The sequence below is a fragment of the Martes martes genome (assembly GCF_963455335.1).
Source record: "Martes martes genome assembly, chromosome: 4".
NCBI lineage: Eukaryota > Metazoa > Chordata > Mammalia > Carnivora > Mustelidae > Martes > Martes martes.
This window is the reverse complement of record NC_137891.1, coordinates 2,449,795-2,587,247: the sequence shown is the minus strand read 5'-3', so window position 1 is coordinate 2,587,247 and position 137,453 is coordinate 2,449,795. Positions and strand designations below refer to the sequence as shown.

Below are 137,453 nucleotides of genomic sequence, written 5' to 3'. Positions count from 1 at the left end.
GTAGGAGAGGGGAGATGGGGCCCAGTACGTACACAGGTGAGGGCTAGGGAAAGGGGGCCCCTTGGGAGAAGGGTTGTGGGAGGCGGCAGAGGCGCTCTGCGCAGCCCTCAGCCCCCAGGAGTGAGTCCAGGTCCTGGGTGGGAGTGGGCCACTAGTGTGCCGCCGTCCTGGGTGGGAGTGAGCCACTAGTGTGCCGCTGTCCTGGGTGGGAGTGAGCCACTAGTGTGCTGAGGGGCAGCTGGACGGCCGGGACACTTATCCCCAGCCCCTGCAGGGCCTGCCTGCCTCTTGACTTCCTTCCCTCTTCCTGTTCCTGCCCGTCTAGAGACAGTGAGGGGTCTCAGAAGGAGGGGCAGGGGTCCGTCCATCCTGCTCAGGCCCTCCCAGGCCCCTTGAGGGACTCAGTCTTGCTGTCTATCTGTGGGCACGTCCAGCTCTGAAATGCTGCAAAGCTTGGACATGTCTGCACCTTCTGGAACGTCTTTACCACCTGGCAGCACCGCCGGACCGGGTGGAGGAGTGATGGTGGTATCCCGGGGGTGGGCGTGGGGCTTGGGCTGAGACCCAGGCCCAGGGTTTCCTGGGGTCAGAGGCAGCCACTGCACACCCTGGACAGGCTGGCTCAGTCTCTCTTGACCGTTTGCGGGAAAAAAATCCTTCAGCGGCTCGGTCCTGCTCCATTCCCTGGCCTTGTTCTTGGGCTCCGGCGGCCCTGAGCCCCAGGCTACCCCCGGTGATGAGCGAGCTGCCCTGGGCTATAGCGATTGGTCAGCCACGGCCAGCCCTGGGGACTTCAAAGGACAGCTGTCTCCTCCCCGGGGCTGTGAGGTCAAGCTGCTGCTGGCTGCCGGGGGAAGCAGGACCACGTACAGAGACCAAGTCCTGAGGACGAGGCTCAAGCGCCTGGATCCCCCCTGCCTGAAGCCGGTATCCTGGGACTTGTCAGTTAAATGAAGCGATTACCTCCCTCTCTGGCTTACGTTAATTTGAGCTGAGTTTCCGTCCCGTGTGACTAAAATAACCCTACCTACACACTCTTAGTCACATGCTGTCTCCCTTCAGTTTGGATGCCTCCTCCTTCAGAGAGCCCTCCCCGGTTGTGTCAAGTAGATTTGTGGCCTCTTTTGGGTTCTCATAGCACCGTGGCTCTGTCATTGCCTGGCCACTTGTCTGGTGTCCCCACTAGTCTGTGAATGTCAACGGAAGAGAGGATCGTGGATCACATTCAGTGCGTGTCGAGTGAATGAGCGAGGGAATTCATGACAGCTTAGCCTGCTCTCCTCCGAGGATGGGGAGACCACCCCAGGTTAGGCTGCTGCATCGTGAAGCCGCTCTGAAAATAAAGGACGTCTCTCTATTTTGCAGCCCAAATTGGCTCCCCTGAGCCCAGCCCACGGCCCCCAGAGTCTCCGTTTGGCATGTCTTTGGCATGGCCTGCTCTCTCTTGCCCCCTGCCCTTGGGGGGGCCTTGTGGTGGGGAGCAGGTGGAAAGGGACATCTGGATTCCTCCTGTTATTGGGAGGGGGTCTGATCCATATTTTAAAATGAGGGCACAGGACACAGAGACAGGGAGCTTCAGCAACTAAACTGGGGTCACCCCGCTGGGCCTTGGGGCTTGTCCTTGGCTGGGCTGACCCTGACTTGCTTTCCCATACAGAGAGCACTTGCTGGGCCTTTCCATGGGGCCTTGGGCCCCTGTGCTTGGGTTTCGCTCACCTCCACCCAGCAGACTGGGAAGCCAGGCGTCCACCTGCCAGGTGAGAACCTGAGGTCTTGGGTGAGGGGGCGAGCCCCATACTTAGCAGGGACAGAGTCCAATTTAGACCCAGGCCTGACGCCCCCACCCAGCAGCCCCCCCATTCACCCATGGTTCTCCTATAGATCGGAGACCTGTGGGGTGTCTCGGGTGGAGAAGATAGATCCCCAGCTGGATGCTGGCAGGGTCATTGGGAGGCAAAGGAAGGTGGGATCAGGGAAGGCTTCCTGGAAGAGGCAGTGGACTCCGCAGGTGTGGAAGCCTGCTTGAACCGCCTAGGAGGCTGAGGCCAGGAGCCACCCTCACAGGGCCTTGAACACGGTGCAAAGTGCCTGGCCCTGATCCAACCTGCTGGGAGGCAGGCTTCTGGCCAGAGGTGACCTCCCAGGCTCTTCCCTCCCAGGCTCTCCCCAGCCGGCCTTGGAGGAGGGCTTGGACCCAGAGTGCCTGGTGCAGGTGTGGCCAGGGGGGTGAGATGGGGGGCAGGTAGGGGTGCATGGTGAGGGCGGTGTTTCCTCCCGGCCCCTCCAGGTGGGGAGACCCAGAGCCCTGCACATCACAGGCCTTCCAGAACTTTGCGGAGACTTCCCGGGAGGCATGTGGGTAAAGGGTGATGCCCGTGGGAGGGGCCGTCCCTGTGAGGGACCCGAGGCCCTGCCTAGGCTGGGGGGGACCTCTCTCCAGTCTCACTGCACCTCAACTCTCTGGTGACACTCCACGCACCCTCCCGCCCCGAGCTTTGGCCCAAGCTCTTCCTCCACTGGACTCTTCCTTGTTCCCTCCCTCCCCAACATTTTGCTCACCCATCTTTAGGACTTTCTGGCCTCCCTTCCCCAGGAAACACTCCCAGCGGGAGCCTCAGAGGGTGGGGCTGGGGGGGGAGGAGCTGGGGGCAGGACTCCAGTCTGTGCCTCCGCTGCCACAGGGGACCCGCAGCCCAGGGAGGGTTGACAGCTCCTCTAGGAAGCCTACCCTGTTACTCTGTGGGGTCCAGCTGGTCCCTTGTCATCCTCACCCCGCCCCTGGTCCCAGAGCAGGGAATAGGCATCTTCGCACAGGTCATTCGACTCTGTCCTCTCCCACAAGGGATGGGAGGCTGCTGCTGCCAGCTTGCTGGGTCCCTGCTGTGTTCCCAACACCAGGAGCTGGTACCTGCCCACGGGCCCTGAGAGGGGTCCCCTCTTTGGCAGGGGTGGGCACGTCCTAACATCGTGGCTTTTCTCAAAACCGCACCCCCTCTCTGCGCGTGCCCTCGCAGCTGTCCAGCTGCCCGGTGGACGCCAGTCCTGCAGCCTGTCTGCCTTTGTCCTGCTACGTAGGGTCCCCAGTGGATGGGGAGCCTGGCCTCAGCCCTGGGCCAACAGGCAGCAGCCTGGAGTTTGGTCTGTGCCAGAGGCCAAGAGGGGCAGGTCCGGTCTGTCCCTGACAAGGTGCTCAGAGCATCTGCTGTGGGCCGGGCACCTGTAGGACACTTGAAATCCACAGGGCGCTTTGCAGATGAGGAAGCAGGAGCCCAGAGAGGTGAGCCACATGGCTGGGCCACACAGCATAAAGTTGGTGGAACTGGGAGTCAAACCCGGGTCTAGTGCACTTGGCCTGGGCTGGGGTGGGACAAGGGGGGGCGGGCTGGCATCTTGGGACCTGGGGTTCATGCACAAGGGCATGGCCAGGGAGGAGAGTACCTGTGCGTGTCCCCAGGCTGTTGGTGGGTGACCCCCCCGCCGCCTTCCACGGCCCAGATAGCCATTATTGGGGATCCATCTTCCTGTTTATTTTCACGATTATTCTTGGTTTCATGGCATCCGCTTTAGAACGTCGCCTGCTGTTTTTGGCTGGTCTGAGCCTCTCTGCTCATTCCATCCAGGGACTGCTGGGTCCCTACCGAGGTCCCCAAGAGGGGCCAGACTGGCCCTGGGTCACCTAGCAGGTCCTAGGTGGTGCCAGCCAGAATCTGGGTTCCTATGCCTGCCCGGCTCTCTCCCCCCAGCTCAGGGACAGGGGGCGCGGGAGGGTGTGGGTTGAGTGCGGTGCAGAGGGGCCCCTGGGCTGCATGGGGCCTGACCCTGTCCACAGTCCTCCCTCCGTACCCTCAGCCCCGGAGGACGGGCAGGTTTCTCTGGGAGGGGTGGTTGCGGGCATGGCTGGCCCCGGGCGGGTGTGCAGGGGCTCCCAGCAGTGCACCCCGCCCCCCCAGCTTCTCTCGGGGCAATCCGTCTGCAGATCCATCCCCGCCCCTGTCACCTGCTGAAGGCTCCGTGCACCCTAGTCCCCGGCCCACACAGTCCTCCCTCAGCCCCGGGCACCCGTCCACGAGGGAGAGCTGCGATCCCACAATCCACGTGTTGTCTTCGAGACGACCCCTCCCTGGTTCCCGCTGATTCCTCCCAAGATGTCCCTGTTCTGTGCGTCTGGCCCGATTTTGCCCGTGAGGACACTGAGGTACAGGGCAGTCAAGTGGTGTGTCCGGGTCACTCAGCGGGGGCTGGAGGACCCGAGACCTGAGCTCTGCCCCATGGCGCCCCCTGCCAACCCCGTGCCCCGGAGAGCTGACTGCACCCGTGGTGCAGACCCGGAACTGGAGGCCAGCAGCTTGGCCCGGGACGCATAGCCCGGGGTCGGGGTCAGAGGCGTGGTTAGGACCCCGTGCTTGGGAGGCATCAGACCTGACCTTGAACCCCCAGTGGTGCAGGTACAGGGGGCACGAGGGTTCCGGGCAGGTCTGGCCCCGCCCCCTCCCCCCAGCTCACAGCTCCGGCAAGGCTGGGGGAGTCACCAGAGCAGGAGGGGCCTCAGGGGGCTCTGGAGGAGCAGGTGTTCGAGACGGGAGGAGGGTGGTGAAGGCCCCGAGGTGGCGGCTTCTGTGCTCAGGACCCTTGAGAAGCCTGCGGGCAGGCCTGGCTGAGGGACGGCTGTGGCTTCGCTTGCTGTGGGGGCCGCTCCCCTGGGCGGGGCAGGGTCTGCTGAGGGAGTTCTTCAGACTCCAGTGCACCTCCCCAGGGAAGCCCTCCCAGATTGCCCAGCTCTCTGCGCTACCTTCTCTTCACTGGCTTTGTTTTCTGCAGCTCGCCCACCCCCCCGGCAGCTGGGTGGTTATTTGTTTCCCTACTGGACTGGCAGTCCGTGAGCACCGCAGCTGAACGACCAGATGAATGATTTTTAGAGTCCACTCTGGTCCCTCTGGGCCTTAGTTTCGTCATCTGTGAAGTGGGCGCGTGGAGACCCACGGCCTGGCCATCGGGTCCCCCGGGAAAAAATGAGACCAGAGTGCAGGTGCTCGGAGAACTCCAGTCCCCCTCCCCACAGAGACCAGGGCTCTAGAAGTAGTAGCAGCCCCCCCCCCGGCCCCTACTTTTGCCAAGGCTCAGAGAGGGGCAGTGACTTGCCCATGGCCACACCGTGGGGAAGCTACCTGAGGGGAAGAGGTGGCACCTGGGGCGGCCCTCTGTCTGGGAGTGACCAATTGTGGCAGGAGAGTATGGGGGCCCGCAGGCAGGTCCGGCCCCTGGCCGGAGGGCTGTGAGCTGCCACCACCACCCTACCGTCCCTCCATCCCCAGTCTAGCCTGAGGTTGCACAGCTGCTCCTTGTCTGTCCCGCCAGGCACCCTGGCCACCGGCCAGTTCCCAACCCGCCCGCCCCCCTCGGGACCCTGTTCCTGCTGCCCTTCTCCCAGGGCGCTCACCGCCAGCCGGAGCCAGGCGGGGGGAGTGCCAGCTCCGAGGTTCCTGCTGGGGCCTGGGAGGGCCAGTTGCCCTGGCCTCAGTTTCCCTATGGCCGAAAGAGTGGGCAAAGCGCCAGGGCTGGGGCATAGAGCCTGAGCTGTAGAGTGGCGCGGCTGGGAGGCTGTCCACACGAGTCCCTCAACCCCTGGCCCTGCCCCGGCCTGGGGGACAGTGATGGCCAAGGTCCCACAGGCGGTCAAGGTGGTCAAGCACCCAATCCCTTCCTTATCCTGGCCTCTGGGGCCACCCTAGTGCCTCGGTGGGTGGGAAAACAGAGACAGAGCTTTGGGCACCCCGCAGATGATCAGTGAGAGTGCTGGATGAATGAATGAAAACGTGAATGAAAGCCAGGGAAGGGGGGGTGGGAGCAGCACAGGTGGGGCTCTGGGGTCAGGAAGGATGCTCCCACAAGCCCTTGCGAGCCCTCCCTTCCCCTCTCTTGACCTAGCCCGGCCAGCTGGGACCACCCACCCCCTTGCCCTCGGAGTCTCAGTTTTCCCATCTGTACAATGGCTCCCTGCAGGGTGGGACCTCAAAGCCCTTTCAGGCTCTGATCTCTCCCCTCCCTGGGTCTGGGAGCGCTTTCTTGGTCCCTCAGCCCCTGTGCTGCGTGCCTGGCTGGGGAGTGAGGACACTCCAGGCACTGTCCAGCTCCGGGAGGCGGGGGACAGCCCTTGGGGGACTCACCGTACCTTCGCCTGGTCCGGTGGCTTGAGACAGAGACGGCACAGCCTAAGCCTGGAAGACCTCCCAGGGCAGCTCTGTGGGCCACTCAGTCCGGCAGCCCGACCCGCCTTCCTGGGGCCTGACGTCAGGCCCGCGCTGGGGCTCCTTTTGGGCAAAGGCGGAGGGGTGGGGGCGGGGTGGGGGCGGGCTCCTTCCTGGGCTGGCCGGCCCCCTGGAGGAGCCTGATTCCTGGGCCCTGGGGGAGGGAGCCTAGAGGCAGCTGAGTTTGCGGCTCATTCCCGGCCAGAGGAGGAAACTGAGGCACAGAGGGGCGGGGCCAAAGCCGCACCATCTAGGTCTGGGGGGGCGCTGGGAGGGGGTGAAGAGAGGGGAGGGAGGGTGGCCCCGGCCCTGGCTCTCTATTCCCCTGGCGCCTTGTCTGGGGGAGGCTGCAGGGCCCCTGAGAGTGCGGCTGTGGGAGGCAGGAACAACACACGGCACCCAGTCTCCTGTCAGAGGGACCAATGCACACTGGCTACGTCTGTCTGCCCACCGTGGCTCTTTGGGTCCCCAGCTGCGACTGGGTTTTCTGTATTTCGCCTGTCCTGAGCCTGGGTGTGTCTGTGTGTGCCCGTGACCTAGGGCCTGCGTACTTGGTATCTGGGCCTCCGTTGGTGCCCCCTCATGTGTGTCCCTGGGGCACACGCACGCCTGAGTGTGTCTGCGGGCTCAGTACCAGCCCAGGGCCCATCCGGGACCTGGTGTGACCCCTGTGAGTGCTGGCCACTCTGTGGGGACGCATGGGCTTGGTTGCGTGGGAGAGACCTGGATGTGCCCGGGGCTGGGGGATGGGGCGGTGGGTCGTAAATCTTAATAACCCGGCCTGATCTGGGGGTGGTGGCTGGGAGGGACGCCCCTCCCCAGACAGACAGCCTGCCCTGGTGATGGCTCGTGGGCAGCCTGGGCTGGGCAGCCTGGGCCGGATGGGTTTCTGCCAGGATGAGAGTTGGCTGAGGGTGGCTGCCGTGGGGGCGGGGCAGGGAGGGCTCAGGGTCAGGTCTTCGCGGTCTCCTCTGTCTTCTCTGGGCTCCTGTCCCTGCTCCTCACTCCCTCGACGGAATCACCGGGCACCCTCCGCCCAGCACTACTGAGCTGGCCCGTGCTGGGCACTGGGAACAGGGATACTGCCCGAGACGAGGCCCCTGGCCCCCAAGAGCTCAGTCTGGTGAGGGACGACGTTACAACCAACAGCCGGCTGGGGAGGGCAACATGGGAGGTGGGCATAGGCAGCCTGGCTGGGGGAGGGAGGGCAGAGGAGGGAGCCCATCGGGTCTGTGGGCACTGCACATCGGCTCCCGGGAGTGGAGGGCAGGGATGAGTGGTGAAGTGGGAGTGAACCGAGCCCTTCCTTCCGCAGTGGGTTTTAGCTGCCCTGTGGGAATGTGCTTGACCCTGAGGGCAGTGGGGAGCCATGGAAGATTCTGGGGGAGGGTGGTCCCCGGGGCAGCTTCCTGGCTAATACAGGTCCGAGCCCACAGGTTACCATTGATTGTCTCCTCCGAATACTGTGCTGTCTGTCTCAGAAGGGGAAACCGACACCCAGGAATGGGAAGGTGTCTCTGGCCCACGGCGGCCCCTGCCCCAGGCCGGCGCTGGCTCCCGGCCGGCAAGGCAGGGCACCCAGGATCTGGCCGAAGGGGTGACGACTCAGTGTTGTTTCCCTGCGGGGCAGCCTGGAGGCGGCCAGGATGTGGGCGTGGGCCCAAGGGCTGAGCCGGGGAGGCTCAGAGTTTATGAGCTGGAGACGGCCGCTGAGTCACGGGCCGCCCGGCACACACAGGCTGGTTCCCAAAGAAATCTTGGGGAGACCCTCTAGGACAAAACAAAGGCTGGCTGACTGCCTGGGGAGCTGGGCGACGGCACGGGGCCGCTTCCAGAGCCCCTCACCCTAGGGAGGCTGCTCTCCGGAGGACCCAGGGGTGTTGGGGTGGTGGGGGAAGGCGCTGGAGCCCACGAGGCTCAGGGTGACCCTCCCCTAGCCCACAGCACTGATAATTTCACCCTGTCACCTCCACAGGCTGGGTCAGGCCTGGCTGTCCCTCCTGGTGGGGAACCCTCACTCTTGCAGTGGGAACCCCAGAATTCTGGAGCTCCGTCCCCAGTCCCCGGGACTCACAGTGACACTCGTGATGCACAGCATGTCCTGTCACTGCTGGAGTCTGCCCTTCTGAGGGATTCAGCCACAAAGAGCCACCAAGCCGCTGAGTGGACAGGGGACACTTGGTGACAGCCAGGCAGGGCCTGTCACTTGCCTGGTGCCTGCGGCTCCGGACCTCATTCATCCTTCCGAGCGGTCCTTGTCTCGGTGCCACTCGACGATGTAAACAGAGCTGGGGCTCTGGCCACGTGGCCTGCAGCCTGCCAGGGTCGGGGACGCAGGTCGGCCCCCGGGAGGACTCTAACTGCTAGAAGTCGTATGGGGTGATCCCCGGGGATCATCTGGAGAAGACGGGGGATGGCAGGAGCTGGGTGAGAGGCCCCTCAGGGCCCTCCTAAGGGGCCCATGGCCACATGTCCCTTCCGTGCTCTGGAGCCCCGGGCAGGTGCCAGTCCTCCATGGCGAGGGCAGGGTGGCTGGGGTCTTTCTCTTTCTTGGGGAAAGGTGGCCCCGAGTGTCCGAGGTGGGTGTGTTGGGAGATTAAGAATGGGGGGCCCTTGGGCAGCCCTGGGTTCAAGCCTGGCTGGACGGTTCTCTTACGCTCTCTGGCCCTAGGTGTCTCCCCAGAAAGTGGGGACAATGTGGCCCGTGAAAGGCCTGCAGGCCAGGTCCCCTTTGTTTCAGAAGGGCCTCGCCCTGCTGTGCCCCAGGGAGGCTCATCCCCAGCAGGTGCGGGGAAACAGGCCGGGGATGGGGACTCACCGAAAGCCCACAGAGTGGGAGAGCCAGAGACACAAGGCCCTCTGGAGGGGAGGGAGGCTCAGGTGGGGCAGAGTTCTCCAAGAGAGTGAGGACGAGGTGGGCTGGGAGACACCCCAGAAAGGAGGGACCTAGTTCAGGCCGCACAGCTAGAACTCGGCCACAACCCGCCTCTTGGAGAGGCGTCTGGGCACTTAACAAGGGCCGGCGCGTAGTTATCATGGGACCGCACCCCGAAGCCTAGAACTGTCCCGGGGTGACTACTGGGACCACCACCTCTGGGTCCCCTCCCATTCCTTGGACCCCTCTCCATGCCCCATCATCATCCACAAGGCCCTCGGACCTCATCTTGTCCCACCTCTCCTTTTTACAGGTAGAACTTGAAGTCTAGAGAGGGATAGAGACCCGCGCAAAGCCGCACAGCGAATGGGTCACTGCTGAGGTGGAGCCCCGGGTCTCAGAGGGGTGGGTCCGGTCCAAGAGGACTTGCTGGGGGAGTCTCACCCAGCCCCCACTGGGCACGTACACGGCAGCCGGCCCTGCTCCAGCCCCCGCATGCACGCACACGCATGCGTGACACACAGACATGCACGCACGCCCTGTCTAGCCTTTTGGTTAACGACCAGTCCCCTTGGGAGCACGTGCCGGCCCGCCCATACGCCCAGCCCGACCCTGGTCTTGGGTGGAGAAGAATAAGAAGAGACGTCTCGGGCGGCATCGAGTCTTTCCTGGGCCCGACCTCCCAACCCGGCCTGCCCGAGGGGCAGGAGCTCCTCCCTGGCCCCGCAGGCCCACCCAGGATTCACCCCTGGCTCTGCTGGGCTTGACGATGGAGCCCACCGAGTTGGCCTTACCTTATAGGTGAGTGAACCAAGGGCAGGGCTGGGGCTCTGCTTCCCAAGCTCAGATGCTGCTTCAGCCCCCTCTGAGCCTCCCCGTAGTCTGGACAGGTGCTCCTCCTCCCCCCCGCCGAGGACCTACCCCCTCACCTGTTGCTAGCCCTGGGCCACAGAGCCCATCCAGGACCAGCTCCGGAGATGCTGGGAGAATGGCCGGTTTCCCCTGGGGCAGGGAGGACAATGGAGCTAGGTTGCCGGTTTGGGGGTGTCCCACTCCAGGCCTGTGGCTGGTCCAGCTCATTTCATCTGGCCCATCCCTGCAGGCAGAAGAGGCTGAGTCCCCCAGTCCCTCTCTACCGCCTCCCCTGGGCTCTCCCAGTGCTCCCGAGGCCTCGGGATGGGGACTGGGAGATCTGGTGCTGGTTGCGGGTGCTCCCACCACCTTAGGACCTTCTATACCCCGGGGTCGAGGAGGAGGCAGAACTTTTCAGTCCGTCCGGGGCAGGGGCTGTTGGGATGATGTGGGCTCCAGGGGGAGGTGAAAGGCGGCCTGAGCCCCCGGGCCTTCCCTACAGCCTCCTGAGGTCTGGGGACATGGTGGGACGTTCTGGAAGCCTGTGTGGCACAGGGCAGTCGTGAATCTGCTCTGCGGACCCCCCGCTGGGCATGACCTGCAGTCTGGAAACAGTGGTCCAGGGGTCGGTCGCTCAGCAGTGGACCCGTTTATGGAGCGGTCGCCCTGTGCCGGGCACATGCTGTCCCAAAGCATTTCCGGTGTCCACCAAACAGCCCTTGGTGGGGAGCACCCTTGTCCCATCCTGGTCTGCCAGAAAGGACCTGTGAAGTCCCCTGCCCAAGGTCACAAGCTAGGAGGGGATGGGACTGGGCAGGGCCAGCAGAGCCTTCGCTCAGAAGCTTCGGGAACCCACCCCAGGCCCGGGGAAGAAGGCGCTGCCCCAGCACAGACAGAGCTGGGTCTGAGGCGGCTTGCAGGTCCCCGCCCCTTTCCTCGGGCAGCTGGTCCCCCAGGTTCTGGAGGCCCCGGGCCAGGATTCCCCCCCACCCGGGGCCGGGCAGGGCTGCGGCTCCCTCGGCAGAGCCGGACTGGCCACCCCAGGCCAGGAGCCGGCCGTGGCCCCCGCAGGGCCTCAGGACCCGCTTTCTATTACAGCTCTTCCTGGCCTCCGGACGGCCCTGTGGGACCGGAACTGCCGCGTCTGTGTGTGTCTGCGTGTTCAGTCGGCCTCTGTGGGGCGGCCCCGGGTGTGCAGGCTCTACTGACCTGAGCTGCCTCGCTGGCCCAGCTGTGGGAGCAGGGACCGCGAGGGGGTGGTGTCCGTGCAGGGGCGCTGCAGCTGCCGTGGTTCTCAGACGGCCCTGTCCACCTTCCCTCGCGGGAGGTAGTGAGCTCCCCGTCACTGTAAGTGGCCAGAACAGAGCCCGGATGGGCACAGCCCAGAGCTGCTGTGTGGGCATCGGCCCTTGGGGGGCAGGAAGACTCATGAATTCTGAGGTGTGGGACACAGAGTCCCCAGGCTCTCAATATCACTGTTTCTAAGATTCTGTGACTCCAAACTTCTAAGTTGTCATCACTTCTAAGAGCCTGGGGCTACCGGCTCCACTCCCATCTGCAGACAGAAAGTCAGACCCTGGAGCATTTCCTCACTCCCTGGGGAGGCCAAGTCCCTTCTGACCTCCACACTTTGACCCCAACTCTTCTCCTCCTTGAATGCTTTCCCACTTCTTTCTAGATCCAAGTCTACCCACGAGCCCGCGTCTTCCCTGAGCCCCGCCTACTACCTTCTCTTGGCCAGTGTCCCGAGGGCACTACGGGTCTGCCTCACGTGCCTAGTTGGATTCTAACTGAGTGTCCAACTCCTCCCAGGCAGGGCCCGGATTTTTACTTGTTTCTCCCTCCCTGACGCTCAGCACTTGTGTGGGGCTACAGTAGGAGCTCAATAAATCCAGCTGGTCACGCATTTAAAAGATGTAGCAAGGAGGGCAGGGCTTCAGGCTACCGCGGCCCCATCGCAGGCACTGGGCCCCTCTTGCTTTTACAGAATTCCCCACAAAGCTCCCTGGGGGGTATATACCTCACTTATGAGCGGGAAGTTCTTCCTAGTGTCTAACCACATTCTCTCCTGCTGCAGCCTTGTCTTATCTCGCTGGGTTTTAGGGTTGCTCCTCCTGTCCTCTCTTCTGAAGGGCCAGGCAGCCCCCTCTTGGTGGGTGAAGGGCGCAGGCCGGGGTGGGATGTCCAGTCAGTATCGCCCTTCTTGTTGCCGGTGGAACAAAGGCTCAGAGAGGGCAGGGACCTGAGGCCACCCAGCTCACGGGAGGCGGAGCCAGGATCTGAACCAGGCACTGGGGACACGTGAGTCCCCATGTCTCTGCATAAAGCCCCTCCTGCAGCTGATGAGGCACGGGGGGTGACAGGAGCCTGGGCGGACCCCTGTCCAGTCCACACTGCCCACTGCCCTGAGGGGCGGGCAGCTGGTGGGAATGGGCAGTGATGCTATTTCTGTTGGCCGGGATGGTGGCTTTCCAGAAAGCTGGTGCCAATTCTCTGGGTTGGCGGGCATGGAGTGTCAGGGAGCGGGCGGGCACCGCCCAGTGGGCAGCCTGGGCCGAGGTGCAGGCCGGATCCCATCACGCCTTCACCCCCCCTGCCCCCCGCCCTGGGATTCTGAAATCCATGCTCCTCTGAGATGGGAGAGCGAGTCGGGCGGTCTGACAGGAAGCCCTCCATCACATTCGCGGACTGGATGCTATTTGGAATCTCCAGGATTACTTCTCGCAGTGGGATGGTCAATGTGTTTGACGGGGGGTGGGGGGGCGCCCAGCCCCGTGGGGATGTTTGACAGTATTTATTGTCTTTGAAAAATCAACCAGAAATGCACGAGCCCCGAGAGGTTCACAGAAGCACCTGTGGGTCTGGCTGTGTCCTGCATTTTATAGAGAAGTGACCTGCGGTGGGGGGGGGTCGGGTCTGTCCTGGGGGTTGGGATGCCTGCTCCCCACTAGAACAGGATCCGCAGCCTTGCTGATGGGGTGCAGGGTGGGGTGATTCACCACTAAGGAAGTACCAGGGTCAGAGCTTGTGTGACCAGGATAGGACTCAGTGTGTGGTCAGGGCTCAGCATGTAGCCAGGATCAAGACTCAGTGCGTGACTAGGGCTCATTCTCTGGTGGGAGTCAGCAGTCAGGGCACCCAGTCTGGGCACGTGCCACCCTCGCATCTGACCCCGGCGCCTCTTTAGAAAGGATCTCACACATCACAACAGGCCCCGTGACCTCCGTGCCTTGCCCTGCCTCTGCCCCAGGAGGCTTCTCTTTCTGTGGGGGACAGGGAGGTGCCAGAGGTCCTACCTGGGCCCTTCCCAAGCTGTCCTCTTTCTTCCCATGATGCTGCTGGCGCCTGGGATCGGCCTGTGGAGGGCCTGCTGGAGGCCGGAGGCTAGGCCCGGAAGGTGTTCAGGTGGGCGGGAGGGCTGGAGAGGGTTGAAGCCTGAGGCAGAGTGAGAGACAGGGTGGGGCCAAGTCCTGTTTGCAGGCTGTCGGGAGGACTGTCCATGGTCAAGGTGCCTTTTCAGGGCCAGCAACCTGGTTCCCCTCCTCACCTGAGTGACTGGGGCCAGTCAGTGGGGCAACGAGGGTCAGGCTGCTGGTGAGGACTGGGGCTCTGGCCCTCCCCTGTCCGCTCTCTGGACATGAGCCTCGCATCCTGTCCCTGCCCTCCATCCCCTTCTCTGGGGGAGGGCGGTGGGCCCAGGAGCCTTGGATCTGGCTGGGAGATCGGTCAGCGGACGTGTGGACACCGGTGGGCGTGGTGGTGATGGTGACAGCGGGCACGGCGATCGGGAGGGCGGATCCGGTACAGCCCCCTTGGCTGGCCCCCATGAGCTCCCCACTGCCGGGACTGCTAACAAGGTGGAAGCCGTGTGCTGCCGATGGGGGTGGGGTGGGGTGGGGGGAGTCCCGCAGGGTGGCTGGAAGGAGCGTGGGGGAGTGACGGTCACCCCCGGCAGGGCTGGGCCCTGACCTGATTCAGGAATAGCTCTTCTCTGCTGACGTAGGATAGGAGGCCCCGGAAGACAGGCCCTTGGAGACCCCGCACCAGGACTAGGGGCCCGGAACTGACCCCCACCCCGCCCCCCGGGGGCAGCGGCCCCACAGCCCCAAAGCTCAGACATCAGAGTGTTTTGTCCGAAGGGACTGCCATGCTGTCACACAGAGTTGGGGCGTCAGAGCCCAGACGGGCTGACCGCTGCTCCAGGGTGCCTCTCTGTCCTCATGCCCTGGGCCCTCCTCCTTCTGGGGACAATTTCTGTTTCTAGCCTGGTGCCCGGGGGGCCGGAGAGACTGGGGTGGGGCCTCAGACGAGGCGAGGGGGACATTTCAGGAAGACAAATTCTGATCTAAATCCTGGCCCTGCTTGGTCCTTTCCACGGTGAGTCATTTAGCCTCTCCGTGCCTCAGTTTCCCCTCAACTGTATGATGGGGACGGTAATACTTGGTGCTGCCGTGAGGAGTGAGTGAGAAAACAGACATGTTTTGGGGTCTACCTCACAGCCGTGCGGGGCTGAACGCATGGGTGGGTATCAGAATGCCCTGGATGCTTCCGTCAGATGCCCGGATCCTGGAGAGGCAGATTCGAGTGGTCTGGGCAAAAGCCGGGAACCAGCATTTAACCAAAACCTCCCCGGTGGTTCTGTAGCCAAGGAGCGACTGTACTGGGCCGACCTTGGTTCCTGTCAGTGCTGGTCAGAGTGGACACTGGGGTCTCAGCCCGCTTAGATCCCCGCTTGCAACCTAGAACCTGGCTAACACTTAGTCACTGCCGGACATTCGTCCTAGGTGGGCACCATCTCTTTGCCTCCTCCCTCCATCCCTCCAACTCTCCATCCCCGTCCTCTGTCCCCCCATTCCTCCGTCCCTCTGTCCTTCCAGACTCCCATCCTCCCATCCCTCCAATCCCTTCAAAACAAATGGACTTTACTGTGTCCCGGGCCCTGTAGATCATTATTCTTCCCCTCTGTAAATCAAATCCTGTTTAAATCCTGCTTCGGTCCTTCCAGCCAGAGCCCCCGCCATGGTCTGCACCTCATCTCCGGCAAGCGGCTCTGTTTAGGGCGGCTGACACTTCTGCTCACTCCGTGTGTTTACAGTGTCAGCGGAAACTCCAGGTGTGGGAGGAAGGCCTCAGAGTTTATTCTGACCAGAGAGAGGGTGGGGACTGTGGGGGGATTTCAGGGCACCCTCCCGCGCAGGGGTCTCAGGCCACACTGTCCCCAGCCCTGTCACTGTCCGCTTTTCACAGGTGAGTCCCCAGATTATTTCCCCGGAGGCTCAGAGGGGACCCTGCGGGCCAGAGACAGACCTGAAACGTGGCCCCAGGCTTCCAAGTTCCTGCCCCCGACCCCCAGAGGAGGAACCCAGGAAGGCTTCTCGGAGGAGGTGACATCTGAATTGGTTGTTGTGAAGACTGAGGAGGAGGAAACGGGTAGGTGGTGGAGGGAAAGGTATCACCGGCAGGGGGAAGCCTGGGCAGTGCTGTCCAAGGAGGGGTGTGGCCAGAGGGCAGGCAGCATTGGGGAAGCCGGAGGTCCTGGCTGAGAGTTCTGGCTCTGCCTCTTCTCTGCTGTGTGGCCTTGGGCACGTCACCTGACTTCTCTGGGTGTCAGTCTCCTCACCTGCAGAGTGAGGGCTTCTCGGGGTCATTGTGAAGAGGGACTCACCAGGAGCACAGGTGGGAGTTGTGCTCTGGAGTTCGGACCCCCCGCAGGCATAGGGAGCCATGGCGGGTGACCCAACAGGGCTATAGGCAGACACTGAGGCTCTTGCCCCTTTTCCAGAGAGCACTGGGTTCTGAGCTCCTAAGGCCTTTTCTGCATGGCTGGGCTGGGGGTCTCCATCGCCACTCTCTGACCAGTCAGAGGCCCCTCCCCACCCCCGGCCAATTTGGGTTCCGGGTGGGCAAGTCTAGCCTGATTTAGGCCAGGGAGATGCTGCCAGAGGCAGCCTTGTGGGTTCTGTGCGCTCTCCTGTCCCTGTGTAACCAGGTAGCCTTTTTGTGACCACGAGGGAAACCACGGAGGAGGAGGAGGAGAAAGAATGTCCGAGAAGCACAGTCAGAGCCCGGGGGGTCCTGTGCCTGGAGCTCACCCTGCTCTTGTGCCTCTCGACACCTGAGATCATAACGTCCCCCCCGGGAAGCCAGCCTGGTTTCTTTTCCTTGTTCCTGGAAGTGCCCCTTCCCCCCTCCCCGGGTGGCCTAGAGCGTCTCCCTGGAGCCGTGCTGGTCCCTGCTTGAGGCCCCTAGGGGCTGCCAGCCCTCCACAAGGAAAGCCTGCCCTTCTGGCGGTCTGCCGGCCCCACGGGTGGGCGTCTCCCCCTGCAGCCTCGGTCCAGCCACGCTGGCTCCTTGACGGTCCCTGAACACACGGGGACCCGTCTGCGTGGGGGGCCTCGCTGCGCTGTCTTGCCTGTGGCCTCTCTGAGGGCTCTGCTCACGTGTCCTGTGTGCGGGGCGGGCTGCGTGCACTTGGTCCCGACTCTCAGCGGCCTGACCGGTGAAGAAGACCTGTTTCCCGCTCATACCACGTGTCCGTGCAGGTCAGGGTGCGGGTGGGAGCGGGTGCTTGCCCCTGGTTGTCCTGGGCACCCAGGTGACAAAGGCGCCACCACCACACAAACTGCTAGCGCTTTGTCACGAGGCGTCAGGGTCACGGCTGCGGGGAGAGGGCCTGGAGGTGGTCTGGGCCTTCCGCTTCGTCCCAAGGGCTGATGTCTGGGGCACGGCCACGCTGAGTGTCGGGGTGCGGGATGGTGACCCTGAGCCTGGGCGGGAGGAGCCACACAGAGTGGCACCTGCCAGGGGCTCCCAGGCCCTCCGCCTCCCTACCCATACCCTTGCCCTGTTTTTGTTCAGGAGAAACTGAGGGGCATGAAATGACCCATTATACAGGGCACGGCCCAGGGTTCGGTGCTGTGGAGCCACCAGCTTACGGAATCCGAGAGCATGTCCATCACCCCAGAACGACCCCTGGGGCCGGGCCAGCGTTCATCCGCTCTCTGGGTCCGTGAGGTCGCCTGTTGCGCACGTTGCATGGGACTCTGTCCTGCGAGCACGGTCCTTCATGTCTGACCTCTCACGCTCAGCACCCTGCTTCCAGGCTGGTCCCTGCCCGCTGCGTCCAAGCCAAGGGGCTTCCGCTCCGGAGGGACACGTGGCCTTCGTGGCTCCTTCCCTCAGGGACCCACCCCGGGGGGCTTCCGCACCACCGCCCCCGGTGCACGCGTGGGCACGTTTGGTTGGCGTCCCGCTTCCAGGTTTGGGGACACGGCTACACATGGGCGCCTCCCCACCTGGCTCTGTCACCCGCGGTCCCCGTCATCTGTGGTGGGGGGTGGCCTCGCCTCACGTCCTCTGGCTCCCCAGGCAGGTCATCCACTCACACCCTCACCAGTATGGAGGGCAGGCCCAGAGAGAGAGAGAGAGTGAGAGAGCGAGCTAGTTACCTAGTTCCCGCCCCGTCCTTCCCTTTGGTATTAGGGATCGGGCTTGTCTCTTCCCGGGCCTGCTGGGAAGGACCCCCCACCCCCCTCCATGCACGCCTGAGGCCCTGCAGAGCTCTGACCCCATACCTGCTGGGTTTCTTCCTGAATGCTGGTACCTAGGAGAAAGTTTAATTGAAGGGGATTCTGTAGGCTGATCGGGGATTCTGTACTCTGATGGGGGTTCTGTACACGGGTTGGGGATTCTGTACACTGATCGGGGGGCTCTTGCACACAGCTGTTTCTGCCTATTTCCCCCACAGAACTGGGGTGTACGCAATGAAGCCCTCAGAGGCTGAGCTGTGTCTTGCCATGGAGGGACCAGACACCCTTGCCCTCAGTTGCGCCCGCCGACTTCCCTGGCATCCTCCTGTCATGGTCTCCTTCCTGACCCTACGAGGGGGACTGGCACAGACCTGGACTTAGCAGGTGCTCAGCTGTACAATGCTGTGTTTGGGCAGAGGCGGGGTGGGGCTCGGCATGGCCGGGTCCCTCTTCCCTCTAAACCAATTCTGAAGAAAATCCCCAAGAGCAGTTTCAATGCTTCAGTGCCCGGGACAGTAGGCTGGTCTCCTCTCCAGCGGGGGCATCTCTCCACTGTTGAAGCTGGAGGAGGCCCCAGCAGGAGTTGCTTACCTCCAAGAGCAAGGTGCTCACCACCTTGCCAAGAGTAGGGTCCACTCTTGACAGTTCTTCTCTAAGTCCTACGCAACTGTGGGAGTCCCCCAGCCCCACCTCCCATCCTGAACTCACCTGGTTCTTCACAACCTTGAGCCGTTGCCCTAGCTTTGTTCCCCCTCTCTCATGGGGTGCCCCCTGAATGTGTCTTCAACATCCCGGCACTGGGTACTCAGTAACTACCAGCCGCAACCCCAGAGCCCCAGCTAATAAGCCATGGCCTGAGCCCTTGAAGGACACCCTGCGCACACGCAGAGTGAAGCCCGTGCATGTCTGCATGGCATCCGAGGCCCTCTGCCGCCTGGACGCAATGACTCACCGCATGCCCCGATCCTGGCGGTGCCAGGCTGCCTACGTGGTCCCAATGTGCTGTGTATTTCTGCCTTTCTACCTTCCTTTGTAGACAGCATTCCCTTGTCTGGGCTGCCCTGCCCTCCTTGGGGGCCTGCAGCATCCCGCAAGCCCCCAGGCTAATGTCACCTGGACCCCGAGTGTCCGTCTGCCCTGGAGGGTGGGGCCCGTGGCTTATCTGCAGAGCCTGCAGACAGTGATGGGGGACACTAGGGCCACTTGGGTGTGTGCCCTGGGAATAGTGGGCACTCTTCCAGGCCAGGGAACCATAACCGAAGTCCATGTGGGCTCTCCTGGTAAGTGGTGGGGCAGGGTGCAAACTCATGAGCTCGGGTTTGCTGTTGAACATTGGGTCTCTCCTGTGACGGGGAACTCCCGACTTCATTAGGCCACATCTGCAGCCGTGGCAGCTTCCTGGGAATGAGGGCTCGGGGGACTACTGCGGGGGGTAGAGGGTCAGCAACCCAAGGCGGTGTGAGGTGGTGGGTGTGACGCGTCGTGGGGTTCCCCTCTGCCGTGGGGCCTCCAAGAGCTGGTGCTCTGGCAAACCATGCTGCCCTCTGGTGGCCGCCACCTGCCGCAGCTCCCGGGGTCTCTGCATCCCCGTGGGGGTGGGGCGGCCCTCTCCTCCGGTCCCTGAGTGCCTGCCGCTGGGGATGCGGGCGACCTGGACGGTGAGTGGACCACAGGCCCCGTGGAGAAGACAGACACACACACACACAGATGGGGAGGATGGTGTCTTCTAGCTTGGGCAGGCCTGGCGGTGGCCTCCACAGTCCCTGGGCTCGTGCGGGCCCTGTCCCATGGATGGGGGTGGTTAGGGACCCCCAGTCCCATCCGAGTTCCCTGGCCTGGACCCACTGTTGCCAGGAAGTGTTAACGACCCTCCAGGTCTCCCACCCGCGCTGCTCGCTCTTCCCACAGACACCACCAGAGGGCGTCCGCGAGGCGTGCTGGATGGCAGAGATGCCACCATCCGCCTTACAGTCCTGCTGCCCCGGGGCGGCGGGGGGCATCGGGATCGTGGGCATTGTGGGTGTCTGGGCCCGCTCACTGGTGGGAGCCCTCGCCGGGGGGGTCCTCCAGCCTCTGACGGTCTCTGCTGCACCATCCTGGGTGGAGGACGTGCGTGTGCAGTCTGGGATATGGGCGTGGCCTGGAGTTCCAGGGGCTCTAGGTAGGGAACTGGAAGTCACCAGGAGCAGGCTCAGAGGGGCCCAGGCCCGCAGGGCTGGGTGGGGGACACACCTGGTTGTGGCTGTCGTCGGGGAGGCCTTTGCACACACTGGAGCCCTCCTCTGGACTCAATGGGCTGACGTCTGCTTGGTGTGCAGAACCTCCTTGAAATTCGGATGCCCAGGACACACCCTTCCTGATTCCCAGACCTGGTGGGTGCTCCCGGGTGCTCCCGGCTGCTGTCTCAGGGCCTGAGCTCCCCCTGCCCTTCCTGCCTGCTCAGCGGCTGTGCCCTTCCCGCACTGACTCGGGGCCGGCCTGTGCGACCGACGGGAGATGGGCACGTGTGACTCCAGAGGCTCGATGATAAACGCACAGCAACCTTGCTCCCTGGGATCGCTCAACCTGGAGGGGAGGGGCCGGGGCCACCTGAGCCCCCAAGGATGCCCAGCCGCTAGGAGCTCCTGACGCCCCCCGCCTGCCCCCGAGAAAGGCCAGGTGGTGACTGGTGGGTCGGACTGCCGGTCCGAGCTGACTTGCCTCGCAGCCTAGTTAACCAACGCCCAGCTAATACCCAAAGAAAATCTGTCATCACGTGAGTAACATGATTGTGTTACCGGAAATCGGGAACGAGAGAAACAAGCACAGCTCTCACTGCTCCCACAAGCCTGTGCTCCCAAGTCTGGCTTCCTCTTCCTGTTTGGATCGTGGTGGCTCCCTCGCATGCCCTCACGGCAGTCTGCAGCGGGGCCTTGGGGTGCAGGACGTGTATTTGGGGTGATGCCCAGGGCCTTCTGAGAAGTGTTCAGATGCCGCTGCGAAGACTTGTCACAGACCGGAGTGTGCCCACTGGCGAGGCCTGTCCCGGGGTGCTAACGTCTTCAAGGCTCGGTGCCCGCGGAGGGTCAGGCGCTGTCGGGGTGCGCTCAGAATGGGCTCCTGGGGCTGAAACGGCAGGGGCAGAGCGGGGTGACACGGCCACCGGGCGTTGTTCCCGAGGCCCTTCTCTTGTTCCACGCCTATACCTCGTACCTGCATAGAACTTCCGCTTTTCCCTGCCACGACTTTGAACCACGCGCTCTTTGAGAATGGCCCTCAAAGGACAGTCCTAAGAACGTTTACTGAGCACCTGCTCAGGACCAGACAGAGCTAACCTGGTACTAACCAGGCCGCTCGTCTCCTCTGAGGTGGGAGAGATCGCTGTGGCCCCACTCTCTGGATAAGGAAACCGAGGCTAGGAGAGGTTAAGCAACATAGCCCGCCGGTGGAGGCTCACAGGCGGAGGCCAGTGTCCGCGGCGCACCTGCGGTCCACATGGCTGGCTCTCGTCCCCTCCTTGTGGCCCTGCTGCTTCTGGGGCCAAGCCTGCTGGGCTGGAGGCTGCTTTCTGGAAATCCACTTAGCACTGACCTCATCTTTGTCCTCCTCCGAGCTAATCTGCTAATCCTGCCCACCCCAAGGGTCCCTGAACAGTCTGTCTCCCCCTAATCCATCTCCTCTGAGGGGGGCCCCCTCTCCATGGGGCTTGGGGTGGGGAGAGTTGGTGGGGATGGGATCTTCTCCATTCAGCACTTCCCGATTCCAGGGAGGATTCTGGAGCCTGGAATTCAGGCCTGGAGTGTGAATCTGGCTGTCCCTTGCTCAGCCATCACCTGCCTTCCCGGGGTCCCTGTGGCTGCTGAGGCTGGGTGGCTGGAGGGGGGGCAGCCTCCCCGAGAGGTGGTACCAGAGCAAGCTTCCAACCTGGGAGGAGAGGCTGGGCATTTGGCTGGGCCCGGGGCAGGGGGCACCCATGGACTGGTGTGGGGGGAGACTTGAGACTTCCTTCTGTGCCTACCTCTCTGGCCTCGTGCCTAGCCACCAGCTCCCTAGGAAATGCTGATCCAGAAGGGGACCCCCTCACCAGTCCCCAAGGGGCATCTCAAAAGTCTCCCCAGGGGCTGGCTGGTGGCTGAAATGGCCCGGCCCACGTGGCACAGGGAGACAGGGGAGTGCTGGGCCTCACTTCTCTCAGGCACCTCTGCGTGGGGGCCCGCCCTGGAGTGCGTGAGGTCCCCGTGGCCCTGACGACCCCTTCTAGGAGCTCACTTCCAGGGCCCCCAGTACAGGAGACCCCAATGCGGCTGCTGGGTGACTGCTGCGCAGGCCCCATCCTTCCGGAAACCCCTCCCGCGGATCTGGGGCTCAGCCCCGTGGACAAGTGGGTAAGTTGAGGCACCTGTAAGTTTCGTAAAACTGTTGGCCTCCGGACCTCTCCCGAGCTCGGGGCCCCTCCCCCTCCGTCCTCACTGCCCCCTCCATCCTCCCCCCGGGGCTCAGGGGCTCAACGGAGCCTTGACTGCAGCAGTCCATCCGCACTCCTGGCCTTTGTTAGCCTGCCCCCGCCGGGGGCCAAGGTCAGACCCCGGACCGCCCCCATGGCCACGCCCCTTTCTGTCTGGGCGGGGCCTCCGGGGCGCGCGCGCGCGCGGCTGCAGCGTGGGGAGCGTTCCCATTGGGCCGCGCCGCCCACGTGACCCGACGGCGCGGCCCGCGCTCCCGGGGCCGGGGCCGCGCCTGCGCGCGCCGGCCCACGTGCACGCGCGCCCCCCTGCCTCCGCCCGTCGAGCTGGCGCCGGGACCGCCAGGTCAGTCTCCTCGGCGCGCGCTCGGCGTGGGCGCGCGGCGCGGGCGCGTGGGGCCGTGGGCGCGCAGGCGGAGCGTGGCCGCCTCTTGCGCTGGGCGCGTCCCGGGACCCCGCGGCCTGGCCTGGTCGCCGCTGCTGCTGCGGGAACGCGGGCCTGGGCGCGGCCACGTGCAGGGCGCTGGGGGCCGGGCTCGGGGGCCCCGCCCGTCGTTCCCCCCTCCCCCGGGGGCGCGCAGCGGGACGACCCCGGCCGGAAGAGCTGAGCCCGCTCCCGTGTCTTGGGGGGCGCGTGACCCCGTCCCCAGGTCATCCTCCCGACGTTGCGGCTCGGGGGTCTGCTGCTGCCCCGGTCCCTACTCCGCTTCTTCATCGGCGTCGTCCGGGGGGACCTGGTCTTATCAGAACCCCAGGGGCTTCCCTGTCCTGCGGTAGGACGGGGAGGGCAGCCGATGTCCCCAGCCGATGTCCCCGGAGGCTGAGCTCTGCGGCCCGGCTCAGACCCTCGTCGGGGCGGGTAGCCTGGCAGTGCCGCCCCGAGCCCTGGCCCCGCTGCGGAGCCGCGTCCGCAGCCTCGCCCCAGCGTCGCAGGGATTTCACGGGTGGCTCCACACACGTGCCCGGGGCTCCGCTGGGCAGCTGCAGGTGGGACGGCTGGTGTGCCCAGCTGCCAGCCGGCAGAGCGCAGCCCCTGTGTCGTGTGGTGACCTCTCAGGCCGGCGCCTGGCCCGTTGGCTCTGGGAGAGCGGGCCTGAGGGTGGCAGGGGGTCCAGGCAAGCAGGTCACAGTGCCCGTGGCCACCCCAGCCTCTTCGCCAGGCGCTGCGCCTCGTCTCCTGGCCTGCGGGCTCAGTGGTCACCTCCGCACCTGATAGTGGGTTCGGGGCGGGAGCAGCCTGGGGGTGGGGACCAGATGGGGTCCGTGGAGGGGACCTGTGCTCTTCTTGCCCCTCGGCCTCTTCAGAGCTCTGTGCAGGTGACCTCATGTCCTCCCATGAGGTTATTAACCCCATTTCTCAGATGAGGAGGCTGAGGCCCAGTGCGGTGGAGTCAGGTCCATTTCTCCTGCAGATCTAACCAGGGCCTTGGTTTGCCCCTCTGTGAAGTGGGTGGTGTTTGGCCCACCCTGCAAGCTGCTGTAAGGAGGCAACGGGAGAGGCTGAGTCTGGGGCCTGAGGCCAGTATGGGCGTGTATGCCCCCCCCTCCCGGCCGCTCTTCAGGGAGAGAGGCTGCCCCTCAAATGTCCCTAGGACGACCACTGCACCCCGTACTTGTTTGCTCAGCACTTACTCTGTGCCAGGCCCCGTGCTGGGATCGTGGATGTCGGGGGTGAGCCTCAGGACCCCACTGGCTGGAGGGGGACAGGGCAGGGCGTGTGCCGCCCACCAAGTGCTCAGGGTGGTGGAAGAAGATGCCAGTAGTGAACAGGTGGGACCTCCAGGCTGTCTCCTTGGCTTGCTGGCTCCTCCTTGACCTTGCTGTCCTCCAGGACACCTTCCCTGACCTCCAGGATGGGGCTGGGGGCCCCAGCGAGTCCCCCCTGTCTCCTCCGTGCCAGCTTGACTTCCTGCCCACGTGGCTGGGAAGAGGTGCGCACCATCGGCCTTGACTAAGCCGGTGTGAGCCCGCCCTGCTCCCCAGTGGGGTGCACTGGCAGCACACAGGTCTGTGCTAGGGGCCTTGGGGGCTCACATCCAGATGGGGACACTGTGCCTCACTGGCTGGTGGACCTGAGCAAGAGGGTGGGTCAAGGAGAAAGGGCACAGGCATGTCCAGGCAGCATTTGGCTGGAGGGGCAGAGCCGGGAGTGGCCTGGCTCACAGTAGGCTCCCCAGTTTGCTGGCCCAGGGAAGGGCCTGACTTCCAGACAGGAAGGCCTGACTGGCTGCTTTGACCCGATCCCAAACCACCTGGGAACCCTAAAGGTGCTGGCCCTGCGGAGGGGCACCCCCAGGTAATGAGATCCCGCTCCACCCACCGTGAGGTGATGAGAACCCGTGAGCAGAACTGCCCAAACTGGCGGTCACACACGCAGGATAACGCTCGCAGATGTGCTGGGAGGACGTTGGATAGGGGTGAGGGCTGGCAGGTGGTAGGGAGGGGGCCGCAGGAAGGGCCGGTGTCAGCCGTCAGACCTGCCCCCGCCAGGCTCATCTCCCGCCGGAGGTCCCCAGGCCTCCAACACCGCCGACCCCTCTCTGTCCCGGGTCTTCTGGCCGCCACCGCTACGGTGCTCCTCCTGGGTGCCCGGCCTGAGCGTGCTGGGGTCTTGCATGGAGGCGGGGCCATGGAACGTCACCACAGGCCAGCAGCGGGGAGGGCCTGTGTCCCATGCTCAGGAGCCGTCTGCTGGGGGAGGGGCTGGGCTGGGAAGTTGGCTTCAGGGCCCCACTCTCCTGCTGGGTGACCCTTGGGGTGGGTGTCAGTGCCTTAGTCTCCTGGCAAATGAGGGCTGGACCCGATCAGGGTCTGTCAGTGGGTCACCACCCTGAGTCACTAGGTGCTCTTTGGGGGGCACACACGTGTCCCTCAGGACGTCTGGTGCCCCGAGCAGGCACTGTTGCTGGTGTGGGCAGATGGAAGGATCTGGGGATCCGGCCTCGCTCAGGTTCGGGGGAGCCGCGGAGTGTTCTAGAGCAGGGGTGGGGGGGTGGAGCGGAGCCTCGAGGGTCCGACTTCCCTGGGATATGGTCCTAGAAGTGGGAGCATCAGGAGGACGGCTCCCACCGTAGGGAGTCTGGGGTCTTGAGTGCTTAGCCGGGGGCTGATGTGCTGGGATGGGGCTCTGAGCCCAGGATGTCAGGCCACGTGCTGCCGTGGGCCTCCGCAGCGTCCAGGCGTGGCTACCAGAGCACACGGAGTCCAGGACAGGTCATGGGCTTCGGGCCAGTTCTGGTTCTCCTTAGGGGTCTCAGTTTCCCCTTCCGCAGACAGGGGGGCTCTGACCTGCCTTCTGCAGCTCCACTGTCCCCACAGCCCTCCCGGAAGCTGCAGGAGCCCGTTCCCACGGCCTCTGTGGCTGCAGAGACCCCAAAGCCGGGGCTGGCCCAGCCGGTGGAGGCGGGCTGACAGGCAGGCGGCCCTGCCCTGTCCCCTTCCCATGGGGACTGGTGCTCCCAGCCGCTCTCCCGGCCCTGCGGCCCCTCTTGTGACTCAGGCTTCCCGGAAGAGGCGCCGAGGATTCCCCTCCCGCCACCGCCCAGGGTTCCCCCGCTGCCTGCCTGTCCCATCCCTGCCCCGCGGCTACACGTGGTGGGCTTGACCTCTTCTGTGTCGCCCCGCCCCCAGAGGGCGCTCCTCTCTGATGGTGCCCCCCATCATCTGCTGGTGAGGGGACGCGGCCCCCTCCTCACGCTCTTGCCCGGACCAGGGCCTGCCAAAGCAAACATTTCCCCGCTTTCATCTCCCGGCCGTGCTCAGCCGCGCCGCTCCTCTCGGGCTGCTCTCTGGCCGGCTGCCCAGCGGCCCGTCTGCTGGGAATGGCCACGCGGAACTCAGGGGCTGTCTGGGGGTGCCCGGGGCGCCCCACGGTAACCTCGCTGTCCTCTCCGCCCCTCCGCATGGTTTGAAGGAGCCCAGAGCCATGGTCCCAGCTCTGCTGGGTCTCTCTGGTGACCCGCCCCTGCCTCTGGGCTTCCTGGGCCTCAGTTTTCTTGTCTGGAGAATGGGGCGCTTGGAGCACACTGTGGACCTCACGGCAGACTGGACGGGAGGTCAGGCCTTGGTGGTGAAGCTCCAGCCACCTGAGCCCCGCGTCTGCTTTGTGTGACTGGGTCAGGCTCTCCGCTCGCCCTCGCCAGAGGCCTGGGACCTGGGGAAGCGCGGCCCTTGGTGTCTTGGCTTCTCCAGCTGGCATGCTGGGCTCTGGGGGCCTGGGCGGGGTGGGCCGAGACAGCACCACCTGCCCTGGGGCTCCCGTCTGGGAAGGGGTGACACTCAAACAGGCCCCTGACTGCATCGTTGTGATTTAATCCGGATGTCGTGATGTTCCTTATAAAAACACACACAGCCCAGGCGATCTCTAATGGCGGTGGGCTCCGAGCTCCTGGGCATCTCAGCTCGACTTCGTGGGAGCCGACCGCTCTGCATCTCACTTGAAACTGGCCGCTTTCCTGATGGCCCCCACGGACCCAGGTCTCCAGGCCTGGATGGACCTGTGCGTGTTCGTTAGCCCACGCCCCTCACCTCCATCTCGGCGGCTGCGATGTCGGCTGGGGGATGCAGGCTACTGGCCTGGCCTCACTTCCGCCTCCCCGTGCCCTGTGAGGGGCTGCCCAGGCCTGCACTGGCCCCTGGTGGGGAATGGGTGACGGCAGACAGAGGTGGCCCTGACCCTGGAAGGGACGCATGGGTGAGCAGGGTAGCAGTCGCTTTCCTAGAGTGTGTGACCCTCTGAGTCTGAGGCTGTGGTAGATAGGAAGTCCAGGTGAACTTCTGGGAGGAGGTGGCATCTGGCCCCGGGCGTGAAGGATGTGGGCATCACAGTAGGAGGGAGGGGCTCCCGGGGCCCGGGGCCGGAGTTAGCCAAGTCGCTGGGGCAGCTGCGTCGTCAGCCACGCTCTGGGGCCTCCTCACAGCCAGTTGCTTCCCCAGGTGGGGGCTGCGTGTTTGGGCCGGAGGACCCTGCTCGGGGCAGCGGTGTGGGAGGTGTGCTGGGAGGGAAGGTGGCCTTGGCGGGACTTGTGTGGTCCTTGCAGAGTGGCATGGAGCCAGGACTGTGTGTCCCTCATTTACAGGCGGGGAGCCTCCCTGTGTTGGGGGGGGCGTGGGGAGCGGGCCCCATCCCGGCACAGCCACCAGCTTGCGTTCCCCTCTCTGGCTTTGGTTTTCCTTAGCTCTGAAGCGGGGCTGGGATGGCCTGTCCCCCCGTGGTGGGGTGAGAGCCTGATGCAGGGGCAGAGAGGAGGTCCTGCCTCAGGCCTTTGGTGTAACTCAGCCGCCCGTGCCTCAGTTTCCCCCTCCGTAAACGGGGGTAGGAACCCCTTTCGTGGGGATGTTGGGAAACGTAAGAGGGGCAGTGTGTCCGGGCAGCCTGAGGCGCACAGTGCGTGCCCTACTGTTGGGTGACACAGCCTCCCCCCGCCCCCCGCACCGCTCTTCCTTGACCTCCACGGCTGGGATGTTCCCACGGCCGGGCAGCCGCAGGAAGCCATCTGGAGGCCTTGTTACCCTCCCCCCAGCCTCCCTGGCAGGAAGTCACCGGAAGGGCCGTCCCGAGGGGCCCCCAGGCCTGTGAGGACAGCCAGTGGCCGGGGGTCCCCGGTGGAGTGTAGGGGGCAGGGAGTGCAGGGATGGACTGGGGCGGAGCTGGGTGCTCCCAGGCCCCCTGCGGCACGTGGGCTGGAGTGTGGGTGGAGCTGTCCATCAAGTGTGTCCGTCTGTCCAGCCTGTTTGCTACCCCTTCCCCCTCCGTGGGCCTCAGATGAGGCCCAGCATGGCCGTGGCCCACGAAGTCCCAGCCTCAGTCCTGGGTGGGCTGTGTCCTGGTTGGGGAGGGGTGGGGTCCAGGGAGCCGCAGGAGGGGCCCCTAACCCAGGAGACAGGGGTGCGGGGTGCAGGTGGGGGCTGTGGTCTCTGGGAGCGTGGCTAAGGGGGGTGGCTGTCGGGAGGGGAAGCGGAAAGGTGGGCAGGGTCTGGGGGCGTGAATGGTGACTGTAGTGGTGGGGTGGCCCCGAGACCCTGCCCTCCCCACCCTCCCCTTCGAGACCCTTGGGTCAGCCGGCAGGTCTGGACATGCCTCCAGCAGGATCAGGGTCTGGGCTTCCGCCCCTTGGGACGTGCCCACTGCCTGGCCTGAGTGTGGCTGGCTGGGCCTGGGGACAGTTCCCACGGCCACTGCCAGCTGGGCCTGCCCAGCCTGAGGAAGGACGCTGACCCCAGCGGGCCCTTGGCCGCCTTGTGCCCGCCCGGCCTCCCGCCTTCAGGAGGAGCCTGGTGGGCTGGGGGTCCGATGGCCCTGCCTGGCCAGCCATGGGGAGCAAGGGGCCCCCCGCCTGGTTTCTTCCTGTCTCCCCTGTGCTCTCACTGCCTCCCCTCCCCTCCCCCCCACCCCGGCAGGCTCTGTCTTGGGGTCTTGCGGGCAGGGTGAGTGTCTCCCCGACCCTTCCCTTCCCGTGAGGAAGCGAGCGTGAGAACCGGGGCTCTGGGCGGGCTCTGGGCTCCAGGAGCACCACTGCCGGGAGGCGCGGCCATCAGCCGGTCCTGGGCGAGGCGGGATGTTCCAGAGGCGCCCGTGGGCTGAGGACAGGCGGTCGTGGGCCTGTCCCAGGAGGGTTACCGGCTGTTCCCGAGCGCCTCCTGCGCGCCAGGCCCACTAGTCTGTGACCCAGCCCCACAGCTGCCCTCTGGGTGTGGGCGGCCGGGGTGCAGAGCCCGGGCTGTCCCCTGGTCTGAGCATTGGGGCCTTGCCCCCTCCCGTGTGCTGAGGTACTAAAAAGTGTATAAAAGATGGTTGGCGGTGTGCGTGCCCAGGCGGGAGGGAGGCTGTGGAGATGGGGGCTGGGGTCCTGGGGCCTGCTGAGAGGCCCTTACCATGGGAGAAGCTTGGACGGCTGTTGGGAGGAGGGGGCGCTGGGCCAGGAGTCCAGAACCTGGGGACGGGGGCTGGCCTCGGCTCGCCACGCCGTTCCTTCCTGGGTACAGCACGCTCTGTTGACGGTGCGGGACAAGGTGGGGCTCTCCACTCACCGCCCCTTCTGCAGGGGCTCCGCGTGGCCACTACATCAAGGGTAGAAGATTCTAGGTGTGTGGGGCGATCTGCTTGGGCAGGGCTCCTTGATGGCTGAGAGCCTCTCGGTTGCTGGCGCTCTGATTTGTGGGCGCCTGGCCCCAGGGTCCCTGCCAGGTTGCTGTGGCCAACTTTGTGGTCATGCCCGCCATGAGCTTTTGTCTCTACGAGCTCCCTTGGCCCCAGAGCACAGCCGTGGATGGCGTCCACCCGGGGCTCAGTGTCTGTGAGCCGGTGACGGGGCCTCCGAGGAGGTGGGGTTGGGACGGGCAGGGGGAGCCAGGAGGGGGTCCCAGAGAGGTAGCAGAGGCCTGGCGACAGGATAGGACGCTGTGGGGACAGAGAGTGCTCCTGGCACAGGGCATGGCAAAGGCAAAGGACCGGAAGCGGGACCGGACGTGGCACGTCGTTGGGACAACAGCAAGGCAGGTGAGGCCAGAGCAGAGTGAGGGGGGAGTGGGGGGACGGCAGCGGGCAGTGGGGCCTTCAGGGACGAGGATGGGAGTGGGGGGACGGCAGCCGGCGGTGGGGCCTTCGGGGACGAGGATGGGAGTGGGGGGACGGCAGCCGGCGGTGGGGCCTTCAGGGGCGAGGGGACTTGGCCTTTCCTTCGAAGTGGCGTGGGTGGCATCTGGGGCTTCAACCCTGAAGGACAGTGTCAGTGTAGGTGACACCAGGTAGGGAGTGCGGGGTAGGGTCGGGGTACCCAGGACGCCAGCGTGGGGGCTGGCTCTGGGCAGATGCTCCCCAAACTCTTGGTGACCTCAGGGGGCCCAGACACTGCTTGTCTCACTTGTCACCGTCCACGTGGACGCTCCTGCCCCTGTTGGGGGTTCTGGGGGGGGGCGGGGCCGCCGGAGCCCGTCTTCCCTGGGGGGCAGTTCCTGCGGGTTCGCCTGCAGCCCGGGTCACCTTCCTGCTCCCCACCCTTCCCTGCCTCCTGGCCTTCACGCGGGCCGTGCCCCCCGCCCGACCCCCAGTCCGTTTGCCCTTCTCAGGGGGAGCTCTCAAGGCTCGAGGGGGCCGGTGTGTCCTTTGCTGTCCTGTGGGGTGTGGTCCAGCTGCTGGTGTGGGCAGGCCCACGCGCACACGCCGTCTGTGGCTGGCCGACATGGGGGCCCTCGCATGGGGCCTGGTGGTGTCGCCCCGTAGAGCGTCGCTCGTCTCTGCTCTCCCGTCCTGTCCTGGTGCTGCTGCTGCGGGCTGGGGTTCGCCTCTGAACCAGCCTTGCCTCGCGAACGAACGAACCTGCTGGCTGTGCTCACGCGACGCGCGGTGGCTGTGTCTGTAGCTTCTGAAGATGCTGTGACGAATCTTCCCCTTCCCTGAAGGCCAGCCCTGCCCAGCCGGCCAGGGACCCCGCAGGGCCCCCCCTTACCTGCCTGGTTGCCGGGCCCTCTGTCCCTCCCCGGCCTGCTCAGCGCCCTCCGCAGCCCGCTGCACCCCTGCTGGACCCAGGAGGGGGCTGCCCAGGTGCTCTCCGCCACCCCTCGCCCCCGTGTTGCCACGCCCACCCTCCTGGCTGGACCCCCAGGCCCTGCCACCACCCCCCCACTGCTGGCATACCCTGTCTGCCCCTCCCTGGGTTTTTTTCTCACACATGGGTGCACGAGGGACCCCACCGGTTCTGATGGGGAGAGTGTAAGCCCCCCGCCTCTGCAGTACCCTTGGGTCCTGGAAGTGGTGCTTGTGGGTGTCCAGCCTTGCTGTCTGGAGCACGTAGTCCCTGTGGGGGCCAGGGGGACAGACCGGCGAGTGACCCAGCTGCCCATGAGCTGAGCATGGTCTCCACGTAGGGGACTGGTTCTCAGCCATGAAAGGGGTGCAGCCCTGACCCCGTGACAACACACTTGACCCTTGGAAGCATGATGTGGAGATCGGGGAGCCACACCCCCAAGGCCACGTGGTACATGACTTCACGGACGTGGCAGGTCCATGGAGATGTGCTCCAAAGTGGACCAGTGGCTGCCAGTGGCTGGGCGGGCGGCGGGGGCGGGGGGGGGGTGTCGGTGGGGGGCGGGGCAGGCCCACAAGAGGTGTGGGGCTGCTTTTTGGGGTGATGGAAATGTTTTGGGCTTAGGTAGTGGTGATGATCACACAACACCACGGAGATGCTAGAAAACGCCCAAGTGTCTGGTTTAAAATAGTTAAAATGGCCAATGTCACGGTCCACCATCGAGCCTGCTCCCCACGCCGCAGAGTCTGGCCTGCGCAGGTTCTCAGTTAAAGTCTGCAAAATAGGATTAGCTCGGCTCTGCCCCGGGGCGGCCGGCAGGGCTTAGAGGAGAGCGGGCAGCGGTGTTCAGACTGGCGGGCACTCAGCGAGCTCGGGAGCACGGCGTGGGGCCGGCCATCCCCCCCGGCACTGCCGGTGTTGGTGAGTCTGGTGGCGCGTGGGGCCAGCTTCAGACAGGTCTCTCTTCTTGTGCAGTCTCCTGCCCTCCCTGCTTTGTGACTCCTCCACTCCCGATCGTCCTGTCTGGGTTGGGGGGCGCTGTTGTGAGGCTCCTACCGCTGGGGGTCTGCAGAGCACAATTGGGTGCGGACTCGGGGCCGTGCAGCCCCACATGGTCTCTGCACCTCCAGTCGTGCCCTGTCTGGGGCTCCCGAGCTGCTGAGGGGCCGGTCGTGTGAAGTGGAGGGTTGCGGACTCGGTCACTTTAAAGCAGGGGATGGCCACAGCCCGGAGCTAATCCGGCCACCCTCACATGACCAACGTGGGGGCCCCCCAGGCAGAGGATCAGGGGTTGGGGGGGTTAGGGTGGCCTGGCCTGGGCTCCGCCTCCGTCTCTGTGTGGTGGTCCCCGCACTGACAACCAGCCGGGCTCAGAGATGGGCCGAGCCGCACAGGAGAGCTGGAGGCAGGGAGGCCTGGCCAGGAGCCTCTCCCACCCTCGCAGCTGGGACCTGGGGCGTGGGGCTGACCCAACCTGGTGTTGCTGAGGTTCTGGGAGGGGCCGTCTTTGCTGGTGCTTGGTGTCCAAAACATTCTGGAAACGTGCTGCTGGCTGCCCTGCCCCCCGTCCCCCCATCCCAGGTCATCGCATCTATTGAGGAATAAAGGCTCTGGGACATTTTGCAGGAAAAAAAGCCCCTTTGGTGTCCCAAGGAAACTCCTGGGGGAATCCCCATTCTGAATGCGGGTCCTCCCGTGGGGCTTAGAGTCCCGTCAGAGTTCCCCTGGGTGTCTGGCACAGAAGCAGCATTCGAGGGGCTCAGGCAAGGCTGCTTGGAAGGGAAGCGTCCTTCCAGATCCCAGGAGAACGGCCATCAGCAGCTCCGTGAATGAACAGGGTCCGGCGAACCCATCTTACAGATGAACAGACTGAGGCACAGAGACCCTCTGGGAGCAGTCACGATCTGAGCGAGGGTGTGGGGCAGAGCCACACCGGGGTCGGGGTGATGGGAGGGAGCCCCTCCTGCTGGGCCCCTGGAGACCCCGCGGGGCCTGGGTTTGGGGGAGGCCCTGCCTCAGAGTCTTCTGCGCCCTTTGGGCCTCAGGCTCCCATGAGTGGGATGGCCACGGGCACCCACGAGGTTGCGACCTTGCAGGGTGGACACAGTGCTGGGACGGAGGCTGAGCATGGTGGGCGTCACGCCGGCCTCCCCGGGGGCCTGGGCCGTCGAGCCGTCCCGGGCTGCGTGTGCTCAGGGTTCGAGCTGCTGAAGGGCGGGAAGCCCCACTGTTGTTTCAGAGACAGGACCCGGTTCTCCGTGTAGCCGGGGTCCAGCCCGGGGCACGGCACCCGGTGACCGCTGGAGGTGCCAGCGGGGCCGACACGGGACTGAGACGGCGGCAGCTCCGGAAAGAGGAAAGGTAGCAGCGCGGGGCTCCCCACTGCCCTGGGGGGCCTGTGGGCCCCTCTAGCATGTGTCCCGGGTGCAGCAGCCTGCCCGTCTTGCCCTGGTTCTCTGGGGGCGCCGGGGGGCTGTGTCTCGCTGCCAGGCTGACCCAGAAATAGCCATGACCTTCCGCACCCAGCTTGGCAGCGCCCAGGGCTGCGAGGCCTACGTGCGCCCGGCGGAGTCCTCCCGGGGCGGTGGGGCCGGTTATTTTGGACGTGACCTCCCGAGGCCGGGTCAGAACTCTTTCCCGTGGCTCCTGAAGGCCCCTCTGACGCGCGTCCACCAGGGTCTTGGCCGGCAGCCCCGGCCACCTCCGTGATCTTGCGACCCCTTCCCGCCCGCCTGACCCCGGCTGCCTGTGCGCTGGGTGGGGCGGGGGCGGGGGCCTTCGCGACTGACGGAGGTGCTGGGTGACGGGGCTTCCTGGAGCCCTGAGATCCGTTGGAGGGCCGGGCCTCGGTTTCCGGATCAGGGGTTGTTTTAAGGAGAAAACACAGAGGCAGTGCCCACCCTGGGCTGGCTCAGCCTCTCACAGTTGTGGCCTCGGGCAAGTCACTGACTGCATGGCCAGAGCCTCAGTTTCCTTATCTGAGAAATGGGCTATTGGCTTCCTTCCGCACTGCGTGGCGTGGTCGTCATGTGCAGGGGTCCTGGAGCCTTCCCCTGTTCTGCACTCCTGGGCACGTCCCTCGGGTGTGTGGGGGTGGTGAGCTGAGCAGCGCCTGAGCGTGGACCCGCGTTCCAGCTGGGCCGCAGTCTCCTTTTCTGGCCCAGCTTCGGGTGCGGTGGTGAGCGGAAGCGGCTACCACACCTTGATGCCCCAGGGTCCAGTCCCCCGGGGGTCACCGGCTTCCGGGGCAGCTGCTGGCCATGTCCTGCCATGGGTCCAGAGTGGCTGCACGGGCACGGGGGACCAGCTGCTCCATCTGTGGGCAGAGCCCCCTCCCTGGAGGGTGCTGGGGAGTCCTGTCCTGCTTCCTGGTTGGGACTGGGGCGCAGCAGGTGCAGCGGGGAGGGGCTGTACTGCCTGCCTGGTGCCAGCTGTCTTCTGACACCCTAGATCTCCCCCAGGACCTCCTTCTCATCCCCCTCGGGGATGCTGACCTTGCACGGTCCAGGGCCAGAGGAAGAGCCAGAGCCGCTCCTCCAGGGGGAGGGGACTCAGGTGGGCACCGCGAATGGCCCCCAGTACTGGGGGTGTTCTTGATGGAGCCTCCCCTCACATGGGTGCCCCTCCGCTGCCCCCCAGGCCACGGGACAATTCCGTGGGCACCAGGAGGCGCGTTGGGGGCGGCTCTTGTTTTCCCTCCTTGAAGGGTCTGTTATGTCCAAGTTGTGCGGCTGTGACAGAAAGGCCCAGGGAGGAGGAAAGGTGGGCGTGGGGGCACAGGCAGCCACGCGGAGGGCTCTCTCAGCTGTCAGGGTATCCCAGTGCGCACCCCGTGGGGCCTCCAGTTGGTTTCGGGGGGCAGAGACTTCCTCCCCTGGGAGGTCCCATGGGCCATCCGGGAGGCCCATGCCACCCCCCGGTTCTGAGGACCCTGGTGCCTTTTGCCTGTTGAGGGTCCTTGTGTGTGTGTGTGTGTGTGTGTGTGTGTGTGTGTGTGTGGCATGGGAGGGGTTGGGCTCCACCTGGTGGACTGGGGAGGCCCGGGGTTCTCAGGACGGCAAGGACCGGGGGCCTCCTCTGGGCCTCCTGGGACCTCTGCCTTCCTGGCAGGGGCTTGAGCCGGGGGCCTGGTGGGTACAAGGGCCTCTCAGGGGCCATTGGCGCCAAGCGAATCCGTGAAGCTCCCGGCTCTGCTGGGATGCCGTGCCCGTTCTGGAGGCTCGGGGGCATGGTGCCAGGAGTTGCCAGCCCAGTGGGGCCCAGGGGGAAAGCACTGGGGACCGTGGGTGCAGGCTAGGGCAGGCTTTCGAAGCTCTTCGTCCTGTTAGAATCGGAGCCTAGGGATTCCCAACCCAACACTGTATACTCCAGAGTGATGGGCCGTAGGCTGGAAACTGCTGCCTGATAACCAGACCTCCGGGACTGGGGCTATGCTAGGCCCGCCTGACTGTGCGTGCCAGTGCACGTGGTGGGGCCCCCGGGGGAGTGGGGATGCCTGGGAACCTGCCTGTCACCAACGGGGCAATATCGGACATGCAGATGAGTCCCGCCGTGTCCTTGCTAAGACAGGCGGGCTGGGGCCCGGGGAGGGGCAGTGATAGGCCCAGGGGCCACAGTCGGGGGGCTCTGACCCTCTGGGTACCAAGGCAGGACACCGGGTCTCCCCCTCCGTGCAAGGTCCCTGGCCGTGTGAGGCTTCTGTGGTCTGACTTGGGAGTCTGGGCAGAGTCCTGCCAGGCCCAATGGGAGATGGGGTACGGACCAGAGAACAGAGACGATGTGGTGGGCCACCGGGCGGCATGGTGGCACAGGGGAACGGGGTCCCCACCTTCTTGGCACGGGCATCTGGTCTGGACACCCCCCGTGTGCGCCTTGACAGAGCTGCCCCTGGGCTGCCACACGGCCTCTCAGTCACACTAGGTCCTGCTGAACCGCTGGCTTGGCCGGTCGTCCTGTGCCATCCTGTCTTCTCAGCGGGCCTCGTGGTCCGCTCGTGGACGCTGACCCTCTGAAGTCTCTACCTTCCCTTGGGGAGATCTGGAGGGGACTGGACGTGGCCCTGCCCTCCAGGGGTGGTCCAAGGTGCACACGGCCTCTGGGACTGGTCCAGAGAGGGGCTGGGAAGTGGAGGGAGGGCTGAGGGGTGAGGAGAGGTTCATGCGGTGGGGGTTGGGAGAGGTGGGAGGGAAGAGGGCAGCCCGATGGAGGCCAAGGCAGGGACAAGGGACAAAGGACAAAGGCCCGGTGGCAGGTGTGTGAGTCACAGCACCTGGCAGAGGCTGCAGTAGATGCAGCGGGCCAGCTGGGTGGGCAGGAGGGCTCTGGGGCCTGGCCAAGGCATGGGTCAAGGCCTGGGCTCTGGGCCACTGGGAAGGGCCTCTGTCTGGGCCAGGGTGGCCGGTGGGCAGCGGGCAGGTGCCTGGTGGGAACCAGAGTGGGGAGCTGTCTGTGGGCAGATGTCGGGACGGGCTGGTGGGGTAATGGGGCCGCCGTTCCGGGGGCCAGGTGTCGAGGCCTTTCCTGCCGCTCGGGATTGCCCCCGCTGCTCACCTGGTGGGGAGCAGGCCCGAGCAGGGACTTCTGTGACCTCTCCGGGCAGGGCTGGCCTGGGCTACCACCCCCACCCCATCCAGGGTCTGGGGAGAGGGCTTCATCCTTCCTGGGGCCATCCCCACTAGGGTAGCGTCCTGGGGGGAGGAAGGACAAGTGACCCTGGGCCTCAGGGACAGGAGCACCCCTCCCCCACTGGTGGGGTTCCCGATTCCTTCGCTTCCTTGTGGGAAGCTGGTGTTTTTGTGGGGCCTTGGGGCCCCGGCCGGGCTGTGGTGGGCTCACGGGCCTGTTAGCCGGCTTCCCTGGCTTCCTTGTGGGGGAAACTGGGGCAGCAGGAAGACCTGAGGGCTGGGCTCGCGGGGCGCCCTGGGGAAGCGTGGGCGGCTCTCCGGAGCCCGAGAGCCGTCTGGGGAGGGCCCTGGGGGGCTGCTGAGGTTGGGGGCAGCCTAGAGAGGGCTAAATTGTTTCTGTGTGGGTGGGTAGAGGTGCTGTGAGTGCCCCCTCAGCAAGGGAAGGGTCCTGGAACCCCCTTCCCAACCTGCAGCAGGCAGTGGGGAGACAGGCCAGAGAACTGGGGAGCCCCAGGCTGTCCCCCTGACCCTCCGCTCTGCCGGCTGCCAGGCTGGGCTTGGGGCCTCGGAGAGATCTCCAGGCTGGCTCTGTGCCCACTCCTCCAGCCCCCTCCTGGCCCCCTTGCCTGCTCCCTCCCTCCTCCCGTCCCCCTGCTCTGGCTGCCTTTGGATACAGGGCCCTGGGGACTGTCCTGCCTCCCGCAGCCCAGAGTCAGGCCCCGTGGGGGAGGGGGGGCTCTCCTGCCCACTGCTTCCTGGGACCAGGGTGCTCGCCTCAACCTCAGATGCATGTCCCAGCCCCACTCCCCTGCTTCCAGGCAGCCCTGGGAGGGGGGAGTGCAGTGGGAGCCAAAGGCTGGGGGGCGGGATCCTTCTGGGGCTGCCCCAGCGTGCCCCCGCCTCCCTCCCGGCACAGTTTACCGGCGATCAGGGGCCTTTGACGCGGGAGGGCGGGCAGCCGGGCGGGGATAAAGCTGGGCGGGGGCGCGGCGCCCCAGGACTCCGGGACCAGGAAGGCGGGTGAGTGGGTGAGTGACTGTGGGCTCCCTGCAGCTCCTCGGTCCGGTGGGTGTGGAAGGTGGGGAAGGTAGGGCTGGCGGAGGCCTGGGTGTGGCCATCCCTGGGGCAGACCTCAGAGCGGGGCGGGCTGGGGTTCCCAGGCCTTTTCTGCTCACACTCAGGTCAGCTGGGGCCTCAGTAGCTTCCTCTGTCAAAGTAGGGGCGGGTGGCCCAGGGACGGACGCTTCTCCTTCCAGAGCCTGAGCTGTCCCATATTGCTGTGCGCCTGGCCCGTGGCTCAGAGGAGGGTCCCTGGAACTGCTGGTTGGCTGCACTGTGGAGGGGCAACGATTTGTGTGTGTGGGGGGTCCCTGGCCTGGCTCTTCTGCCCCCTCAGGGGAGGGGGGAGGGATATGCAGAGCCCCACTGTGAACACAGTGACCACATAGGTGATCATTTATTGTTGGCAGGGGAGTGAAAGCGGGTCCCGTGGGTCGTCACACCATGACCATGACAGCTGGTGTGAATGGGGCCCGTCCCAGGTCACCTGGTCATCGGGGTCCTTGGCGGTGCTTGGGGGGCTGACCCTCTGGCCAGGCAGCTGCTGGGACCTGGGCTCGGCCTGGCCCCTCGCTGAGATGCTGACTGTGACCACAAGCTCTGCCGCGCCGGCTGGGGCGGGGGGGGGCACCTGCAGACCCACTTCCTCCTTTGGTTTTTTCAGCAGCCTGGAGTGGGGGTGGGGGCGGGGGCGGCGGTTGTGCTAAACCCCCTGGTCCAACAGGGATCAGTGGGGCTTCAGGGCTGCGGAGACCCCTCCCCAGCTAGTAAACGGAGGCGCTTAGGGTCTGTTGGACCCCCGGAGTCTTTAGCCTGAAAGCCACTTTTCTGCAGGTGATAACTGCAGTGCCCTTATTAGACCGGCACTGGCTGCTGCCTTGGGTTTGAGTGACCCCTTTTGAGGCGTTTGGAAGTATCTGTGGCTTCTAGGTTGGGTCACGATTGTGTGCAAAGCAGGAGTGGCTGGGCTCTGAGTTGAGGGCCTGGTGCCCCTCCTGGGGCACGCGGTGGGGGGCGGGGTGGTGGTGGTATTCGCGCCGGGCCTCTGGGCATCGACTTTGGCTGCTCTGAAGGCCTCGTGTTTACGAAACCCGCCCTGGGCCCGGGCTCGCACAGATGGAGTTCGCGTGATTCATCGGGTGGAAGGGAAGAAGGAGCCCCGGGCTCAGCCGCGGGACGCCAGGTTTCTGGCGGCTCTGCCCAGCGTCTGTCTGGCCTCCGTGGAAAACGGGGTCCCGGTCTTTGGCTTCAGGTGGGGGCGTGTGCAGAGCTGGGGGTGGCGGGGGCATGGGGTGGGAAGTGGTTTCCAGAGCGGCAGCAGGAACAGGTGCTGGCGAGGCTGTGCCTTTCCCGGGGGGGCCTTTGCCCTGTCCATAGGGTGGGGCCCGCGTCTCTGCCCAAAGGCCACCTTTCTGGAGAGCCACCCCCCGGTCTTGTTTCTGTCTGTGCAGTCCATTGCCTGACCCCCACCCCAGATGGCGGGTTCCCTGAGGGTGAGGTTGTGGGGGTTCACTCACCCTTGGCCCCAGTGCTCTCAGCATGGGGCCCGGAGCAGAGAGGATGCTGGGTAGGTACACAGAGGACTGGAAACTCAATGGGCAAAATCCCAGCAGTGAGGGCATCCAGGAGGACTTCCTGGTGGGGGTGGTGAGGAGAGTCTGGGGGCATTCTGGACACAGAGGAAAGGGTGACTGGAGGCATGGATCCTACAGGCCCCTCTCTGCCTCCTCCTACTCTTAAGCTGAGGGTAGGAGGGACGGGGCCAGTGGGTCAGGCTGGAAAGTCAGAGCTTGGCTTGGGGCCGTGGGGAGCCACAGGTGGTGTGTGAGCCGAAGCAGCGTGGGGCCATCATTGTATGTCCAGGTCTCAACGAAGGGGACTGGGGTGCTCACCAGGTGGGTGGGTGGAGGATGTGGGCCCTTGGTCCCGGGTTGGGTCTGGGGCTGGCGGTGGCACGTGCACTCATGGAAATGCCCACTGAGCTGCCCTCTGTGTCTCTCGATGCCCACCCTGGTGGGGAGAGCGGGCTGGCTGGTTAGAGGAGAGAGGAAGGGATACCCTCGGGATCTCCATCCCCTGGTGGGGGGGCAGGGTGTGTGGGTGTCCTTCACGGGCAAACCTGTGTCCCCCAGTTTGTGTCTCAGGTGGGGTCCTGAGCTCTCTGGGGTCTTGGGGTACAGGACCCGAGATCGGGGAGGGAAGGGCGGTCCTCGCTCTGGGGTGGGATCCCTGGTCTGTGCGCTTCTCAGGACGGAATCTGTGTTCCTGACAACATCCCCGGAGGGCAGCCACTGTCCTTCTCCCTCCTTGCAGATGAGGGGACAGTAACGGCCTGCGGCCGCTGGTCAGTGACACCTCGCCTAGCAGTCTGAACTGGCGCCTGAGGAAAGGGGCTGCACGGGGTACCCGGCGGGCGGGCGGTGGAGGGAAGTGCACCGTCTAGGCAGGGTGCCGGAGGGCCCAGGGCGCGGCAGCGTTGTGTGGGCGTCGGGGGAGCTCTGGGCGGGGCAGTGCTCCCGCCGGCAGGAGAGCTAGCAGGGTGAAGCCGCAGCCCTGGTTCACCAGCCCCGGGGGGTGGCGCGGGTGTGACCCAGGCAGCCTGGGGGCGGGTGGCGCCAGGAAATGCTCCTGTATGTGGCAGCTTAGGAAACTGAGGCACAGAGTGGCGTGAGGGGCAGGGTGACCCCTGGCTCAGTAGCGCTGCCTGCGTGTGGGGCGCCCGTGGGGGCTGTCGGGGAGGTGGCCTCCCGGGCAGGGGGCGGAGGGCGGCCGGCGGCCCCGTCTGGGGGGCTTGTTCCGGTGATCGCCTTCCCGGCGTCTCTGGGCTCAGCCCCGTGCCTGGCACGGGAGGACTCGGTACTCGTAAATGGGCTGCACACGCCTCGTTCTCCTTCCCGCTTGGTGGGAGTCCTGAGGTCTGGAGCGGGAGCGGGCACACAGGTGGCCGAAGGCGCCCAGAGCCAGTGCTGAGGCCGGGGTGGCGGTGCTGCCCTGGTCGGTGGTGGTGGGTGGGTGGTGGGGCTTCCGACAGAGGGGGCCATCCCGGAGGTGCAGTCCACACGCTGTGGCCCATGTGTCACCATGGGGTGTCACCGGCAGCCTGGCCAGCAGGAGGGGTTGCTGGGGCTGGGGGCAGGGTAGGTGCCCTAGCGGAAGGGGCACCTGTGGGGCACTTGGCCCCATTGTCCCACAGCCACAGAGGGGTTCCGCCCTCATCTCCTACTGTCCCTTTGTCCTCTTGACACCCCAGCAAGGCAAGCCTCATCGTGTCTGGTCACAGGCCGTGCTGGGTGCGCCCCGGCCCCTGAGCCCGAGCCCCGGCCCTGACCGTCCTGGCTTGGTGCTGCCCTGTGAGCAGCTCTGGCCCTCCTGTGCTCACTCCTGCCCTGTGTGTCCCTGCTGCGGGCGCCCCTGACGGGAGGGCCTGGGCCCCGCCAGGTGAGGCAGAGTGGGGCGGACAGCAGTGTGGAGAGGCGCCCTTTACTTCTGGTGCCTGCTGGGCGAGTGCTGTCCAGGCCAGGGGGTGCTCAGGCTAGGCCTGGCTGGCTCCCGATGGCCACTGGGTCCAGAAGACTCCGGGGCCTGGTCTGGGTCCCCCTGCTGCCCGCCCAGCCATGCTGTACCTGCCACTAATGACAGCTGGTGGGGAGCCCCGCGGCCTCACCCGCGCTCTCAGGTTGCCCGCCCATGTGCCTGTGGGTCTCCGGTGGAGCTGTGGCCTGTCCCGGCAGTGCGGGTGGCTGACAGCCCTCGAGGGTGACCTTGGGGTGGGCGCTCGGTTTGGGGAGTCAGGACCACGCCCCCCCCCGGGGCACCCTTAAAGCCGCAGGTGTGGTGAGGCGGCTGGAGCGGGCCCAAGGGGCAGCTGCTGTGCTTCGGGGAGCCTGCTCGCGGCGCCGTCCTCCACTCCGAGGTCCTGGCGGGCGGAACAGGTGCCCGCCCCAGTGCAAACCGAGGCCGGCTCCCCCAGCTCTGCTTCCAGGTCGTAGCCTGGGTGCCCCGTGACTGGCTGGGAGCTGGCAGCAGCTCGGAAGGTGGCTTTCCTCCCTGGTGGCGTCTCCACCGGCAGAGGAGGCCACGTGCCCCAGAGAGGGCAAGCCCTGGCCCCAGGTCGCCCAGGGAGTCAGGGCAGCCAGTCAAGCCCTGATGAGATTCCAGGCATCTGCAGCGCGCTGGGCTCCGCACTGGCCTCCCCGCTGGCTGGCTGCTTCAGGAAAGCCTCCCCCGATCACCTGACCCTCCAGCGCTGCCCTCGGGGCTGCCCGCTGCGCTGGCTTAATCTGCTTGGACGTCTTCCTCCTGCCGGTGCCCATCCCAGCTGCGGGCACTCAGCGGGCCCTGGAGGGGGGCCCCCAATTACTCAGGGAGCTGCCTGAAGGCAGAGAGGTGGGGCCGAGGAGTAGTGAGCTCCCTGTCCCTGGAGGTGTGCGAGCTGGGGGACTGGGTGGCGGAGGTGACCTTCGAGTTCCCTCTGGACCTCAGGGGCTGAGATCCCGTGATGGGTTCTGGACATTTCCCAGATCTGGACCTCTGCCCAGAACGTTGGGTCATTTGTCCTTCCATAAACAAGTGGGGAGCCCTTCTGGTGCCAGGCCCCGTGCGGAGGCAGCGTGGACTCGACAGCCTCCGTGTCCCTTCTTCGGGACGTGCCTTCCCTGGGGCTGGGACACTGCTCTGAAGGGCATGTGGCTGGAGGGGGGTGGGACAGGACAGGGATGGAGGGAAGGGAGGGCGCCGTGCTTGGCCGGTGAGGGATGGCTGACCCTCAGTGCTGCTGGGTGCAGGGTGGGAGGGCTCTGGGAGGGTTTCCTAGGGGATCAGGGCGGGCTGGGCCGGCTCAGGACTGCTCCCCCAACTGTGTGTGGACTTGGGCTCGCTCTGGGAGGATTCCAGGAACGGCTCCTGCTCTGATAAAAATAGACTTCTCCGAAGGGCTTGGGGTCTTGCCAGCTGCAGCAGGTGCCCCCCAGGCCTGGCCAGAGCGGGTGCCCCGGGCAAGGGGGGGGGATGCTGTTGCTGGGGCTCAGGTCTATAGCCTGAGCAGCACGCTGCGCCCTGTGTCTTGGGTGCAGTGTCAAAGAGCTCGATGGGAAACTTTTACCGTGTACAGATGAGGAATCAGACTGGGGCGGGGAAGCGGCTTGCCCAGAGGTCCTTTCTTCCAGAGTCGGCAAGAGCAGGGTCTTTGCGGCTCAGTAAAACTCAGCCCCAATCGTGGTTCTTCTACTTCCTGGCTGGGCGACTCGGGCGAGTCACGCAACCTCTCTGATCTGTTGTGTTTTATCTGTACAATGTGGCCAATGTGTCTCGTTCATGGCAGGCAGCGTCGGAGGGACAGCTCCTCTGAAAGCAGTCAGGATGGGAGGTTGGTGGTGGGGGGGTTGCCGAGTGCCCAGAGATGGCCATCAGGAGGGTGCTGCTGGAAGTGGGGAGCTAAGAGCCCTGGAATGGGAGTCCTGGCTTGAAGCCCATGTTGGTGCCAGATGGAGGCACGAGGGGTAGGAGCCCTTGCCTTGGGTTCCTTGAGCTGAAGGGCAGACCATGTGGCCTGGTGAGGGTGGGCCTGTGCGTGGGGCTCCTGTGGGGCCTCCTTCCTGCCTTCCTGCCCAGCAAGGACCACGCCATGGCTGATGCTCTCTGGGTGCGTGTGTGGGGATGAGCCTGGAGGGGGCTGTGCTCTGGCCTGGGTCCCTGCCAGCACACCCCTGCTCGCCTCCAGCCCTGTGGCTCTGACTGCCGATCGCAGCGGCCAGGCTGGCTGGCTGGGAGCTGGGCTTGGAGCTGGCTTCCCAGCAAGGCAAGGCCTCCCGGGACCTGTGTGCTGGGGCTTGTGCGCCCTGCTCCCCTCTCTTCCGAGGGCCCCTGGGCTGGCCAGAGCAGGCACAGTGTTGACTGTGATGTCAGGCTCGACTCTCGATGCCCATTTTCTGGGGGGCACTGCCTTCCTTACGTGGTGCTCCTAGGAGGCAAAGCCGGGACCCTGCTGGGGATGGTTGTACCTGGGAGCATCGCAGAGGGTCTCTTGGTGAAGGTGAGCGAGGTATGGAGACAGCTCCCTGGGTGACCCCGTGTGGGCTCTTAGTCCCAGGGCCTCAGTCTCCCCATGTGCACACAGCAAGGGGTGGGTGGGATGACGGCGGGCTCCCGGGAGGTGGTGAGGGTTCAGTGAGGGTTCAATGAGGTGTGGTGTCGGGCACACAGTCACACACAACAAAGTGCTCAGGAGTCCTCCGACGTGAGGCTGGAGAGCTGGGCAGGGGTCGAGCAAGCCAGGTGAGGGGTGCCTGGCCCTCAGCCGGTGGGCGTCGGCCTCCCCAACCCACCTCTCACCGGCAGCCTCTTCTCCTCGGCCTTTGCCTGTGTGGAGGTCCCCCAGCACCCAGCCCTGGGTAGGCCCCCTCTGCTGTGGGACCTCCTCCTGGCCGGGGTCATCGGGGGCCCCAGAGGGTGCTGGGGCGGGTGCGCATGGGGCCGATGGTTTCCTGCGCTGGTGCACAGGAGGCTGGAGGCAGGCGCCTGGGAGGCAGGGTCCCGCCTCGCGGTGGTCAGCCGCCTCCCCTCTGCTGTTGCATTTCCCCTTCCTCCTGCCGCTTCCTCTCTCCCGCTCGGCCCTCCGCAGCCCCTTTGTTTGCCTGGGCACGCTGACCGGGCTGCGGTTATATTTAGGCGGCAGGTGTGGGAGCCACCACAAGCCGGGTGGCCCGCCAGGCACCGGTCATCCCGCCCACGTGATGCCCGGGCACTATATATAGTTCCCGGCCGCTGGGCTGCCGAGCATCCCAGGGGGGCCGGTGCGCCCCGCGCTCTGGGTCTCGCCCCCCGTGCCCGGCCCACCGCACGGATGGAGGCGGCGGCAGCCCGCCTGTGTGCGCGCACGTGAGCGAGCAGGGGTGAGCTGGGGCGTGCGGGGCGTGCTGGGAGGACCTCAGCCTCAGCCCGGGGAGGGGGCTGCACCCCTGGACCAGCCCCCGCGCGCCTGGGGGCTCACGCAGCACAGGACGTGGTGTCCCCACCCAAGACTGCAGGGGAGCTGCCGGGTCCCAGCCCTGCCCACGGCGCTCCCACGCCCTGGTTTACCTCTCCCGGGACCTCACGGAGCCGCACCGCTCCAGCGTCTCCCAGATCGTGCAGGGACCTGGGTTGGGAGGGGCTGGCCCTCTCTGAAGCCCTGTGGGGTCCAACAGGCTATGACCTGGCATGTGGGCGGCAGCCCCCCGAATCTGGACCCCCCCCATGACTGAGGGGGTTCTTGGCTCCCAGACTGGAGCTTTGGGAGCGCCTGGGGTGTCTGATCCGGGCCCGGAAGGGTCTGCTGTCTTTCCCTGGCCTGTTTACTCATCGCAGATGGGGAGGACTCTGGGTGCCTCACGGGGCTTCCAAAGGACGGCCACTCTGGACCCAGCAGAGGGCTCCGTGCCGGGCTCGGGTCCCGGGGGCTGGGTTGGGGGCCCCTGGCAGGAAGGTTGGGGGGACGCATCGTGTACACGTGGGGCTCTTGCCTCATGGTGGTGGGCCTGGGGATGGTTGCTGGTCAGCTGGGGTCAGCCCTGCTTAGGGTTCCTGGGGCCTCACTGAGGGGGTGTGGTGGGAGGAAGGGCCCCTCTCTGGGGATGGTCGTAGGGCATGGTGGAGCCATGTGGGAGCACCTGGGTCAGCAGGGGTGAGGCATCGCTGTTTCCTCCCATCTGGGTGTGGGAGACCCAAACTCGGCACAGACAAGTTGGGTGTGTGGCAAGACCCCGATCCAGCCTGGGGTGGGTCCAACCTTGGTCCAGACCCCTGACCCCATTCTAGCCTAGATCCTGCTGCCTGTCCCCCAGCCAGTCTAACCCCTCACCCCTGCCGATAGGGGCAGCTTCAGGCTCCAGGGGACAGTCGTGGGGCCCCTCCCTGCCCAGTGGCTTTCAGGCCCAAGGACCTATTCAGGGATACTGGGTAGCAGAGCGAGACCCTCTGCTGTTGCCCATGGGGTCTCCCCCAAGTGCCCGGCATCTGTGGGCAGTGAGGAGACAGGTCAGCCCTGCAGGGAGAGGTCTGTAGTCCTGGGGTTTCCTCGGGCCTTTGCTCCTCTTGCTTTCTGGTAAACACAGCCATGCACACACACACTCGGGAACGTTCTGCGGCCCCAGGAGGGACGGGTGTTTGTGTGGTGCTCGGAGCGCCTGCGGCTGTCTCCGTCCTCGCCTGCACTCTGAGCTGTAGCTTGCTCTGGGGTGGCTCAGGGTTAGGGTCCGGCTGAACCAGGACGGGGTCCTCTGCCTTTTCCCCTCCCGGGACACTCCCCATTGAGCCCTCCCAGGACCATGGCACTGGGCAGAGGGTGAAGTGTGGCCCCTGCCCGGAGCCCAGGAACACCGGGGCAGCGGGTCCCTTCTTGCCCGGGGTCCCTGGCCTTGGGGGCTTCCAGCACCGGGGCTGAGACTCCACGGCTCTCCTGGCCTGGTGGGCAGCTGGAGAAGGGGCTGCTGGGGCGGGGACAAAGGTAAGAGGTGGTGGGTTGGGGGACAGAGGGCCTGGCTGGGTGAGCAGATAAGAGTGCCGTGGGTGGGGCCGGGGCCACATTCAGTGGCTGGAGGGGTCTGCCGACCATTGGGTCACAGCTGGAGGGACCACAGGGCCATCTTGTATGACTCCTTGTTGTGCAAGTGGGGAAACTGAGGCCATTGATTGCCCAAGGTCTCCCCGCCCATCTGTGGGGGTGGGGGTGGGGCCGGGTGGTCCTGCTGGGGTCCCTGAGAACTTTGGGGCCCAGAGATGGACATGGACATGCCTGTGGACATGCTTGATGGCTGACTCAGCGGTCCGGCAGCGTCCCTCCCTGAGGCCATCACAGTGTGACCCGCTCCTGGCCACCTGCACTGTCACGCCTTGGCATGCTCTGTTGGCTGGCTGGACCTTTGGCTGCCGTGGCTGCCTCTGCTGCCCCAAGCTCCCCGAGGGCAGAGGTCCACTTGTTTACTCCGTGTCGGGCCAGCCCTGTGGGCGAGGGGTGGAGACAGCAGGGGTGGAGGCCGGCGGGAGCCAGGGATCCCCACGGGGCACAGGGGGACAAGTTTGGGTGGTTCACAGCTGTGAGTGGGGCTGCCCCGTGCCCCGGCTCTGCGGCGGCCCTTCCTGAGCCCCTCTCCGGGAGGACTGGCTGCCCCGGAACGGTCTGGGCTCCGAGATTCCACAGGGGCCCGGAATTCTGCAGAGCAGTGTGACTTGCTTGGCTGGGGGAGGGGGTGTCTGCTGGTCACAGGCAGCAGAGGGGGAGCGAGGCTTGGGGCGGGGACCTTGACATCTGCTCCTCGGGGTGCAGCGTGCTCCTGGGGTGTGTGTCCCTGGAGCCCCTCCCCCCGTCCTTCTTCGCTCCACTCTGGCGGCTGTCCGGGCTTTGAGTCCTCTTTCCTGTGCTTCCAGGTGGGGAAACTGAGGCCCGACGAGGGTCCCTCCCCCAGCACGGGCCCGCAGCAGGGCCCTAGGTTAGCATCGGCTGCGACAGCAGGGGTGGGCAGGCTCCCATCCCTCCCCAGAGGCAGGGGCTCCAGGTGACCCCTTGTCTTCATTTCCTTTCCAGTCCTCCTGCAGACGTGGCCCGCTGCTGACCAGCCTGGGATTTATGGAGAGGGGCTCGGCGGGCAGCTCTGAATACTGCCGGGCCCAACATCCCCGCCACGCCTGCTCCTGAGGAGGCCCCCGTGCCTCGGGCCCTCACCATTGCCCTCGCCCGCCGATGGCCCCTACTGTCCGGCCCCGGGCCGGCTCTGCTGCCTGAGCCCCCGGGCCCTCTCCAGGACTCGCAGTACCCCGATGGGGTAACGTGACCGGGGCCCCGAGCGTCCGAGCCGCCCGCCGCCACGGCTGCCGCCTACCACCCCTACCCCCATCCCGAGGCTGCCCTGTGGGTTCAGTTCAAGTTCAGGTTCCGTCTGGTCCTTGAGGGTCCGGGGCCCGCCTTCGAGTGCAGGGGGCCGCTCGGCCGTCCCCTGATGCGGACGGCGCTGGGCAGAGCCCCGGCGGCAGACCCACTCTGGGCTCTGTGAGGTCTTCTTGGGGTCTGGGTGTCCCCGTTTTCCCTTCTGCCTCTCATCGTTGCCCAGCTCCCCGCGTTGGGGGCGTGGGCCGCCACCCTGCCCTGGGGGCCGCCTTCCCTTCTGCTTGTGCAGAGCCGGACTTGGGGTCCAGGCCCTCCACCCCCCCGGGCATCGCACAGTGTCTGTGCGGGCGGGACGGGATTGCGAAGCGCTTTCTGTGTGTCGGACAAGCACCGGGATCTCCGTCTCCTTGGGGCGCGGGGGCTCGTGGGGGCCTCGCCTCCCCGGGCCTCACCGCGACCGCGGAGGATTATGGCGCGGATGAACCGGCCGGCCCCCGTGGAGGTGAGCTACAAAAGCATGCGCTTCCTGATCACGCACAACCCCACCGACGCCACCCTCAGCACCTTCATCCAGGTGAGTGGGGCCCGTCAGGTGCCCGGCTCGCTGCCCAGGAGTTGGTGGGGGTGGGGCTTGGAGCTGTCCAGCCGAGGGCTGCGCTTCGTGGCAGAATTGTCACCCTGGTCCTAGGGCCTCGGAGCGGGGAGCCCGGGGTGTTCCTGGGGAGCTCTGTGTGAGGGTCAGCAGCTCCCTGGGGCCTGCAGGGGAGGACGGCTAGGGCAGGGGTGCTCCACGCTGAGTGGCTAGAGGTGGGCTCCGCGGTAGGAGGGCCAGCGGGCATGGCCTCACCCGGCGTCTGTGGCTGGCTGTTGGCCTCTGTGTGGAGGCTGAGCGGGGAGGAGGAGGGAGGGGTCTCACTGTGAGAAGTGGCCGCTGCAATGGCGGGGGCAGGCAGATGAAGGTCAGCGCCACGGCCAGCCCGGGCTGCGTGAAGCCTGCTGGCTCTTAGGGAGGCCTTGGGTTAGGATAGGCTGGGCTGGGGGCTTCAGGGAGAGGTCTAGGAGAAGGGGCTGGGCAGGAGTCCGAGCTGGCCACTGTGGGGGTGGCCACACGTGTTTGCAGAGCCTGCAGCCCTCCACGTGCCCTCCTGTTACAGCCCGGCCTCTGCAGAGCTCCTTCCTGTTTGCAGAGCCTGCCGCTGCATTTAAGTGCTCTGGTGGTCTCGGACCCTCAGCCCTCCCCTCTGCAGTGTGAGGGCAGCCCCCATGGGTGCTCGTAATTAAACAGGGACCTGGGCACAAGAGGACCTGGAACACTGTATAGAGGGAGGCAGGGGACACCCTGCCATCAGGGGCCTGGGCCCTGGACACTGTGCCAAGAGCCTTGCAGAAGAGGGCTGCCCCTCCTCGCCACGCGGACCCTCGAGGTAGTGGCAGGACCTGGGGAAAGATGTAGCGCAGCCGCCAGCCTGTGACCGGGCTCAGGGCCCGTGTGTGACCAGGGTCAGGGCTCAGAGTGTGACCGGAGTCAGGACTCCGTGTGTGACCAGGGTCAGGGCTCAGTGTGTGACCGCGGTTAAGGGTCAGAATGTGTGACCAGGGTCAGGGCTCAGAGTGTGACCAGGGTCAAGGGGAGTCTGTGTCGAGGGTCAGAGCTCAGCCCTGGGCTGGGTGGCTCCCCTTGTGCTGTATGCACAGAGGAACTCTGAGGTGACCCTGCAACCTCAGAGCCCCGCCCACTTTCCTGTGCGCTGTGTTCCTGGGATGGCGGTGTCCCGTCCTCATCGTGTCCTGTGTCCCCATCACATGACGAGCGGGTCCGGCTGGCGATGGCTCACCACTCCCAGAACGGCTGTTGGAGCAGGTGGGGCGGGAGCAGCCCCACACGGGCTCCCGTGGGGTAGACCCTCCACTTAGAGGGTAGATATCAACAGCCTGGCTGTGAGCTGCCTCGACCTTTCCTCTGGTGGCCCGGGGCTCCCCGCCGGTGAGTGGGGCCCGGCTGCCTCCGAGCACGTGCCTGCCTGCCCTTCGAGACGCTGCAGGCCCTCGTGTGGGGGCTGGCTGGGCCCTCAGCGGGACCTATGCACGAGACCCCGGCCAGGAGGGCAGCTCGGGCCGCGGTGTCCTGCCCCTGCTTTGTCTGGGAGATGCTGGCACCATGGGGGTCCTGAGCACCCAAGAGGAGGGTGGGAAAGTGCTGGAAGCTAGGTTCACGGCGGGCTAGCCGCATGGCAGGGAGAGCAGGCGGGGACGGCTTGCCCGGAAGCCTCAGGAAGGCCCCTTCCCCTCACAGTGAGTCCTCGGGCCCGAAAGCCCACCCCTGATCGTTCCGCTCGGGACCAGCCTGCTTCATGAAGGGGCCCTGCCCTGGGGGACCTCGGACAGGGGTGTGCACCCCTGGGCCCTCAGCCCCAGCCCAGCCCGCCTTTGTCCTCCCTTCCCGCCAGGACCTGAAGAAGTACGGGGCCACCACCGTGGTGCGAGTGTGTGACGTGACCTACGACAAGGCCCCTCTGGAGAAGGACGGCATCACCGTCGTGGTGAGGGCCTCGGGGCTCTGGCGGGCACCGCTGCTGGGGGGTGGGGGGCGTGGGCGGTGTGGGTGGGCCTGCACTGGGAGTGTGGGGCTCCCTCGCTGGCGCCTTCCTGCCTGTCCCCTGCCCCCTCCCCGCTCCGCATGTTGGTGCTCGGGCCGTGCGATGCTTGGGCACATGTCTAGAGGGGCTGGGCTTGTCCCTAGCCAGTGGGGCCCGGGAGGCGGGCGCACGTGCCGGATGCACAGCCGTGGCTCCTGGAGCGGGGTCCCCCCAGTGCGGGGTTTGCCAGGCGCGGACAGGTGCCCCTGGGGCTCTGCCAGGGTGAGCCTGAGGCTTGGGTCGGTCGCCGTCTGAGGCCACAGCCGGAAGGTGCCTGGGCCATAGCACTGGGGGGAGTGAACTTTCCTAATAGCGCTCAGCCCCCGACCGGGTGGCTGGAGCTCTGACGGCCACAGCCCTCGCTGCGCAGGCGTCCTGAGCAGCGGGGAAGAACGGGGCCCAGTGGCTCCTGGCCGGCAGCTCGGGGCCGGGGCCCGGGCCGCTGGGGCTCCGGGTGTCTTGCTGCCTGTGGTTTGGGGCTTGTGGGTGGGCAGCGCTCTGGAGGGGAGGGGCGGGCGGGCACACCTGGGCTGTCCCCGGGGAAGCACTCTGCGAGGCTGTGGGGAAGGGAGCCTGGGAGCTGTTTCCTTGGTCCCCTGGCTCTGGGGACCTGAGATCAGGCAGGGATGGGTTGGCTGTGCTGCCGGCCGCCTGTGGGACTGTGGCACGTCCCCTATAGGGCAGGGCTGCCCGAGGCAGGGAGCGGGGGTCAGCCGGGAGTCCAGCAGCGGCCTGCCTAGCATGTGAAGGTCCTCTGGACATCAGCTTTCCCTCCGGGACCCGCCTCGCCGGCAGCCGTGGCGAGCCCATGTGGACTCACCCTTGGTGTCAGAGGGCTCGGGCCCTGGACCGGTTCCCCGCTGCCCTGCCCGTGCGTCCTTCGCCGGGACTTCAGCATCTCTGCCCTCACGGCCGTGACCCGGCCTGGGCTTAGCCTGCAGGCTCGCCTCGCCTCTTCCAGAGTGCCGGGGGAGGGGGGCAGCGCCGCTGAGTTTCCAAAACCAGACGAATCCTAAACTGGATGAACCCCGAATGTCGGGGGAGGGCCCATCAGGAACCGTCTGGAATCCAGCGTCCAGACCAGTGCGGCTCACCCTACCACCCTTCCTTCGCTCCTTCCCGTGGGTACCCGGGCTTGGCTTGCTTTGTGTGGCGGGGCTGGGGGCTGGGGCTTGCTGCCCAGACGCCTTGGGCCTGCTGACCCAGAAACACTCAGGTTGGTGAGGGTCAGGCTCTGACTCTGGAGTGACAGTGCAGGCTGGCAGGGAGGGGACGGAGGGCTCACTGTGCTTAGGAGAGAAGAGGACGGGTGTTCTGGGAGGGCTTCCTGGAGAAGGGGACAGATGAAGTCAGCAGGAGAGGCATGAGGAGCCTTGCAGTGGGGACCGCAGGCCTGGCCAGCGCTCTGCCCTCTGGGGCCTGCTGTCCCTCACCCTCGTGGGGTCCCTCTGTGCTTCCCAGATTGCCGACCTTGTCCGGGCCAGGGGCTGACCGGCCCCGGCCCCCCAGCCTCACGGGCTTCTGCCCTCCGCAGGACTGGCCCTTTGATGACGGGGCGCCCCCGCCCGGGAAGGTGGTGGAGGACTGGCTGAGCCTGCTGAAGGCCAAGTTCTGCGATGACCCTGGCAGCTGTGTGGCTGTTCACTGTGTCGCCGGCCTGGGACGGTGAGCTGGGGGGTGGGGGGCGGGGCTCGCCGGGCCGTGGGATCTGTGGTCCGGGCGCTCTCGCAGTGGTGCTGACCCCCATCACGTGACCCCAGGGACGGTCCTTCCCCAAGTCTGACCCCACCCCCTGCTGCTGCGTTGCAATGTGGTCCCTGCACTCGAGCTGGAGGGAGCTGACAGCCTGCCCCCCAGACACACAGACCCCCCCCTACCGTCAGGGGTGACTGAGTGACCTGGGCAGTGCGCCCCCAGTTTCAGGGCAAGGACCATGCGGCCTGGGGCCACGCAGGAGGTGTTGGGTTCAGCTGCGGCCTGTGCCCGCTGCGGGGGCGGGGCTGCACTGGCGGAGCCTTGTGGTGGGTGTGAGAGCGAAGGCATCGCCCTGTGCCTTCTGTGGGGACCGTCCGGGGAAGGGGCTGGGGTGCCGAGGCGTGGTGACCCCGCCTTGCGCCTCCCCCCAGGGCCCCGGTCCTTGTGGCGCTGGCTCTCATCGAGAGCGGGATGAAGTATGAAGACGCCATCCAGTTCATCCGACAGTGAGTGGCTGGCGAGGGTGGGGCGGAGGGCAGTGGATGCGCGCTTGGGGGTCTGGGCTCGGGGGGCCGCTACTCGGCACTCCCCACCCCGTAGAGGGCCCAGTGTCTTGCCAGCAGGCGCTCCTGACCCCTGGCCACAGGGTGACCTCAGAGACGTCCCCCGCCCCATGCAGCCTCACGCTGGGGTATGACGCACTCGTGTGGGTCCCTAGCCAGGCTGCCATCCTGGGTGAGGGTGAGGGCTGGTCCCCGCGTGTGGCTCCTGGTGCTGGGACGTGTGGCTGAGGCATGGCTCCTGGCTCCGCGGCCTGTGGCTGCGGGAACGAGGACAGGCCGTGGCACCGAGCAGACCCAAACCCCAGCAGCGAGCACAGCTCTGACGTGTCTCTCCCTCATCTGACCCTTCGATGCGGTGATGTGGGGGCTCCGCTCAGCGACCCCGGGGCCCTTGGGGCGCAGTTCTCCTCCCGTGTTGCCAGTCTCGGGGCCGGAGGGGCTCCGGAAGCCTGGCCTGGCAGACACGCGTCCCTTCTGCTGGTGGTTCACTGGCCAGAGCAAGTCCACGGCTACGCTCCAGGGCCTGGGTGGGTGGGGACGGTGACCTCCTGAAGGGTCCACCTAGTCATCCTGATACGTCCCCTCACCTGTCACCCGAGTCCCCCCCTCCTCCCTCCCTCCTGGGCTGCGAAGATGCCCAGGTCCCACCCTGTGGCCCGGGGGTGGGGTGGTACCCGAGAAACGAGGGGGCGTGGGGAGGGTGGGCGCCGTGGGGGTGCCTGGAGGAGGGGGCCAGCCGCAGTGGCCGCAGGTGGGGGGAGGGGAAGATCTTGGGCGGAGGCCGTCCTGGGAGCTGGGCCTGTGCGGACCGTCCCGCCGACCCGGCCCCATCCCGTCCCCGCAGGAAGCGGCGCGGAGCCATCAACAGCAAGCAGCTCACCTACCTGGAGAAATACCGGCCCAGGCAGAGGCTGCGGTTCAAGGAGCCGAATGCGCACAGGACCAGGTGCTGCGTCATGTAGCCGGGGGCCTCCGAGCAGACCGGCCCCGCCGTCGTAGCTGTCGCCGCGCCCGCCGCGCTGCCGCCCGCTCGCCTTCTCTCCCGGCCCTTCGCCCCTCGGCCCCTCGGCCCCTCGGCACCCCTGTCCGCGGCTCAGGCTCGCCCTGCGCTGGCTCCCTCCTCCGTTGTGCCGTGTCTCGTGTCTCTGTGCGCCCCTCCGTGCTTCCCTCGGGCCCCCCCGCCCTGTCTCTCTGAGGCTTCGTGGGGCGCCCCTGCCCTCCCGCCCCTGCCCACCCACAGGGCCCGCTCAGGCTCGTTTGTCAGGGATCACGCGTTCTTTCTAACCACTGGGCCCGACTCCACGGCCTCTCGCCCTGACCTGTCCTTGGCACTTTCAGTTACTGGGTCTGGAGACCGTCCCCGGTCCTGGACCCGCAAAGGCAATAAAGCAGGACCCCGTGGCTGTGTGTGCCTGGAGAGTGCGGTGCGGGGCCGGGTGGGACGGACGGGAGCGGGTGGAGGGGGGCCCTCAAGACGGCTGCACTGTGGTCCCCTTGGCATCCATGCTGGGTCCCCGCGCTCTCCCAGGATTAGGGGCAGGAGACGTCCCTGATGTGCCCGAGCCAGCACCACTCCCATGTGGCCTGCGTGGGGCCCCGCCCAGGTGCCTTGCCATTTTGGGGGGCGCTGGGGCATCAAAGGCAAGGCTTGGGTCCCCAGTGTTGGCCCTCTGCAGGACAGGCTGGGGCTCACTTGGTAAGTCCTCAGGGCCCCGTGTGTTGTGGGGTGGCCGCTCAGTCCTGTCCCCACCGGGTGTCCTCATTTCAGCCTTAGAGGCCCAGAGGAGGGTACAGAGGACGGTGCAGACGGCGGTGGCCAGCTTGGCTCCAGGAGGAGGGACATACCATCCCATCGGCCCTGGGAAGGGAGGGGAAGCCGGAGGGGCAGAGGGTGGCCCTGGGCTCCATGGGGTGAGTGAGCTTGAGGGTGCAGGAGGGGTGGCCAGGCCTGCCGGGGGGTGTGGACTGCCGTGCTCGGGTCTCCCCAAGCTGGGGGCCCGCCCGTCCCTGTGCGGGACACGGCCAGGAGGAGGGGGCCCATGGCCGGCCTGGCTGGGGGTGGGGCGTGCAGAGCCCCTGCCCCCAGGCACTGTGACCCAGCTGTGGACACCACCCAGGGACCTTCCCCAGTGGCATTTCTCCTAGTCACTGGGACCCGGCGCCTGTCTTAGGAGTCACAGCTCCGGGCTTGGCATCAGGCCACTCCCCACCTACATCTCCCTGGTCCGAGCCTCCCTCTCTCCACCCTGCACCCCACACACAGTCTGGGAGAGGTGTGTGGGGAAGGGCTCCCTGAGCTACCCATTTGTCACCCCTTTTGTTTTTGCCCTGGGGAGGAGGCATGCCCAGGAAGGGCCCAGTGTCGTGTGCCTGGAGGCAGGTGCCCTGCCTGGGTCCCGTCTGCTCGCACTTGCCCGCTGGGCCCTGGGGGGGGCTGTGTGGGCCGCCCCTTCCTTGGGGCCCTGGGGGTTGGCCAATGGGGACACAGGCCCGTCCCTCCGTCTCCCGGCCTGCTGCAGCTGTTACCACTGGCACTGTTAATGGGGCGCCCTCGCTGTGCCCCGCTCCACAGAGCCCGGCCGCCCTGCTCGGTGGGAGTGGGGCCCCTCCCCGATTCCAGGCTTGTCCCTGAGCTCACGGTCGGCTTCGGGTCCGACCCATCGGCTCCAGCTCTCACTGAGCCGGACCTCCCGGAGCACAGTGTGGAGGAGGCTCACTGCCTGGCGGGGGCTGGAGGACGAAGCCCCCCTTTTGGGGGTCCTTTTAGGGACCACAGCCACGCGGCTGGACCAAGGGGACCCAGTTAGCCCACTCTTCCGTTCTGAAAGGGCACACCCACCCTGTGCCCCAGCCAGGGGGTTGGAGCACCCGTGGAGGTCACAGGATGGGGGTCGGGAAAAGGCCCCCCCCCCCGCCCAAGTCACTCGTCCGGCGCTCTGTTCAGAGAGGGACAGACAGATAAGCAGATTCCAGTCCACTCTGGGCTCCCAGGGGGAGAGGGGGCCCCCAGCTCTGCCAAATGAAACGCATCTGAGAAGGCTAGCGAATTTGTGTTCTGTGAAGGTTGCCGTAGTGTTTCAACCCACCATCCAGGTGGCGGGGCTCCCCCAGGCCAGCCCCCGGCAGCTGTGTCCCTGCCCCAAGGGGCTTACAGTTTCTGGGGGGGTGGGGTGCGGTGAGAGCCTGGGAGCGTGTCCCCTGTGAGGGAGGGGTGGCCCAGGCCCCAGGGCTGAGGAGGGGCTGGGGTGGGGGCTCCCTCTGCCCGGCGCTCATCCTCGGAGGAGGGGGGTGTGGCGGCCCTCATGTGGGAGAGCGTGGGGAAGGTGCACCGGGTGGGAAGAGCGTCCTGAGCAAAGGTGTGGAGGGGTTGGTGTGGGCGCCTGACGGGTAAGGCTGGCGGGGGGCCGGCTGGTCTGGCGGGGTTCCTGAGAGGGGCAGCCCGGAGGTGAGGCCCTAGGAGGAACCTCGGCAGGCCAGGGAAAGACCCATGTGCCCATTTCATAGGTGGGGAGACCAAGGCCAAGAAGGGAGAACCTGTCATTTGCAGGACCCTGCATGGACTTCACAGTTTGTCTCTGGGAGACCTGGTCTGTTCCTTTGTCCCCTAGGCCTGCCAGTGTCCCCTAAGCTTGCCTCGGTCCTCTGGGGCCACGAGGCGGTGGGCAGGGAGCCGACAGGTGTGATGCTTCTTTGTTGAATCTAGATCTTTCTTTCAAATGGAAAAATGTTATGCAACCAAGCTCTGTGTGAATGGGGCAGGGCTGACTGAGTCGGTGGGCACAAGGGAGGGAGAGGAGGGTGAGGGAGGACGGCTGGAGGTCACTGCGGTCTGGCTGCCACCTTGTGAAGGAAGGAGAACTGTCTGGTGGCAAATTCCCGGACGCCAGGCTCTGGGTCCTTTTTGAGATCTTCGAAAGCTCCAGGGGAGAAGACACAATCAGGGGAGACCTGGGGTCCCGTCCTTCCAGCAGGGGTGGGGGCGGCAGCCGGAGGTCAGCCAGACCCCACCTCCTCCGCCTCCCAGACCCGGGGTGCTGCTCTCCCCAACCCCACCTGTTCCTTGCCCCTCACTCTGGGGAGCCGGGGGTGGCGTGAGTGGGTGCGAGTGCCCATCTCACCCTGGAGGCGGGGAGGGAGGGCTGCCGGGGACTTGGGGTGGCTTACTAGAGAAGAGCAGGTGTGTGTCGACGCTGTTCAGCATCTGGGACACGGCCTGGGGGTGGTAGCAGGTGGTGTAACCTGGGGGACGGACAGAGGAAGGCGGCTTGCTGGTGGGGGGTGGGGGGGCTCAGACCCTCTCCTGCCCGTCCTGCCGGTCGGGCCCCTCACCCGCCACCCCTCCTCTCTTGCCAGCGGACCCGAGCAGCCTGGCAGGTGCCAGTGGGCGGGAGGGCAGGCGAGGGTCAGGGCGCTGGGGCTGGCCGGCCTGGAGGGAGGGTCCCGGAGCCCCGCCGGCCCCGCTCACCTATGAAGAGCGCCGCCCAGGTCTTGATGTGGCGGTGCCGGCTGTGCAGGTAGCTGAGGGCCTGCGCCAAGTGGATGCTGAACTCCTCCTGGCTGCAGGTCATCTGGCAGGAGGACAGCGCGCCGTCGGTGGGGGGGGGGGACCCCGGACCCCGCCCCACCCCGCCCCGCCCCTGCCCGCCCTGGGGCCACACCGAACCTGCTGGAGCCTGGCTCTAGCGTCCCCCGCCCCGCCTGCCCCCACCCCCAACGGCGGCCTGTCCCCGCGCCCCAGGCCCCTCTCCCAGGCCAGCGTGCAGAAGAGGGTGTGCGGAAGCCGCCACCACAGCTGCAGGGCGCAGCGGTACAGGGCGAACTTGGCCTGCTGCGGGGACAGCCGCGGGAGCGGTGGCTGGCCACGGGCGCGAGCGCCAGAGGTCTGTGCCCTCCCCAGACACGAGCTTCGCGTGGGGTGTGAGGACCGCTGGCGTCCTCCCGGCCGTCGCCACCCTCCACCCCTGGGGAAGCCCTCACTCCTGCCCCAGGCTGGTCCCGTTCCTCCCATTCCTTTCGGAACTGGCCGCTTGTTGCCTCTCTTCCCCACGCCAGGATCCCGGGATCCCTTGCTGGCCTCAGCACAGGGCACGGCTGGCGCACAGAGAAGCTCGACCGTTTCTCCGTGTTCGGTGAACGACCCGAGCCCGAGCCCGTGTCAGGTGCCGGGGACGCAGCAGGGAGCGGAACAGGCCGGGTCGGACCCCCAGGGACCGCACAGCCGTGTGTGTGTGCACGTGTGCCTGCGTGTGTGTGTGTGTGTGCACGCTCGGGTGGACCTCAGCCCACCAGGGAGGCCACCCTGGGTCCACACGGCCGCCCCGGGAGCAGCCTTGCCCTCGGGAGGCCCCATTGCCATCAGCAGAGCCTCAGTCCCCGCTGTCCCCCCCAGCAGTCTGTGTGTCCCCAGCCCCACCAGGGGAAGGCCCCTCAGCAGGCGCGGACCTTGACGACGGCCGGACAGCAGTCCCTCAGGTGCAGGAGCAGGGGCACCATGCTCTGGTGTACCTGGGCCCGCAGGCCGCTCAGCTCCCTGCCAGCCACGGCGGCCACCAGGTCCCCGAACAACGCCATGGCCGCCGCCCGGATCCCAGCCCGCTCCTGCAAGGCGGGGGCTCAGAGCCACAGCCGAACCCGCCTGGGGCCCCAATCCCCACCCAACCCGGGACCCCACCCTGTGGAGGGGATGGGGCTCAGTTCTGGCTGCAGAGCCCCTTCCCCAGGCTCCCAGCCCCCGGGGGCAGGGCTGTGCCTCCCCTGTCAGGTTCCGGGCGTTCCGGGAGGACCTGAACTCCTGTCTCTTCACTCAGGCTCTTATCCTGACCACCCGGTGACCGCGGGGCTGGACGGGGGAAGGTGCTGCTTGTTCAGCCTCGTGGAGAAGGGGCCGAGCGCCCTCTGGCGGCCACTCGGCCCAGCTCGGCCCAGGTGTCTCAGAGGCACACCCGCATCCGCCCGGGGGCTTGTCTCCCCAGCCCAGGTGGAGGGCAGCCGGGATCCCCCTGCCTTTGAGGACCGGGTGTAGGCACAGGAGGGGCACAAGTAGGGGCAGCCCGCTTCCCCCCCGCGGGCACTCACGTCGTCGAAAAAGGAGCGGGCATAGATGGCGACCCTGAGGCTTTGGGCGGCCGCGCCGTGTGCGCCCAGGCGGTGCAGCACGTCTGACACGGTGCCCATGACCTGCACGACCACCTGCTCGCTGTTCTGGAAGAAGCCGTCGAGGAAGGGCGGCAGCTGTCCGCAGAGCAGGCTTCCCTAGGCGGGGCAGGGGCCGCTGGGCTAAGGGCGCCGGCCTGGCTGCTCCCGGGCCCTACCCCAGCCCTGCTGTTGCACTTGGAACTGCCTGGGCCCCTCCCTCCGCGGCCCCTCCCCAGCCGCCATCCTGGCCTGGGCACCTGCCCACCCCTGCTGCCTGCCCGGCGCTGTGCCCCCAACCTTGGTGGGATCCCACCCTGGCTCTGAGCACAGGGCCGCTGTGCTCTAGCTCCAGTCTGCCCACCAGGAGCTGTGTGGGCATGGACGGGGCTTTTCCTCTCTGAGGGGCTCCTCCTGGGGTTAAAGGATATCAACCACCCCCCGCTAGTGGGCTCCCAGCTGCTGCTTTTTCCTGTCACCATGTTGCCCAGAAGGCCCCTCGCCCGGTGCTGGAGGCCTCCCTCCCCTTCCTCCGCCTCACCCTCCCTTCGCCCCTGTGCCCGGCCTCCCTGTGGGGCAGGACGAGACAAGGTGTGCACAGACTGAGCTCCCGGCTCCTTCCATCACAATGACCACTTCCCACGTTGACGCTACTTTGTGAAAGACTGAGCCCATTTTCAGCCAGTTCTGTCTGCCCGTCTTGGCAGTCGTGGCGCTCACGGACTGTCCAGATGAATGTCTGGATGGCAGGACGTCAGCAAAAGGATGTTTCCTTATCGGTGACAGGGTGTGAAAGCTGGGGTGATTTTGACAGCTTTAAAACAAGTTTTAGGCCATGTCATTGGCTTCCTGAGCTCTGTTGGGTTTATAATAGTAAACTTTTTCTGCCGACGAGTCAGCGAACAGCAACTGACTCTTTCTGAGCGCCTGCTGGGTGCAGTGAGGGTGCTGGGGTAGGACTGGGGTTCTGGCGGTGGGGTTTAATGGGAAGGTCCAGAAAATAAACGAAGCACACGCAGCACAATGAGCATTAGAGGGTGGCGAGCAAACTGAGCGAAGATAAAGCAGGGCGGGGGCGGGAGGGGGAGCAGGCTGTGGTGGAGGCTGCCGGGGTTGCGGTGGTTACAGAACTTTACTTTTAAGGAAGTAGGATAGGAGAAGGTGTTACCAAGAAGGTCACCACGGAGGGAATTCTTACAGAGATGCCAGAAAAGCATTCCACCAGAGGGCGCAGCACGTGCCAAGGTCCTGAGGCAGGGGCACACCTGCCCTGTTTGTGAGCAGAGCTCATCACAGGAGCCTGCTGGCTGCTAGGGGAGTCTACACTGCAAAGGAGAAGGGGAGGCCGTTGGGGCCAGGCACGGGGGAGCGCAGTGGTCTGGGGGGGATGCGGTGGCTACAGTGAGGGCAGCAGGGCACTGGAAGAACAGGTGCATTCTGGGTTGGCTTGGGATTTTTTCATTGCCCGGACGGCCCCAAGGTTTGCGGTCCCCTCCAGCTGAGGTGAGGGTTACAGAAGGCACCTGTTTGGGCGGGGGTGGGGTGTGGGCGAGGAGTTTGTGGTGCACGTGCTGAGTTTGAGATGCCGGCTTGGATGTGAGCAGTGAGTCCCTGCTTGAGTCCAGGGCTGGGGTTGGGATATGGATCTGGGGACAGTCGGCCAGTAGATGGTACTTAGAGATTGGGGAAGGCCAGCAAGGGAGTGGTGAACAGGGCAGAGGAATGGGAAGGAGGGATGGGGCGGGATCCAGCACCAGGCCAGGGACAGGAGCAGAGACTGGCGGAGCTGAGAGCGGTGTGGGAGTGACGAGGGAGGGAGACAAGCGAGCTAGGAGTCCTGGGCCAAGAGGATGGAAGTCCCCAGACCCGTGTGCGGATGGGCCCAATAAGGGGTCCTGCCGTGGGAGGTCACAGGTGCCCTGCGCAAAGATGCTGCAGGCTGGCTGGTGGGGGTGCTGCCTGACTCTATGCCTATGTTTGTACGGTTTCTGGTGGGATATTTCAGCAAGCGTTATGGTGGTGGCATCTTCAGACAGTCTCCAACGAGCACAAGGCCTCTTGCTAAGGGGACTCCTGCTGCGGCGGCCACGTGGGTGCCCAGGAGACGGGGTCTCCCCGAGGTGCCACCACTTGGCCCGTTGGCTGGAGCAGAAGGGAGTGAAGTCCTTGTGGGTTGTGGCCTCCAAGGGTAGGGTGTGCTGCTGGCTGGAGCGGGCATGGTGGTGGCCGTGCAGACCCTCCCACGGGGGCAGCACCTGGGGCTGGGAGCAGGGGTGCACAGCAATCCAGGAGGAGCCTGCTCTCCCCGAGACTGCAGACGGGGTCGTCCGTGCCCCTGGGAGAAAACCACACGTCCGCTTTGTTAAAGTGGACTTAGTTAAGCGCACTTAGCTTGGGTCTTCTGTGTGGGCTGCCCCTCTGGCCTCCTCAGACACGGACCACCACCCAGCTAGCACTGCTTGTGTTTGACGGTGGACGGGTGGCTGAGACAGCGCACCCTGGCGGGGGTGGGGGGGGTGGAACAGTCCTGTGGGTCCCGGCAGAGGGCACCTCTCTGGTGTGGGGGCAGTGACTGTCGACCCTCCCTCAGCCCTGGGGCCTGCTCCATCCCTGCCCAGTTCAGCTGGTCCTGGCCCCACTCCAGCAGGCCTCTTGGCCAGCTGTGCTCTGGATCCACCTGTTCCCCCAGCCCCGCGGTGGCCAGCAACCCACACCCCACTTGGGAGCCATGCTCCTTCCCTGGCCCTGGCCGTCCCGCTCTGGCAGCCCTCCTGCCTGTCTTCTCCATTCCCCACGGGGCCCCACCTAGTGCAGGGCATAGAGGCACATGGAGACTTCCTACTGACCGTCTGCCTGCAGGAACAGCTGGAGAAAGGTGTACGGATGACTGACCACCAACTGGCCCACCGACTGAGTGACTGAGTGAATGAATGCTGGAGCAGATGTGAATAACTGAGTGAATGCATAATATGTAAAGAGTGAATAAAAAATAATGAAAGAGTAAGTCATAAAAGAAGGGCCCAAGGAACAAATGGATGGGTGGATGGGTGGATGGATGGATGGGGGGGGGTGGATGGGTAGATGTGTGGATGGATGGGTGGATGGGTGGGTGGATGGGTAGATGGGTGGGTGGGTGGATGGGTGGATGGGTGTGTGGATGGGTGGATGTGTGGATGGATGGTTGGATGGGTGGATGGGTGGGTGGATGGGTAGGTGGATGGGTGGATGGGTGGATGGGTGGATGGATGGGTGGGTGGATGGGTGGATGGGTGGGTGGATGGATGGGTGGGTGGATGGGTGGGTGGATGGGTGGGTGGATGGGTGGATGGATGTGTAGATGGATGGGTGGATGGGTGGGTGGATGGGTGGGTGGGTGGATGGATGGGTGGGTGTGTGGGTGGATGGATGGGTGGATGGGTGGATGGATAGGTGGGTGGATGGGTGGATGGGTGATTGGATGGGTGGATGGATGGGTGGGTGGATGGATGGGTGGGTGGGTGGATGGATGGGTGGGTGGATGGATGGGTGGATGGGTGATTGGATGGGTGGATGGATGGGTGGGTGGATGGATGGGTGGGTGGGTGGATGGATGGGTGGGTGGATGGATGGGTGGGTGGATGGGTGGGTGGATGGGTGGATGGGTGGTTGGATGGGTGGATGGATGGGTGGGTGGATGGGTGGATGGCTGGGTGGATGGGTGGACGGATGGGTGGACGGGTGGGTGGATGGGTGGGTGGACGGGTGGATGGGTGGGTGGACGGGTGGACGGGTGGGTGGGTGGGTGGATGGATGGATGGGTGGGTGGACGGGTAAATGGATGGGTGGACGGGTGGATGGATGGGTGGACGGATGGGTGGATGGGTGGATGGGTGGGTGGATGGGTGGGTCGGTGGGTGGGTGGATGGGTGGGTCGATGGGTGGGTGGATGGGTGGATGGACGGGTGGATGGGTAGATGGATGGATGGGTGGAGGGACGGATGGATGGGTGGATGGATGGACAGATGGATGAGTGGGTGGATGGGTGGATGGGTGGATGATGGGTGGGTGGGTGGATGGATGGATGGATAGATGGGTGGACAGACGGATGGTGAATGGATGGGTGGATGGGTGTACAGGTACCAGGACTAGCAGATGGGTGGATGAATGAAGAAGTGCTAGTCTCCCTTACTAAGTACGTACAGTGTGTCATGTGCAGGGCAAAGGCTTTGCCAGCAGTGACCCTAATGGAGAGCTCTTCTTAACCATGTGGAGACGTGCCAGGAGAACATAGTGAAGTGGGCTTATGGGCAGAAGGCTGCTGGGTCTCTTCGGAGCCCGTCCCTTCCGTGGCCCCCACCATCAGATGCTTCCTCCCACAAGCCCTGTGAGTCCTGATGGTCAGCAGCGGAGATGACGTCTGGGCAGCTTGCCATTTTCCTGGGTGTTCGTGTAGCCCCTGGCATGGTTGGGGGAGGCGGAGGCCGTGCACCCCAGATCAGGTGAGAAAATCGCTCTAACCTGACGTTTCTGTTACACGGCAGAGGCCAGGGCACGTCCACACTGGTGCCAGGGATAAAAGGCCGGAGGGGACCCCCGTGCTGCCTATGCATGGACTCAGCACGGCGCTCGTGACCAAGTGCTGTGACCCCTCCCATGTCACTGAGATGGACACTGACCCAGGCCCAGGTCCTGAAGAAACGTGCTGGCTGGAAAGTGCTGGGGTGAGGACGGGTTGGACCTGGCAAGCTGCTGTGTCACCTGGGTCCTCTGCCAAGGCATGGTGCCCTAGGAACCCACAGTGGGGGTGACATCAGGCTCCAGTGGGACGGCCAGTGGCCTGGGGCAGTGTCGTGGCCCTTTTCTTCTGCCTCTTTGCTAACGCCCCCTGCTGCTCATCATGGGATGGGGGCTCTTCCAGTGATGGGGGGGTAGGGGGGATGGGGAAATGGGTCACCAGCAGAGGAGAGGGCTGGGCCCCGAGATTCTCAGGGGAAGTTCCCCTCTGCGGGCCAGGCTTGGGTGACTCCTGGTGACCCCCCTCCTTGGCCCCTGGAGGTCTGCAATAGGTATGGAAGGAGACAACGTCCCAGGGGAGTAGACACTTTACCCCTCCCAGAACCCTGCCGAGAGGATATCACCAAGCCCATTCTACAGATGAGGACACTGAGGCCCGGAGAGGGGGGGTCCTGTGTTCCCAGCTACACTGCGGGAAGGGACAGAGCCAGGATTCCAACCCAGTAGGCCTGTCTGTACTCCATGCACCAGCTCCTCTGGTGGGGCGGGTGTGTGAGGGCGACAACACCCCCCTCCCCGGCCCTTACCTTCTCTGGGTGGAAAAGGATGTTTCCTAGGCCCTGCAGGCTCCACACGCGGACCTCGTGGCTGGGGTCCCTGAGGCTTCGGGCCAGCGTGGTCAGGGCAGCCTGTCTGGGGAGCACCTCCAGCATGGTGGGGCTGTAGAGGAACTGGGGTCGTCCCCAAGGGCAGGCAGGTCAGGCCTGCCATGTTCTCATGGGGAGCGCCGTCTGCATCTGGGAGCCAGGCTCAAGGACCAGGGTCCAGAAGGGGTTTTCGGAGGACGGTTACCAGCACTCTCTGGGTGTCTCGGTTAACACGGATTTGAACCATCTCCATGCTGGTTCAACTTTTCCAAGTACAGCTGGGGAAACCAAGGCCCAGAGGGAGAAGGGCCTTGCCTGATGTCACACAGCAAGGCTGGGGCCCCTGCGCAGCAGTGGCTGGGCCCATGGGACAGCTGGGGACAGAGCCCCGTGGAGGGTGGCTCAGAAGGTCCTGCTGGTGGGTGGGGTGGGGAGCGGCGTGGGGCTTTCATTTGGTGTTTTCCCTGCCGATGTCTGTTACGGAGCTGCCTCGTGAGCCCCACCATGACCCTAGCCCCAGGGCAACACCTGCTGGACCCCTGCACCTCTCCTGTTCTAACCAGGGCTTTCTTGGCCTCCCAGTCCCTGGGGCGGACCTGAGCTCCGGTCTGCCTGACTGACCAGCTCTGTAGGGGTTGGGCCCGGGAGAGTGAGAGGTGGGGACAGGTTCGCCCAGGCCACGGGTTGATGGGGCCTGAGAAGTGGGGGACCCAGCCAGGAGCCCCAGACTGTGGACTGCCCTGGAGCCGGAAGGGGGATGGAGGGGGTAGGCAAGGTCCTGATGGGGGCACTGAGGCAGCTGGAGGAGGAGGCCGTGTCTGAGGGGCTCCCTTCTCCCTGCCCAGGCCGTACCTCGGAGAGGATGAGGATGGCCGCCTTCCTCTCCCGCTCCTCCCTGCTCTGCAGGCTGGGCAGCAGCCGGCTGGTCACTGCCTTGATCTGTTGGCAGCGGTTCTGCACCATGGCCCTGGGGAGAGGGGAGGAGGGCAGGGGCAGGGCCTGGGCGTGGGGGTGCGGCCCGGAGTCTACCTGCCACCACAGCCGGGCCCCGCAGGGGCTGCGTCTGAGTGGGTGCCCACTGCTGGGAGTGTGGGATCCCCCTCTGTACCTCCTGGCCGCCCACTGGCTTCCAGGCCTGGGCTGGATGTGTGGGAGGCGAGCGGCAGGCACCCGGTGGCGTCCAGCCGGGTGCAGCTCGCGGATGACACCTGTACCGCAGGCTCCGGTGCCGGGTGGGGTGCGTGTGAGCTCGTGGCGCTGCGCTCACGGGCGCACCCTGGTGGTCACCGCGGTGGATACACCCAGCTTCCGGGACAGGGGGTGGCCTGGGGGAGGCCCTGCCCCTGCCTGGCCCCACTCCTACCTGGCGAGGAGACCCACGCCCTGCGGGTAGGTGTGGAGGGTGGTGAAGAGCTTCCAGGCGTCCTGCAGCTCCAGGAGCGCGAAGTCCTGCCAGTGCCCCGTGGTGGACAGCAGGCTTTTCAGTGCTTCCAGAGATGTGCTGCAGGGGTTTGGGGGCGCCGTCACTGGGCCAGCCCTGCCCTGGGCAGGGGGGAGGCTTGGCATGGGTGGGAGCTGTGATAGGGGAGGGGGCAGCAGGAGCCCATTCGGCCCCCGGGCCTGGGCTCTAGGTCAGTGGCTGGGGCCGGAGAGCAGAGGGCACCCCTTGAGGAGCCGGGGGCCCTGTGGGAGGCTGTGAGATTGGCCTGGGGCACAGGCAGTGTGAGGTGTGCCTGGAGCATCTCAGGGGACACCGGTTGCGTCCGTGGAGGGCTTTCTGAGGCCGCAGCTCTGGGGACAGGGCTGGGGGTCCCGTGGCACAGGGTGCAGAGGATCCCGGCTGAGGCTTGGGGGATGGTGCTGCTTAAACGCGGGGCTGAGAACCCGAAGAAGGTGCTGCGGGGAGGGGGGAGGAGGAGGGCTGGGGCGTATGGCATCACAGAAGCCCGGGGAAGTGTCCGCTTGCCTCCCGGACACCACTCAGGGGACACAGGCTCCACTGGTCCCAGGCACGTGTGCGCGCAGGAAAGGACGCCAGACATAAAGCAAGGCCTGACCACATGCTCGTCAGCTGCTAGAGTCACGAGGGCCCTGTCCTGGCCACACGGCCCTGCCAGGGCAGCTCGGTCCTTGGCTCCAAGCCTGTCTGATGTTCCGGTCACAGGCCCAGGGCTGCCCCCGGCTCTGCAGGCAGGACACAGGGACAGGGCCCCAGAACACAGGCCCCGGGATAGCAGGGTGGCCCCGCTCAGTGGCCTGTTCCCCCTTCCCGGCCACCCTGTGCTGGGTCACATCTGCCCGGCTTCCCGTGACGGGTCGAGACGCCCGGGATGTGTGAGCAGGGTCCCAGGATGAGGCCGTCAGCTGGGACCAGGCACGATTCTGAGCTACACGTAGGGTCAGGGGACGGAGTTCCACGGCTGGGTGCCACGTCGGCCCCTCCCTGCTCAGGAGTCCTTGCTCACCTCATTGGGGAGACACACCTTCCCGCAGATTCCAGGGTCCCCACTGGGCAAATAGACAAGATCCTGGGGCTGGGGTCATGCAATCGAAACTTTCGCCTTCGATGAGGCCTGGAGTATTGGTTGCTTGTCCAGGGTAACTCATCAAGTTGGGTCCAGAACAGAGGCTGCTCAGTCCGCCAACTCTCCTGACCCTCACAGCCATGTGGGCGGGGACCCTCCCCCCCTCAACCGGACAGAGTGCTCATAGAGCAGGTTGGGATGGGGGTCTTAGATCTCAGATCCAGGCCTGGACAGCATATCATCACTAATTGCTTGTTGGTTCCTTGTCAAGTGCCCAAATCCAGGACTGCGAATAGTGTTTTAAATTAAAAAATCTTTAAATTTAAAGCTTTAGGTTTATTTTTAAAGCTTTAAGTTTAAAAGACAAGGAATTAGGAGACGAGAAGCAAAAAGGGAGTATGAGTCATTCTAGGGAGATGCTGACAATTAACTTTAAATATGAGCTTCCTGGCGTCCAGGGCAAAAAGGAAAATATGTCGGTTGTGCTTCTAAGCTGTCCAAGAGAGCGTCGGAGATAAGGAGAAACCAGACGCTCCATGAGAATCCAAGAGAGTCAGTCCGTGACGGAGAAACTAAAGACACGCCCCTTTGTGGGGCAGGATGGACATTGCCTGGAGGAGGACCTGGCTGAGAACGGACTGAAGCAGTTACCGTCTCCAGAGAAAGGGGCTCTGTTCGTCAAAGATGCAAAGGACAGGGAGGGTCACCCAGGCAGGGCTGGCCAAGCTTTCACAGCCCGGCCGGGGGGTAGGGGGAGTGCATGCCCAACCCCCACTTGCTGGTCCCAGAGGCCAGCCCAGCTCTGCAGGATGCTGGGGACCTCGGAGCCCTAAGAGTGGTCTGAGCCTGCCTCAAGGCTCACTGGGCCGCCACCCAGCGTCCAGAGAGGGCCCTCCCCACATGGCCAGGGGCACCCACAAGACAGGAGGACTCTCAGCAGCGCGGGCCCAGATCCCTTCCTTGGCCTTGCCCCCTAGATGGTGCCACAGCCATCAGGCACCAGAGCCTAGACGGCAGGGATCCACCTGCGTGACGATGCCTTCTGAGTCCTGGGGAGTGGCCGCCAACCTCGCCACCGCCCCCGAGCGTCTGCTGGCGTTGCTGCTGGCTGGCCTGCCCTTCCTTCGGGCCTCTGTGGGTTTCCCTCTGGGCCAGGTGGGGCCCAGGTCCTGTCCCTGCTCCGGGGGTGGTAGGGGAGCCCAGGCTGGGCAATGAGAGCCCCACGCCATCCTGTGCCCAGGTGATCGCACAGGGGTGAGCATGTGATCGAAGACAGGCCCGTCAGAACCAACGGACTATGCCTGGGGTGAAAGTCTGTCCCTCAGTTGCTGGGACCACCTCCCTCCTCCCTGGACAGGACTCATTCAGAGAGAGGCCTGGCGGCTGAGGTGGGGGAGGGAGAGGGCGTGTACTGCTTGAGCATGTCCGTTCAGCCTGTTGGAGCAAAAGGTTCCCAAGGTAGCCCAGTGAGACAGACGGACACCTGTGCTGTCTATGGGAGCCCTGTGAGACAGACAGACGGACACCTGTCCTGTCTATGGGAGCCCTGTGAGACAGACAGACGAACACCTGTGCTGATTATGGGAACCCAGTGAGACAGACAGACGGACACCTGTGCTCCCTGGGAGTCTCCATTCCACAGGGTGCGGGTAACAGTTGTTAGGCAGTGCTGGCCTTGGGAAGGGAACAGCCGAGTGGGAGTAACACCACCCGTTAGAGAAGGTTCGGAGAGACTCATAGGAGGTGAGGCTGTCCGGGGGAAGAGCATTCCAGGAAGAGGGAACAGGAAGTGCAAAGGCCCTGAGGCAGGAGCTGGGTTTAAGGAACAGGATACCTCTGAGGCTGGAGTAGAAAGTGCGAGTGAGGGCTGTGTGGCAGGAAGTGAGGTCCTGGAGGCAACAGGGAGCTAGAGGGAGAGGGGCCTCTGGGCCACTGGAAGGATCTGGCTCTTTCTGATCTCTGCGGGGAGGGGCAGGGAGGCATGGGGCCACGGACATACTGTGAGTGGGATCTGGGCTGCAGCGTGGAGGGCAGACAAGTGAGCTTGGGGTGGGGGGGAGGCCAGGGCAGGAGAGCTGGGAGGCTGGGCCTGTGTGGGCAGCAGGGCTGGTGGGGAGCAGATGGACGGAGATGGCTCACTGCGGCTCCCTTCCAGCCCTCCTACGTACGTTCTGGGAGGAGAACGTTTTATTAGCTTATTAAGGAAGATTCATGCCTTTTGCATGGTTGAGCTGAATAAAAAAGGAAATTTACGCACATTCAAATTCAGAAGCAATATGAGAAGAAGTGACATTTTTTTTTTCCCGGGACGTGCCTTGGGGAGAGCTGTTATAACTGACAAATTTCGTGAAGCACATCATAATACAAACACATGAAAAGAGTCGGCCCCGTGGTTTTTAAAGACTAGCTTGTTGGATTTCTAACAACGTTACCTGGCGTGGAGGGAGGGCCAGGCTGCCAGCCGGAACGGGCCCAGTGCAGCCCTCCTACGCGGGTCTCGTCCGCACTGCACGGGGGGGTGGAGGGGCAGAGACCACGGGGGTCCCATCAGAGCAAAAATGCACCAGGGTCCGAGCCATGCACAAGGGGACCCAGGTGGGGCTCAGCCGTGGCCAGAGGGCCGTCCTGCCATTCCACACACTCTAGCTTCGCAGCTCATGGGCATGCTGTGTGTCTCGGGGAAAGGCTCTGACCTTCTCTGAGCCTTGGTCTCCTTATGTGTGCAATGGGGAGACAACATTCGTCTCACAGAATTCCTGCAAGGACCACGTTCAGGGAGGACGGCAAGGGCTGCCCCATGGAGTCCGCACATGCTAGCAGGTGTCTCTGCTGCTAAGCGCCCCTCGGGGAGCACGGAAACGGCCCGACACCTGCCTGGGTCCCTCCGTGCTGACGGCTGCGCTGGCCATGAGGGTGTTCAGGGGTTGAATCGTGTGCCCCCCAAAAGCTCTGTCCACGTCCTAAACCCTGTCTGTACCTGTGAATGTGACCTTATTTGGAAACAGGGTCTTTGCAGCTGGAATTGAGTTAGGATGAGACCAGGAGGGTGGCCCTAAGCCAGTGACCGGTGTCCTTATACGGAAGGGAAACTGGGACAGAGACACGCAGGGGAGGACGGCAGGTGAGGAGGGAGGCGGAGGGGGAGGCGACGTCTGCAAGTCAGGGAGCACCAGCAGAGGAAGAGGCCGGGAGTGTCCTCCCCTACAGGCTTCAGAGGGAGCGCGGCCCCGCCGACACCGACACCGTGTGCTTGGACTTGAGTCCTCAGGGCCGAGACCGCAGGCGCGTGCAGCTGTCGGCCGCCGGGTGCCTTGGCGCTGTCAGCCCGAGGAGGCTCGTACCTGTCTCGGCCCCTGAGCCGGCCGCGGGAGCCTGCGTCTGTCCTCACCTCCGCGGGCTGGGTGTGGCCGCCTCTGGGGCCTCCTGGCCGGGCGGGGGCTCCTCTGGTAGGTTCAGCTCCAGGACGTAGTGCAGCTGGGTGAGGAGGGCCAGCAGCAGCTCGGGGTGGGCCTCCCGCACCGCCGTCTCGAACTCCCGGGCAAATGGCAGCTCCTGCAGGGTGTTCATGGCCTGTCGGGGCAGGAGTTTGTCTGGCCGGCCTCCCCCTCCTGTCACAGCCTCCAGGACCAGGGCTGAATCTCTGAGATGTCCCTCCGGGGGCCTTGGCCCTCTCGGCTCCCTTCCCGGACCCACAGGAGGTCCTGGGCCCTCCCGCCCAGCACGTCCCGGGTCGCCAGCCACCCCCACCCGCCCGCTCTGTCCGCCGTCCGTCCGTGTCCAGGCCGTGCTCTGGAACCCCGGTGGCAAGGCTCCCCGTGGGACATCCGCACAGAGGTCTGTGACAAGTGACAGTGGGGGACAAATGGCCCCAGAAGGCAGAGCTACCGGGCAGCAGCCCCGAGGCTTTCTGCGCCCATCGGAGCACCCAGACCAGAATGTTCTTGGGCTGGGGGGCAGCACTGGGCGGTCGTGACAAGGGCAGGCCAGGCTGGGGGTGTGGTGGGACACGGAGGAGGCCGCCCGGCTGAGCCCATGCTGCTGTGTGGTTTCTGACAGGAGGGGCCTGCGTCAGCGCGGGGCTGGGGGTGCTCAGGGGAAGGGCCGAGGGCCGGGCTCGGAGGCGGGGCGGGGTGCCCTCTGCTTCCGCGTTCAGCCATCACGCACCTGTGCTCGGGCGGCAGCGTGTCTGGGGGGCTCCGGGTGGGGAGGGGCTCGGGGGGGGCTCTGGGCTGCGGCTCAGGGGCTTTTGGGCTGGGGGCGTGTCAGCCTGGGGGAAAACGAGGTCGCGCACTCACAGCAAACGAGCGCAGCCAGGGCTGATCCTTGGGCGGGGGGCTGCCGTTTCTGGCCCCGGCGGGCGGTGGCCGCTCCCGCAGCCAGTCCAGTAGCGTGGCCAGTACCAGGCGGCTCACGGGCTGCTCGGCCCCCAGGGCCCTCCACAAGCGGAAGGCATGGCTGTAGGCAAAGGGGGGGTCATGAGGGCGGCCGTGCTCGCGCTCAGCCGCCCCAGCAGACCTCCAGGGCCTCAGGAGCCAAGGGAGGAGGCTGGGCTGGATCCCCTGGGCGTGGGGAGCCCCTGGGGGGGAGGGGGCACTGGAGGAGAGAAAGGGCAGCAGGGACAGGTGTGTGTGTGTGGCCCATGGGACAGGCGGGAGGTGGCGGGCCATCTGCCCTGGTCCAGGTGCCTGGGTCCCCCCGCTTCTGGGGTCTGTCCTCCAGGCTCCCTGTACCCCAGCTGTAGACTCCCTGTCACCCTCAGTGGCTCCTAAGTATGGACAGCACCCCCGCAGTTGGCCACTGCCCTCTGTCCTCCTCTCCTGCCTCTGGGCCTCCACGTCTGCCATTGTTCCCCGTGCTGAGAGCCTCCCCACCGGGTCTGCCCTGCGCAGCCTTCAGCTTGTCTACCTGGAGGCCTGCCCTGGCTGCCTCCTCCTAGCCTGGCTTTGCTGGGGTCCAGCTCCTGGGCCCACCCCAGGCCAAGTGGGGCCATCACCGTATGCACAGAGCTTTACAGTGTCCTTGTGCTCATTTTGCAGATGGGGAAACTGAGGACTAATTGGGCCCTGCCTTGTGACTGGGGCGCTGGGGCTGGAGGCCAGGCCTGCCCAGTCCTGTGGCCTTTCCACCTGGTCCATGGACATGGGCCTGTGAGTCCTGGGGAGGCAGGGGCTTTGGGGCTCCTGATGGCCCTCTGTTTTCTGTGCTAGGTGGTGGTCTTTGGGGCCGAGTGCTGGGTGGAAGGGGCTGGAGGAGCGGCGGGGCGTGGGGGCTGGGAGGCCACAGTGGGGGCCTAGATAAGCTCCCACCCCAGGTTTAGGACAGACCCTGGGCCGGGGGTGCACAGCTGCTCTGCAACTGTAGAGTGCGGCCTCTGTTGTCGGAAGGACCCAGGCCCGAGTCCCTGCTGTGCCATCCTGGCTGTGAGACGGTGGGCAGGTCTCCGGGGGCAAAGCCTGCGTCGAGAAGCTTAGGGGACATGCTTCTCTAGGAGCGAGGGCGACCAGGGGCCCGGGCTTCTCCTTTGCTCTGCTGGCATGTGGGTGTGGAGACCTGTCACGTGTGGGCAACCAGCTTGGGAACAGAGCAGTGACAGAACCGGCAAAGTCCTTGTCTGTGTGGGAGTGACCCCTACGGCTGGACTCAGCCAGCAAACAAGGTGTGTGGGACTAAGTGCATAAAGCAGGGGAGGGGAGGGGATCAGGGAAGGGGGGCGCTGGGAGGGGGACGGCAGGAGGGTGCATCTGGGCTGCGGTCAGGTTTTTTGTGGGACAGCTGGGAAGCCTTCACCCAGAAGGGACACGAGCAAAGATCTGAGCAGGTGAGCAGGGAGCCGCGCCGCCCTGGGGTGGGGAGGACCTTCCGGCCCCGACGCTGGGTGGAGAGAGCGGGGCTGGGGGAGGAGGACAGCGAGTGTGCAGGGCCAGGCCACAGCCTTGTCGGCTACTGTAAAGTTTTTGCCTTGACTTTGAAGGACACGGGGCCACGGGACAGTCTGTAGCAGAGGAGAGACGCGGTCCGACTTATCTCTGAAGCCTCCCTCTGGCTGCTGGGACTCCGTGTGAGCCTGTGATGTCCTGACGGGCTGGGGGGACTGGGCAGGTGGAGCTGTAGGACTCCCTGCGGGTAGGTCTGGGTGTGGAGAGGACAGTCCAGGTGGTCCGAGAGCTCTGGCTTGAGAAGCCGGGTGGGTGGCATCGGCGTGTGGAAGCCCCCAAGAGGACAGTTTTATGGGGACGGCCAGCGGCGTGGCCCAGGTGTGTCCGGTGCGGAGTGCCTGCCCGACACTCACGTGCTGCCGTCTGGCGGGGGTGAACACTCGGTGGGGGGGGCATGGGGGTCTGTATGGGGGATACTTAGAGCCGCGGGAATGGAGGCGGCTGCGGGGGGATGAGTGTAAGTGGGGGGAGCTCTGGGGCCCGAGCCCTGCGGCCCCGTCCTGAGAGACCGGAGACAGGAGGGACCGGCAGGAGGCGGAGCCGGGGCAGCCGGGAGCTGGGAGGGCAGCCCGGGAAGGACATGGAGGAACCCGAATGCATATCCCCGAGGACTAGAAGCCGGAGGGAGAGGCCCCGTACTGTACGGCTCCAAGTGTGCGAAATTCTGGAGAAGGTGAAAGCACGGAGCCAGGTAGAAGATCAGCGACCGAGAGGGGTCGGGAGGGCGGAAGGGATCTCGGGCAGTGGCGCTGCTCTGGAGGACGGGAGCGGTGCACGGACTACGCCCCGTCCAAGCCCGCGGGATGAACGGTCGGCGCCGGGCTCAGCCCCATCTCGCCGCGGGCTCTCGTGGATGACGACGCCTCAGAACGGTCCCCCGGCCGGAGCCAACACAGTGGCCTGCGCCGGGTGCTAGCAGGGGGGACAGCGGCGGGACGCGGCGTTCTGCTGATCCTTCTATGAACCGTAACTGCTCCGAAAAAGAAAGCCTATTAATTCAAAATAGAAGGGCTGGGAAGAGACAGTTGACACTTTACTAAGGAAAGAAAAGTGGGTGCGGCTGGGTTGTGTCCCGACGGACAGCCTGCCCCTCAAGGTCTGGGTTAGCACCGGAGGAAGCGCCTCTCCGAAGACGACAGGCGACACCCCCCCCCCCGCCACGCCCCGTAGCACCATGGCGAAAATGACGAGAACGTACTTTTAGGAATGTGTTTAGCGGCAATAAAATGAAAGAGAAATGAAGGGGGGTGAGCGTGGGTGGAGGGTGTGCAGGGGGCTGGGACTGGCGGCGCGCAGCCCTGTTCCCAGCTGGAGGGCACGACCGAGATCCCAGCTCTCGTGCGGGAGGCGGTCTCGCCGGCGCGGATTCCATTACTGAAAGGAGCCAGCGTGACATGCTGTGGGTTGTACCTACGCCGGTGGTGGGCAGCTGGGGGCTGACCCAGCAAAGTCACCCTCAAAGGGTAAATGAGAAACAGGGGAGAAAAAGAAAGATGACTTGGCGGCCAAGTGTAAGTCCACGTAGAAACACGAGATGCGCAGGGCCAAGAGCCGCTGGGCAGGTGTCGAGGAAGGAGCGGGGAGGCCGTTCTGTATCAGGTGCTGAGAACCTGAGTGATGCTACAGGAATTAGGACCTTGGGTGTCAGCAGGGGGACAGGCAGCGGAGCGCTGCTGAGCCCAGACACAGACCCCCGCCCGCGGGCACTTGGCTGGCAGGCAGGGAGCCTCCTGAACTTTGGGCCGGGCTTGTCACTGAAGGATGCTGGCCACGACACAGAACGGGAGCCCGGCCTCACGTGCGCACCTGTCTCACTTACCAGTCACCAGAACTTCTGTAAGATCCTGTGCGGGAAGGACTGGACCTGCGCTCCTTTTCATCGAAAGGCAGATTCAGGGAGTGAAAAGACAAGCTGTAGAGTGCCTGCCAGGAGAGGCTTTCCACGCAATCGGGAAAGGCTTGGACCCCGAAGTTCCTGGGAGTGGGTAAGAAAAAGAGGGATGTCCCGGTAGAAGGATGGGTTGGGTCCTCGATGCACAGATCACCAAAGACGATACTCCAACGGCCAAGCGCTCAGCACCGTGATTTCATTAGAAACGTGCGAACGAACGTCACGACGCGATTTGTACACCAGGTGGGTGACATTTTAACGAGTGGTTAGAAAGTCGGGACTAAGCATGGATGACAAGTGGAGCGAGGTCTCTCAAAAACATTCCGGCGGGAGCGTGAGGCGATGCGAGCCCTTTGGAACACGATCTGATGTGTCTGTTAACGTTGGGTCCATGCAGAACTCCAGGGCGTTTGCGTCCTGAACACGCCCCCGGTGGGGACGGAACACGCCCCCGGATGCGCATGGGGGCACCTGGGAGCACGTGAGGGTGCGTTAGTCACAGACCCAAGCAGGCAACAGCCCCAATGTGTGGCAGAAAGGGTGATCGGTTTTCATGAGGCTCTAAACGCCCACAAAAATGAATGATCTGCAACCACAGGTAATGTATGGGAATGAATTGTAAACACACACTGTTGAGGGGAAAAGCCACATGACAGAAGGAGACCGGCGGCGCGCCTACCACCCCGCTCTGTTCACGGCATTAGGGCACGCCACGTTGTTTCTGAGAATGCTTACAGTGTTTTCTAAGGAGCTTCAGGTGCTTCTGAGAAAGAAAAATTATTCCAGGTGGAAGTCTACCCCCATCACAGAGGTGGGACCCCAAGAGCCGCCGGTTCCGTGTGAGGATGATAACCACCAACCTGGCCGTCTGCAGCGGGAAACAGCCCGGAGGCCCACCCGCCTCCGACGGAGCGCTGGGTGCAGGGAGGGGCTGCTCCCGAGAGTCCGAACCAGGAAACCTGATCTGGGTCTGAATTCACACCACAGCCCGGCTCAAAGAAAACCCCGGGCACAGACTTGAATCTGACCGTGATCCCCGGGTGAGCAAGAAGCCCACATGAGTCCAGGTTAAGGACCCTCCGCGTCAAGGGCATTCGCGTCCAGGACTCGTGGGGGAGGAAGCTGTAAACTGCAGTGCGGGCCCAGGTGAACCGCAGACCCGGGGGCAGCTGAAGACAAGGCGGCCTCCAGGCTCCTCGCCCTTCAAGTAACCTTGAGAAACCACACGGAGCAAGAGGGAGGGAAAAGTAACGTCGCACAGAGACGGTGACCTCGGAGGACACCCAAAGTTCGACATCGCTGTCGGCAAACGAGAGAAGTGCCCATCGCCGCCTCCGGGGCTCTGGGGTCCAGGAGGGGGAGGAGACTGCGGGACACGGGGCAGGCAAGCCAGAGGCAGGGCTCGGAATCGAACCCACTCACCTCCAGGAAGGCAAAGTCCATCCCAGGCCGACAAGAGGGAAACGAGAAAAAAAGGGCATTGACCACGGGAAAGGGGCTGACAGAGCTGGTGCCGTGGGAAGGGCAGCCTCCGGGATGTGCGGCTCTGGGGAGAAAAATACGGGAAAAGAACCAGGTGCCTTTGGAGAGAGGCGGTGATAGGGACTATGTGGAAGACGGAGACGGAAGACCCTGCAGGACAGAAGAGCCAAAACCCCCCAAAACCCACCCCAGCCGGGGGACACGTGACCTTCTCACCTGCCACCAAGAGAGTCCACTAAATCCTCCAGACTTTGCTCGAGGAACAGAAGAGGGTGCCGTAGAACTGAAATCCTGGAGAATACTCCAACAGTGTTTGATGGGAACAGGAGCAGGAGTAACAGATCCACTGAGTTGTTGCAAAAGAGAACAAAACAAAATGAAACGAAAAAATCAAAAATAGAAAAAAATAATCGGTGCCCAACGAACACGGAAGGGTTCCCCTCCGAAGCAGCCCCGTACGGACAGCGCTCCTCAGACTCCAGCGAGCACCCGGACACAGGAACAGCCACCTCGAATGATAACTTCCGAAAAGAAAACCACCGCCACCGCCACACCTCAGTAAAGAAAGGAAAAGAGGATTGGCTGAGTTCCGGACAAAGGTGGAAGAAAGGACGAAATTACCTCCGAAGTGGAAAAAACGCAAGATGCCCAAGAGGGATGATAAGAAGTCAGCTAAGGGGCATCGGGGAAAAGCAGGAAGCCGGCACGAAAGGCATGGAAAGGATCGGAGAGGAGGTGCTGGAGATGGAGGTCGGGAACGCCTAGCAGCTCGGAAGGATGAGCCCGTCAGGGGAACGGAGCACATGTTTCAAGCTATCACCCAGAGAACGTTCCAGAAACGACAACCAAAGGCCTAGTCTACACATTCAAAGGATTCATCAGGTCCCTGGAGAATGAACACAGAATGGTCAACTCTGAGGTCCCTCTTAATAAAATTGTTCAGTTCCAGAAGTGGGCGGACACCCTGCAAGGTGTCCCGGAAGGAAGACCTCTTGCGAAGGCAGACATCTTGATAAAGGACAAAGAAACCACGGTCAGTAGACATTTCAGTAGCGAAGCAAGGTGACCGCGGAGCAGCACTTGAAAAATGCTCAATAAAAGCAAGTGTGAACCGAGGCTTTTATGCCCAGCCGAGTTGTCCTCCAAGCACACGGGAGCCCTCAAGAGCTGTCTGTTGGAGGCGGGTCTGGTCTGGCGCGGAGAGGGCTAGAAGCCTCCCGCAGAGGATACACGGCGAGAGCTTAGATGACAGAACAAGGGGCCGAGGGCATTAAAATGGGTCGGGAGCACGAACACAGCGACTATTGCAAAAACACGTCTTATTTATTTATTTATTATTATTTTTTTTAAAAAAGATTTTATTTATTTATTTGAGAGAGAATGAATGAGAGAGAGCATGAGAGAGGAGAAGGTCAGAGGGAGAAGCAGACTCCCCAAGGAGCTGGGAGCCCGATGCGGGACTCGATCCCGGAAGTCGGGGATCATGACCTGAGCTGAAGGCAGTCGCTCAACCAACCGAGCCACCCAGGCGCCCAAAACACGTCTTCTTTAATTAAAAACATTAAGGATCCAAGAATACACACCCCGTAGAAGAGGAGAGCAGTAGAGCACGCCCACAGCATGTACACAACTGTGGGATGTTGGGCGGAGTGGAGATGCCACGCAGCCATCGTGTGGATAAATGGGAAGGAAGGGTTGGGCTCGCTCATTAGAAGGAAGGGACTAGCGGTTCAGAGCACACGTCAAAGCCCGGCTCTGGGCTGGGGGTGAGATGACACACACCGGGCAAGAGGGGAACACAGGGAAGCAGACAAGGTGGAATTCGGGCCTGGGGAGCATTACACGCGACAAGGTGGGGCACTTTTCTATGCCGGAAGCCGCAATTCCTGAGGAAGGTATACGTTTGCATAAAGAATGTGACGACCCCGCAGGACGTAAAACCTGCAGGACGTGGAAGGGTTTGTGAACAGAATGTGTCGGTAATGGCTTCGGCGTGCCGTTCTCAGTACAAGACAGAACAGAGTGGACATCGCGAAATCAGGGAACATCACAGTCCCTCAGGCCCGTCTGTGGACACACACTTGGAACCTTCCACACGACAGAGAAGATACAGCCTCTTCTCACGTGCTGGTAGAACCTTCATGACAGCTGTTCCAAAGGTCGGCAAATCCCAGAAAGCAGAAACACGGCAGTGGCATTCTCTGATCCCAGTGCAAAAAAACCCCAACCAACCCCCAAAACAAAAAAACAAACAAACAAAAAACCAACTAGAAATTACAGAAGCAAAAGGGCCCTTCCACATGGAAATCAGAAATATTCCTGGAAACGAGTCTTGGGGGCTGGGAGCTCACGCGAGGTCTCTTCTGGGGGCTTCTGATTTTTCAGGAGAGTGGGAGCGAGGTTGGCAGCAGGAGGGAGGGGCGGTGTGGAGGCAGGGCGGTGTGGGGCTGGGAGTTCAAAATGGGGAGTTTCGACTGAGGGAGGTTTTGCAGGCTGAGTGTGACAGTGGGGACGAGGGACTTGGGGTATGTCCAGGAAGTAATTAATGCTGGTAAGGAGGGTGGTGAGAATGAGGGAGGGACGTGGGTGGATAGCGGACCGGAGGCCGTGGAGGGCAGAGGCTCACGGGGGCACCAGAGGAGGTGGGCTGTAAGGGGGTGCTGGGGGTGGTGGAGAGAGATGCCCCAGATTGGAGGTGTCCGAGCCAAGAGGCTGACCGTGGGAGTGGGCGGCCGAGGCAGGAGGGAGGACAGGATCGCCGGGAGAGAGGGGATCCAGGCATTGAGAAGTTGGGCTGAGAGAAAGCCCCAAGATTCAGACACGGGGGGTGAGTAAGACCGTGTCCGCGATCAGGACTGACCCTGCAAGGACCCATGCGTGACGGAACGCAGGTGCCTGGCCGGTGTGTAGCTGGGGGTAGAGACTGAACCCCTGGGGTTCAGAGCTGGGGTTCTTTCTGAGAAAGCCCCCCCCGCCCGAAAGGGCTGTGTGGACACTGGAGGCAGGGGAGGGAGGTCAGGTCCTCGGAGGAACAAGAAGGAGGGTGACACTTTGGTGTTGGCTGGGGTCTTGCCCGGGGCACCTCAGGTCCCAGGCACTCTCACGGCGAGGTGACGGGAATGAGGTGGGACGGGGGAAGAATGGGGAGCAGCTCCTCCCCAGGGCCTGCCTCGGGAGACCTGCAGTCCGTGAACGGGGCCCGGGCTCCTTCCCTGCACCCAGACCTGCGGGGGTCCCCGCGGGCCGGGAGGGACCGGCAGGAGGGCAGAGGTGGAAGCCCTGCCCCCTGCCTGGGGGAGGCGGAGGGTGGGCCGTGGGGGCAGTGGGGAGGGTGGGGCTGGGCACCTGTCCAGGGGCATGGAGAAGTCCAGGAAGGTGGCCACCAGCTCCGGCGTGTGGCTCCGGGCCAGCAGGGTGATGGCGTGCAGGGCGTCCTCCTTGGCCTGGGGGATGCGGACGGAGCACAGCTGCAAGTGGATGGCCCGGCCCAGGTTGGCAGCCTGTGCAGGGAGGCGGAACACGGGGGAGAGGGCTGGTCTGAGGGGGGAGGCCAGGCCCCGCCCCAAAGTCTGAGGGAGGCACTTTTCCACCCTGGAGTCCCAGGCTGAGCGGGGAGAGGCCCCACTGCCTTTCGCAGGGCATGTGAGGCCCTCCGGCTCTGTCCGAACACTGCCCGGGGCCTGGCAGGCTCAGACACACCCACCTGGACATCTCCCGAGCACAGCACTTGGGCACACGCTGTCCTGGAAGGTGCCCCCCACCTCCCCGAGCCACTGCTGGTCTCTCCTGCTGCCTGGGTCCAGTGTCCCCCACCTGGGGCTTCCTTATCTGCAGGACTTGGATCCATCATCCTGTTTCTGGGGGGCACCCCCACCCCACCGGGGGCACTTCGTGGCCTTTGCCTTTCCTATGCTGCCCAGTCCTTCCCTGTGTCTGTCCTTCCGTCAGACTGAGAACGTCCGGGAGGGTGTGTGCCTCCTCCTCCCCCATGTGCTCCCCCGGAGCCTGGCACAGCAGCTCTGTCCGTGCACGTGGGCCCCAGGACCCTGCAAACACCCCTCGGGGCCCCAGCACACCGGCTCGGGCCATCCGTCCATCCACCCATCCATCCGCGGGACCTGTCAGGGTGGGGTCTGTCTCCTGCATCAGGCCCGAGTCCCAGGGTGCCGACTGCTGGGCGTCCGTCCCTCTGCCCCCAGACCTGTCCTGCCCCACCCTCAGCGGGTGCCCCAGCCCCTCACGGTCTCCAGGTTGGCCCCGTGCTCCTTGATGGTGGTGAGCAGAACGTCGGCGGCTGCCTGAACGCGGAAGGGGCTGGTGGAGCCCAGGCCTTCGACGGCGGTCCAGATGAGGTCGGTCAGCTCTGCCATCGTGAGATGCTTCATGACCTCCTGCAACAGCGGCGGAGGGGGCAGCTGTCACTGCGGGTCACATGTGCCCAGCTGTCCGCCTCCTGCCATCTCTTCCCCTTCTCCGTGACTTCAGGCTGCCCAGGTCTCTGAGCACGTCCAGACGTCTGAGCCCCTCTCCTCCGAAACCCCCCCACATGTACCCATTTTGCAGGCTGGCTGCCTGCACATGTCTCTGAGGCTCCGGAAGGGAGAGCGTGATGCCCGTCGTGGTGCAAGGCACAGCTCCCTTCCTCACTCAGACCCCAGTGCTTGTCCTGGGGCCTGCATGGCCTGGCCAGCCTCCTCTCCTCCCCTCCCCTGCCTTGTCCTCACCGCGTGGGCTTCCTCACTTGCAGCCTCCGCCCAGCTGGGTGCTCCCCAGGCCAGGCCCTAGTCCTCCTTACAGCATTTTAATCAGGAGCCATTGAGCTTCAGAGTTGGGAAGGGTCTTCACTGTCACCCGCAACGACAATCCCCAGACCCAGGCCCACGGGCGCCCTCACCGCAGCAGAGGCCGGGTCCAGAGCCCAGGCTCCTGTCCCGTGGCGGGACCTCCCCAAGAGCCCGACCGCTCTTTGCCCATGTTCTCCCAGGAGCAGCTCTGAGTCCAGTCCGTGAGCCACTCGGGAAGGAAGAGGGGCTTGGGGAAATGCAACGTGGTGGGTGGGACCCCTGCTCCATGGCCACTGACCACAGTCTCTGAGAGTGAGGGCTGGGCCCGCCTGGGGCTGCCCTGGTAGAACCTTCTGGAAAGACTTAGAGCATTGTTGCCCACGATGGTAGCCACCAGCCAGCCACACGTAGCTTCTTAAATGTAAATGCGATTAAGTAAAATTCACTATCTCGGTCCCTCCATAGCACTGGCCACATTGCAAGTGCCCAGTAGACACATGTAGCCAGTGGCTACCTGGGAAGTGCAGACAGGCACTTCCATCCTCCTAGAAAGTTCTATCGGAAGGCTCTGACTCAGAACATCTGATAATTAGGGGAAGACTGAAGGCTGGTGACCGGGTGTATACGGTTTGCAAGGATGTTAAGGGTGGTGACATGTTTCTTTGCATGTTGGGATATTTGTTGAACTATTTGAAACTCTGTTAGGATGTTTATACTTACATTAGATAGAAAAATTAGTATTAAATAATGCTTGAATATTTATTAGGATAATTATTCTAAAATTTTGGTAAATGTGAGACTATTAGGATTAGTTGTTGGTTAGAATGTTCAAAGTGATTTTTGTGGAATATTTGTAGTTCATAACAATTTTAAAAAATATTAAGCTATTATAAATCTGATTGGGACACTGGTTAGAAGATTACATTTAAAATTGGTTTCTTTTTTTTTTTAATTGGTTTCTAAAATGTTGAATTTTGGTTAAAGTTTTAGCCCTGAGAATGTGAAGAGATGCGACTTGGAATGGTGGTTGGAGTCTCAGAATCCCAGAATACTGCCATCTCAAGTAAATACCTGGGAGATGTCTTACTTTAACCCAGGACATGAATAAATGTGGAATGGTGGTGACAGTAATGGTAGAGATGGGGGTGATGGTGGTGATGATGGTGGTGATGGCGATGGCTGTAGTGGTGGTGATGAAGATGTAGTGTACCCAAGATCACAGAGGGAATCAAGGACAGACCTGGGGACAGATTCCCGGTCAGTTCTCCATTCCAAACCTTCCCGGATCCACTAACCCTTGATCAGCAGACCCTCCCATCCTCTCTCCTCTCTGTGCTCCTGTCCGTCCCTGTGCCTTGTCCAAGGAGAGAGAGCCAGAGCTGAACGTCCACTCCTTGTGTGGTGGGACAGGGCAGAACACAGAGGGCCTACTCAGCCTGTCTGAGAGCCTGAGTGTTTCGTACAGAAAATCTAAATCCCTGGGGCCTCTTCACCACTGGCTCCCTCTGAGCTGGTAGCCAGGGAACCCTCCTGCCCTGCCCCACCTCTGCCCCCAGCCCAGGTTCTTCGGCGTAAGCGGAAGTCAAGCTAGGCTTACGTGGTGTATGTAATATTGATACATCAATACTTGATGTATTGGCCCCAGGACTTTGGATTTTCCATACTCAACCTCTAATCGACTGCAACCCTGACAGCTCACTGCGGTTGCAGAGAACACAGCGCAGAGAACACTGGAGTCAGCCAGGACTGGATTCAGACCTTGCTGGGGCTCCGAACGGCTGTCACCACTGCTTCCGCATCTGGTTCAATCTGGTTGAACTTAGTGGGTGTTTATTAAAGGCTGTCTCTACCACCAGGCCCAGCACTGGGCCCTGGCACGACCCTGCTTCTGGCCTGGAGGGCTCGAGGTCTAATGAGGGGAGACTGACCAGCGTGCCACATACAGGGGTCTCCATTAGCCACGGGCTCAACACCAACACGGTGCCACGAAGTCACCGTGTCAGAGCCATCATGAACTGACCATTCAGAACACGAGGCTCCACGAAACACGGCTCGTCCGGTCAACACCAGCGTCCAGCCCACACGCTGGGTCCCAGCCTCCCTCATGTTCAGAGGAGAACACAAGTCACATCGGGCACAGAATGTCACAAAGTTCCCGGATCTCACTGGGGTGATGGAAGGGACATCGGGGAGCTCCTGGGCTCCCCCTGGCGGCTGACTGAGGAAGAGCGGGCTGAGGTAGACCAGATGACGGGGCAAGGGAAGCCATGTTCCACGTCTACAGGAGGAGGGCCTGGCTTTCAGAGCAAGAGCGGACCCTGGGAAATGAGGCAGGTGGGGATATTTCCAGAGAGTGCTCCTCCTGCAAAAAGCAGGCTCAGGGCAGGACGTTGTATGGCATCTCAGAACACCTGCCGTGGGAGTCTCCTGAAAGCACCATTTTACTGGGTGCTCGTGCTGGCCAGGGGTTCACAGCACCGTTCTACCCATTTTACAGAGGAAGACAGAGGCTCAGAGAGGAGAAGGCGCTTGTCTAGGTCACACAGCCAGGAGGGACAGAGCTGGGACTGAAGCCCAGGCCGCTGACCTCAGGGTCTGTCTCTGACGCCTCCCTCCCATTCCCCCTCTCCCAACTCCCCAGTCCCAGGCCAAGGGCCAGGGACTCCTCCAAGCGCTCTAAGTGAATCACCAACGTTACAGGTGAGATCCCAGCGTTGGTTTTAACACTCACACCCGGCCCAGGCTCTGGCCCCCTGGGTCTAGCCAGGCCACACCAACAGCTGGAGGCCCTGTCAGAGGGGACGGCACTGGGGGTCAGAGCAGAGCGTGGCCCCACCTCCCCAGCCAGATCTGCCGCCCTTCTAAGGGCTTTGACCTTGATGACTTGGGAGCTGCCAAGCTGGAGGATGCCGTCCTTCGGGGACACCGGCTCCTGAGAGGCCGGCGTTGCTGTCTTCCGGTCTCCGCTGCTCCAGACGGGAGCCCCATCCCCATGGGCCTGAGAAAGCTGCTCTGGGGTCCGCACCTCCACCTTCTGAGTTTCCGTCGCTGGCCGGGGGTGGGAGTGGGACAGGGTGAGGGCGGGGCAAAGGTAGGCTTGGGGCCTAGGAGGGGACAGGGGTGGTCAGGACAGGGTCACTGATAGTCAGGGTCAGGCCTGTGCTCATCTGGGGATGGGAGTCTGAGTGAGCCTGGGATGGGGGACATCACAGGGCTATGGCTGGGATTAGAGGTGGGTTTCGGGGCGGATGGGGGTAGGGTGCGTTTGGGAGTGTGGGCGTGGTCCCAGCTGAGGCCGTGGTTGGGGCGGCAGCGGGTCACACTGTGGTGGCCCTCAGAGGCTCACCTCTCTGGCATCTCAGGAGCTGGTAGAGGTGGCCTACTCCTTCCAGGCTGGCGTGCCGGGTGGCCCTGTCCGGGTCCTGGCACAAAATCCCCAGCATGCACACCAGCTGCCCAATCCGCTTGAAGTCCTCTTTTGGCTGTGGTGAGAACACGGGAACCAGTGACCTCACACCCTCCCGCCAGTCTCCGACCTGCTGCGCACTCACCCCAGCAAGGCCGGCATCAGAAATCCTCCAGCTGTGTGGCCGGGCTGGGGCTCGGCTCTCAGGACCCCTCGCCCAGGCTCTACCCACCCGGCCCGGCCACTACAGTCAGCAGCCCAGGGCACACCGGGCAACACGCAAGGGGTTGCCCCAAACTCAGAAATCAAGAGGAATCCTATTTTAATGCAACATTCAGAAAAATCAAATTGAAGGTGGCAATTCCTGATGAACAACACAGTTTCAAAGATGTAAATAAAGATGGTCCGTCTGTGCATTTCCATGACCTTGCCTCATCCTGCCTCACTCCCCTGGCCCTGACCCCAGTCCTGGTTTCAATTAAACTTTATTTGGGACAACACACAGCCGGCCGGCGGCTGGTTGCTGAGTGGGTTGTTTTAAAATAGTACATTAAAGTATTTATCTTGATTGCAGAATGCCTGGCACCTGGTAAATTTTGTGCCCCCGGTGAGCTGCCTGACCGCAGACCCAGTCCTGTATTGTGGAAATTGATTTTGAGAATATTGTAGGCCCTCTGAACCCCTCTAGGGGGTCCTCCGCACCCTGGGAATGCTGGAGACATCTGTGCAGGGACCTCTTCCTTGGCAGAGCACCAGCCCTGCCTGCCCACCTCTATTAGAAAAGCTGGCACCTGCCGGGCATCGGGCAGAGAAGCTAATTTTCTCGCAGTCCCGTGAGTCTCCCTAAGGAAGGAGTGCTGATTTTGGCTGACAAACGCAGGAGCGCTCACTCCCTGAACCTAAGGCGACAGATGGCAGTTAGGCTGCGAAGCGTGACATGCTGGGGGGCACGACGCATGGAGGGTCGTGATGGACGGAGGGGTTCCTGCGGTCACCGCTGACCCGGGGCTGGGGCAGGGCAGCACCTCCTCTGATCCCCAGGGTATCCCTCTGAGGAGGACTCGTTTCCTCCCTTTTCATGGGCGAGAAATGGAGGCTCAGGGCGTGAAGATGCTGCCGGAGGCTTCACGGGGTGTTGCCAGGAGCCCAGCCTCCTGGGTCAGGGGTCCGGGCATCAGGGTTCAGAGCCCAGCCTGCGGACTGGGTAGGGAGCCCCAACTCCCGCCCCAGCTTGTTCCCTCCTGTGTGAAAAGGGGGTTACATGGCCATGTTGTAGGGCCTTCGGGATCCACCCATCCTGGCGGCAGAAGTCTAGGGGGCCTTGAGCTCCACGAGCCTGTCAGCCTCCGGGAGGAGGACGGCTTGGCTGGGGCAGCAGGGGGGGTGGTGTGTGGGGTGTGGGTCCCGAAGGCTGGATACTCACATCCAGGTAGGGGTTTTGGCTCAGGAATCTGAGAAGGGCCATGCAGCTGTGCATAGCCCTCTGCCGCTCGTGTGCCTTCTCCGACGCCAGCCAGAGGTACAGGTGCTGCGGGTGGGCCGGGGAGGGGAGGGGTTGCTGCAGCCGCGCACCCCTGCACCGACCAGCTCCACGGGGCCAGCTGGACCTCAGCCCAGCGCTCCGGGCTGGGCTCAGGCCCCGCCCCCTTGGCCTCTGCCGCCGGCAATCAAGGCTCCGCCCCGCCCAGCAGGCCCCGCCCCCCGCCAAGGCTCCCGCCCACCGTCGACTCAGGCCCCACCCACCCCGGGCAAGGCTCCGCCCCCTCGGCGTCCGCCCCGCCCCCGTCCCCCGCTCTCCCTGTGCCATCGCACAGCGGATCTCGGAGCTCCCTGCAGCCCCGCTAGAGCGGAGGAGGCATTCCCTGCTCAGAGCCCTTCGAGGCTCCCGGTTTCAACCCGTCTGGCGACACGCACCCCTTTTCAGAACAATGCTTTTCTCTGCACCGCCTGAACGCGCAGAACTACGGAGGAATACAAACGCATGCTCGAGCAGTTCCTCCGAACAGTTTTAAGCCCAATTTGAGCCTCTTCGTTAAAGCTATAGAGGATTACAGTTAGTGATTCTAAAACGGTATTTGGAGATTCTGGAACCCAGCGGTGTCCTATGACCGCATCTGTGCCTCCCCCGGGTGGCAGACACGGCGCTCCCAGCACCGCTGCGGTTTGTCACCAACATTCCCGGTGGGAGCGAGTGAGTTCCAATGCAGATGTCTCCCCCCAGCCAGGCTCACACCTCGACTTCCCTCTGTGCACCTGCTTCAGCGGCTCCCCTCACCCCCACGAGGCTCCCAGGCTGGACCAGGTCTGGCCCTGCTGACCTAACCTGACCTTAACCCACCTGCCCCCCCCCCCAACTTAGCACCCTCCCCATGCTCCAGCCATGCGGAGCTCTCTCCGTTCTGGTCCCTGCGCTCACCGTGTGTCTCCCCTCTGCTCCTGCCACACCCTCTGCCTGCTCGGCCCTTCCCTTCCTTTCTCCATCCAGGGACCTCCTTGGTTCTCATTCAGGCGCCTCCACTGGGCCTGACCTCCGACCCTCCCACAGAGCCAGTGTCCCCTCTCTGGTTCCTCCCCTACCCCTGGACTGTCCCTGCCTGTTGACTGGTCTCCTTCCTATCAAGGTGAGAGTCCTGGAGGGCAGTGAGAGAGTGGGGGTGTCACGTTGTGAGTCCCCCCCTCACAGCTGGAGACAGGGCTGCAGAATGAGTTCTCTGGGAGGGTGGGCAAGCCCCAGCCAAGGTCAAGGCCTAGGTCCTCATCCGTTCCTTGACATGTGGCATTCAAGGCCCACTTACCACCATCGCACCTGCTGTTAACACCCTCCAGTTGTCCCAAGACACGGCGATCGCCGAAGATGGCCACGTCTGAAGCCTCCACGTCCCAGGGCCGCTCCCCACCCCAGGTTCAGGCCCTGCCTCCTTTGGGACATCTTCCTTCGTCCATCCTCCGCCCCGCGTGGGCCTCCCCAGCCCGGCCGTGCGGCTGCCGGCCCTCACCGACAGCAGGAAGTGCAGCTCGTCGGTCGTGGGGTTCTGTATGATGAAACTCTGTAGCATCTGGCCCAGGGCCTCTGCGGTCTTGTTGTAGAGGGTCTGTGAGGGGACATGGAGCATGTCAGCAGCCACCAAGCCCCAGCAGTGACAGAGTGCCGAGGCCCGTCGCAGGGCCGGAGTGCGCTGGTCTGTCAGCGGGAGTGTTGCCTGTTCCTGCCCATTCCCAAGGCCAGAACGCACACTGTGTGTGTTTACACCGGGCCCAGGAAGGGCCCTGTCCCAGTCCCCGTTCAGAAGCTGAGGAGACAGGGCAGTGGCAGTCTGGGTCAGGCCTGCCCAAGGTCACAAGTTTCTCAGTGGCCAAGGTCAGTTCCTTCCCAGCGTGGCTGGCTTCTCGGGAAGGATCCTTGATTTAGCGCTTTGGGGTTCTGTCTTGAGATTCCTCATCAGGCTTTAAACAAGGGCCCAGTTTCCTTTTGCATTGGTTGTGGCAAATGATACAGATGGTCCCGACTCCTGGGTCTCACGTGAGACCCCCGATCTCTGCTGCTTGGCTCCCCGGGCATGCTCGGGGAAGGTGGCAGTCACAGGAAGTACCCAGCCCTCCTCCCTGGGACAGCATGTCAAGAGCAGAGCCCTGGGCACGGGCCATCAACTCCCCGGGTGCCCTGGGGAACTCGTTCCAGCTCTCTGTGCCTACCTCCGTCACCTGAGAACTGGATGTGAAGCCATCCCCACCTGCCAGGGGGGTGGGGCGCACGGAATGGGAATAAACAGGAGCCCCCGCCTGATGTCTGGCACCAGCCTAAGCTGCCTGGGTGAGCCAGCCATGATGCGGTCATCTGGCGATGGTGGCGGTCTGGACTCCTGCAGGGTTGGGGTGGGGGCCGGTGCCAACCTTCCAGGGGGCTGCTTCTGTGGTATTGCCCTGGGCCCAGGGGACCCTTTGCACTCACACCCCCCACCCAAAGGGCTTGTCTGTTCCATTCCAGTCCGGACCCAGCCTAGGGTTGTGGTGGGACGATCAGGGCCCAGGGCCTGGGGTGGAGTTTGACCCTGCCTCTCCCACCAGACACCTCCATTTCTCTAAGCTGGTTTCCTCACCCACGGGGCGATTGCTGCTGGGAAGGGGAACCATCATGTCCATGGGAGCTGGCACCTAGCAGGTGCTCAGCTAACACCAGCTCCCTGCCCTTTACAGTAAACACTTAGGCATCAGGGGCTGGTGGTGCCCTGGGGAGATGGGTGCCTGCCCCCTGCAGCAGAGGCTTTGCTTAACAGATCCCCAGAGGTGGTTGGGATCTGGCCCAGCAAAGGGTGGGCCAGCTGGGGCCTGGGTGGGGTGTGACTGGTTTAAGTAGCTTCATAGGTGTGACTGAGCCCAGGGCTGCTCCCAGGGCTGGCAGGGACAGAGGCCACCTACACTCCCATTCACAGAGCATCCTCTGCACCAGACATGGGACACCAGTGTCTGCTTTCATCCCGAGCTTCACGCACCAGCAGCTCCACAATGATCACCCCCATGTCACAGGTAGGCAAATAGAGGCTCAGAGCAGTTAAGAAACATGCCCAGGGTCTCCCAGCTCTGTCTGCAGGGGGTCAGAGGCCCTGTCTGTCTAGCCCACACTCCCTCCCAAGCCACAAGCAGCTGCGGGCAGAGCTGGGGCCCCTCTCACTGAAGGGCACCCTGTCCCAGCCTCGCACCTGTACGTTGGGTGGCTCTAGAAAGAGACAGGTGTGTTTCTCCAGGACGTCCAGCAGGGGCAGGGCCAACACGCTGTGTAGGCAGACAGACAGAATCCGTGACTTCCTCTCCAAGTCCAGGGGTGGCCTCAGCTTACTGTTTGGAGGTAGAGGGCAGTGAGAGAGGGGTGTGGGGGCTGGGGACAGCAGAGGGAGCACTGGCTGGGACAGAGTCAGCGAGCCCCGAGCAGCAGCCCCTCATGCTGTTCCGCTTTTGACCAGAGACTCAAGGGCACACGTCGGCCTCCCTGGCCTGTGTGGCCTCCTGGATGGGGAAGTTTCCCGAGGGTTTGTAAGGGACTCTCGTGGCTGGTTAGGAGGAGTCACTTTGCAAGCCCTGCACCCCGAGCTCCCCTTTCCTGGACTGACTGGTCTCACCCCAGCCCTGGTTACACCATTGGCAACTTCAGCAGCTCTGTTTTAGCAAATGATGGCAAATTTTCATTCTTTGGGGGGTGGAGGTTAATAACAGTGGCTGCTGTTTACTGAGGGCCTGTTACAGGCCTGCCCTGGGGTAGGGTCCTGTGTGGGGCTGGCGAGCCTACCAGAGGCTGGCGACGATGTGAATGGCCTGCTGGCGAGTTGAGGTGCACAGCGTGTCCTGGGATTCCTTCTCCATCAGCACCTGCAGATCCCCAGGTGGGCCTGAGTCATTCAGGCCTGGGCCTATCCCACTCCTGACACCCAATCTCATCCTGCCTGAAGATCTTGGTGCCTGGTACTCCCATGACCCACAGGGCTGTGCTCCAGCTTCTCCCCCACCCATGGGGGCCTCTGTGACCTGGCTGCACTGAAAGACCTGGATCCCAGCGTTTGGAACGGCACAGGTCATGTCTGGACCCTGGCTTCCTGTGTATCGGCTGCATGACCTCGAGCAAGTCTGCAAACTGCTCCGGCTTTCGTTGGTTCACAACAGTGTGGTTGCAGGCACGCAGGCGTGGCAAGGTGTGCAGAGTGTGGTGTCTGAGTCAGCAGGAGCTCAGCAAACGGTTATTATTACACTTCGGCTTGCCCATCACTTGCATGCTTCCTCCACTACTCTGGGGTCCTGTGAGCCCCAAGTCTCTAGTGAGCAGTGGTCTGAGCTAGGGTGGTATTAGCAGAACGGATGGTGCAGGTTTTCTGGGCCTGGGCTACATCAGCTGTGAGGTGGACATTCCTGGCCAGTTCAGGGTCACTGCCGAACCAAGGCAAGTGGGGGGCATGGATGTACTCCCAGCTGCCAGAGCCTCTGAGGGGCTTAGCCACACCCCAGAAATCCAACTTCCCTACCCCTTGGCAATGCCTGCCTCTAGTGGATGCTGCTGGTCCCGTGAGGCCCTTCCTCTGCCCCAGGACCTTGACTCACCATCAGACACTCGAGGAGCTCAGAGATCTGGGAGAACTCATAGCTGTGGGCTCCCTCATTGTGGCTGATGGCCCCCACCAGCATGAGGACAGCAGTGAGGAAGCTCTGCTTCAGGGTCTCATCCTGGCATGGGGTCAGGCCGTGGAACAGGAGGTTCAGGGGGGCACAGGAAGGACAGGAGAGAGAGTCACATGTGGCTACAGGGCATTGCTGAGGGGGTACAGCAGAGGCCTCGGCTGAGGCCACATATGTGGGGCTTTGGTGGGGGGAGCCTGTGTGGTTTTGTTTAAATTGTGAATATGTTGACAACATTTCAGTATAGGACAGTGCTGTAAGTAGCCCAACGTCCGGCCTCCCTTGATGTGTGGCTCCTCAGCACCAAAGATCTGGGGTAGGCGATGGTCTCAAGGGGCTGCCTGGCCCTTGTGGGCCCCTGGGATAGACGCCCCAGATGCAGAGTATCGAGTAAGGGCAATGTTGTCCTGGGGGTGGGGTGGGAGTCACCTGGCCTTCCAATGCCCCAGAGTGAAAACCACAGCGAATGAGGGGCTGGGGTCATCATGGAAGCCTCCAGTGGCTTTGGGTGGGATGATGGGGTGAGGAGGTGGGGCAACGAGGAGGCCAGGCCTGGCTTTTCCTGACTCCAGGGTGGGGCAGAAGTGGGGAGGAGGGCTCCAAGGCCCTGGGAAGTCCTAGAGTTCTCTGACCCAGGTTCTGGTGGGACCTGGGCTGTGACGAGGCTGTGCTCCAGAGGGGTGGCCCTGGGGATCCGTACCCAGGAGCTATAGTGGAAATAGAAGACCATCCGCGACAAGATGTTGTCCACCCACGGGAGGATGTGCGCCTTGGCCCTGACCGCCATCTGACCGTAAGCGAGGAGCATGGTGCTGCTGGCCGACTTCCAGTGCAGGTCCTCTGAGTTCTGACCACAGAAGGGGCAGATATGGGGGGTCAGAGCCCTCCTGCCCGTCCCCGGGGGAGCGGTGACAGGAAGTACTCTGGTCCCTAACTCAGTACTGCAGGACGGTGTTCTGAGTGTTGGTGAGACTCAGTTTACCTCAATAGGAAAATAGGAGAGATGAAGTTGTCTCTCTGGGGGGTTGGAATGGGCTTGTGGTGTTACCCAAAACTGGCCAGAGTCCATCCCCTCACCCTCCCTGCCTGGGGTGGTGGGGGGACATCCAAGACACCCATCAGATACCAGCCGAGGGCCTCATGGCTCCACTGCCTATCAGTGACCAGGCCCCCTCTGGTTTGAGATGTGGGTCCCAGTCCCTGCCCTGCTGCCTGCCGGCTGTGGGACCCCGAGGAGGCAGCCAGCCCTTGCTGGGGTGTCTGTTGCTAGCGGTGATTCTTCCCCATTAGTCCTAGTGAGCGCCCTCGTGCCGTCCCAGGCCCTGCTGCCGCCTGCAGGAGTTATCCGGGGAGCAGTGAGGACGGGGTGGACGTGCCGCCCACCGGCAGGGGCCCAGGCCCTTGTCTCAGGTTTCAGGCAGGGCCCGCGGTCCAAGTCCCATTCATGAACACAGCCGCCATCACAGTCCCTGTGAGAGCCGTCACTGGAGCATCTGCTCAATGCCAGGCCCGTTTTCACCCCGACAGCCGCAGGGTGGCTGTCATTCAAGAGGAGAAAGGGGCATAGTGCAGGTGGGACTGGAGGCCAGGATGCTTGCTGCAAAGCCTGTGGCCCTAACTGTCCCCGGAGACCCTCTGGGAGGCGGGAGTCCTCATGTTCCAGCCCCTTGCTGAGGCCCCCAGCCACCCAGGAGTCAGAACCTTCAGGCAGAAGCTCTGGAGGTTCCGTTTAATGGGCGTGCTCCGGCCAAACTGCTCCAGGACAGCCCAGACGTGGTCCAGGTGGCGCACGGCCGCCAGCCCTATGGTGAGCGCGATACCCTACGGGGGCAGGGAGCAGGGTCACTGATGCGGGTCACAGAACCAGGCCTGGACTCGCACTTGGGGATGTGGAAATTGGCACCCAGAAAGGGGCGGGGGCTTGTCCAAGGTCACAGGGCATCTCCCTCCCATCCCCAGCTACTTAGGATATGCAACTCTGGGCCCAACCCTGTGGGGGCATCATTTATGGGGGCTGGTGGGGGGTGTGGGAGGCAGCAGGGACGGGTGACTCTTTGGAGGCCTGTTACCTTCCTCTGCCCCCACTAGCTCTGAACAGACCAGGGCCAGAGGAAGAAAGAAGGGCCCAGAAAGTAGATGGGTGACAAAGGAGAGGACACAAGCTGTGACGGGCTCAGAGTGCGACCAGGGTCAGGGTTCAGAGAATGACCAGGATCAGGGTTCATTTTGTGACTGGGGTCAGGGTTCAGAGTGTGCCCAGTGTCAGGTTTCGTAGTGTGACCAGGGTCAGCGTTCAGTGTGTGCCCAGGATCGGGGCTCAGAGAGTGACTGGGATCAGGGTTCAGAGTGTGACCGGGATCAGGGATCAGAGAGTGACTGGAATCAGGGATCGGTGTGTGAAAAGGATCAGGTTTCTTCGTACGACCTGATCAGGGATTAGGGTATGACCAGGGATCAGGCTGAGGCTGAGGTCACGATCAGGCAGCCCTGGGCTGGGCTGGGCTGGGGGTGCTGGGGCCTCACCTCCCTCTGCTTCGGCCACTGGTGGGATGTGTCCAGGAGGCTTCTCAGGTGTGCCCTGACGGTGGTGCTGTTGTCCTCAGCTTGAAGGATCAGTCCATAGTAGATGAAGAGAAAAGCCTGGGGGAGGTTCAGCTTCTTGTCCTGGGCCTAAGCCACTTCCGCCCACCCAGACAGCTTGTCTCCTCCCCTGACCAGGCTCCCCCAGCCTCCCTGAGCCCTGTTGCCGCCCTCAGGACCCTGCTCTGGGACCATCAAACCCCTGCCTGGTGGTGGAGTTTCAGGGGAGCAGCTCTAAGTCCTGATGCTCAGGTCCCTGATCCGCTGGTTTCTTTGGGTCCCAGTGTCTTTCTAGGGCCCCGGACCTTGCTTTAGATGTGCCTCCTATGGCCAGAGCCCCTGGGCATGCGCGGTAGGCATGGGGGCTGCTTATAGGTTGACAGGGCGTGGCCCACCTTCTCTGGGGGCTGCTCCTGGCATGTCCGGTCCGGCTTGGTGAGTGCCAACAGCAGCGCCTTGTACCACACGTCTGTGTTCAGGAACTGGACCGACTTGACAGCTATCTGTGAGCAGAGAGGGGTGGGCAGGGCTGGAGCTGAGGCCTCCACCGTCCCCGTCCCACCCTGGCCACTCAGAGCCCTGAGTCCATCATTCTCCTGGCTTCGTTCCCCCGAGTCTCCAGGGCCAGCCCTCTGATTTGCTTGATAGCCACCAGGAACAAGGAACTCATTCCTTGAGATCCTCCCTGGAGGTGTTCAAGGAGAGGCTGGAAACCAGCAGTCTGCCCGTGTCCCCGGCACTGGGCAGAGGCTCAGACGTCACAGAGGCTCAGTGTCCGCCGAAGGAGGCCCAACCAGAGTGAGGGTGCCAGGAGACCAGGGTCTGTCACCTGTGTTCTGGGCTGTCTCCCTGGCACCCGGCAGGGCCCTGGCACCCGGCACGGTGCCCGCATGTAGTTGATGTTTGATTAATATTGTTTGGAAGGATGAATGAGAGATCGAATAAATAGATGACGCGTGTCTTCTAAATATAAGTCCTAGAAGTTTCGCCCTAACATAGGAGGACCATGGGGCTTCTCTATTTCAATGTTCCCATCTCCACAGTTCGACAAGTCCAAGATTTTGATCCCCAGGTCTTTGGGGGTGAAGATACTCCTCCTAAGTTTGACCCCAAGCCCCCAAATCTAAAAGAAATGATTGATAAATGTGAAGGTGGATATTGGAAGAAGTTCGTCAGCTAACCCACCGTAACTTAAGCTGAAAGAGGCAGTGAGTTGTTTTTGTTTGCTTGTTTTTTTGTTTTCCTGCAACCCATGGTCCAGGGTTAGTATCAGCGGTGAAGAGCTTCACAGAGCAGTAAGGGACGGGGGACAATCGTAGGCACGGCGAGCGCGCACGTGCGTGATAGAGACACCACAACACGGAGCCTGGCTGGTGTGTAAGGAACGGAAGTGAAGACAATGTATCCTTTCGGCTAAGACTGGCCAAAAACAGGGTGGCGGGAGGTTAGCAGGAAGTGTCCTTTGGTGGGAAGGGGATGGGCTACGGTGAAGTTTTGGCAGCATCTGCTACAATTTGAAATGTGTGCGCCTTTCCCCAGGCGGTTCCGTTTCCAGGAATTCATCCTGAGGAGCACTAGCAGGTGCGCGGGTTGGAACACGTGGGTCTTTATCCTGGAGCCCCGCGGTGGCCGGACGCAAGCCCGCCTAGAGCGCCCCCTGCAGGTGGGCCCTGCGGCGTCCTCTGGCGCTGCTCCCTGGGGCGGGGGCGGGGGCTGGCCGCAGAGGCCGGAGGAGTTGTCTGCCCCAGTTTTGCCTGTGCCTGCAGGACGCTGGGCTGCAGCGGGGCCGGATGGCTACTCCAGGCCGCCGACCCCAGGACCGGTGTTTGCTGAACCCATGGGACCCGCGCTGCCTGGAAGCCCCAGTTCTCCAGTGGCGTCAACTTTGGATCATTGTTGCACAGGCTGGGGCCATAGAGACTCATCCGAGGTTCAGGTTCAAAAACTCAGAAAATTACACATGCCACGCCATGACTGATTATTGGCCCTGTTCCCCATGCTGCACTTTCCACCCCCGTGACTTATAACTGGAAGTTTGTACCTCTTAACCTTGTTCACCTGTTTCACCATCCTCCCACCCCTCCCCTCTGGCAGCCCCCAGAGCTCTGTATTCAGGAGTTCGGCTTTTTCTTGGTTTCTTTGTTCATCTGTTTTGTTTCTTCAGTTCCACATATGAGTGAAATCATATGGTATTTGTCCTTCTCTGACCGACTAATTCCACTCAGCATAATACCCACTATCCCTCCCACGTTGTCGTGGGTGGCAAGATCTCATTCCTTCCTATGGCTGTGTAAGGTTTCAACGCCTTCTTTATCTGTTCATCAGTCGATGGACACTTGGGCTGCTTCCGTGTCTTGGCTATTGTAGAAAATGCTGCAGTAAACACCTGACACCAGTAAGAATGGCAAAGATTAACAAGACAGGAAACAACGTGTGTTGGAGAGGATGTGGAGAAAGGGGAACCCTCTTACACTGTTGGTGGGAATGCAAGTTGGTGCAGCCACTTTGGAGAACAGTGTGGAGATTCCTCAAGAAATTAAAAATAGAGCTTCCCTAGAACCCTGCAATTGCACTACTGGGTATTTACCCCAAAGATACAGATGTAGTGGAAAGAAGGGCCATCTGTACCCCAATGTTCATGGCAGCAATGGTCACAGTTGCCAAACTGTGGAAAGAGCCAAGATGCCTTCAACGGACGAATGGATAAAGAAGCTGTGGTCCATATATACCATGGAGTATGATGCCTCCATCAGAAAGGATGAATACCCAACTTTTGTATCAACATGGACGGGACTGGAGGAGATTATGCTGACTGAGATAAGTCAAGCAGAGAGAGTCAATTATCATATGGTTTCACTTACTTGTGGAGCATAAGGAATAAGGAGCACAAGGAATAGGAGAAGGAAAGGAAAAGTGAATTGGGGGAAATCGGAAGGAGAGACAAAGCATGAGAGTCTGTGGACTCTGAGAAACAAAACTGAGGATATTGGAGGGGATGGGGGTGGGGAGATGGGGTGAGCCTGGTGGTGGGTATTAAGGAGGACACGTGTTGCAGGGAGCACTGGGTGTGGTGCATAAACAATGAATCTTGGAACACTGAAAAAATAAAATTAAAAAAATGAACATAGAGGTGCATGTATCTTTTCAAATTAGTGTTTTCATTTCCTTTGGATAAAGACCCAGTAGTAGGACAGCTGGATCCTACGGCAATTCCGTCTTTACTTTTTTGAGGACCCTGCGTCCTGCTCTCCATGGCGGCTGCAGGAGTCTGCATTCCCCCCAGGCGCGCACGAGCGCTCCCTTGTCAGCACATCCTCGCCGGCGCGCTTGTTATGTCTTGTCTTTGTGGTGGAAGTCAGCATTCCGACGGGTGCGAGCTGGTATCGCATTGTGGCTCCGGTTTGCATTTCGCTGCCCACGAGGGATCTTGACCATCGTTTCATGGTCTGTTGGCATCTGTGTGTCTGGGTTTTGAATGTCCTTATGGAGGTGTGTTTAGCTCAGAGTGGAAGGCATGGATCCCTACTGTGGGGTGCGCCGCACTTTGACACGCGGACAGACCCACACCACCTCTCACCGCCCCCCCCAACAAGGAACTGGAGTGTGTTCTACAACCCCACAAAGCGCTCTGGCTCCCTTTCCAGTCGGTCCCATCACTACAGAACTCTGACCGGCATCCCCGTGGACTAGTCTCCCCCTCTCTAGAGCGGCGGCGCACACTTGGAGCCTTGCAGGGGCAGGGCTGTGCGTCTGGTGTTCTCAGCGCGGGGCTGCGGTGCTGCCAGGATCACACGAGCGCGTCTCCGCCGCGATTTCTCCCCTTTCCCGCGCCGTTGCCTCCCCTTGCTTCGCGCCCTCCAGCTTCCTCAGGTGGAGGTTTAGGGACGGACACTGGGGCACTGCTCGGCGGGGCATGGGCTGTCTCCAGTTCGAGGCTGTTTGGAGTAAGGCCTCTGGAGGGCCTCGGGCTCCGAGCCCCGCCCTCTCGGCACGGAGCCCCGCCCCCTCGGCCCGGAGCCCCGCCCCCTCGGCCCGGAGCCCCGCCCCCACGCTGAGCCCCGCCCTCTCTGCGCTGAGCTCCTCTCCCTCGCACCCTGCTTGAGCAGTTCCCTTTCGCTTGGAAGCCCCCAGATCTCCAGATCTCGGTTTTGGGGTTCGGTCCTTCCCCGGTCCCCGCTTCCAGGCCGGGATTGCTGGTGGCCCTGGTCACTGCTGCTGTGTGCGCACGTCTTGTTTTATAGACGAAGGCTCCTACTAACTGGCCTCTTGAACCAAAAAGTCGCAAGAACTGGTGGGCACGGTGGTGTACTTAGAAACTATTCGAGGGCTTGCGACCTAAATCAGACTCCCGTGTTAGGGTCAGTCGGTCACAGAATGAGTTAGATGGACACTAACCTGCCAAACTCAGGGACATTTCAATACAGTGAGGCACACTGCAAAATAGGCACGATCCCCAACCTTGCAGCGTATCCCTCTTAGGGATTAGCATCACTTTGGCTCTGAGAAACCCCAAAGGCTTAGCTAAACAAGGAAGAAGAAAAGGAACAAAAAGAATGAGGTTCTTAAGCCCAAAGGGTCAAGTGTACCACCTTCTACCACCTCTGCTTCTTTTATGTCCAAGAACTACGGTCCCAGAGCTATGAATATCTGCAAAAATGGCAAAATCTTACTAAAAACAGCCTAAAATTACAGTGGCCATTACGGAGAAGATTCCAATGAGACAGGATCATTTACTTCGGAAGTGGACTTGAGAGCAAGGTTTCCTAGACTAAACAAACAGAGCAGGTTACCTAGTTTAACTGCAATACAGAAGCTTCTAGAAGTCTTCACAATCCCAGAAAAGCTTCAGCGGTTCATTGCAGAAGCCTAATAAGAAGGGAGAGACAAAAGAGGTGCCTGAAACAAGACACTGGGCCTGGCGGGACTCCTCTGCTCACTCCTTCCTCCTTGACCTGAGACCTCAGGACAGTCTCTGGACTCTGCAGAGACCATGACACGGTCACCTCCAAAAGTAAAGCCGCTGGAGGCTCAGGGATCTTGCTGAGCATCTCTTATTTCTTGGTCAAAGGCCAAACAAAGCGCAATCATTAGAAGAATTTCCTAAACCCAGGGAGGGTCCCCAAAAGTTCTCTGAAGAATTTAGATTTCTTACCCCTGAGCACCAGGCTTCGTCAGCTGTGCACCTGCTGGTGGGGGCGGGGATCCCCAATGTGGAAGCCAAGGATGACATTCTGGATCCCCAAACTTCAAGACGACGCCCTCAGGGGCCACAAAAAGCAGCCACCTCTCCCAGGTCATTCCTAGAGCTCTCCCGGGCCGCACCGATTGCTGTCACTCAAACATGCTGACGACACACAGGTCTGTGACTTACTTTAAAGTCCCCCTGGAAGGTCCCTTCGTTCGGAGTTTCGGGGTCCAGACGATAACCAAGGGCACCCGACGCGTTCTAGCTGCTCTATTTGTACACGGAGCATCTCCCAACATTAGGGGATTGATAAAGACACAAAATAGGATGGGAGGCCACCAGTCGGACTGAACTCAGGACAGCAGCTGAGCACTTTGAAAGGACATGGGTACAAGGCTGAAAACAGAAGTCCCTGTGCTGTTGGCCTGACAGCAGCAGCAGCCCCAAGGTCAGGGACCAGAGCAGCAGCAGGCCTCCTGGGACTGGCGTCTCCACTGTAATCCGCTGGAGCGCTGGAGGAGAGCTGTACCCAAGGCCCCATGGGGACTGCCCATACCACGTCGCGTTTCCCCAGGCCCCATGTGGGCCTCCCAGGCTGATGGGGCTCATGGGGTTCTCGGAACTCAGTAACACCCTTAAACTAAAATTAAATTAGTGGGAAGCCTTGCCAAAATCTGGTGGATCCCAGAGTGACGGGCTCTCCCAGGACAGCAGATCCCTCAGAGCCTGGAAGTTTTCTGTAGTGAACGCATCTGATCGAATTCAGAGGGAGTTTCTGTCTCAGCCAGGGGCCTGTTCCTGGAAAACGTGGTTTTTATTTTTGTTGTTGTATGACGGTCTCTGTCACCCTGTTCGGTAGAGACCTCCTTTCTAAATTCAAAAGGCTGATATGTTTTGCCTTCATTGGAGAACTTGCCTTAGAATTTCCTGACCAATCTGAATATTTTATATTTTTTACAATCTGTCCTTGACGTAGAAGAGGAGGAATTTGAACGAAAGTCACTTAATTAATTACTGAGGTGCCTGAAAATCTATGGGCCGTCTCTCGTACTGACACTGGGAGAAAGAGCCTATAAGGATTCACATAGACGTAACTACGTTTCTTCCCCAATTGCCTCAACACCCACTGAGCCCAGCAAGGCCTCATGCCAACAGGAGAAAGACCTGATGGCCCTGAGGGCGGATCGTTCCCCGCACCAGCCCTGGAACAGGCCCTTTTGCTGGTCCAGAAACCTATGGACAGGATGTTGGTTTGTCCAGGACGGAGACCCGCTAACAAGATCGTGGTTCTCTCTTTCCCAGTTGTTCCGAACCCAGACCCCCTTCTGTTCCTGGTTCCACCAGACTCACCGGGCTTTGTTATTCAAAACAGCAGACATTGGGTGTGCCCGGGTGTCTCAGTTGGTTGAGTGTCCGATTCTTGATTTTGGTTCAGGTCGTGATCTCAGGGCCATGAGAGCGAGCCCTGTGTCAGGCTCTATGCCGGGTGTGGACCCTGCTTAAGTTTCTCTCTCCCTCTGGCCTTCCCCCCTTCGAAAAAGATGGTGGACTTTGTTCAGTCTCTTCCAGTGTCCCTGGGCCCCAGCAGCCCGATACCTGTTGGCACTGACTTGGAACAGTCGGCAAGATGTCTGGGCAGTCATGCCCCCAAGGCTCCCTGAGGCCCCTTCTTATTTGTCCCAAGTGCCCCCCTGAGCATGAAACACCCCTGCATCCCTGGGAAATCGAGCCTCTGCAGGACAGGGGCCGCCGCCTGCTGCACTCAGCTCCCAATAAGACGTTCAACGGCTCCCGCCGGGGCTGCCAAGTGAGGAGAAGCCTTGGCAGATGTAACCCTAGGAAATGAGGCTTATTTGCAAACTGCACACAGGGTCCCAAGTTTTGTGACACTCAACTGACTCAGTGTTTCTCAGCAGCAGACTCACCTCCCGTGAGATCCTTCTGCTTTCTCCACCCGAGCCCCATCTCCCAGGGCAGCGCTGTTCATCCCCCGTGTTACGATCTTCGCCCAGGGAGGCGAGCCCCATGACACGGGGGATGGACAGAGCTGCCGTGGGGGATGGGGTTCGGATGGAGAAAGCAGAAGGATCTCACGGAAGGTGAGTCTGCTGCAAAGAAACTGTGAGTCAGTTGAGAGTCACGGAACTCGGACTCCGTGTGCAGGTGCTCTGAGCACCTGCGCGTGAACCTTGTCCACCACCACGTGTCATGGGTAATTGACGCGTCCTTGCTACCCGATGCTGTTTTCTGGATGGGTTGAAGGCTTCCCCTGCTGCAAGGCCCCTGCCCTTACAGTGACAAAGAAACTGTTGGGAAACATGTTTCCCCCTTGGGGTGTACCTCCCACTGTCCCCAGCGACGCAGGCACTCCCTGCACGGGGAGATCGTGGGAGACTTGTTGACCCCCCCACCAGCTGCTTAGAATTACCCTGCTCGTAACAGTCACAGCAACAACCCAAGGGTCGGCCACGGATCACCAAGCCAATGACCTCCCCAAGAGATGCCACGACCTGGGAGTGTCATACGGGGTGGACAGAGGTGGCAGGAACCTCACAGTCATGGTGGGGGTGTCACGAATGCCTTGGCTTCTGACCACACCTCTCGTTAAGTGTGAGTCTGACCCAAAGGGGGCCACCGTTGAGAGAGAGACACAAGAAGCCCCACACGGACTCACTCGTGCCTGTGACGTGTGGTCACTCTGGGATCTCCCGGCCAGCAGGGGCGAGGTAGACGCCTGGTAGACCTCTGCCAGCCCCCAAGGAAAGGTGCCATAACCTGCTCCTCCCTGGCCCCCACATCTTCTGCCTATAAATACTCCCATGTGAGCACGACTTTGCAGCCCCCTTCTACACACCAGATGGAAGGTTGCCCAATTCATGATTCACTGAATAAAGCAAACAGAACTTTACATTTACTCAATTTTTTTTAAACAATGGTAAATCTCGAAATCAGGTGCTGTGATTCTTGCAACTTTCTCCCTTTTTCAAGATTGTTTTGGCTATTCTAGATCCTTTGCAATTTCCATGTAAAATTTTAATTTTTATTTAAAATTAACTATTTGAAGTAAAAAGTTATTTAATTTTTATTTAAAACTTTCATTTAATGACAATTTTAAGTTTTGTAGGTTGATAGGTATTACACTGAATCTATCAACCGAGTTTGGGAGATATCTTACCGCTGCTGAGCTTTCTTATCCGTGAACATCCCATATCTCCACTTTTGTAGGCTCATCTTTAACTGCTTTCTATACTGTTTGCTGAGGCCCCTGCAGACATTTTGGTAACTGTGTCTTTGTGTCTTTCATGTTTTTAATGTCACTAGGTCACTGTTATTTTGTTTATTGCTAGTCTACAGACATTCAGTAGACTTTTACATATTGATCTCATATTTTGAGATCTTGCTGATTTCTACTAGTTGTAGTGTTTTTTTAAGCTTCTGTAAGGTTTTCTGTATATACAACCACATTGTCTGCCAAGAAAGTCAGTTTTACTTTTTCTGCTGCAAGCTGTGCATACGTCGTTCCCTGTATGTCATTCCCCGCCTTTTCTGACCTCCTTACGCTGGTTAGAAACTTCAGAGCAATGTGCACCAGGGAGCTCGGCACCCTTCCCCACGCCGGGCCCTGGGGGTCGCTGCTGTCTGGCTGCTCCTGGGTTAGCTCCTCTTACAATAAACCAGCGATCCAGGAATGAGATGTTCTCTGAGTTCTGTGAGCCGCTCTAGCAAATGAATCAAACCCATGGCGGGGGGAGGGGGGCGTGGGAACCTCTGATCTGCAGCTAGTTGGTCAGAAGAAAAGTCACAAGCTGGTCTTGCGGTTGGCATCTGAGGTGGAGGTGGGGGCATCTTGTGGGACGGAGCCTTCTACCTGTGGGGTCTGATGCCGTCTCCAGGTCATGTCAGAGTTGAGAGGACACCCAGTCAGGGTTCACTGAGAACTGGAGAATCACTTGGTGGGAAAACACACATCGAATTACCAGTCGATGTTGCCTGTGGTCAAATGCTTTTCCTTCACTGAGATAACGATAATTTCCGTACTTTAGTCTGTGAATGTATTGAATGGCATTTACTGCTGTTCACATGTTAATCTGACCTCATGTCCCTGGAGTAAACCCCCTTTCATCATGGTGTATTGTCTTTTTTTGTATTTTGCTGGGTTCATTTTGTGGATATTTTATTAAGGAATTTTGCTTTTATCTTCATGAAGGATGTTGGTCTATAGTGTTCTGTAACGTCTTTGTCTGGCTTTGGTATTAGGTTTGTTCTGGCCTCATAACATGATTTGGGGCGTGTTCCTCCTTCTCCTGTTTTCTGAGAGAATTTGTAGAGAATTGATAGTATTTATTTCTTAATTATGTAGTGGAATTAGCCCATGAAATATCTGGGCCTAGAACTTTCTTTGTAAGAAGGTTTATAATTATGATTCCAATTTTTCTGATACAAGACTACTTAGATTTTCTATTTCTTCTTGTGTTAATTTGGTAGTTTGTGTTTTTCAGGGACTTTGTCTATGTAATCAAAAATGCTTAATTTATTGGAATCATATTTTATTATTGCCATCCCATGCCTAACAGATGTGCACTGAGAGTCTTTCTTTTCTGAGAGTGGCATTTTGTGTTTTTAACTTTTTTGGGGTCAGGTTGTCAAAGAGCTTATCATTTTATCAAAGTTTTTGAATAAATTACTGTTGGTTTTTTTCACTATTGTTTTGTCACTTTAAAAAATTTCCTTGATTTGTACTCTAGATTTTATTATTTCCTTCCTTCTTACTTACTTTCTGTTCAATTTGTACCTTCTTGGATAGTTTTTTAGATAATAGATTTTATATCTTTCTTTTTTAACATAGGCATTAAAACAAATTTCCTTCTGAGGTTGCTTTATGTCGAACCCCACAAGTTCTCACACATTGTGTTTTCATGATTGTTCAGTTCAAAGTGTTTTCTACTTTCTCTTGCGACTTCTTTGACCCATGGGTCGTTTAGAAGTGTACTGTCTAATTTCTGAATAGTTGGAGTTTTTCCACATACATTTTTGCTACTGATCTCTGATCTACATTCTGGTCAGACAGAGTACTCTGTTTGATTTCAGTCTTTTAAAATTTATTGAAACTTGATATACGGCCCAGCAAACGACCTGTCTTGGTGAATGTTCTATTTGCATTTGAAAGAAACGTCAATTAAATCAATTTGGTTAATTATGTTGTTCAAGACTTCTCTATCTTTAGTGATTTTCTGTCTTATTTTTCTATTAATTACTTGTATTCCTGCAGCCCTGCTATTATTTCTACCAGATGCCACTTGTGACAGTGACCGTTGCCACTATTATTCGTAATTGAAAACGTTAACCAGCATTTAGCGAGGCCTCCCATGTATTGAGCATGGTGACAAGCACTTTGTGTGGATTATGTCCTGTAGTCCTCACAATGAATATTTGAGCGAGGTATTTTTATCCCCATTGGACAGACCAGGAAACTAAGGAACAGAGAGAGGCAAAGTAGGCTGCCCAGGTCACACAGCTGTGGTTGGTTAAATCTGGACTCGGACCTAGGTCTGCCAGGCTGCCCATGTCCCTTCTCCCAGCCACAGGAGCCCCTCACATGGGCTTATGGTCAGAGGGGGCTTGCATGACACCGCTCCTTGGCTGTGGTGGCTCTGTCCACTCTGGCCTGCTTCCTCCCTCCCTGATCTCAGATCTGGTCTCCACATGCGCTCTGGCCCCTTGCTTGTGAATCCAGCACCCAGGGTGGGGAGGAAGGGCCTTGTCTGCCGAACACCTGCTTGCACCTGGCATCTAGAGACCAAGGTTCAACTCCCAACTCCTCCAGGGACTTGCCCCAGGAGTCCCTTCCCCTCCAAGCCTGTTTGCTCATCTGTCATGGTGGGGCTTCTCTCTCCTTCCCCTCCCCCACCCCCACCTCCCAGGGCGAGCAGGTGCTTGGCTCCCCCTTTGCCCCCATCATCCCCGCATGAGGCCCTTGTGCCTGGGCCTCATCCCTACCTGGGCCAGGTGCTCTTCCCAACAAGCCTTGTCTCCCTGGTTGAAGATTGCCTCTGTGGGACAGAAGGGCATTGCTGGAGGCCAGGTCTGACATCCACGTGGAGCCTGGATCTCAGGCTCCTTCTCCCCCAGCCCTTGGGTACTGGACTGAGTCAGGACGAGTCTTGCCTGTTTGTTCTGGCTTTGTGAGGGCAGTGAGCTGGGCTCGGGCTCAAGGTCTGGATAGCTGGGCTGGAGCTGTGGCCCTGTCATCCTTGCTCTGTGATCTGAGGTGGCCCATGTTGCCTCTCAGGGCCTCAGGCTCTCTGATGGTGAATGGAGGAGTCCCTCCAGGCTTGGCCATTTGGAATGTGCTAGAATCCCCTCAAGGGGAAGAAAGTGACACCCAGAGAGGGATGTGTTGTGAGAACACAAAGCTTTTATGGAACTTTGGAAACTCAACCTCAGAGGGAGGGCTGCTTTGGGGATGGCCCTGGGGGGTCTCAGAGCTCACCTGGGCACAGAGGGACCTCTGCCCAGCTTGCCAGTCTCCGGCAGGCTGTATGAGGCTCAGTTAAGCTGGGACCTGCCTCCTCCCAGCCTCCGAGCCCAAACTCCCAAGCTCAGCCTCTGAGGCCTCTCCTGCTGGGCCCAGCCCCCCTGTAGATGGTGGGGTCACTACATCCATTTCCTCCCATGGTCCCAACTCTTCACTAAAGCCCTGAGGTCTACACACACCATTCCCTCCTCAAATTCCTACACATTCCTCAAAGCATGGCCTAGGCTTGGCTGCCTCCTCCTTCAGGAAGCCCTCCCTGATTGCCACAAGAGCGGCTCAGTACCTTCTGGGGGCAGCAGTGTGTTCAGCTCACACTTGCAAGTGAGCAGAGCCTAAATGAAAGCTGGTGCTGGCCTCCCTCGTGAGGCCATGGGCTCCTGAGGGCGGGGAGCCTGGCATAGGGCAGGGCTCAGCCAGAGTTGGTTGTTTTGCATTACCTAAACACTCTCCCTGGCAAGACCCCTCCCTGTGGGCCCCCTATGAGTCCTCAGAGACCCCACTGTCCAGGGTGTCCCTGCCCACAGCTTAGGGGCAGTGGCTGCTACGGAAACACTGGTCCTGGATACCGCAGCCTGTGATGTGCTCCTGGGTGGCTCTGGGCTCGGCACATTGCCCGTGTGAGCTTGGTTTCCTTGTCTGCTAGTGAGGAGGCGCGCCCGTCCGCCTCAGAGACGGGACCGTGTGGCAGCGCGTGGGCCTCACATCCATCCTGGACCACCTCCCGAAGCCTCCTTGCTCCGTTCTGCTTCTGTCCTGGCCACTGTGGAAATGCCTACTGTGGGGGCATGGGCCAGTGGGGGCCGGCAGCACAGCTGGCTGGCCGGGGGTCTCCTTTCACGGGGGTCCTGATGTGGCCTGGGCAGGCCACGGGGCCGGGGGCTTTGGAGGGCACTTGGACCACCGCCCATCTCCCCCGCAGGGACACGCGTCCCTGTTGGGCATGTGATGCCTGGCTCCGTGTGTCAACCCCCCGGGGCCACAGTCTTGCTGTGCTCCCTTCTGTGTCTTTCCCTATGATGTGCCCAGCCGCTGCCCTGGGGACCCCAGGGGGCTGCAGAGAGTGGCCAAGGCGAGGCTGTGGGTATCTCAGGCCCCTAGGGCAGGACATACCAGTAGAGGTCAGGACGCCCATCACGTAGAGGAGGCTGCGGTGCGGGAAGACGCCCGTCAGGACCTCGGTCTCCAGGTGCTGGCCCACCACCCGCCACGAGTGCCTACAGATGGCCAGCAGCACGTTACTGGCCGCATCCTGGTACGCCTCTTCCAGCTCCTGGAGGGCGGGGGGCAGAAAGGAGGAGTGGGCACGTGGGCAAAGCTTTGGCATTTCATACACACGGTTGGGTTTGGCGGGTGGGCAGTTTTTGGCTAGGAAATGGGGGCCAGGATAGCCCAATGTATACAGCTGGCAGGTGAAGGGCAGGCGCTACCCCCAGGGCTTAGGGCTTCCCATGACTCTCAACACCCTGGGTCCTCCTACCGTTCCAGAAGCCCATGGTGCTTCCTGCTTCTGAACCCCGAGTGCTGTCCCCGCCCACCTGTCTGTCCACGTCTGGTCCCGTTTCAAAGCCCACTCCCAGGCCCTCACTCAGGAGAAGCACCCTGAAGCCTGTCGGCGTCGCCTTTTGTCCTGGGCGCCCGGCAGCTGGGGACAATGTCACAGCCTGTGATTCCCCATCCCCATGAATTCAGAGCCCCAGTCTAGGCTTCTGCGTCCGAGGAGTCGGGTGTCGGCTGCTGGGGGCAGAGGCCCACCCTGGTCTGGTGAGGCGGAGGCCGTGGGCACAGAGGGGCCGGGCTCCATGTGGCCACACCTGCTCGTTTCAGGTTCCTCTTGTCTCCGGTTCTGGGTGGGAGACACCGGGTGGTGCTTCTGTGGCTGCTGGTGTGAGGGCAGGGCCCCAGGGTCAGCCCTGGGCCGAGGCCAGGGGTCCGTCCCGCGTTTGGTGGCGTCTGGAAGTGAGGGAGGTCTAGGGTCCCTCCCTGAACGCCCTGTGATGCTGCTGGAAACCGCGTATGAAATCATCGCCGTTTATAATTTACTCCAAGTTTCCATACAAGGGCTTTCTCATTAAGGTGGTGGATTGAAGCTGATTTTGCTCTTTCAAAATAACACCTCAACACGACGACATTTAGGAGATGATTTAAAAAGGAAAACAGCAGCCACGTTCTGAGAGCTGGAGAGCCGATGAGTGAGAGGTAACAGGGCTGAGCACGAGCCACGGGGCCGGGTCTGCCATTGCCAGGAGACTCGCAGGGGGCACGTCTCCCAGACCTCTGCAGCCAGGGGCCCGGAGAGGGTGCAGCGGTTCAAGAGGGGGTCAGGTGCCCCGTGCTGTGCCCACTCCGCACACCTGCAGGGCCCAGCAAAGTCTGGAGGCTCGGCCTCCGGAGGGGGCAGGTGCGGGTCTGTGGCGGGAGGCCAGGCCCTCCACTGTGCTGCTTCGGCGGGGGCCCCCCCGCTCTGGCCGGGCAGTGTGTTAGGGTCTTCTCTGGGAAATCTGGGCAGCTCAGGACGAAAGCCACAGAGGTCAGCAGAGGCGCTGGGCTGCCGTGGGCTCACTGGTAACTACAGTGGACCCTGAGAGAGAGAGAGAGAGCTCCCTCTCCGCGCTAACCATGGGCAGACAGCCACGCTGGAGAAGCCTTGGGTGTGGGAGACGGAAACCACCACCACACACCCCACGAAACCCAGAAAACAGCTCGTTGGAGGAAATGCCGGCCAAATGGAGAGATGAAAACTTCAAGTGAAGCTGTTGTCTTTAACATCCTGAGAGATAAGCGGAGGTATTACAACCACAAATGCTATAAACAGCATGATGCGAAAAGGAACATTCTGGGGACAAAATCAAGATCGTGGGAGAGTCGAAGGCACAAGGTCCAGACCCGGAAATGCAGCAGGAGGTCTGGGAGACAAAGAGAGAGCTGATGAGAATGTCGGGGACCATGGAGCAGCCCACACCGGCCCGTTAGGTGTCCCTGGAGCCTTGGGGACTCGAGGCACACAGGGGGTGAGACCATGAGTGAATTAAGTGAGGAATGTTCCAGAAGCAAAGGGCCCAAGGAGCCAGACTGCAGGAGGCAGGGCTGGAAGGCATGGTGGCGAGGGACAGACCCAGAGCGAGGTGTCCTTGGGGAGCTGTAGGGCGTGCAGACACAAGGAAGAAGGCACGTCCGTGAGCAGGAAGGTGCAGGAGGACAAGGGTCTAACAAAGGCCTAACAACCGACTTTGGAGTCTCTATGGCTGCATCGGAACAGCGAGGAGACCATGGGACACCGTCACCAACACGACAATGATCTTGTCGAATGGGAAAGTACTGAGCTGCAAAGCAAACCGAAAGTTTATTTGGGGTCTGGGAATCCTGAAGGAATCCCCCCTGCCGGCCCCCAATCCCATTTCAACAGGAAACGGAAACGTGCTTGGACTGGAGGAGGAGAAAGAGTTTGTACAGACAAAAGCCACAGGCCTATTGAAGCCGTTTGAAAGAATTATGATTGGTGTAGGCAAAACTAATCAGCATTGAGCTACATAGGCTGGGTCACTATGCTCGTTGTTAGGTCGGCGTTCAGCGAAACAAGCCTCGTTCTGGGAAACGCAACACATGTAGCCGTTTGCGGTCAGCTCGGCCTGAAGTGCACACTCATCCAGGTGTGGGCGCGGGTGAGATCCACCTCCCTGGTGGCCTTGGGAACCACCTGACTGTCCTGACTTCATTTCAGATGTTTCTGTCCACGGTCTCCCACACAGAGTCCAGGACGATCCACGACAGACAGATTTCCAGAAATGCCTGGTCTCAAGCTGTACTTCCCAAAAACACGTTCTCAAGAAGCTGCTGGAGAGTGTGTGTCTCCAACGCAGGAGAGTGAGCCAGGAAAGAGGAAGGCTTGGGGTCTCCGAGACGCTGTCCCTGGCTGGGATGGGCTACGGGGGGTCCCAGATGGGGCTGTGGACACCAAGACACCAGCAGACATGCTCAGTTGGCTGGGACCTGCGTGAGGACATGCTTGCTCTCCCCTCTGAGTCCTGGACCAGCTCGTGCTACATATAGAAGTGCTCGCACTGGGCTGCACTACAGAGCTGGCAGTGGGCAGCGGCGTGTGCAGAAACAGGTGTCACCCTGCCTCTGAGGGGCTCTTGTCCACCTGGAGGGAGGCTGAGACAGGCCGCGCCAGATGCTGGTAGGCTCTGCTTGTCCTGCAGCCCTCTGCGAGTCCTGAGATCTGAAGTCCCTGAGGCCATTGACAGACCTGGGGAAGGTCCTGGGACCGGGACCGCATCCTGAGGTGGGGCGGGTAGGAGAGGTGCGGTCTCCAGCAGGTGGGACCCAGGAAGTGGCAGCAGAGGCTGACTTAAACCTGGAGAATGGGAGGGGCTCATAGGAGGGTTTCCAGAGGCTGGGTATGGGGAGCAGGCATGAGAATGGTGAAGCAGGTGGCGGGGGGGGGGGACCCAGGGCAGAGACTTCCAGGAAAGGGCACTAAACCGCAGCTGACATTCGGCTCTTCCATTTTTGGGCCCTGTAGACGCAGAAAAGCAATGATCTCTCCGAATCTCATCTTTCTCAACTGTAAAATGGGCACATGAGATTGTCCCTCTGAAGGGGCTGGTGGTAAGAAAACGAAAAGGACAGAAATCGCTTGGTCAGCCACAGGGCCAGGCACCCCCACCATTATTTGGATGCTGAGGGCAGCAGCCTGCATCCCCAGAAGGGGCCTACTTGCTGGGATGGGAGGCACACCGTGGACTTGGTCATGTTCTCCAGGGCCAGCTGCATGAATGATTTCTCCCAGGCCTCCTCCAGGGAGTCACTGGATTCAATGACGGCCTCCAGGACGTGGAACAGCCGGAACTTGTGTAGGGAGGAGATCTGTGGGTGGCAGAGTGGGCAGAGATTCAGAGACACGCTGGGTCTGGTCACACGGGGAGTGGCTGCCAGTGAAAGCCTGGGTGTGGGGAGGCTGAGGAGGCCGGAGGGAGAGGATCACAGTGGATGCACTTGGCCGTTTGTCCAATAACAATTTAGTGACCATTCACTATATGCAGGCCCTGAACTAGGTTTTACAAAGACAGATGAATAAAAGTGTCTCGATCCTTAGGGACTGCTATGGGATTTCATTTTCTTATTTTTTAAAAAATTTAAAAGATCTTATTGATTTGTTTGAGAGAAAGAGAGAGAGCACACACATGAGAGCACACAAGTGGGGTAGGGACCAGCAAGGGGAGAAGGAGAAGCAGGCTCCTGGCTTTGCAGAGAGCCCGATGTGGGGCTTGATCCCAGGACCCTGGAATCATGACCTGAGCCGAAGGCAGGTGCTTAATCAACTGAGCCACCCAGACGTCCCTGCTATGGGATTTTAAAAGCATTCTGCCTCTACAGTCAGTCCATTCATTCATTCATTCATTCACCCATTCATTAAAAGTTAATCAGATCTTCCCCCTAATTATCTATCTACCAAACTATCCAAACATCCATCCATCCATCCATCCATCCATCTGTCTGTCCACCCACCCAACTATCCACCCATCAACCCATCCAAACATCTATTCAACCATCCACCCACCCACCTATCCATCCATCCATCCATCCATCCATCCATCCATCCATCCATCCATCCACTCATACAACCATCTATCCATTTATCTGTCCATTCACCCATCCACCTACTTATCCAACCATCCATCCAACAATCCAACTATCCAATCATCCAACCATCTGTCCATCCATCCATCCATTTATTTGTCTCTGCCACATAATTGTTCTGTGACTTAAGGCAGATCACATCCCTTTCCTAAGATTGTTTTCTTATTTATGGGGATCATAGCTTCTATACCATGAGGCTATTCTGAGGGTGACCACACCCTCAGAACCCTCATATTGGTCCACCTTCCTCCCTCCCCACTCAGCCTATTGGACATATGAGGACACCAACTTGCCCCAAATCATTTATCTTTACCAAAGAGCCAAGATTTGAACTGGCCCTGGGGTCTGGCCCTCCCCTCTACTCCCATGCAGTCCCTCCAATGGCTCAAGCAATTCCCACCTCGGGGTTGTCTACAAAGTAGTCATGGATCGTTTCCAGCACCAGGTTGGGGGCCCCATAAGCCATGTTCTTGATCTTCTTGATGATGTACTTCAAGCGGAGGGGGTCTGAACTATTCAGGTCCCGGAGCATCTTGAAACAAATGGCTAAACAAGATAGAAAAAGGTGTGAGGGTTCATGTGCTGTGGGAAGGTTACACTGTGCCATCAGGGATAAGTGGGAAGGGAAGGAGTAGGGCCAGGAATGGGAAAGAGTGATCTGAAAATGAGGACTGAAGAACTGAACACATTGGGAATTCCTGACTATCCGAACAGTCCTCCGGAGTTTGCAATAGGATAATAAGCAGGAATGCATGAAGGCTTCACACCTTTATACACCCAGGCATATTTCCATCCATTCATTGATTCAACCACTTTTTCATGCATCCATTTATCCAGTCATCTATCATCTGCCCACCCACTGGTTCATCCATGCATCCACCCGTACCTTCACCCATACGTCTGTTTGCCTATCAATTCATTTATCCGTCCACCTGTCTGTCCATCCTTACACTCGCCCATCAATCCATGCATTAATAAATTGATCCATCTATCCGTCTGTCACCCATTCACTCACAAATTTATCTGCCTGCCCATACACCCATCCATTCATAAATTTATTCCTCCACCCATCACACATCCACTCAAATGAGCCATCCACCCCTCTGTCCCTCTATCTATTTACTCATTTACCTCTTCACACTCCAACTAGTCATTCAACATTCAATGATGTTCCTTCTGGGTCATCACAGGGCTGTGAGTGGGGGCTCAAAGAGGAGTCAGCACCCAGCTCAGTTCTGAAGGAGCCCCCAGGCCATGGGAGTCCTACCCACCATCAGTGGACTCTGGTTCTGTAGTTCTATAAAAAGCCCTGGGCACACAGAGAGGGGAGGGGCAATACATCCCTACAAAGATGGAGGGACATTCAGGACTGTCTACTCAAAGGAGGTGGCAATTTAACTTTGCCTAGAAGAATGAAAGCACATCATCCTTTGAATGAGGGGGAAAGGATTCCTGTGAGAGGGCCAGGCCTAGACTGAGGTCCTAAGGCATGAAGAGGTATGGGAAGAAGGTGGAAGATGAAGTGTGAGGGAGAGAGGGCTTTTTTTTTTTTTTTTTAGCCCTTAGATGGTGCCTCAGGAGGCATGAAGAGGCCAAGAAGGGTGTGTAGGGCTCTCTGCTAAAAGTCTCACTATGTCCACAAGGTCCTCGATATCCCCAAGATCCCAGGAGTGTGGATTCCTTCTGGTCCTCATCCCCAGGACTTTTGGGGATCTGATGGGGTCTGCTGAACCTGACCACCCCATCTCCACTCCAGCCCAGTCCCAGGGCTGGTGATCACCTGCATTGTAGGCTTCCTCCATGAACATCTTGTGCTCCTTGGGCACCAGAGCAGCCTGGCTGCTCTGTGACTTGCAGAGCAGGATGGTGGTGGGGTGTGCCTGTCTGTCCCTGTGGGCAGGTACCTTCATGTAAGATAGGTCCTTCGTGGATCTGGAGACAGGGGAGAAGATTCTGAAATGGAAAAGAGGTCCAGGGTGTATCTGGGCACCTTTGTGTGCATTCACAAATGCAAGCCCAGTAGACACTGAGAGCCATGTTGGTCAGGATCAGGCTTGGCAATATCCCTCTGTGTGTCCGCCTTCCTGTTCAATGGTCTGAATGAACTCCAAATGGGGAGTAGGGAAGGAGTCTGGAGGCCTCAGGGATGTTGTTAAGTAGGCAGCATCGCCTGTGGGCCTGGAACGGACTGACCCCTAGCAAGTGTTGGTGGCACAGACATGACTGGCAAGACCAGGAGGGCTCAGGGTATGGCTTCCCCAGATCCAGCTCTTACACCAATTTGGAGGACCCAGTCTTTTCAGGACCGCACACAAGACTGCCCTGGCTGCACAGATGCCACTGAAGAGGTCTTTGAGGGAGGTCCAAGAGCTGCAGAGCAGGTGGGAGCAGGAGCCATGAAGATGGGTGCACTGGGCCAGAACCCCCTCTGTGCCCCAGGTCCCATCATCCTGGCGCTTGAGAACAATTATGTGTGCATGATGGAAACACCAAGAAGAGCTGTGCGGCAGCTCTGTGTGGCAAGGGAGGACATCAGCCCCGTGAGGTTCCTTTACTACTTCCTCTCCCTCACCTTTTCTTTGGAAAATATGGGGGCAGGACTCCCTCAGACTGTGTTCATTGCCAGAGGGGAGCAAAAAAGGAGGCATCCTTCATTTTTGGGGTAGTGCCCAAGCTGTTTGTCTCACAACTTCCCCTTGAACCCCCCTGGCAGGAGTGAGTTCTGCTCTACCTGCTGCAGGACCTCATTTCTTGTTCACTCACAGTTCCCAGTTCCTGATTACAGACCACGGGCACGGTGTGTTCATTCTAGCCACTAAGGATAGAACTAAAGATATATGGATATCTAATGTCTGATATTAGTGGGATTGTATATTTTTTCCCCAATTTTTGAGTTGTTTAAGGCAAAAGGAGGAACCTGGTCCTTGTTGCTCCATCTTGGAAGGAAGCACTGGTGTTGTCTTCATCATCTTCAGGACTTTGGGGTTTTTCCTGAATGCAGTGGGAAACCTGAGTGTTTTGAGTAACATGATCTGACATACATTTCTTATGTGGTAGAACAAGTTAATGGGTAAATGTTAAAAGAAATGAACCATCTTCTAATATACCACATAATGTATCTATAGAATTAGTTGATGATTTTTGTCCTGTTCACATTGAATAAAAAATTACCAAGCACACATGGCAGCAAGAAATTATGACCCCTAAGTAGGAGAAAAAAAAATTGATAAAAAGCAACACAGAAATGACACAACTGATAGAATTAGTAGACAAGGACATTAAATTAAATATTGTGACAATATTACACATGTTCAACATGGTAGATTAAAACAGAAGCATGCTAAGGAGAGACATGGAAAACATGAACAAGGTGAAGAATACATTTGATATTAAACACACACTGGATAAGTTTAACAGCATATTAGACACAGTAGAAGCAAAGATTAGTGAACTTGAAGATACCACAGCAGAAACTACCCCCAAATGGGACACAAATAGAAAAAAGACTGGAAAAAATGGAATAGAGCAATCAATGAATTATAGAACAACTTCAAAGGGCATAGTGTATATGTAATGTAAATTCTCACAGAAGAAGAAAGGGAGATAGAAAACAGTATTTGAGGAAATAATATCTGAAGTTTCTAAACTAATAAAAACTAAAAATCCCACATATCCAAGAAATTCAATGAACCTCAAGTGAAGGAAACATAAAGAAAACTAAGCCAAATAACACTGAAATAAAATTGCCTAAAGCCAACACTAAGAGAAAATTTTAAGAAAAAAAAGCCAGAGGAAAGTCAGAGAAAAAAAAATACACATTATATACAAAGGTATAAAGATAAGAGCCAGAGTATAGTTCTAGTCAGAAATAATGCAAGCAGTGTGCCTGGGTGGCTCAGTCATTAAGCATCTGCCTTTGGCTGAGGTCATGATCCCAGGGTCCTGAGACTGAGCCTTGTTTTGGGCTCCTTGCTCTACAGGAAGCCTGATTCTCTCTCTCCCTCTGCCCTGCTGTGTTCCCTTTTTGTCAAATAAAAAATAAAAAAATCTCAAAAAAAAAAAAAAAGAATGCAAGCATTGGAGATGTGGAGCAACATTTTAAAGCACTAAGAGAAAACAAACAAACAAATGAAACTGGCAAACTAGAATCCTATACTCAGAGAAAAAAAATTTAAAAACTGATGGTATAGCCAAACCTTTATCATACACACTGAAGCTGAAAGAATTTGTAACCAGCAGAGCTGCACTATAAGAGGTTTGAGGAAGTCTGTCAGGCAGAAGAAGAATAACACCAGATGGAAATATGGAAATACACAGAAGAATACAGAACAGTGGAAATGGTAATTACGTAGGTGAATGTAAAGTATTTTTTCTTATTTTTCAAGTTTAAAGTAAAAATAACAATGCTTTGTAGGACCTACAGCAAATGTAGAAGTAAAATATATGTCAATAATACTATGAAGGCCAGGAGAGGGAAATGGAAATAAAATATTATAAGAATCTTATACTATAAGTAAAGTGGCATAATATCACTTGAGGGTAGGCTGTGATATGGTAAATCTGTAAACCATAAGCCCTAAAGCAGAGAGTAAAACAAAAATATATATAGCTAATAAGCCAACAAAAGATATAGAGGCAAAGAGGAAAAAGAGAAAAAAGAAGAGAAGAAACAAAATGATAACAAATTGCTAGATGATAGATTAAAACCAAATCATATCAATAGTCACATTAAATGCAAAGGATTTAAATATCTCAAATAGCAGAGACTGTCAAACTGAATAAAAAATCAACACCCAAATATATGCTGCCTACAAGAAATACACTTGAAATATAATAGACAAAAATCAATGAAAAATAAAGGATGAAAAAGGTACATCATGTTAACAATAATCAAAAGAAAACAGAAGTGGCTATATTAATATCAGAAAAAGTATGTTTCTGAGTGAATAATATAACCAGGGATAAAGAGAATCAGCTCATAATGATAAAGGGATCACTCATCAAGATGACTTATAATTCTAAATGTTCATGCACCTAATAACAGAACTTCAAAATATATAAAGCAAAAAAGATAGAACCAAAGGGAGAAATAGCTGAATAGTTGAATCATAGCTGAAGCTTTCAGCGTCTCTCTGTCAATAATTGATAGAATAAGAAGACATACTTATTAAGGATATAAAAGATTTAAATAATACTCTTAACTAATGTAATCTAATTGGCATTTACAAAACTCTCCATCTAACATGGAAGAGCACACATTCTCTTCAAGTGCACATGGAACATCTACAATAGATGATATTCTGAGCCATAAAATAGTCTCAATAAGTTTAAAAGATTCAGATCAAACAAAGCATACTCTTTGACCACAATAGAATGAAATTAGAAATCAATAACAGAAAGTTAGATGGGAAATCCCCAAGTATTTTGAAAACTAAGCAATAATTTAAAATAATACATGTGTCAAGAAGAAATTAAAAGAGAAAGTAAAAAATATTTTGAACTAAAAGAAAATGAAAACACAACATATAAAAATGCATGGGGTGGAGCTAAAGCAGTGCTTTGAGGGAAATTTATAGCATTAAAACTTATAGTATTAGAAAAGAATAGAGGTCTGAAATCAATGACCTAAGTTTCCATTGGAGAAAGTAAGGGAAAAGGGGCAAACTAAGCCCAAAGAAAGAAAATAATAGAAAGTAGAGGAAAAATCAGTGAAGGACAAACAGAACAACAATGAGAAAATCAATGAAACCAAAAGCCAGCTCTTTGAGAAGATACATACATTTGATAAACTTCTATCAGGCTTTATTAGGGCAAAAAAAAGAAGACACAAATTACTAATATAGAGAGTTAGAATAGGTACATCATTAAAGATCCTACAGACATTAAAAGGATAATGAGAGAATATTATGAACAGCTTGGTGCCAATAAATTTGACAACCCAGATTAAGTGAATTCCTTAGCCATAAAATACCAAAACTCAATCAAGAAGAATTGAATAACTAGAATAGACATTTGTCTGTTAAAAACATTGAATCTGTAGTTGAAGACATTCCCACAAAGAAAACTTTAGGTCCAGGTGGCTTTACTCTTCAACTCTACCAGGCATTTAAGGAAGAAGTGATAACAATACCACACAGCTCTTCCAGAAAATTAAAAAGGGAACACTTCCTGACTCATTTAGTGAGGTGAGCATTAGTACCCTGATACTAAAACCAAAGAAAGACACCGCAAACTTCCTTAACATATGAACCCAAAACATACAGATGTGCCTATCTACCATGACCGAGTGGGCCTTATCCTGGGCCGGCAAGGCTGGTTGAACAATTGAAAATCAGTCAGTGTAACTTACTGTATTGGTAGATGAAAGAAAATACTATGATCATTTCGGTAGATGCAGAGAAAAGATGTGAGAAAATGCAACATCTGTACACAATAAACACAAGAATTAAAGGAATCTCCTTAACCTGATTAAAAACATCTACAAGAATCCTGTTGCTAATAGACTTAATGGTGAAAGACTGAATGTTTTCCCCACATCATTGGGAATGAGGGAAGGATGTCTGTTTTCACCATTTCTATTCAATATGGTACTGAAGCCTCAGTCAGTACAAACAGGTAAGAGGAGAAATTCAAAGTGTGCAGACTGGAAAGGAAGAAATGAGCTATCTCTACTTACAGAGGATGTTATCACGTACTTAGAAAATTCCAAAGAACCTACCAAAACCTACCAGAACTGAACAGTGAGTCCAGTAAATTTGCAGAAGTAAAATCAGGATGCAAAAATCAGTCGTATTTCTCTACACTGTGAGCCATTGGGACTTGAAAATAAAAAGGTACCATACACAGTAGCATTAAAGATCATGAGATATTTAGGTACACTGTCTAATAAGTAGTTGCGAGGTTTATGAAGTAAAATATAAAATAGCAATGAAAGAGATAAAGACAACTTTAATAAGTGGAGAGATAAACCACATTCATGGATCAGAAGACTTAATATTATTAAGATGTCAGTTTTGTAAAAATATATCTAAATATTCAATGCAAAAAGTCCAAAAAAAGACTCACATGTACAAGGCTAACTGATTAAAAAAAAACTTAGTTGTATTAATTTAATTTAATATTTTAAAGTAGGCTCCACACCCAATGTGGGGCTTGAATTTACAACCCTGAGATCAAGAGTTGCATGCTTTACCCACTGAACAAGCCAGCTGCCCCAAGGCCAACTGATTTTTGATAAAAGTGCAAAAGAATTCAATTAAGAAAATGGGTTCAACAAATGGTGTGTAATAATTGCACGTACACCTGCAAATATGCCCCCAATTTATACTTCACACTCCATACAAAAATTAACTCAAGATAGGTTGCAGACCTAAAAGTAAAACCTGGGATCCAAACTTCTAGAAGAAAACGTAGGAGAAAATCTTCGCGATCTTGGGTTAGACAACGATTTTTTAGATGTGACACCAAAAGCACAATCCATAGAAGAAAAAATATTAAGTTGGATTTCATCGAAATTAAGAGCTTCTTGAAAGACATCTAGAAAAAAATGAACAGATAAGCTGTGTACTTGGAGGGAATATTTGCAAATCACCTATCCGGTAAAGATCCGTATCCAGACTACATAAATAACTCATGAAACCAAATACAAACTCAGACACAAACACAAACAGTCTAACAAAATACAGAAGGAAGATTTGAGCAGACGCTCCGCCAAAGGAGACACACAGATGGCAAAGAAGCAAGTGCTCCACATCATTCTTCACGAAGGAAACAAGTGAAAACCAAAGTGGGATACCACCACACATCTACCAGAATGGCTCAAACTGGGGAAAAGCCTGAAAACACCAAGCGCTGGTGAGGCTGTGAGGTCCCCGGACCTCTCGCACAGAGGTGGTGAGGCTGTGAGCCGGTGCAGCCAGGGCAGGAAGCAGGCGGGGTGCTTTCTGAGCAGGCTGAACCCGACTCTGCCCCTCCACCCCTAGAAGTCGCAACCTACTTTCACGCAAAATCTGCACGCGAACGTGGATAAGGGCTCTGCGTGTAGGAACCCCAAACTGAAGAGACGCACACGTTGTCTGGTGAGTGGATAAGTGCGTCAGGAAACTGTATTACATCCACGGGAACACAACCAGCAGCAAAGAGAAAGGAATCCCTGAGAAACGCAACAAGGTGGGTGGTTCTCCGACTCCTCAAGCCACGCGAGAGAAACCAAGCCCGGAAAGCCACGCTCTCGAGCCCCTCTGGATGGGTTTCTGAGGGAGGTCAGCGAGACAGAAAACAGACTAGTGGCCTCTGAGGATGCGGAGTTGGGGGAGGGCTGACCACAAAGGGGACGGGGGGGATTCTGGGGAAGAAAGACCTGTTTCCTACCTGGCTTGTGGTAGTAGATTCACGATTGTATGACTTTGTCAAAACGTTCAGAATTATCCCCTAAAGAGAGGGAGTTTTACTCTACATAAATTATACCATGACAAAAAAAAGCAAGATCTCTAAGAACAGAAATAATTTCTCCCTCTCTCTGGTCTCATTTCCTTCTGCTTTCTCTTGCTTACTCCATCGCAGTCACACTGAGCTCCTGCGGCGCCTCAGACCGCCAGGCGTGTTTCTGCCACAGGCCCTTTGCACCCTCCGGTCTGACCCTTCAGTCTGGGGAACAACCTTCCTCCAGAGAGCTGCTTGGCTCAGTTTCTTGTCTCCTTCGAGTCTTGCTCAATGGTCACCCCCTAGATGCACGTATTTAAAACAGCAGCCTGACCCTCCTTTTCTCCCCATCGCCCCCTCAATTTCCCCCCATCATTTTTAACCTCGTGACCTTATATACCTTACCTTATTACGTCCACTGTTTGTGGGCTGTCTGCCCCCCTGGAAGGTAGCCCCAAGGGCAGGGATCTTAATGTCTTGCCTCCAGTTGGATTCCCCAACACCTACGACAGCGCCTGACACACCAAGCAGGTGCTCAGCAGACATTGGGACGACCAGCAGAGCGACGTCTCAAAGTAGCAGCCCAGTCTCCTCTCTGGAAAAGCCCCGCGACAGCCCCCCTAGCTCTCTCCCTCACCGCGCCCTTGCCGAGTTCCAGTTGTCCAAGCCCATCCCACTTACTGGTCGGCCTTTGCTCTCCCGGGCCCACTGCCCAGAGCGTGGGTCCTTTCTCCTCCTCTCTCCCCGTCCCTTTCAGGGCGATGCACAGAGGCCGCCCTTCAGCCTTCTCCACCTGGAAAGAGCATCCTGGGGGTGCCTCCCCCGACTCCCCGGCTGACCGAGGGCCCTCCCTGGCTGCCCTGAACCCTGGTGTCACTGCTGACCAGCCGCTGGCCCTCTTCCTTCCCAAGTGTCCCTGGGGATGTGTTGCTTGTCCCCCGGTCCCCAGAACGTCCCAGGCAGGCTGCCAGCGAAGGTGGACAGAAGGCGCGAGTGAGCGGGCGAGGCTGAGACGCGCCGCCTTGGGGGGCCTTCCTCACGGCGAGACCCGCCTCCTCCCGTGCTCCTGGAGCCGTTCCTGGCAGCCTGGCCTCCTCCAGCTCCCTTCCCAGATGGCGTTCGTGCTCACTCCATCCCATAGCCGTGCCCAAACTGAGGACCCTCCCCACCGTCTGCCTCTTGGGGAACCAGGGACCAGGTGGCCAAGCAGGGGACACTCCCGGGGTTGCCAGAGATGTCGCATATCTGTGCTGAGCCAGACGGTCCTCGGGAAGCTCCCGTGTCCGGGGCGCGTGCCGGGATGACTGCGCTTACAAGGTGTCGGCGCAGAGGCCTCGGCCGTCTCTGCGGTTCCCGGGCCCTCCTCATCCCTTCCCTTCTTCCTTCCCTCAGTGAGGACTTGTTAAATTAGGCCTGCGGCGTGCCAGGCACCGCTCCACGCCCTGGGGGTTCATCTGAACCACACGCACAGAAGCCCCTTCCCTCGCTGCGCTCGCGTCCTGGGGCAGAGGGGAAGGACGGACTCTGTCCTGTGCCAGCTGGGGACCGTGAGATGGAGAAATCGAGCAGGGACAGGATTTGGACAAGCTTTGGGGCCATGTCAGACAGCCTGGTCAGGGAGCCTCGGCCATTGGGGTGCCGCTGGGGTGAGGCTGTCCGACAGGTGCCCAGCGTGGGGGTGCTGGGTGGCTGGAGTGCGCGACGTCTAGATGAAGGCGTCCGGTGGTGGGGAGCACAGAGCGTCCTGCCGGAGGGTTGGGGACCCTCTCACCACCTCACTGCGGACCCTCTGCCCCACCCCGTCACACTCCATATGGTCCTCACACCCCAACCCCGAGGGGTGCTCAGACACAGAGAGGTTCAGCGACCTGTCCCAGGACACACAGTCTCTGTGGGACGACGCTGGTTCAGACCCAGCCTGAGCCCCAACCGTGCATCCTGGGAACAGTGGCCGGCGCGGCTCAGTGCACACTTGAACCTTCCCACCGCCTCTCAGAAAACCAGCCACCTCCCTGCCACTCCCAGAACGTGTGGCCTTTCCAACGGAGGCTGGTTGGTGTTACCTCTGTGGGCATGTCACCAAGGGCTGGAGTGTGGCTCCCCTCTGCACCGGGGAGGGAATGCGGCTGCTCAGTGTCACCCACCAGCTCTTGGCCCGTATCTTGCCCTAAAACGGCATCTAGCCCTGTGACGACCAAAACTGAATATATTTTTAAATACAGAGAAACGACAGAAGCAGAGTCAGGCAAACAGCCGCAGAGGGGAGCGTTTTCTCGCCTTCGAAGTGATCCAAGATGTGGCAGAGGAGGAGACGGGCCTGACAACACACACATGGAGACAACTGTGTGCAGACCAAAATAACCGAGTTCAACGCAGGTACGAGGCTGCTCCTTCTGGAACCGGCCGCCACCATGGGCATCGCACTCGGGAATCCTGCTCCAGGACCCGCCCAGGGCCAGTCTGGAGAGTTGGGCTGCCCCAGGCGCCCCCGGGGAGGGCGCCCTGCTGGTCTGCGGTGGCAGGGGAGGTGCCGGCCCCGCCCTGCCCCCACCAGCCCCTGCCCTGCTGCAGCAGCCTTGCTCAGGGCGGGCTGCGTCTTTGCTGGGACGCGGGCCGTCGTGCGGCTGCCCATTCTGCAGATCAGAAGCGGAGGCTCCGGGAAGTGTCCGTCCATCTGTCCCTCTGTCCCCTCACTCACTCCTGCAGTGAGCATGTGTGGACATGGATGGTGACACGCTGTCAGCCTCACAAGCAGCCAGCAGCCGCGCCACCTTTGGACGCCTCCTCCCTCCCAGTCCCCTCTCCACCGAGTCAAGGGCTGCCAGGTGGGGCTCGACCCCAAAGCCGCCGCCCGCCTCCCCTCCACCCCCTGCGCTGTTCCTGGCTGCGGGGAACCTCTTTCCCTGGCTCAGGGCCTCGAGCTCAGCCCCAGATGCGCCCCGGGGGTGTCCCTTGCTGCCCTGCGGGGAGGCGCTCTTCTGAAAGACGGAGAAGCCAGGGTACCTGTGGGAAGTAGGGCATCGGGCATCCCCTTCTGGGTTCCCACACGTCCCAGCCTGGCGCTGGGCTGACCTGGGGTTCTGGGACGTGGTCGATGACATCCTATCAGCCGTGGTGTGGCTGTGTGGCTCTTCCGAGTGCTGCCCATCCATGTTGGGGTGTGTTTTGGAGAACCCACAGGCCCCAGCCTCCAGCTCTGTCCTCACGCCCGGTGGGGCTGCCCTATCTCTACGTCTCCCCCTCCCCCACCCCAGGTGGCGCTGACCTCAGCCCGAGGTCACAATGGTTCCAGTGCTCATGGCCCTTTCCCAGGGCCAGAGGTGTGGAACCGGACACCGTCCCGGGCACAGTGCGTGTGTGTTCCTGATGCATTTTGGGGGTCATCTGTTACACAGCAATAGATGACAGATACATGTTCTGTACCAGGGAAACGTAGCAGAATTAGGTTCTTTATGACCCCCCATCACATGGGGCCATAGTTCAGTTGCAAGGTTGCAGCATGGTCCCAGCATGGCCCCTTGTCCCCACACTCAGCTGCTGGAGGCCCTATAGGTGGGGGACTGAGGGCGAGGCTGTTGCAGGGACAAGGGAGTGCTGGGGCCGGGACCTGTGGCTGGGCCATCTACCTGCAGCCCCAGGAGCATCTCCCAATGCCCAGCAAGCCCTGGGCTCCAGCCCCTGCGGCCACATGGTGCAGGCAGCCCTGCCTTCTGGGAACAGCCCTGTGTCTCACAGACAACGGACAGCCACTGCGCACCCCCGGGCTTCAAACTCCAGCTGCGGGGCTACTGGGTGACCTCCCTGAAGCCACGACCTCTTTCTAAACGGGGGGCTGGCAATTCCCACCCTCCCCCGGGTGCTTTTGACATTCAAACTGCTTTTCTGAGAGCCGTGCTTGGTGTAGGACAGGTGCCCAACTCGGCCCAGCCACTGGGCATTGTGGGCGCCTTCGCCAGGTCTGACTGGGGTTAGACCCCACGACGCTCCCGTGGGAAGGGTGTCTGGATTTGCAGCAGGTGGCAGGGGATGGGGGAGACGGGACCGCAGAGGGCGAGGTGAGTTAGGACGATGGTAGGTTTATCAAGGCCTCCCCGGGTCCCTGGCGCCCTCCGAGCTCGTCCGTCACCTGGAGTCCTACCCCTGACCGCAAGCCCAGGCAGCGGGAACTGTGATTCCCCCCAAAGCCCAGAGGTGAAGCCACTCCTCGGGGCGCTCTGAAATGGAGGGGTCTGCACGTACCCCTCTTTGCCTGGAAAGCCCGAGCTTGAGTTCCTCTGTCCCAGCGCGCCGAGGGGGCCGGCTTAGAGCTCCCAGATGCTCATTTGTGAAGGATCCAGAAAGCCGGATCCTGCCAAGCTGCCGGAACAGGGGTTTGGGGGAGCACCCCTTCTCCGAGGCTCGTCCTCCAGTGCCTCTCGGGTGTGTCCTGGGGACCTTTCTGCCTGGTGGCCTTGGCCAGAGGTGTTGTGCTGAGGTGGCCCCAAAATGGCTCTCCTGACTGTTCCTAAGTTTTCAGGAACGTGGAGAGTTGGCTGTTAAAGAGAGCCGCAGAAGCTCGCAGTTACATGCATTATATTAAAAACAGGTGCTAATACCCCAAACTTATCACTTCCTGAGTATTGGACTAGATTTCACGGTGCCCTAGCGGTCATGTGATGCTAGGGACCTACCTGCGGGGATCCACCCTGTGCCTCTGCCGGGCTCCGTGTCACCCTGGCAGTGCGAAGTCAGCCTCGCTGGGGGACCGTCCTCCACGGACACCCACAGTATCACACCCGGCGCCCTCGTTCTTCGGAGAGGTCCTTTTCAGATATTTGCCAGGACGACTGGGTAAGAGGGTCCAACCAGTCTCTCCTCTACTTGGGAATTTGGAATTGGGACCAAGAGTGAGACCTTGCGGTTGGGAGGGGAGCCCTCTGAGGGCTGCCCATGTCCCCCTTTAGGGTTCCAGGCAGAAGGGAGGAGAGAGAGAAGGGGACGAGCCCTGGGGGCCTCGCAGGTTCCGGCCCTGACCTTCCCAGGGCCCCGTTGGGCCTTTTAGGTTCCTGCAGTCCCCTGGTCGATGGTGAGGTGGGTTTTCTGTGGCCTCGTTTCTGGGGGAGAACTTCCAGGCAAGTCCTGGGCGGGTAAGATGGAGGTCTTCAGGGGTGGGGCGCCCCTGTCTCTGCAGGGCTCCGGGGGCGGCTGGAGGGCCAGGAAATTCGAACATCGCACTGGGGGTGGGAGTCTCCTCTGTGGACCCGCTTCCACTCCAGGGGACACAGGGAGGGTCAGTGACTGAAACCTGGAATCTGACATTTGTCCCCCTCTCCCAACCCCTCACCATGCAAATGGCAAGATACAAGGACCCCTTGGCTGGGTCCTGCCACATGCTGGTCTCCCCCCACCCCAACCTGCCAGAAATTAGGGAGCCCCATCCCACCAGGGACACTGCCTCTGCCCGAGGGGGGCTGCCAGCCCCCGGGGGTCTGCCTCACATAGCTGGGTGTGCTCACGCCCCGGACGGGGATGCAGCTCAGAGAGGGTGGGAACCGGGCGGGAGGTCACACGTCGGTCCGCGGTGGAGCCAGGATCTCCCGCCCGGGTGCGGGGGAGGCCTGCGGACCGGCTCGCCCGTCCCTCCCCGAGGTAGAGGGAGCAGGCAGGTGGGGCCTGGGGGAGGCGCCCGCGTGTGCCTTGCCATGTGGCCGGCAGATGGCGCTGCGGGCCCAGGCAGGTCTCAGCCCAGGCCTCCCTGCAGCTCTCCCCACCCCGCAGCCCTCCCAGCTCCGAAGGCGTTTGGGGAGGGGACCCTGGGCAACCTCGGGGTGCTGACACCATCACCCACCTGGAGGCGGCAGCTGGGGGACAGCGCCAGCTCGCTCCCACCTCACACCTCTGCAGACCTCCCTCCGGCTCCACTCCTGCTGGGGGCCACACCGGGGGATGCTGTTACTGCCCCAGAGAGGAGGGGACTCGCGGAGGTGGGGGGTGGGGGATGAGTGGGGTGGGTGGGGGGAGGTCTGGCAGCCGAGCCCCTGACCCGATACCCAGGCCCAGCCCCTCTACCCCGCCCCCCCCCCCCCCCCCCCGCTCCCAGCTGCAACCAGGTCAGCCTCCCAGACTTTATGCGATGCCTTCCCCTGGATTGCCCTTGACATTCTGTGCTTGGGCAGGCTCCAGAACCTTCTCCAGGGCCCGTCTGCGCCCTCCTGTGACATCCAGTTTTAGCAAGAAGCCCTCACCCTCCACCTCTGACAGCCGTCCCCATCTGATCATTTTCCTCATCCTCCCATGCTGGAGCCCAGAGTGACCCCAGAGTGCTGGTCCCTGCGCCCGTTGTGATGGGAAGAAATCTGTCCCACCCTCTCCAACAAGTGCCGTAAATAGTTTATTTTAGCACCCAATCCCCTCCCACCACACCCATGCTTTCCTAAAGAAACTCCTTGCACTCCCCTATTTGCTCTCAGAGACCTCTCCACCCAGCCCACCTCCTCTGTGAGGCCCCCCTGTTTTCCCTGGGCTCCCTGCTGAGGTTGCTTCAACACGGGCTCATGCTGGGCCCTTCTGGGAGGTGGAGTGGGGGCGGCTGGGGTACTGACAGCAGGTGCTGGGCAGACAAGTTTCCCTCCAGAGGATCCTCCCCCAGGAGTGCAATGGCCCCATCTGTCCACCAGACTTCCTCTCGGGATGTTTAAACCCGCTGAGCACAAGGGGTCCAGCCTCAAGTAACTTGGAGTGCGGGGCAGGGGTCCCAGACTCAAGCTCTAGGCCTTCATGTGGCTTCTTTCCCTCTGGCCTGGGGCCCTTGGCTCCTGTTCTGGCCCCAGCGTTTCCTGGGTCAGGAGTTACTCCCTTCCCTCCTGCGTGAGCCCCCTCCAGACCCTGGGCTCCACGGCCCCGGGGGCCCATTGGGTGCTGCCAGCCCACCCAGGCTCACTCTGCTCTGCCCACGCACGCTGTCCTCCACCTGCCGGCACCCTCCCTGTCCCCCACCACCTGCCATTGTTCCAGATGGCCTTGGCTGCTGGCCCCGACCAGCCAGCTGTGGGCCCCTGGCTCATTGCCATGGTCTCCATTAGACCCCCCGCCCCAGGAAGGTGAAGACCCGGAGTTCTCCCTACAGTGCTCCAGTCCTTAGTAGGTGCCCATAACATGCCAGCCGGCTCCTCTGTGGAGGCTGCCCCGGGAGGGTCCCACTCCTTGGGTCTGCAGAGGCCCCAGGTTCTGCACGTGCACTGACAGGACACCCCCTGTCTTCTAGGGTCTGCTCCCCTTTCCAGACTCCTATCTGAACCTTTCACAGAAAAAAGCAGGGAAAGGTTTTCTCCTCCACTTTCTGAAAATGAGATTTTAAAAATAACTCGGAGGCGGTGGCAACGCCAGGAGGGGATTATCTGGGGCTTCGAGATGCACTGGACAGGTCCCGCGGGGCGTGCTTGCCTCTGCTTCTCGGGTATCCCCCACCAGGCCTCTCCCCCACGCTGCTCTCTTCTCCTGGACACTCTGGTCGGCCTCTCCAGGAGACAGGCACCTCCTTCTCTAGTGATGGGGAGGCAGAGCAAGGAAGACACGCAGTGGGAGCACTACTGAGAAGGGAGGTTGCTGAGATGGTGGTGGAAGGAATGCTTTGGCCTTGACTCCCAGCTAGAGAAGGGGACTGGCCCCTACTGGTTTCCCCAGTCTCCCTGGTGTCCTCCCTTCTCTGGTGAACTCACTGCTCACCAGCCACATGGCCTCCTGGGCTGTTTCTTGTTCCTCAGGCACTATGTCTTTCCTGCCACAGGGCCTTTGCATATGCAAAAGGTTTCTCAGACCCTCTTTCTCCCCCTTCTCATGGCATACTGTCTTTCCTTAACCTCAGCTTCAAAGTTACTTCCCCCAGGAAGCTGTCTCGGACCATAGACTAGCACAGGGGGTGTTCCCACAGCCCGCCTCTGTCCCAGCTCCCTGACGGTTTCCTTCTCCAGCCTTAGCACGATTGATAATTCTTTCATTTTCTGATTTGTCTTTATCTATCTCTCCAGCTAGACTGCAGGCTTCCCAGGGGTGGGGACCTGGGAGCAGAGGACACTGTTTCCCCACCTGCATCACCACGCCCTTCCTCTTGCTGGGTTCCAACGTCAGCCTGTCTTCCTCGAGGGGGCTCTAAAGCCACTGGCTGAAGGTGCCAGGGCCTTAGCTGGTGGGATGGAACCCTGGTGGGTCCCCGAGCAAACCGCTTGCCGGATAACAGCTTGGCTCAGCCTCCTTCCATCCCCTACAGTGTGCCCTGGGTTGGCTTCTCAAGTGACCTCTTGTCCTCAAATGATTTGCCTTAAGGTCTGGTGGGCACTGAATGCTGGCCCCCCGAAGCCGTCGATGTTCGAATCCCCGGAACGGGGAATTGTTATCCTGTCCAGCAAAATAGGACTTTGTGGCTGGGATTCGGTCAGAGAGCTTCAGATGGGGGGAATTACCCCAGATTTTCCGGGTGGTCCTTCAATGCAATCGCGCGGATCCTTCCGGCAGACAGGCAGGGGGAGCTTAGATACACGGAGAGAAGGGGAGGCCGCGTGACCACAGAGGCAGACAGTGGGGTGATGTGGCCATGAATGAGACATGCCAGCAGCCCCCCAGGAGCTGGGAGAGGCAAGGAACAGACTGTCCCCCGGAGGCTTTGGAGGGAGTGCGGCCTCACGGACACCTCGGTTCTGTCCCCGTCCCCGGCATGCTGTTGGCGGGGACCGTCACAGTAGCCCTAGCGAACTAACACGGTGCTCGGGGAGGCCAGGCGAAGATGCCTTGCAGTGAGCTGGAAGCTGTCCCTCCAGATGCTGGCACCTGACGGCTCAGGTGTGGGCCAGGTATCCCAGCCTCCCCGGCAGCCAAGAGGGCCCATGGGACCCAGTTCTCAGCCTGGAGTTAGAGCGTCCAAGAGCAGTTTCCCCTTGTAGTCTTACAAGGCAGCTGCTGGCCCCGGACGGCCTCTCGTCCCTCTTCCTCCTCCTCCGGGCTGGGGTGCCATGGAGTGTGTCCTCCAACCAGGAGACACCTGGAGGGGCGGAGCCACAGCTGCGGGAAGCCCATACACCTGGGGGGGGTGCTGTGGAACAGAGCTGCCTGGAGGCCTGGCACAGCCGCTGCAGGAGGGACGATGCTCCGTGTCCCTGAAGCTGCGGTACCGGCAGCTCTTCGTTTCCGCAGCTCTCCTGACTGATACGCCCTGGTGGGGCGGCCGCGGTGCGGCGGGTCCTGGTCCACAGCGGTGCCCAGGGATGCTCTGCAGAAGAGGGACATCAGTGATGGCATCATGGTCTCCCCAGCTGACCCCACGCCGTGGAGTCCTGAGCCGCCCCCCAGCGCAGCCGCCTGTCTCAAGAGCTGGCCATCAGGGGCCTGTGTGGCTGGAGCACGGGCTGATGGAGAGTGGACCCTCTCACGTGAGATCCAGGCCCCCAGTTGCCCGTAGCCACGGACTGTCAGGCCTATGGCCGGCTGTGCTCCTGCCCCACGAGCACTGCGAGGGCAAGGCTCTCAGCCTGCACATCCAGCCCGGGCCCCGGCCTGGCCAGGGGTTCAGGATGCGCTGGTTGGTGGGAGGCAGGTTGTGCAGGGGCTGATGGGGCCCTGGGCCGCTGCTTCTCGGGACCCTGCTATGGCACTCAGGGACGGGACGTCTGGGCTGGAGGCCAGACCCCGGAAACCCTCCTCGGGGCTGGTGCTATGCCGTGGAGCGCCGCGGCCCTGAGACATGGTGGGTTGGGGAGAACCAGCGCTCTGGGCCCACGCTGGAGGGCGCGTGGGGTGGAATGGGTGGCGCCCCTCTCACAGCTTCAGGAATATGGGGACTGACTCGTGCGCACCTGTCCTCTCTGCTGGTGAGCGTCAGACGCACTCGCAAGGGCTTGCAGGGAAGAGGCGGGGAGAGTTCCAGCCTTGGTCCCATTGGCTCGGGGACTGGGGGTTTTCCACCGTGAGATCCTGTCCCAAGGTCGTCAGGAAGCCGGTCCATGGGGATGGGGGCCGATCTTCATCACCGGGTCACATTCCCATTTCTGTCGCGTTATATCATCCCTCCTCGAGGGTACACTAATTTTTTTTTAAATAAAGATTTTATTTATTTGTTTACTGAGAGAGAGCTCGAGTGAGCGGGGGTGGGGGAGGAGGGAGAGAGAAACCCGGGCAGACCTCCTACCGAGTACAGGGACCCCGAAGCTGGGTTCCATCTCATGGCCTTGAGATCACGGCCTGAGCCCTGTTTTATGGATAGGGAAACTGAGGCCCAGGGAGGTGATGTCGTTTGCCCAACCTGCAGTGAGCGTGTCCAGGTTCCTCTCCTGGACCCCAGCCCAGCCCGACCCCTTCCTCAGTTGCTTTTTCTGAGGGTGTCGGGAGCCCGTGGGCTTCAGTTCATTTGGGGGAGAGGGGGTCTCAGCCCTCCCACTGCAGCCGGGCTGACCATGCCAGAGCTCTGGCCCGGATGTGTCCAGGCCTGCCGGGGAGAAGTCGGAGCAGCGGTGTCTCCTCACCGTGGCAACCGTGGCCTCCCCAACGTCCTACTCACGCACCTTCCTAGGCCCGAGGGTGGCACTTGACCCAAGGTTTCTAACCAAGGAAGGCATAGCCCCCGATGACTTGCAGTGGGAGGCCTGCTGGGCCTCGTGGGCCTCTGTGGTGTACGGAACAAGCAGAGAGGGCTTCTTGGAGGAGGCAGCGTGAGGTAGGGCCTGGATGAGCGTGAGTTTGCACTGCAGAGGTGTGGAGATGCAGGAGCCGGGCATCTGGAAGGTGCCCTCGCCTTCCCCTGCCACTGTGCTCTTCCGGCAGACAGTGGGGCCGTGATAACGCACCGCCCTGGGCACGTGTGGCACCGCCCTGGACACGTGCGGCCTTCAGTGCACACGGGACAGTCTGAGCTGGGTGTCCAGCCTTTCCCATCTCCCCCAAGGACGGCCGCTGCGGCCCCCGGCAGGCGCAGTGCTGGGGAAAATGCCTCCCAAGAGGAACCCCTGGAGGGCGAGGTCACTTGGAGGCTGCCCCGCAGTGGTCAGCACACACCACGTGTGTGTCACCGGCTCCCTTACTTTGGACGGCTCACGTCCCCGCTCCCCTACCGGGGCTTGGTCCACTTTGCAGGAACTTGAACCCATCAGGTCCCTTGAGGCCAGGGGCGAGGTTCGACCCATTTCTCGGAACTACTGGAGTTGCTGAGGACGGGGTGGCTGACCTGCACCCCCGGACCCTGAATATAGGAGGGGGTGCCTGGGGGAGGGATTTTTGGGCTCTGCTGCCTTATGAGCATGCAGGATGGGGGCTGTGGACACCAGGCTGAGCTGGGGGACAGGGGCAGAAGAGGCATGGGTGGGTTAGTGGGGAGGGGCCCAGAGGGGTCTGAATGCTGGGGTGGGGGGTCGGATGGTTCCTGAGCAGGGCCAGGGGAGCTGCAAGGATGTGGGGGGAAGGGGCCACAACCCCTTTTACCCTTCTCCCTCCCAGCCCCAGCCCAGTTCCAGGTGGGTCCCCTTTAAATGCAAGGTTCTCTCCCCGAGAAGGCCCCTCCCCTGGTCTCCTGGGCAGCCAGGTAAACAAGCCTGACCCCAGGCTGCCGACATGGCTTCCCCTCTTTCGGGGGACCCCAGCCCTGTAGGTCTGCCCCCTCCTCCTGTAGCCACTCTAGGTAAGTCATAAGGTAGGGGGAGGGATGGAGGAGAAGGGGGGTGTCCTTGGCATCTGGGGCTCTGAGGATGTGGGAGAGGAAGCAGCCAGCCCACCCTCTCTTCCTGGGCCGGGGGAGCTCTGTCAAGGTCACACGGCACAGGACAGGCCCCGGGTGGGGGCACTGACCTTACTCCTACCATTCCCTTCTTCCTGCTCTCCTCTAGGACCACTGCCCTACAGCCCTCCCAGGGGTCCCGCAGCCCTTGGGCCCCTGAGCCTGAGGCGGGCCAGGGTTCTCCTCGCTCCTCAGCCCTTCCAGATCATTCTCTGTCCCCTCCCCCACTGCCTCCTTAAAACCCCAGCGCTGGATCCTAGGTCCTCAGAAGCACAAACCCATTACCCCTACTGGAGAGCGGCCGTCATCCACCCCCTTGAATGTGGGACTCTGGCCTGACCCTCTCTCCGTCTCGGTGGTCAAGTGATTCCTTCCTCCACTCGGGCCCCTCAGTTTCCCAGACTCCTCTGGGGCATCTCGTCCAACCCTTTCCCCAACCCCCCCACTTCGCCCTTGTCATGCCCTTGGCCTTGTCAGCACCCGAACTGCAGCCTGGCCCTGACCCCATTCTCGGGAGTCTCACCAGGCTCAGGCCCTCAGAGCAGGATTCTGGCCCTCCTGGGTGAGCCGCAGTCCACTGTTTCCAGCACGTTCTGCGTCCTCCCACCTGCCCTGCCTCCCTCCCTCCCTCCCTCCCTCTCTGCTCACCCAGCTCTGCCGTGATCATCACACCCGCACACACACCCTCCTTCCCTGGGCCCTCTGTGTTTTATTGTACCAGCCTGGCAACCCCCCAGCTCCCCGCCCACGCCCCGCCTGCACCCATACAGCTGAGCCGAGCTGGGGATCAGCTCAGCCGCTAATGCTCTTTAAATTCCTGACTGTGAGCCTGAGGGGCCTTGGTCTTTGCTGGCTCCCACTGCACCCCTCCCTCTGTCCGGCCCCTCCCTCTTCACACTCCCCTGCTGGCCCCACTCCCTCTTTCAAGAAAGTAAAGCCATCGGAAGAGGACGCCCACGGGTCCCCGGCGCCACAGGCACCAGCCCACCTGCACCTGTGCCCACAGCTTTGTCCACCCAATCCCTGCTCTCAGCAGGCCAGGGAGAGGAGGAAGAGCCGGGCCAGCAAGGCTGACCTTCCCGCCGCTCGGGCCCGTCCCCCACCCTTCCTCTCCAGCAGCGTGACTTCTTCTCTCCTTGCTAGATCTTTCCAGCAACATAAAAGCATGCTGTTGTTCCCTGTCTCTTGACCCCACTTCCCTTTCAGCTGCCGTCCTGCTTCTCTGCTCCCCATTTATAGCAAAACTCCTCACAAAGGTTAGTTAGACTTGCTGCTTCCCGTCTCCCCTCCCACTTGCTCGAGAGCTTGCTGGAGCTGCCCCTCCTTCCCGGCACTTCACTAAAGTGGCTTCGCTCAAGGTCACCGATGACCTCTTCCTTGCCAGACGGGGGGTCAGCTCTGAGGCCTCGTCCGATGGGACTCATCCGCATCTCTGGGCTCAGCAGTGCCCCTCCTCCTTGCCTGCCTTCCACGCTCTGGCCTGGCACCTCATTCAACTGCATCTCCCAGATGTCTCGAGCTCCGGCCGGCAGCCTCTGCCCCAACTCCAGACTCAAAGCCAACGGTCCTCCATACCTCTACCCTGGCCCATCTGGAGGCCACCACCTGCCCCAAATTAGACTTTTGACACCCCCCACCCCCGCCCAGCCATCCCATAGCTCCTCCTTCCCTCGGCAGCGTGGGTCCGTCATCTTCCCTTTTCTCCCCTCCCCTCCCCGACCCTCTCCACCAGCAAACCCTGCCCTCGCAACCTCAAGCCATACTCACAATCCGAGTGTTTCCCACCCCTGCTGTGGTCGAGCCACCGGCCCCTCATCTGCATTACCACCCTGCTTGCGTCATGGTTCCGTGGCTGCTGCCCTTACCCCCGTACCTGTGTGCACCACCACAACCATCCCCTGGCCAAATGCAGCTCAGAAGGTGGCCAAGGCTCTCCCCTCTCCTTTCCTGGGGGCTGCATCCAGAACTCCTCTCTTCTCTGCAGCTTTTTTCCGTCCCCGACTCACAGCAACACCCCAGAGCCCTGCCCCACCCACGGGCACGGAACCCCAGCAGCACCCCCAAGAGCAGGCTGCAGGGTGGAGACGGGACCCTTCAGCCCGGCCTCCAGGCCCCTGCCAAGCCCGCCTCGGAGCTGTCCACGGTGCTGAGCACAGTGGCTCCCGGAAGCAGCCCCTCTGGCCTTGTCCACCGCCCTGCCCAGAGCCACGTCCACCCACTACCACCTGGGGATTGGAGGTTCTGCTCTGTCCATGGGGCTGAGGGAGGAAATCACTCTCCTGTGACAAAGTAGGTTCCTCAATGCCATCTCATTTGCGAGGCTGGCAGAACAGGCTTGATTGTTCCCAGATTTTACAGGGGGAAACGGAGGCACAGGAAGACTGAAGTGCTCCCAGGGGAGGATGTCCAACAAACACAGAACTGATTCACCTCCCAACTAGACCCCTCTATCCCCTGGGACTGCTCCTCTCCCTGGGTCACAGGGTGGCAGTGGCAGGCTGGGAACCCTCTGTCACCCCCGGCTCCTCCCACCGCCATCTCCAAGGCCTGGCATTTGGCTTCTCAGTCTCCTCCCAGATAAGTACTTCTCCTGGGGATGTCCCTACCTCATCTTCACTGGGCCCTGATCCCGCCTCCAGGCTGGGCTCCCACGGTCCTTTCTCTGCACAGCCCAGGACCATTTTCAACGGAGAGGGACCACCCCACCCCACCTCCCCAGCCCCTCTGTGAGCCGAGCCCAGGGTGCCGAGCTTGTTCCGGAGGCCTTACCAAACTCCCCGGGCTCCTCCCCGTCTGGAACTTTCCACCCAAGCAGTACCGAGTGGCCTGCTCCCGCGGGCAGCCTTCGGTGCCTTTCCGCCCTCCTAGTTTGTGGGCGCTGTCTCCTCCGGACTTCGCCTCCCGCCTCCCCTGTCAACCCTGGGGCCCCAGCTCCGCCTTCCAGGGCCAGCCCCGAGGCAGGTTCTCAGGCTCCTGCACCCGCTCCTTGCTCCCCGCCGGCGGCACGGCCCGCGCACGTGGTCACTTGCTCTCTGTCACTCTCGGGGCCGCGGGCCCGGCAGGTCCCCCGGCGCCCCTGGAGCCCCCGTTCCCGGACATCTACGGCGGGGACGCGCAGCTCTGGGCGGCGCACTTCCGTGGCATCGGGCGCGCCTACCGCGCGCTGGGCAAGGAGGACGACTTCGCCATCCGCGTGCTCACCGAGGACTTCACGCTGCCCTTCCCGTTCGCCTGGCCGCCGGGGCCCGATCCGGCCCGCGGGCCGCTCTTCTACGACCCGCACGACCGCGCGGGCTTCGACTTCCTGCTGCGCGGCCCGGGCGCGCCGCCCCCCGCGCTGCTGCGGCCCCTGCACGCCACGGCCCAGGCGGCGGTGCGCAAGCGGCGCCTGGAGCGCCTGGCCCTGAGCTACGCCAGCGCGGGCGCGCCCCGGTCCGGCCTGCTGCTGCTGGCCCCCGGGCCGGGCTCTGGCGCCGCCTTCCCTGCGCCCGCGGGGCCCGACGCCGCCACCCCCGGCGGCGCCTCTAGGCTGGCCTAGCCCGCTCCCCACGCGGCCAATAAACAGTTGCCCTGCTTCGCCCGCCCAGGCTCTTTGCTGGACGCCCCGGACTGCCGGCTGCGCTGGGGCGGGAAAGGGACTGACCCTGGGGCCAAGGCCTGGTCGCCGGTGCTGTGGGGGATCCGCACGGGGCTCCAGCGGACAGTGAGTGAAGGAGTGAAATCCGCATGGCAACAGGGGCAGGCTGTCCGAGGGATCGGACCTGGGCTGGGGGTGGCAGGGCCTGGCGTCCACCCGCAGAGCCTACACGCAGGGATCCTAGCCCCAGCCCCGGGGTGGGGAGTAGGGCGCCCACCCCACACGTCAGGACACCGAGGTTCTGGCTCCTCCCAGGATCATCTGGGATCTGTCTGGATACCCGGCTTCCAGTTCGGTGGTTTTCCTTGTTCAGAGACACAGGGACTTCAGGGTCTGGGGAGATGGACAGGCAGAGGGACGGGCCATAGGTGCAGGGTAGAGAGAAAGGGACATGACGAGTGGAGAGTGCAGGGTGGGTGGGGGAGGGGACATGACCAGGAAAGGGCCTCTAAGGCAGGAATGCCACGGGCTGCTGTCCCCGGAGTGGCTGCCCCCGCTGCCCTCCTGTGTTGGCTCTGGGGAGAAGGGGTGTCTCCTACTACACCCTCCAATGCCTCTTGTGGGCCTGGAACAACCATGGGTGGGCCAGCCTCCATCCTGGGCGCATCTCCCTCCACAGGGACAGGCCCGTCTACTGCAGCCAGCTGGCCTCTTCCTCTGCGGACCTGGGACCGAAGGCTGAGGATTCCTTTTGGGGGTGGGGTGGGCTTGGATTCCAGGTGTGCCGGGGAGGCGGGCGTGCTGGGAGGGTGCATTCTCACCCCAGTGCAGATGGAATTGGAGTTCTTTTTTCCTTTCTTCTGATCCGGGAGTTATTTATAGCTTCCCAGTCGTGGGCAGAAATGGTTTTTCCAGAGCCTTTCTTGACTTGCTGGAGAACCAGGGACAGGAAGTGCCCACCTCTGGAAGAGAAGGAGGTCTCTGGGCTTCGCAAGAGGGTTCTCCAGCTTCCCCCTCCTCCCTTCATGGTTTTGTGGTTTTGTTAGGTCCCCGGCCCCGACTCCAGGCTCCTTCCACGCGTGGGCTTCGTCTTTTCCACCTTATTGAGATGCCCAACAGCCGCTTTCTAACATGTATGCCTTTGGTTCTGAGTAGGGCGAGAGCTGTAATGACATTGACGTCAGGTCAATGTACATTCTGTGTTGTGTATTAATTGTTAAGGTCTGCCCAGAAGCAGTCCCTAACGTGGGCTCGAGTGCAGTGTATTTGAGGGGTGACATGCAGATGAAGAAGTAGATAGAGAAAGGAAGAAGCCCTTAAAAGTTGTGCCCAGCGAGTTAACCCTCTGGGCAACTGGGGAGTCCCCTGGGGGCCCTGGGAGACAGCCCCAATGCATGCCCCGCCCCAGAGGCAAGGAAGCCAGGGGTTTATCTCTACCTCCAGGGGTGGTTATTCTGACAGCTCTGCTTGCCCTGTGGGGACTGACCTTGAACCTCTCTCCGAACAGCGGAGATGGAGTCGCCATTGAAAAACTTCTGAAACAAGTTGGCAGAGTAATTTTATGACTGTAGAGAGTAATGACAAAAATTCGGGGTTTCTGTTTAGTATTTGGGTAAAACATTTTCTAGAAATATTATTTTTAAAGAATTTATTTGTTTATTTGACAGACAGAGTTCACAAGCAGGCAGAGAGGCAGGCAGAGAGAGAGGGGGAAGCAGGCTCCCTGCTGAGCAGAGAGCCCGATGGGGGCTCGATCCCAGGACCCTGGGACCATGACCTGAGCCGAAGGCAGAGGCTCAACCCGCTGAGCCACCCAGGCGCCCCTAGAAATGTATTTTTAACATGGTTTATAAAAGTATTGGTCAGGGACAGATTGGAAGTAAAGCCGCTGGTCCTTTACCACCACTAGTTTGAGAGATACTGATCTAGGAGACAGAGACCCCAGAGGAGTAACCTAAAAAACAAAACAAAACAAAACAAAACAAAAAAACGTAAAACTTGGCCATAAGTGCTAGAAAGAAAATGAGTAGGGACAGACTGTATTTCATGCAGGGTGATCAGGAAGGGCTTCTTGGAGGAGGTGGCATCTATACCGAGATTGGAAGAATGGGAGGAACCAGCCACAGGCCCTCTGGGGGAGGGAGCTCCAGGTGGAGGGGAGGGTGTGGGCAAAGGCTAGGAGATAAAACAGGGCTTCAGGTGTCCAGGGGCTGGAGGCAGGAGCTGCGGGCCAGGGCCCAGTGTGCGGGAAGGGAGATGTGGAGACCAACACAGAGGCGTCCTCTTCCCAGGGATGCGGGGTTCTCAGTTCCCAAGCCTCCCACTATCACACTCTCATCTTTTTAAATTATTTTTTATTTTTTTATTTTCAATTATTTCATTTTTTTTAATTTTTAATTTTTTAATTAACATATAATGTATTATTAGCCCCAGGTGTACAGGTCTGTGAATCGCCAGATTTATACTTCACAGCACTCACCATAGCACATACCCTCCCCAATGTCCATAACCCCACCACCCTCTCCCTACCCCCCTCCTCCCAGTAACTCTCAGTTTGTTTTGTGAGATTAAGAGTCTCTTATGCTTTGTCTCCCTCCTGATCCCATCTTGTTTCATTTTTTCCTGCCCTACCCCCAAGCCCCCCACTTTGCCTCTCAAATTCCTCATATCAGGGAGATCATATGATAGTTGTCTTTCTCCGACTGACTTATTTCACGAAGCATGACACCCTCTAATTCCATCCACGTCGTCGCAAATGGCAAGATTTCATTTCTTTTGATGGCTGCATAGTATTCCATTGCATATATATACCACATCTTCTTTATCCATTCATCTGTTGATGGACATCTAGGCTCTTTCCATAGTTTGGCTATTGTGGACGTTGCTGCTATAAACATTCGGGTGCATGTGTCCCTTCGGATCACTACATTTGTATCTTTAGGGTAAATACTCAGTATATCACACTCTCATTTTATCCTCATGGCACTTCCATGGGGTTGGCAGACAGATGATGACACGGTGGCCTAGAGAGGGGATGGGGTTTGCCCAGGGGTACAAGCCTGTGTATTATTAGAATTCTGTGTTAAAACCATGGTCAGGCTCCAATAGGCTTAAGCTACAAAAGGTTAAAAAATGGTTTATATAACTGGAAGATCCAGAAATAAACTGAGCTTCAGGTAAGGTTTGATCCAGGACACAAGATTTAACTCAGTCAGTAACATGCATGAACGGGCTTAGGGCTGTGTTACTTGAAACAACCCCCATGGCCAGGGTGTGGGGTTCCCTTGACTGGACTGTAAGAATAAGGCCTGGAACCCTGTGCTAGCCTAGGTGGGGTAAAACGGAGGGGCTGATGGGGAGTGACTGCCATGTCCACCTCAGCCGGGAGACCTGAACACTAGGACATGGCCCCAAGGCTGACACATCTTGCCAAGTCACACATTTTCTCTTCCAGTTAGATATCCTGGTCCCATGGAGAAACATGGCCAGAGAAATGAACTTCTGCCCTTTAGTGTAAAGCAGGTTTGAAAATCTAACTTGTCTTTTGAGCAGCAGCTTGGTGCTGGGCTCCAGGGCTGGGGCCGAGTGTTCGGGGAGGGAAGGCACTGCCTGCATGAAGGAGCTCGGGGACTGGGAGTGCGGGGGACATCAGGACAACACCCTGCCCGTTGTCTCTTGGATGAGTGTGTGGGCAGTTGCTGCTGGGACCCAGCTTCTTCTGCCTCTCTCCATCCCACAGGGACTGTCCTGGAGCCCTCATGTCGCCCTTTTTGCTCTGGCTGTTGGGATGCTCTGAGGACATTTGTGCCCAATTGCTCTAGCTTTCCTTAGGCATGATCCTTGGGGGCAATGTGTCTCTCCTGTCTGGTGTCATTGTGCCCCTCGTTTGACTGGCTTCCGAGTCTTAGGACCTGGGGCTAGAACGATAAGAATGACACCTGGAATCATCTTTGTCATCCGGATCCTGGGTCCAAGTGGCAGCAGTTCACCCCACCTTCCTCCCACTGAGTTGTCGCAGGGTTCTTCCACCTTCTGAGAATCTGGCTGGGGTGTGTGTGCTGGACTGTGTGGCTCTCGTGGTTGGGACCTGCCCCTGTGACGTTGGGCGCTGGTACTTGCTGGGTGGCAGTGGCTGCAACCAGGCTTTGGGGACCACAGAGCTTGTTGGAATACTGAGTCTCTCCTGTCCTGACTTGGCAGCTC

At 60.9% G+C, this 137,453-nt stretch overlaps 3 protein-coding genes across 17 annotated transcripts; 2 read left to right on the top strand and 1 right to left on the bottom strand.

Moving 5' to 3' along the window:
• Positions 1-22,207: 22,207 nt before the first annotated feature.
• PTP4A3 (protein tyrosine phosphatase 4A3) lies at positions 22,208-53,304 on the top strand. 15 transcript variants are annotated; one of them, XM_080800637.1, is made up of 7 exons: positions 46,186-46,302; positions 46,553-46,614; positions 46,710-47,583; positions 49,457-49,549; positions 51,180-51,310; positions 51,772-51,846; positions 52,748-53,304. In XM_080800637.1, exons 3-7 carry the CDS (start codon positions 47,479-47,481, stop codon positions 52,863-52,865), a joined length of 522 nt encoding a protein of 173 aa, XP_080656763.1. In that variant the 5' UTR covers positions 46,186-46,302; positions 46,553-46,614; positions 46,710-47,478; the 3' UTR covers positions 52,866-53,304. The 15 variants fall into 15 exon arrangements, with proteins under 15 accessions (XP_080656762.1, XP_080656766.1, XP_080656760.1 ...); XM_080800636.1 differs by lacking the exons at positions 46,186-46,302; positions 46,553-46,614 and adding an exon at positions 22,208-22,288; XM_080800640.1 differs by lacking the exons at positions 46,186-46,302; positions 46,553-46,614 and adding an exon at positions 37,088-37,111.
• A 2,418-nt stretch (positions 53,305-55,722) lies between these two features.
• Positions 55,723-111,455, bottom strand: LOC308340807 (maestro heat-like repeat family member 5; the record flags this gene model as incomplete). Its single annotated transcript, XM_080800192.1, has 29 exons — positions 111,299-111,455; positions 109,919-110,064; positions 108,616-108,744; positions 104,989-105,148; positions 103,341-103,393; positions 92,554-92,661; positions 92,102-92,218; positions 91,280-91,399; positions 90,279-90,425; positions 89,504-89,626; positions 88,701-88,780; positions 88,117-88,252; positions 86,416-86,511; positions 84,843-84,947; positions 83,360-83,495; positions 82,889-83,061; positions 79,471-79,620; positions 78,575-78,729; positions 70,216-70,375; positions 69,309-69,490; positions 64,759-64,896; positions 64,248-64,362; positions 63,336-63,479; positions 57,979-58,155; positions 57,346-57,501; positions 56,612-56,731; positions 56,369-56,471; positions 56,068-56,142; positions 55,723-55,820 (listed from the first exon to the last, which is right to left on the bottom strand). Exons 1-29 carry the CDS (start codon positions 111,426-111,428, stop codon positions 55,723-55,725), a joined length of 3,732 nt encoding a protein of 1,243 aa, XP_080656318.1. The 5' UTR covers positions 111,429-111,455.
• An 18,055-nt stretch (positions 111,456-129,510) lies between these two features.
• LOC308340806 (uncharacterized protein C8orf90) lies at positions 129,511-133,211 on the top strand (the record flags this gene model as incomplete). Its single annotated transcript, XM_080800191.1, has 2 exons — positions 129,511-129,577; positions 132,736-133,211. The coding sequence occupies 2 exons, from the start codon at positions 129,511-129,513 to the stop codon at positions 133,209-133,211; spliced, it is 543 nt and encodes a 180-aa protein (XP_080656317.1).
• Positions 133,212-137,453: the final 4,242 nt, after the last annotated feature.

Bases quoted from the DNA above. Each gene is read 5' to 3' on its own strand.
- PTP4A3 (XM_080800636.1), top strand. From the start codon at position 47,479: ATGGCGCGGATGAACCGGCCGGCCCCCGTGGAGGTGAGCTACAAAAGC. The intron at 49,550-51,179 runs GTGAGGGCCTCG...TGCCCTCCGCAG, and splicing joins AGGACGGCATCACCGTCGTG to GACTGGCCCTTTGATGACGG. The intron at 51,311-51,771 runs GTGAGCTGGGGG...GCCTCCCCCCAG, and splicing joins TGTGTCGCCGGCCTGGGACG to GGCCCCGGTCCTTGTGGCGC.